Below are 109,952 nucleotides of genomic sequence, written 5' to 3'. Positions count from 1 at the left end.
TCTCAGCCTCCCGAGTAGCTGGGATTACAGGCATGTGCCACCTCACCCGGCTAATTTTGTATTTTTAGCAGAGACAGGGTTTCTCCACGTTAGTCAGGTTGTCTTGAACTCCCTACCTCAGGTGTGATCCACCCGCCTGGGCCACCCAAAGTGCTGGGATTACCGGCATGAGCCACCGTGCCCGGCCTATGATCTCTATTTTAACATTAATGCTGGTCAGATGTTGTGTCTAAACTGCAAAAGGGAGGGAGTATAACCAGGCTTGTCTGACCTCCTGACCTGTCATGTCTGGAAACTCAGTTTTGAAGTTTTTTCTGGAGTCCCCTTGGCCAAGAGGGGTCCGTTCAGTTAGTTAGGGGGCTTAGGATTTTGTTTTTAGTTTACAGGGGGACATAAGCCTGTTAGGGGCAGACAAGTTTTCAAAGCATGAGTGTTGACAGGAACTTCAGCAGCAAAGAGATAAGGTTAAAGTGTCTCTTTCTCTTTCTGCCTGGAAAGCCAGAGGAATTTGTGTTTCCTCCAGAGAGGGTGGGACAGCAGAGAGAATGGTGGGCGGGAGGGAGAGCTGGTGATTTTGGAGGAGGCTAGAGGGTGCAGGGCCAGTTAGAAAACCTCAGCTAGGGGTGTGGAAAGGACTTTTAAAAACTTCTGGCCAGGCGCAGTGGCTCAATCCCAGGACTCTGGGAGGCCGAGGTGGGCAGATCACCTGAGATTTGCAGTTCACCTGAGACATGGAGAAACCCTGTCTCTACTAAAAATACCAAATTAGCCGGGCGTGGTGTCGGGTACCTGTAATCCCAGCTACTTGGGAGGCTGAGGCAGGAGAATCACTTCAACCCGGGAGGCGGAGGTTGCAGTGAGCTGAGATTGCGCCACTGCACCCCAGCCTGGGCAACAAGAGCAAAACTGTCTCAAAAAATAAAAAAGGAAAGAAGAACTTCTGATGAGTGAGTTTAAACTGTTTGCTATCTATCATATGACCTGCCCCAGGGCCCAGAGTACCCTAATGTCTTTGTACTCATGAATATTTTGTGTGGGAAGAGGTGTAGGCAGTCCTCAGGGAGAGCTGAGTTTCCTCTCCAGACTTCTGAACTGTGGTACAGCAACAGCCTGGCAAAAGCAGAAACACAGAGACAGATATTTAAGAGAATATAAACCCCCAGATAGTTGCAAAAATGTTAAGAGAGGGTCTTTGATTTCCACAGTCCATTTTGACCTCAATCTCAGAAGGCAAAGAGGTTGACATCTAAGTTACAAATATAATGCACAATCATTTCAAAAAGTAGGGGAAAAAAAGAAAAAGAGAGAAGCAGACAGAAGCAAAAAAAAATCATTCATCCCTCCGAGGCATGGTGGCTCACATCTGTAATCCCAGCACTTTGGGAGGCTAAGGTGGGAGGATAACTTGAGTTCAGGAGTTAAGACCAGCCTGGGCAACATGGCAAAAACCAGTCTCTACTAAAAACACAAAAAATTAGCCGGTTGTGGTGGTGCACCCCTGTAGTCCCAGCTACTCAGGAGGTTGAGGTGGGAGGATCCACTCGAGGGAGGTAGAGGCTACAGTGAACTGTGATCGTGCCAGTGCACTCCAGCCTGGGCAACAGAGAGCGACCCGGTCTCAACAACAACAACAACAACAACAACAACAACAACAACAACAACAACAATTCACATCCAGACTGGGTGAGGTGGCTCACTTTGGTAGGCCGAGGCCGGCGGTTCACGTGAGGTCAGGAGTTCAAGACCAGCCTGGCCGACATGGCGAAACCTCGTCTCTACTAAAAATACAAAAATTAGCTGGATATGGTGGCGGATGCCTGTAATCCCAGCTACTTGGAAAGCTGAGGCAGGAGAATCGCTTGAATCCCGGAGACTGAGGTTGCAGTGAGCTGAGATTGCGCAACTGCAGTCAGGCAGGGGCGACATAGTGAAATTGTGTCTCAAGAAAAAAAATCACTCATCCAGATAGCTGGGGTGTGGCCTGAGGAGCTTGTGGCCTATAGGTGTGGCCAACGGGGAGGGTCGGGGTAAGCTTTAATGATGATGGAGAGGAGGCATTGGTCATATACCTGAGTCAAGTTTTGTTCATCGCCAGATGAAAGCCAACTTCTTCCACCAGATTGCCTCCCAGCTGCTAGGTAGCTTTTTGTGGTACATCTTAAGCGCCAGGTTGGGACAATAGGTCCCTTCCAGGTCTTAAAGACCTGGGTTAAGAAGTGAGAACAGAATTGTCTACAATAGGGAAGATGTTACCTATTTTAGGTGAATAAGCATATTACGTAAGCACACGGGAAGAAAGGTCAAGAAGTCTAAGACCGTAAGTTTCCAGTTGTAGAAGCTTCTTGAAAGCGGAAAGCCCTTTTTTGAAAATTACAGGCGGTATGATCTCTTCTAGTGGACCTAGCACTGGGTTAAGAGTCCCTCCAGACTTGTCACTGCAAGTCACGTACCTTTTCTAGGACTAAGTTTCTTCAATGGGAGATGAGGAGGTTGCACTGGATGACCTCGAAATTCCCTTCCAGCTTTAAATTCCCTCTTGTGACACTTGCTGGACTTGTTTTACTGGCCCTGGTGCTCCCAGACTCCTCCCTTACCTGCTGTGCCGCATCCCGCACCAGAGGGCGCCGCAGGCGGGCCCGGGACAGCGTGCGGTGGGCGGAGAGGCAGAATCAGGGGAGCCTCCAGAAGGCGCGGTGATTGGTCGCCGCCGGGCGGAAGGGGGCGTGGGGAGGGAAGGGCCGAGCTGCGCGGTGACGTAGCTCTGGCGGGGGCGGGGCCGGGGCCGGGCCGCGGAGCGTGTGACGCTGCGGCCGCCGCGGAGCTGGGGATTAATGGGAAAAGTTTTGGCAGGAGCGGAAGGATTCTGCGGAGCTTGCGAGACAGCAGCGGTGGCGCCGTAGGCAGCGGGACAGGTCAGTCCGAGTCGGGGGAAGCGGGCAGGCAAGCGGCGGAGGGAAGCGGCGGGCCCAGGCCGAGGCGGCCCCCAGGTCTAGAGCGCAAGGCCCCGCGGCGGGGAGCGGGGTGCGGGGTGCGGGGAGCGGCCAGGGTCCGCGAACAGCGTCGCGGCGGCTTCCAGGTGCTCCGGCCCGGTCCGGTCAGCGGTCGTGCGTTGCAGTGCAGGCGCCCCGCCGCCCCTGCGCCCCCGCCCTTGGACCCCCATAGCTGCTTGAGTGAGTACGAAACACTGGCCTCCGTCCACTCGACTCTGTGCCCCCTCTTGGGCCTCGTGGCCCCGTCTCCTCCTACTTATGAGAACCCCGTCAGGCCCGGGGGGCCTCTCCCACTTTCCTCCCCTGTCTCTGACCACTTACTTCACCCCTTTCTGGTGTCCCCTAATCTATTGCCCTATCTAGGGTCTTCCTGGGGATCTTTTACTCTGTACCCCTTGTCTCCTGCCTTCATCCTCCCATCCTTGCTTTCCTTCCGCATCCCTGTCCTCTTCTTATTCTGTGTCCTAATCCCTCCTAGTATTATGGATCCCCATCCTCTTCCCCAGGGTGTTATTAGACTTTTTCCAACTCCGTGCCTGCAGTCCCTGTCTCCCTAAGCCTCTCTTACCTTGGCTCCCTGAGAGGGCCTGTTTTTGCTCCTCTTTCCGATTTCCTTCATATTAGCTCTGTCCCCTGCATTCCTGTCGTCCACCTTCTTTTCCCTCCCTGTTCCTTTCCTCAGCTTCTGGGAGAAGCGTTAGCTTTCACTTGACTCTGCTTTCACTTGACCTGCAGTTGACATACCCATGGGGTGGGGTGAAGGTGTTCAGATCTTGATCGAATTAAGAGGCTGATTGACTAAAGGAAATAACAGATATATCTGTGTGGGAGAATTTACTTGGGTGTTGCGTCAGAGGTGATGTCCAGTTTGTAGGCCATTCTTCTCATCTCAGCTTTAATACTTCCCCTTTATGGGCCTGTTGACTTCCAGGAACCCTTGGGAAGAGACAGCGCTGAGTTGGATGTGTGCCACGGGTAGCTGGAGGCTTTGTCCAGTTCTTCTCCCCTTCCAGGAATCAGGGTTTTGTGTCTTTCCACTCTGGATGTATGGAATACATTTATACCATGATACCCCAGCCTCTCTCTGCCCTCACTCCCACCCTCCACCCTGTGCTCCATCCCAAAAGGCTAAGAGAATTCTTCAAAGCTGTGCTCCAGAAAATGTTTGTGGTCCTCAACCTTTTTCCTTTGTACTGGCTCCCGAACTTTTTTTCCCCTGTTTGAGTTTTGAAATAGATTGCTGGCCTGATAGCCCTGGGGCTGGCGAGCATCTGTCCCTTTTATTATTGGTGGCTTGAAACGGCTGCTGATTTTCTCTCATATCTCTGACAATCTTTGACCAACTGAATGTGCCTCTGATGTTGGTCACTGAACATGTTCTCCTGGAGTCTCTTCTCCCTCTTTTTTCTTTATTCTTTTCTGAATCTAGGGAATCCAAATTCTCCCTGTTTTTTTTCCCTGGGAGCTTAATTTCCTCTGTATCCAAGAGGAAGGGCAACCCCAAAGTTCTGTTCTCTTTGCCCAGGCATAGTATGAGGTATCAAATTGAGAACTACCTGGGAAGGTTGTGGGACTGCAGTAGTTAGACCTTGTCAGGAACCTGACCAGGCACATCTGCTTCCAGTCACGTAGATCATCTTCTCTGGGACTCGAGAGCCCACCACCTTCCTGGTGTGTCTGGATGTTTAAACTTACCAAGCAGAAAATTCTCTTCATATCCTTCAGTTTGAGCTCCTTTATTTGGCGTTGGTCCTCTAAAGAAATCTTGGAGAAATAATATATTCTTTGTTAAGTCTTCAAGAAATAACATATCCTTTGTTTCACTGGGTAACATACCCAATCTGATCTTGGAGCATTCTGAAAGTGTGACCCACTCTCACGTTTAGAAATGAAGGCTCATCGTTTCACCTGGCTCCAGGTTTCTAGGACTTCTCTTTTGAGGATTGTGCTGTCTGTCTTTGAGCCCAGATTGGACACAGGAGTTGGCAACCTTCAGGAGCTGTGATGGAGAGCCAAAGGAACCAGCTTGACCAGACTTTAACGTTTTGTAATCCTCTTGTGCGCTGTTTTCTGTGAAAGCAATAGGATTGTGGATGACCTTTCGTTGAGCCAGTCCCCCCTCCACTGACCCCAAGACCCCCTTTGCAGCACTTGCAAGGATTTGGGCAGACTGGACCAGAGGGTTTCCTTGTTCCTATGAATAGCATCTCTCCGGGGTTTTAGTGGATCATTCTAAAGAGGTTGTGGTAAAGTGTTGGGGGCAGATTTTTAGTCTAGTCTCTGGCTCCCAAGAAGGACCCCTTCTTACTCTTGAGCAGTTTGTTACTCCTGTCTGCACTTACCCCTTAGTAGGGCTCTCTGCTGTGGTGGCAGGTAGAGGTTTGAGAACAGGTCAAGTCCAGTCCTTGTGGAGCAGCTTGGGCACCAGCAGCCTAGCTGGAAAGCTTCTTGCAGTTTGTTCACTCTGTCATTTTCTGAAAAGGTAGTTGTGATTGTCAATTACCAAATTCCTTCCCATTCAGTGATTTTTTGCAGAGCCTGGGTCTAGATCGTTTTTCTTTATTTTCTGACACAACGTTTTGTTCTGTTGCCCAGGCTGGAGTGCAGTGGCACTATCATAGTACACTGTAACCTCGAACTCCTGGACTCAAGGGATCTTCTTACCTCAACCTCCAGAGTAGCTGGGACTACAGGTGCATACCACCACACTCATTGAATTAAAAAAATTTTTTTTTTTTTGTAAAGACAGGCTCTCACAATGTCTGGAACTCCTAGCCTCCAGCAGTCCTCCCCACCTTGGCGTCCCAGAGCACTGAGATGACACCGATTGCCAGTTTGGCTGCCTTTCTCCTTGCCTCTTTGCCACTGCCTTCTTGTATAACATATGCCTCAACACATTCAGGAAGAATTGCTCCTACTCAGTCTTTCAACCCCATCTGTGGTCCTTTCAGCCCCTTCCCTTAGGGCCTGGTAAGAGGATAGCCAGTGTAGGGCACTGGCCTGGGAAGCCATTAGGCCTCTGCTTTGGGCCTACAGCTGTCCTGACTGTTGTGCAAGCTGTCTTCAGGGCCTGCAGATCCTGGCACATCCTGGGATAGTGCAGCTTCTCTCTCTCAGGAGTTGGACCTGTCACATCTAAGGGCTTCAGCTGTATCCTGTCCCTGGGGCCCACCTCCCTGGGTGCCCCCTGCAGGCTGGAAAGCTGAACAGTGGTGCCTTCCTCCCGTGCCTCTGGAGGGCCTGGAAATTGCAGGACCCAGCTCCACTGTCCAGCATTGCCCTCGCTGGAAACATCTTCTTGTTCCTCCCTACCCAGGTATCTGTGGGCTTTGTCCGTTCTGCCAGGCCCTTGCCTATATGATATCAGAAGCCTGTGCCTGATGCCATTGTCTATGCCATGTGGTCCTGGATTACCTAATGGCTGCTTCTTGGAGACAGTTTGACGTCCCTGAGCATTTTTCTCTGCCTTTGGAGCCAGGAGGAGGAGCTGCTTGCAACAGCTGAATTCCAGGGTGTCAGAGGAGAGCTTCAGCTTGCCTTGAGCCTGGCAGGGAGAACATGGCCCCTTGTATCAGGTTTCAGACATGTGGGTCTTCTTCCTTGGCAGATGGCTCCTAGCCTTCATAACTCAGCAGGCTGGTGACTAGGATGTGACTCCAGTTCAGTCTCCAGGGGCTTTGGTGAAGGAATCAACCATGACTCAGGACATCTTCGTTTATGAGCTGCTACCCATAGCGGGTATTGGGCACCAGCTCCTTTCTTACCTTGCCTGCTCCTTCTGCCCAACCTGACAAAATCAGCAAAGCCAGTGTCTGCTTACTTGAGAGTGAGCAGACTCCTTCCAGGACTGGGGAAATATTTGCTGACTCAGGCTCAGAATCACATCTCAGGGTGGTGTGTAAGGGACAGACAAGGAGCCAGATTACCTTGGGAGCACTCTTTGAGTTACAGTGTTTATATTAGAGTTGCTTTTAGGGCCCCTGGCACCTCTCAGCTAAAGCTGATTTTTTTTTTCGGTCCTGCAGTGTTGTACAGTGTTTTGGGCATGCATATGATGCTCACACAGTGGCTTCTGCTCACCGACAGATGAAGACAGATGCACCAATGAGGTAATCCCATTTTCTTTACTCAGGGGTCTCTGACCATCGGCTAACACGCGGTCCAGATTTAAGATCCTGACCTCGTAGATGAAATAATTGCACTAGAGCTAAGTCACAGATTGCAGGTTCCTATCACAGCATCTGGTACCAGTTGCTTATGCAAAGTCTAGGCATTTATTAAGTAATTATCAAATGTCTATGGCTTACATAGTTTTTTCAGGAGCATGGAGATTCCCACCTTTGCGCCCATTAAAAGATAAACTCCACAGGGCAGGGACTTATTCTGCTGCCTGTTGTGTCTAGGAAAGTGCCTGGCACAGAGGAGATACTGAATAAATATTTGTTGGATGAACAAATGAACGGACTTTTGTCTTTGCCTACATGTCTACCTAGGGTGCCAGGCCGCTAAGATGGTGTCCATCATTCTCTCTTATTTAGGGAACAAATACATATACATACATACATACATACATACGTGTGTGTGTGTGTGTGTGTGTGTATAAGGATGATTTAAATTAGATGTCTTTTTTTTTTTTTTGAGATGGAGTTTTGCTCTTGTCCAGGCTGGAGTGCAGTGGCACAATCTTGGCTCACTGCAACCTCTGCCTTCCAGTTCAAGTGCTTCTCCTGCCTCAGCCTCCCGAGTAGCTGGGATTGCAGGCATGCGCCACTACACCCGGCTAATTTTTGTATTTTTAGTAGAGACAGAATTTCACCATGTTAGCCAGACTGGTCTCAAACTCCTGATATCAGATAATCCATCCGCCTCTGCCTCCCAGAGTTCTGGGATTATACTGTGAGCCACTGTGCCCAGCGGGAACAAATATTTTTGAGTGCCAATTATGTGCTAGGCACTTTGGGAAATGATAATAGTAAAAAACAGATCCAGTCTCTGCTCTGCCTTATGGGTCTGTGGTTTGCTGGTATATATGAGAGCTGGCCATAGTACACAGAATTGTTTCTTCCATCTCTGCAGGAGTAGGAGGTTCTCACTAAGAGTCTGAACAATGCTCTGAGTTTCCCATTGCTGTTTCCATGTTCTCAGGATGCCTGGCAGATTTTATAAACTCTCAGAAGTGGAGCTCCAGGGAATACAATGTTCATTGTCCTATTTGGAAGGCGGGGTTGTTGTGGGTCCCTGCTGGGGGCCAGGGGAAATGTGGGCCTCCTGTCTGATTTGTTTTAATCTCTGAAGTTCAGTGGTTCCAGTAGCTGTCTGTGGGCTTCACTTCCCCTTTTCTGCCTTTAACACCCTGCAGGTTTTCCTGTTGTCAAACAGGGTGGTGAGTCCCTGTGTCTCTCTGTCCATGTGGGTCAGGTTGTTTGTGGATCTTTCAGGAAGATCCTGGGGTTGCGGGGGGCCCTCCTGCTCTCAAACCCATACCAAGTGCTTTCCTCTGAAGGGAATGTGAGGGAGGAAGAAGGGAGAAGTTTCAGAGGCTTCTGAGGTTCCCCAAAAGGGAAGAGGTCGAATTACCCCCTCAGCAGGGAGAGCTACTGAGTTGAATTGATTTGCTTTGTCATTTGATTTAGCAGTAGCTAGGCCCTGTGGCAGCAATTGTATATGCATTTCTGGGGGTCGTTTGTCCAGTTCATCCCTGAGCCTTGAGCTCCCAGGTGCAGGTAGGAGCATTTTGTCTCTCCTCTCCTTCCCTTCCTTCCCCTCCCCTCCCCCCCTCCGCTTTTCTCTTTTTTCTGTTCTCTTCTTTCTTTTCTCTTTATTTTCTTTCTTTCTTTCTTGATGGGGTATTGCTATATTACCTAGGGCCAGGGGTGTGTCCACTCTTGCCGTTTCTGGGCCACATCGGAAGAATTATTATTATCTTGGGCTACACATAAAATACACTAACAATAGCTGATGAGCTAAAAATAAAAATCACAAAATAATCTCATGTTTTAAGAAAGTTTACATATTTGTGTTGGGCTGCATTCAAAGCTGTCCTGGGCTGCATGTGGTCCATGGGTTGTGGGTTAGATAAGCTTGGCCTAGGCAGTCCTCTCACCACAGCCTCCTAGGTAGCTGGGACTACAGGTGAACACCACCATGCCTGGCTATTTTTTTTTTTTTAATTTAATGGGTATATAGTATACCCATTATATATTTATGAGGTACATGAGATGGTTTTGTTCTTTGTTGTTTTTTGTTTGTTTGTTTTCGAGACACAGATTCACTCTGTCACCCAGGCTGGAGTGCAGTGGCATGATCTCAGCTCACTGCAACTTCTGCCTCCTGGGTTCAAGCCATTGTCATGCCTTAGCCTCCTGAGTAGCTGGGATTACAGGTGCGTGCCACTATGCCTGGCTAATTTTTGTATTATTTAGAGATGGAGTTTCACCACATTGCCCAGGCTGGTCTCAAACTCCTGACTTTAGGTGATCCATCCACTTTGGCCTCCCAAAGTGTTGGGATTACAGGCGTGAGCCACTGTGCCCAGTCGAGATGTTTTGATATAGGCATGCAGTGTGAAATAAGCACATTCTAAAGAATGGTGTTTCCATCCCCTCAAGCATTTATCCATTGAGTTGCAAACAATCCACTTACACTCTTTAAGTTATTTAAAAATATAGAGTTATTATTGACTGTAGTCACCCTGTTGTGCTATCAAATAGTAGGTCTTATTTCTATATATTTTTTGTACCCATTAACCATCTGCACCTCACCCTGCAGCTCCTCACTACCCTTCCCAGCCTTTGGTAACCATCCTTCTACCCTCTATGTCCATGAGTTCTATTGTTTTGATTTTCATATCCCACAAATAAGTGAGAACATGCGATGTTTGTCTTTCTGTTCCTGCCTTATTTCATTTAGCATAATGACCTTCAGTTTCATCCATGTTGTTGCAGATGACTGGATCTCATCCTTTTTTATAGCTGAATAGTACTCCATTGTGTATATGTACTACATATTCATCTGTTGATGACATTCAGGTCACTTCCAAATCTTAGCTATTGTAAACAGTGCTGCAACAAACATAGGAGAGCAGATATCTGCAGTATACTGATTCCCTTTCTTTTGAGTATATACTCTGCAATGGGATTGCTGGATCATATGGTAGCTCAATTTTTAGTTATTTTGAGGAACCTCCAAACTGTTCTCCATAGTGGTTGTACTAATTTATATTCCCATCAGCAGTGTGCAAAGGGTTTCCTTTTCTCCACATTGTTACTAGAATTTATTGCCTGTCTTTTGCATATAAGCCATTTAAAATTTATTTATTTAGAGATAGCATCTTACTCTGTCACCCAGGCTGGAGTGCAGTGGCACGATCTTGGCTCACTGCAACCTCTGCCTCCTGGGTTCAAGTGATTCTTGTGCCCCAGTCTCCTGAGTAGCTGGGATTATAGGCATATGCCCTCACACCCAGCTAATTTTTGTATTTTTAGTAGAGCCGGGGTTTCACCATGTTAGCCAGGCTGGCCTCAAACTTGTGATCTGCCTGCTTTGGCCTTCCAAAGTGCTGGGATTACAGGTATGAGCCATTGCACCGTGCCTGGCTTATTTATTTTATTTTTTATTTTATAATGGAACTCTGTTTTCCCTGAGTGTTGCAGATAAGTTACAACAAACAGAATGACAAACATCAAGGAAAACTGTCACTCGGCTCCTTTTTCACCATAGCAGCTATGTGGAAGCTGCTGCAGCTTCAATAAGTGCCACTGATATAAGCTATTTTAACTGGGGTGAGATGATATCTCATTGTAGTGTTTTTTTTGTTTTTTTGAGGTGGAGTCTTGCTTTGTTGCCCAGGCTGGAGTGCAGTGGCACGATCTTGGCTCACTGCAACCTCTGCCTACCAGATTCAAGCAATTCTCCTGCCTCAGCCTCCCAAGTAGCTGGGACTACAGGTGCCCGCCACCATGCCTGGCTAATTTTTGCATTTTTAGTAGAGATGGGGTTTTCCCATGTTGGCCAGGCTGGTCTCGAACTCCTGACTTGAGGTGATCCACTTGCCTCAGCCTCCCAAAGTGCTGGGATTACAGGCGTGAGCCACCATACCCAGCCTCATTGTAGATTTGATTTCCATTTTTCTGATGATCAGTGATACTGAGCACCTTTACATATGCCTGCTTGCCATTTGTATGTGTGTGTTTTTTTTTTTTTTTGAGACAGAGTCTTGCCCTTGTCACCTAGGCTGAAGTGCAATGGCACAGTCTAGGCTCACTGCAACCTCTGCCTCCTGGATTCAAGCAATTCTTCTGCCTCAGTCTCCTGAGCAGCTGGGATTACAGGTGCCTGCCACCACGCCTGGCTAATTTTTGTATTTTTAGTAGAGACAAGGTTTTGCCATGTTGGCCAGTCTGGTCTTGAACTCCTGACCTTGTGATCTACCCACCTCGGCCTCCCAAAGTGTTGGGATTACAGGCATGAGTCACCGCAACTGGCCTATATGTCTTTTTTTTTGAGACAGAGCCTTGCTCTGTTACCCAGGCTGGAGTGCAGTGGCTCGATTTCCGCTCACTGCAACCTCCACCTCTCGGGTTCAAGCAGTTCTCCTGCCTCAGCCCTCCTGAGTAGCTGGGATTATAAGTGTACCCTACCACACCCAGCTAATTTTTGTATATATTTTTTAATCCAAAATGTGTTTATTGAGATGGTTTCCCACTCATCTTGATGCAGAGTGCTTTTAGTGCTGCTTCCTCCTGAAAGAACATCCTTCTGTAAGCCTTGCTTTTCCTTCTGTAGGCTGCCAGAGGACAGTGGAGCAGCCAACACGCAAAACTACCGTTTGTGCATGGCTAAAGACCGTGGTGATTTTATAGCATCCTGGGCATTTCACATCCGTGAAGTAGGAATTGGGGCTCTGCACCAGGCGTTTCTTCTTGTGTTTCCTCTTCTCTTCTGGAGAGGGATGAAGGACATCCTTTGCGAGAGGCATGTTCTCATGGGTAGGTCATCCAATTTTTGTATTTTTAGTAGAGACGGGGTTTCACCATGTTGGTCAGGGTGGTCTCAAACTCCTGACCTCGTGATCCACCCACCTCGGCCTCCCAAAGTGCTGAGATTACAGGCATGAGCCGCAGTGCCTGGCCCTGTATGTCTTCTTTTGAGAAATGTCTATTACAATCTTTTGCTCATCCTTTGATCAGATTATTAGATTTTTTTCCTATAGAGTTGTTTGAACTCCTTATATATTCTTGTTATTAATATCTTGTCAGATGGGTAGTTTGCAAATATTTTCTCCCATCCTGTGGGTTGTCTCTTCACTATACGTTGATTGTTTCCTTTGCTGTGCAGAAGCTGTTTAACATGATGTGATCGCATTTGGCCATTTTTGCTTTGGTTGCCTGTGCTTGTGGGGTATTGCTCAAGAAACTTTTGCCCAGACCAGTGTCCTGGAGATTTTCTCCTATGTTTTCTTATAGTAGTTTCACAGTTTAAAGTGTTAGATTTAAGTATTTAGTTTATTTTGATTTGGTTTTTGTATATGGCAAGAGATAAGGGTCTAGTTTCATTCTTCTCCATATGAATATCCAGTTTTCCGAGCACCATTTATTGAAGAGACTGTCTTTTCCTCAGTGTATGTTCTTGGCACCTTTGTCAAAAGTGAGTTCACTGTAGGTGTGTGGATTTGTTTCTGGGTTCTCTGTTCCATCGGTCTATGCATCTGTTTTTTGTTTTTTTGTTTTGAGATGGAGTTTCACTTTTGTTGCCCAGGCTGAAGTGCAACGACGCGATCTCGGCTCACTGCAACCTCCACCTCCCGGGTTCAAGCAGTTCTTCTGTCTCAGCCTCCCAAGTAGCTGGGATTATAGGCACGTGCCACCACGCCCGGCTAATTTTTTTGTATTTTTAGTAGAGATAGGGTTTCACCATGTTGGTCAGGCTGGTCTCAAACTTCTGACCTCAGGTGATCTGCCCACTTCAACCTCCCAAAGTGCTGGGAATACAGGCATGAGCCACCACACCCAGCCTATGTGTCTTGTTTTCATGCCTGTATGATTCTCTTTTGGTTACTGTAGCTTTGTAGTATAATTTGAAGTCAAGTAATGTGATTCCTCTAGTTTCGTTCTTTTTGCTTAGGATAGCTTTAGCTATTGGTCTTTTGTGGTTCCACATAAATTTTAGGATTGTCTTTTCTGTTTCTATGAAGAATTTCATGGTATTTTGATTCTGGACTGCATTGAATGTATAGATTGCTTTGGGTAGTATGGACATTTTAACAATATTGATTCTTCCAGTCCATGAACATGGAATATCTTTCCATTTTTTGATGTCCTCTTTAATTTTTTTCATCAATGTTTTATAGTTTTCATTACAGAGATCTTTCACTTCTGTGGTTAATTTCTTTCTTTTTTCTTTCTTTTTTTGTTCTTTGCTGCATCTATACCAGGTTAAGTTAATTTCCAGGTAATCAATTTTGTGTGGCTATTGTAAATGGGGTTAATTTTAAAATTTCTCTTTCACATTGTTCACTGTTGGCATGTAAAAATGCTACTGATTTTATTATTGTTGTTGAGACAGAGATGTTAGATGGTGTCTGGTACAGAGATGTTAGATGGTGTCTGTTTCTGTCTCCCAGTCTGGAGTACAGTGGCGCAATTATAGCTTGGCAACCTCTGCCTCCCCGGGAGCTGGCACTGCAGGTGTGCACCACCATGCCTGGCTAATTTTTTTTTAGTTTTTAGTAGAGGAGTTTTGCCATGTTGGCCAGGCTGGTCTCTAACTCCTGGCCTCAAGCAATCTGCCTGCTTCGGCCTCCCAAATTGCTGGGGTTACAGGCATGAGGCACTACGCCCAGCCTTGCTACTAATGTTTGTATGTTGATTTTGTATCCTGCAACTTTACTGATTCTGTTTATCAGTTCTAATAGTTTTCTTGTGGAGTCTTTAGTTTATTCTTTTTTTAAGACGGAGTATTGCAATGTCACCCAGGCTGGAGTGCAGTGGCGTGATCTCCACTCACTGCAGCCTCCGCCTCTCAGGTTCAAGCGTTTGTCCTGCCTCAGCCTCCTGAGTAGCTGGGATTACAGGCGCCTGCCACCATGCCTGGCTAATTTTTTGTATTTTTAGTAGAGACAGGGTTTCACTATATTGACCAGGCTGGTCTTGAACTCCTGACCTCCTGATCCACCCGCCTCAGCTTCCCAAAGTGCTGGGATTACAGGTGTGAGCCACCACACCCAGCCAGTTTTTTCCAAATATAATATATTATCTGCAAACAAGGATAATTTGACTTCTTCCTTTCCAGTTTGGGTGCCCTTAATATCTTTCTCTTATCTGATTCCTCTAGCTAGGACTTCCTGCCTGGCTCATTAAAAAATTTTTTTTTCTTTTTTAGAGCTAAGACCTTGCTCTGTTGCCCAGGCTGGTCTCAAACTCCTGCCTCAAGCCATCTTCCTGCCTCAGCCTCCTGAGTAGCTGGAGAAGTTTTCTTTCTTAGTTTCTGGCAAAGGTGAGCTTGTAACTTTATCATATTTTTTAGTGTTAATCTCAAAAAGCTATCGTTGTTAACATTTTAGTCTTTCTCACCTGAGGTACTTAACTTTATTTTATTTTAATTATTTATTTATTTATTTTTTTTGAGACGGAGTTTCGCTCATTACCCAGGCTGGAGTGCAATGGCGCAATCTCGGCTCACCGCAACCTCCGCCTCCTGGGTTCAGGCAATTCTCCTGCCTCAGCCTCCTGAGTAGCCGGGATTACAGGCACACGCCACCATGCCCAGCTAATTTTTTGTATTTTTAGTAGAGACGGGGTTTCACCATGTTGACCAGGATGGTCTCGATCTCTTGACCTCGTGATCCACCCGCCTTGGCCTCCCAAAGTGCTGGGATTACAGGCGTGAACCACCGCACCCGGCCTTATTTTATTTTTTTTGAGACAGAGTCTCACTCTGTTGCCCAGGCTGGAGTGCAGTGGCATGATCTCAGCTCACTGCAACCTCCACCTCCCAGGTTCAAGCGATTCTCCTGCCTCAGCCTCGTGTGTAGCTGGGATTATAAGCATCTGCCTTGGCTAATTTTTTGTATTTTTAGTAGAGACAGGGTTTCACCATGTTAGCTAGGATGGTTTCGATCTCCTGACCTTGTGATCTGCCTGCCTCAGCCTCCCAAAGTGCTGGGATTACAGGCGTGAGCCACTGAGCCCAGCCCTCCTGAGGCACTTTTATGGACCACATCTTGTGACAGGTGTTTCACACATTCAGGCGTGATCCTTGGCTGCCCCCACCCCCAGGGGTGGGGAACTTAACTGGAATAAGAAGAATATGCATAAAAAATATTTTTTAAATGTTAGAGAACTGGTGAATACTAAGCACATGGTGCTGTACAAGGACACACATTTAGAGGAGCAAGTCATCACTGAAGGCTGGCTTTGTCCCTGAAAAAACTGAGTCTGAGATTGGGCTTGGAAAGAAAGGTGGCTTAATTTGAAGTCAACTTTAGAATATTGTAAAACAGCATTCTCAAACTTTTTGGCCTCAAGATCCCTTTAGATTCTTAAAAATTATTGGAAACCCCAAGGGCTTATGTTTACCATGTTAGAAATTAAAACAGGCAGGGCGTGGTGGCTCACACCTGTAATCCTAGCACTTTGGGAGGCCGAGCCTGGTGGATCACTTGAGTTTAGGAGTTCGAGATCAGCCTGAGCAACATGGTGAGATCTGCCTGTACAAAAAATATACAAATTTGCTGGATGTGGTGGCACGCACCTGTAATCCCAGCTACTCAGGAAACTGAAGTGGGAGGATTGCTGGAACCTGGGAGGCGGAGGCTGCAGTGAGCCAAGATCGCACCACTGCACTTAGCCTGGGCAACAGAGTGAGACCCTGTCTCAAAAAGAAAAAAAAAAGGAAGAAATTAAAACAGAGGAATTTTTTAAAGTTACTAATTTTTTCTTTTCTATTGAAATCAGTGTCATAAGTAAAAAGATTACTGATTTTTAAGAATCATTTAATATAATAAATGCACTACATGCCATCATAAATGACTTTTTAATGAAAAATAACTGTTTTTCAAAACAAAAGAATGATTGAGGGGAGTGATGATGTTTTACATTTTTGCCAGTCTTTTTTTTTTTTTTTTGTGCCTGGTTTAATAAAAGACAGCTGAATTCTTACATCTGCTTCTAGATTCAATCTCTTGTGGTATGTTGTTTTGTTTGAAAGATATGACAGAAAATCTGGCCTCACATAGATATGTGGTTGAGGAAGGGAGGAGTATTTTAATAGCCTTTGCAGATCATGTGGGTATTCTTCTTTTCTTCTTTGTTGAGTATAGCATAGTATAGTGTAGTAATCAAAGGTTAATTGCAATATGGAGTTTGAAACCTTACCAGTAGACTTTTCATACTTTCTGCCATTAAAATCAATTTGTCTGTCTTGCACTTTGAATGGATCTTTTACTTTGAATTGGTTATTGGGAAATATTATTTCACTGAGTTATGTAGATCTTCCAAATGTTGACACATTTTATTTTACATTGTCAAAAAACCATATTCATTAGTAGCACCACTGATCTCATTTTAAAAAGTCTTTAAGTGTTGGGAAGCTGTCAGGCTCACAGTGGCCAATACATGTTTTCTAAATTTGAGTTTTCTCTTGAAAGCTTGATTTTTACCATTGGTAACATACTGTTGGTTCTTTTGTTCGATTTTATTTGAGATAGGGTCTCCCTCAGTCACCCAGGCTGGAGTACAGTGGTGCAATCATAGCTCACTTGCATCCTTCAATTTCTGGGCTCAAGCAGTCCTCCTTCCTCAGCCTCCAGAGTAGCTGGGACTACAGGTATGTGCCAGCACGCCCAACTCTTTTTAAAATTGTTTGTAAAGATGGGGTCTTGCAATCTTGCTACATTGACCAGGCTGATCTTGAATACCTGGCCTCAAATGATCTATCTGCCTCAGCCTCCCAAAGGCTGGAATTACAGGCATGAGCTGCCACACTCAGCCTTTTTTTTCCCCCCTGAGACTGGGTCTCACTCTGCTGCCCATCTTTTTAAAATTGTTTGTAAAGATGGGGTCTTGCAATCTTGCTACATTGACCAGGCTGATCTTGAATACCTGGCCTCAAATGATCTATCTGCCTCAGCCTCCCAAAGGCTGGAATTACAGGCATGAGCTGCCACATTCAGCCTTTTTTTTTCCCCCCTGAGACTGGGTCTCACTCTGCTGCCCAGGCTAGAGTGCAGTGGCAAATTCTTGGCTCACTGTAGCCTTGACTTCTGGCCTCAAGTGATCCTCCCACCTCAGCCTTCCAAGTAGCTAGGACTACATGCATGCACCATCATGCCCACCTCATTTTTTAACTTTTTGTGGAGATCAGATCTCCCTGTGTTGCCCAGGCTGGTCTCAAACTCCTGAGCTTGAGCCATTCTCCTGCCTTGTCCTCCCAAGGTGCTGGGATTAAAGGCATGAGCCACTGTGCCTGGCCAGTTCTTTTTTTTTTTTTTTGAGACAGAGTCTCGCTCTGTCGCCCAGGCTGGAGTGCAGTGGTGTGATCTCAGCTAACTGTAACCTCCGCCTCCCAGGTTCAAGCAAGTCTCCTGCCTCAGCCTCCTGAGTAGCTAGAACTATAGGTGTGTACCACCATGCCCAGATAATTTTTGTATTTTTAAAATTAGAGATGAGGTTTCATCACGTTGGCTAGGCTGATCTTGAACTCTTGACCTCAAGTGATCTGCTCACTTTGGCCTCCTAAAGTCCTGGGATTACAGATGTGAGCCACTGCGCCTGCCAACTAGTTTTTTTTGAAGTAACAATCTCACTTCATCCATTTTCAAGAAAATGTCTGTCAAATAGCAAAGTCTAAATAATTATCATTTGCCTGTTAATCTTTCTAGTAAAAATGGTGTTTCATGAAATAAGTGTCTAGTTTAGCTTGCAACTCATTCACACAGTGCTTTTCCTATTTATTTATTTTATTTTTAAAAATTTTTATTTTTTTTAGACAGTGTCTCTCACTGTCACCTGGGCTAGAGTGCAGTGGTGCAGTCTTGGCTCACTGCAACCTCCACCTCCCAGGTTCAAGTGATTCTCCTGCCTCAGCCTCCCAAGTAGCTGAGATTACAGGTGCCTACCACCACTCCTGACATTTTTTATATTTTTAGTAGAGACAGGGTTTCACTATGTTGGCCAGGCTGGTCTCGAACACCTGACCTCATGATCCACCTGCCTTGGCCTCCCAAAACTGGGATTATAGGTGTGAGCCACCGCGCCCAGCTATTTACTTTTTTTTTTTAAGAGACAGGGTCTCATTCTGTCACCCAGGCTGGAGTGGAGTGGGGCGATCTCGGTGTACTGCAGGCTCAAACTCCTGGGTTCAAGGGATCCTCCTACTTCAGCCTCCCAAGTAGCAGGGACTACAGATGCACACCACCAGGCTGGCTAATTTTTAATATTTTTGTAGAGATGGGCCTTACTATGTTGAGGCTGATCTCAAATTCCTGACCTCAAGTGATCTTGAGGAGAATCACTCAAGCCCAGGAGGTTGAGGCTGCAGTGAACCATGTTTGCACCACTGTACTCCAGCCTGGGTGACAGAGTAAGACCCTGTCTCTAAAAGAAAAAGAAAAAGAGAAAAAAAAGTCCTGTCTTTCTTTTTTTTCTTATATAATTTTATTTTAATCGGGCAGCCCTCAGAATCATAGCAGATTCAGAGAGACTCCCCAAAAAAGTTCTGTCTTTCACGCCTAACTTCTACTCAGCCTCATCGTCACCTCAGCTACTCCCCTAAGAACATTACTAAGTTCTCCACAGCTAATGGCAACTCAGCTTGGAAAGAGTTCTCTTCTAGGAGGATGCTGAAGGGAGGCGCTCCAAGTAGTGTGGGAAAACCGCTTCATGCTTAAGTTCACTTCCATATCATGATACTAAAAGATACCTAACAGCTGATTTTTTTTTTTTTGAGATGGAGTCTTACTCTGCCTCCCAGGCTGGAGTGCAGTGGCGCGATCTCGGCTCACTGCAGCTTCTGCCTCCCGGGTTCAAGCGATTCTCCTGCTTCAGCCTCCTGAATGGCTGGGTTAATAGGCATGTACCACCATGCCCAGCTAGTTCTTGTATTTTTAGTCTCGAACTCCTGACCTCGTGATCCACCCGCCTTGGCCTCCCAAAGTGCTGGGATTATAGGCGTGAGCCACCTCGCAGAGTTCCTTGCCACGACTCCAGTGGAAGTACAAGCCAACTTTGCTGTCCAACCGGCAGCACTAGCCAAGCAGGCCGCCCTGCACTCTCTCCTCACAAACACATTGTTCTAGAGTTTGTCAGAATCCAGAGCTCTACTCATTACCTCCTTTTCAAAACAAGGAAGGCATGCTCTTCGTTTCCCTTAATTGCCTAAAACATCTCCATGTTTGTAGAGGCTGACTTTCTTTGCCTCCTAGTTCCTGTTTCTCTAGTATAGGATTTCTCAGGCCTAGCACTGTAAACATACTGGGCTGGATAATCATCTCTTGTGTGAGCTGTTTGTGCATTGTAGGATGTTGAGCAGCATCCCTGGCTTCTACACATCAAGTGCCAGTGATACTCTCCCCTCCCCTACTGTAAAACCCAAGAATGTCTGCAAACATTGCCAAATGTCCTCTAGGGGGCAAAATCACCCCTGACTGAGTCACTGCTCTATCATTTCTTCACTAAATCTTGCTATTCAGCTGGGTCCACTGGTGAACCTCACATCAATAAACCTGCTAAGAGGAGTATATTGTTCTTACATTAGAAGTTTACCCTCCTCAGTTACATCACTGGCCCTTGAGGGCTTTGGGGAGAAGTGATGGGAAATGGTTCACAATTAGCAGCATATTCCAACTAAGTAAGAAAGCATCTGATGTCCACACAACAGAGGAGAATGTCCACGGTGTACAGTTATCTTCTGGAACTGTTTCTCTTCATGTTTCTTAGGGTGTGCTTCTCCAAGTCATTTTTGGTCTGGATAGAAGCCACCTTCCCGTAGCATCCGGAGATGCCGTATAGACCAGGTCACAGCATGCAGATTGCCATTGACCTGCCCATTCCTAGTGTTTGACCTGGTGCTCATGGCACTCTGACCACATCAGCTTTCCTCTCCAAGCCCAGATGGATTCAGAATCCTCCACCCCAAGCAGCACTCATGAGAGGCAGAACTTATCTGCCATCCTGATCTAGGGCTTGTTCATGTGGTCCAGACCATTTCTTTGCAGCCCCCTCTCCTGTGTGAAAGCCTTTAGGAAAGTTCGGAGATCCTGATGGATTCCCCTCGACCCTCAGCAAGCACATCCTGAAATGTACTCCTCAGCAGTCCGTTGGGGGCTTCAGGCTGGAGAAGAGAAAACTGCTTTTCCCTTTCAAGGTGGTCCTCCAAGGGCCAGAATGCTCAGTTCCATAAAATGAACTCTCCATTGCCTGCTCTTTTTTTATTTTGAGACATAGTCTCGTTCTGTCCCCCAGGCTGGAGTGTAGTGGCGCAATCTTGGCTCACTGCAACCTCCGCCTCCCAGGTTCAAGCAATTCTCCTGCCTCAGCCTTCTGAGTAGCTGGGATTACAGGTGCGTGCCACTTCACCTGGCTGATTTTTGTATTTTTAATAGAGATGGGGTTTCACTATGTTGGCCAGGCTGGTCTCTAACTCCTGACCTCCAGTGATCCACTTGCCTTGGCCTCCCACAGTGCTAGGATTACAGGTGTGAGCCACTGCACCCGGCCTGCTGCCTACTTAAATACCAAATAGTTACAGTGAAAGAAAGACCCTGGCCTGGGGAGGCTGCCAGGGCTCCCAATCTAACACTTCTTTTATGTGGACCAGGGATCTGAACTGTGTTTCTTCCAAACTTTTGGAGCTTGCTTCCTTGGTGGTAAGGTAAATAGTGGCCTCCAAAATATACCCCTTTATAACTCCTGCAACATATGAATATTAGGTGACAAAATGGACTTTGCACATGTGATTAAGTTAAGGATCTTGAGATGAGGGGATTATCCTGAATTATCTGTGTGGACCCCTAAATGCAATCCCAAATGTCTTTATAAGGGGGAGCCAGAGAGAGAGATTGGATACAGGAAAAGGAGGCAATGTGACTACTTCAGCAAGATGCTACACTGCTGGCTTTGGAGGTGGAAGAGAAGGCCAAAAATGCAACGAATATAGCTTTGGAAGCTGGAAAAGGCAAGGAAACTGTTTTCCCCTAGAACCTCTGGAGGAAATGTGGTCTTGCCAACACATTCATTTTAGCCCAGTGAAACTAATTTTGGATTTCTGACCTCCAGAACTGTAAGAGAATAAATGTGTTTTGTTCTAAGTCACTAAGTTTGTGGTAATTTGTTACAGTGTAATAGGAAACTAATACAGTGCTCATCTGCCTCCAGGTACAGGTGGTGGCTTGGCTGATCCCTGTTCTTATTTTAAGGCATCCCTCTCATGGCACAAGGAGAGCATAGGCCCAGCCTTTTTCTGAACCAAATATTTGAAACAATCTGTACTTTGAGGGAAACTGTTGAGGAGTTCTTGGGCACAAGAGAGAAAGCCTCAGATGGTATCTGATCCTTGCTTTGGAACTCTCCCAGCACCTTCAATGATATCAGTAACAAAGAGTTCTTTCAGACCAGTGAGGATCTAGGATTATTAAATGTGATTCTAATTCCATCTTCCCCTCTCCTACTCCATTTATTCAACAGATGTTTATTGGGTACCTCTTATGTGCTAGGCACTGGGGATGAAGGGATAAATAAAGCAGATAAAAAATCTCCTGCTCTTATGGTAACTGAGGTGGGGGAAAGGGAGGGAGCCAGAGTTGACTCAACAGCATGTGAGATGGCTTCAGATGCACTATAGAAAACTAAGCAGGAAGCGGGTAGTGGCAGTTTCACGTAGACAGCCAGGGAAGGCCTCACCACCAAGGTGACATTTTAGCGGAAGGAGGAGGGTGAGCCATTGTGGGAAGAATCCCGCAGGCAGAGGGAAAGCAAGTTCCAAGGCCCTGCGGTAGAATACAGCTGAGGTGTTCGAGGCATAGAGAGGGGCCAGCATGGCTGGACAGAGGGAGAGAGGAGACTACGAGATGAAGTCAGAGACGCGATTGGTGGCCCCGAAGCACCATCACATCTTTTACTGTGCTTGGCCCTTTGCCCCTTCCTTCTCCTCTCCTCCCCCTCACACCACCTCACGAGTTTTAGGCCCATGTTCCTTGGTTCCTTTCCATGGGACATTTATCACGTCATACTTAGGGACTATCAGCAGGCAAACACAGTCATTTAAAAGTGTTAGAAGAGGGGAAAAGCAGTCTCCTCTTTCTGAATGATGGAAGCAGTTCCACGTCAGTGTTGGCATGGCACTGTGTACCTGGCAGTGCAGGCTGGCACTCACCACACAGTTCTTGGTGGTTTCTGGGACGCTCCCCTCCATGACCTTCCTCAGCCCACAAGGAAGTCCAGGCTTCTGGGCCCCCTGTTTCTTTCCATTCCACCCCTCTTGATCTCCCCAGTGCGGCTCCCACAGCTGACTTCTGTCCCCATCAGTGTCTAATCCCCTTTCCATGGCAGAGATGGTAGATAACCCAGTAACACTCTGAGTAGACTATGGCTCTCACACATTGAATGTGCCAGTCACTACGTATATCACTTTGTTTTATGCACACAGCAACCCTAAGAGGTAGGAATCATTGTACCCCTTTTAGAGATGAGGATACTGAGGCTCAGACTGGTTAGGAAAATTGCCTAAAGTTGCACAGCTAATGAATGGGAGAGCTGGGATTTGAACCCAAGTGATTAAAGCCCATGTCTTTGATTGCTACATAGCAGGGCTTTCTAGGAAGGATGGCTGGCTGGATCTAATTGTTCCAGTTTGGAAAGTACCTGCTTGACTGGCCAGACTGGTGTTGGCTTCAGAGAATAGCAGTCTCTTGTTGGTTACTGAGCAGAAACAAAATTTTAGCAGGCCTTGGGGCCTCCTGCAGAGTCTCATTCCAGGTCAGTGGACAGAGCAGGCCCTGAGAATGGTCATGCATACTGGCTCCCTGGATCTGCTCCAAGATAGTGAGCAGCCCCTAGAACCACAACACACTGACCGGCCAAGCTGTGGGCCCGGCATGTAAGGTGGGAGGAACTCCTAGGAGAAAAAAACAATCTCTGCTGTAAGTGATTAATCAGTGGCTTCAGTCTGGTGAAGTGAAAAAGGAAAGAGAATTTGGCCCAGATGTGCACATAGGGAGAGAAATAAGGGAGGGAAATTGCCTTTATTCAGGTTCTCCCTTAGGCCGGTCGTTACCCCACAAATAAACTCCCCTTCTTCCACACCAGCCTGCAAGAGGTGGGTATTGATATTCCCATTTTACAGACACAGTGTAGGATCAGAGAGGTTAAACAACTCGCCCAAGTCTTACAGCCAACAAGTGGTGGAATTGGAATTTGAGCCCTGTTCTTCTCAGCTCACTAGCTCTGCTGTTCTTGCTGATGTCACCTCAGCCAGGGCTCTCCAGGTATGTGCAAGTAGTTATGCAAGTGTGCATCCACAGGCTTGTGAGCAGAGGCTGAAAAAAAAATCAAGGCTCTTGGTACTTGCCTTCTCAACATGGGTGCTGCCCAAGCTAGCAGGACTCACTATGCCCAAACCAGCAGTGGCATCATCTTTTTCTCCTTTCTTGCACCTTGCCATCCCTGATTTATTTTTAGAGAGCCTTTTCTATTTCTGTTCCCATTTCTTGGCTTGGATGCAGGGACTGGGGTGCAGAGATGGCATTGGAAATCAGAAGAGTCAGGCATAGAAGGCATCTCACTGGTGGCCTTGGCTGGTCTCTGGGAACTGTGCCCATCTGCCTGCCCTGCTGGCTCCTCTTCAGGCCGCTGTAGGCCCCAGGGATCTTAGAGCTCGGGTAGCTAGAGGCTATGAGGGCAGTCGAGACAGAAACAGCCGCACTTCTCATTTCTTTGGCTTCTCAGAGGGGAATGAGCTTCCTCCTGGGACAGAGCAGGGAGTAGCATGTGGCACTCTTTATAACTCTAGCTCACTGCCTGTTTTCTCAGGCTTACAAACTTCTAGGGAATATAGGGTAGTGCTTAAGAGCCAGACTCTGTGGGGCATGGGGGTGATAACTGTAGACCCTCTACCCCTGGGGATTAAATGAGCTCATACATGTAACGGCACAGAGGAGGCACTCACTGAATGTTGATTGTTTTATTAGTGTCATTAGACTCTCGGCACCCAGTACCATAGGTGGATGCTAGTCATTATTGGTTGGACCAAACAGAACTTCAAGGCAGCTGAGGATGGTGCCTCATACCTGTAATACCAGCACTTTGGGAGGCCAAGTTGGGAGGGTCATTTGAGGCCAGGCATTTGAGATCAGCCTGGGCAACATAGTGAGACCCTATGTCTATTTATTTAAAAAATCAAAATAATATTAAAAAAAGAAAAAGAACTTCAGTGTTATTTGTCTTTCTCTTTGCATCTGAACATTGGCTTGAGTAGGTATTAACCCAAGTCCAGTGATTATCTGTGGAGCCCCACAGGGTACTTCTGAGTGGCAGTAGCCTAGAGTGTGCTTCTGCCAACTCCTGCCAACCCCTGCCTGGGCCCTGGAAAAGGCAGGGAGGTGCAGCGAGGACTCTTCTGGCCTGAGGATGTCTGTAACCCCCAGACCTTATGTTTAGTTTTACACCTTGCTGAGGTTCTGGCTTTTGAATATGAACTCTGGAGTGGTAGGGGTCTGTGTCCCATGGGGGCAGGTGGTTCTGGGTGTTGGGCATGAGATGATGGAGGAAGGGCTTGCTGCTTGCAAGCTGTTTATCTAATTAGTGACAAACAGTAGATGACACCTTGAGAAAACTGTGTGGGAGCTTTGAAATTAATCAGATGCCACCAATGGCTAGGATCGTAGGAATTGGGGAACTGTCTTTTTTTGGGATTTGGGACTGGCACTTGAGCATAAGTTTTTATGCATGTGTTTTATAATTTAGTTAAAAATATTTTAGTTATATAAATAATGCTCATTTGTTATGGATTATTAGAAAATACAGGTTAGCACTGAGAAGAAAAAATATATAACCACACGTAAGTGGCTGCTTTGATCTATGGGGTTTTTTTTTTTTTTTTGGACCTATGTTATTTTCAAATTGTGTATACCTAGTTACTTTAACATTTAGTTTTGTGACTTGCCTTTCCCATTTTTCAGGTGGATTCCTGGTGTCTGCTTGTCTTCCAGCCTCCCCTCGCGCTTGTGGGAAAGGCATTTGGCCTAGAGGGAGGCACTTGGAAAGAGCTGTCTGGTTGTTCCTTGATGTTATTGCCAAATGGGCAGAGGGTAGAGAGGTGCACAAAGTCTTACTCTGCCTCTCCCCATCTGTGTCTCTCCCTGTCTCTGTCCAGCGCCCCATCTGCTCTGCCTAGTCACCACTCCTGCCTTTTTTTTCCTTCCGTACAAATCCAGAAATGGATACCACCTCCAGTCTGAAGGTTTCCTTCTATGGCTTTTAGGGATGACTGAGGAGCTCAGAAAAAAAGATGCACAGAGAGTAGATGGGAAGGATAATGCCAGGACTGGGGGTGGGGGTCTTGGGAAGAGCAACTCAGAGGAGGGCCTGGGTCCCTGGCTCTGTCTTGAGTCAGTGCAAAGAAGCTTCGTGGGTGATGGGTTGGGGCAGGGCAGGCAGCAAATGGCTGCAAGGGCTTCTCTCTGAAACAGCAACCAAGCTGGCCAGGAAGAGGCCTAGAGAATAATGGTCCCAGATAGGGGCCAGACGTAGGGGAGAAGAAAATGTGTCTCGATAGCACCTGCTCTTCTACCCTGTCCCCACTCTTTCTATGATCTTTTCAGAGATTCTCTCTCTTTCTGCCTAATCTGCTTCCCTCACCTGACAGTGTCCAGGTACAGTAGTTTGACACATCTGGTTTATCTGGCTACTGTGCTCTACTGACAACTGTGTGGCAGCAGCGGCACAGCTTCTTGGCACCTCTCTGGGCAGTAGACAGGGATACAGCATAGAGAAAGATGTTCCATGCATCAGGAGCTCAGATTCCGTTCCAGAAAAACGTCTCAAAACCAGGGAGAAAACTGAAGAAGAGGTATTTTGTGGAGAACAAGCTATGCCACCCTGTCACTTCTTACAGAATAAAATGGGGTCTCGGCAGTAGACAAGGAGAAGACCTCTCTGAGCTCTGAGGGTGAGTGGGAGTTGGCTTCTTAGGTCTTTTCAGGCGAGCTACTTTGGCCTGCACACAGGTTGGACCAGGAATTTATGCTTAAGAGCAGGCTGATTTCCATAAGCTTTGTGTTCCTGTGGGCTTGCCTGGATCATGCCTGTTCTCCTGTGATCCCAGTCCTGGTGAGACCCGCTAGCAGGGCAGGATAGCTTCCTGTACGTCCCCTCAAAGCCTGCACCACCCCCTCTCCCTTCCCAGAGCTGTAATTAAGTTCCCATGTGAAACCGTATCCCTCAGCTGACACATGCTTGTAACCACAGCCCTGGCCATTGGACGGCTCATCTGGGGTGACTGATGGGGCTGGTGCCGGGGCCTCCAGACGCTCTCCAGTAGGTCTGAGTAGGTGGTGTGGACCCACCAGGAAAGGGTGGATCCAGTGAGGCGAGGGCCAGGCCTTGTCCAAGAGTCAGAAAGTAGGAAGTCGTGGGGGAGATGAAGGGCGGGTGAGCAGCTAGAAAGTGCCAGGGGACACAAAGATGAGGGAGACAGACAGGCAGCCTTTCATGGCTGGAGGGCATGGACAGGGGGAAACTTTCAAATCACTGAGCCACAGACAGAATGTGAGCAGTTTATTTCATATTCTATGTATTTTTATAGCATAAAATTAAGATATATTTCAAATAACTAAATTCATCACTTTAAAGTATGCATTTTGATGGTTTTTATATATTATATTAACTGTGTTATACAGCCTTCACCACTAATTCCAGGACACTCCGTCACCTAAAAACTCGGTACCTATCAGCAGTTGCTCCATCCCTTATCCATTCCCTGGTTACTAATCTACTTCCCTTCTCTATGGCTTTCCCTATCCTGGACATTTCATATGAATGGAATTGTATCATATGTACCCTTTTGTGTCCGAATCATTTCACTTAGCATGTTTTCGAGGTTTATCCATGTTGCAGCATGTAATAGTACTTTATTCCCTTCTGTGGCTGAGTATTCCATTGTGTATATATATTTTGTTTATTTATAAGTTGGTGGACATTAGGGTTGTTTCCATTTTTTGACTGCTATGAACATTCATGTACAAGCTCTTGTGGGACATATGCTTTAAGTTCTCTTGGGAATATACTTAGTGAAATTGCTGGGTCATGTGGTAATTCCGTGTTTAACTTTTTTTTTTTTTTGAGACGGAGTCTTGCTCTGTCTCCCAGGCTGGAGTGCGGTGACACGATCTCGGCTCACTGCAACCTCCGCCTCTTGGATTCAAGTGATTCTCCTGCCTCAGCCTCCTAAGTAGCTGGGATTACAGGTGCCTACCACCACACCTGGCTAATTTTTGTATTTTTAATAGAGACAGGGGCTCTTTGAGGAAGACGCGGTCGTAGCTATTGTGGATCGTTAGTCTGCACGCTCCTGCTCCTGACTCACTGCTGTTCGCTCTTGCCGAGGAACAAGTCGGTCAGGAAGCCGCGCAGCAGCCATGGCTTTTAAGGATACCAGAAAAACACCCGTGGAGCTGGAGGTGGCAATTCACCGAATTTGAATCACTCTAACAAGCCGCAACGTAAAATCTCGCTGGAGAAAGTGTGTGCTGACTTGATCAGAGGAGCAAAGGAAAAGAATCTGAAAGTGAAAAGACGAGTTCGAATGCCTACGAAGACTTTGAGAATCACTACAAGAAAAACACCTTGTGGTGAAGGTTCTAAGACATGGGATCGTTTCCAGATGAGAATCCACAAGCAACTCGACCTGCACAGTCCTTCTGAGATTGTTAAGCAGATTACTTCCATCAGTATTGAGCCAGGAGTTGAGGTGGAAGTCACCATTGCAGATCTTAAGTCAGTTATTTTAATAAATTGATTACCAGTTGTTAAAAAAAAAAAAAAAAGAGACAGGGTCTCACCATGTTGGCCAAACTGGTCTCAAACTCCTGACCTCAAGTGATCCTCCTACCTCTCAGCCTCCCAAAGTGCTAGAATTACAGGTGTGAGCCTCCATACCTGGCCTTGTTCCTAAATTCCTAATCTTAGGAGGAAAGCTTTCAGTTTTTCAGAGCTTTGTTTTTTTTTTTAAAGACAGGGTCTCATTCTGTCATCTCGGCTGGAATGCAGTGGTATGATCCTAGCCCACTGCAGCCTTGAACTCCTGGGCCCAAGCAATGCTTACACCTCAGCCTTCCAAATAGCTAAGACTACAATCCTCCTGCCTCAGCCTCCCAAAGTGTTGAGGTTACAAACGTGAGCCATGGCACCCAGCCAATAATTTTTGAAAATCCAAAAGGTTTTCCCACTTTCCCTCCTCAGGCTCTCAACTATCCAGTTTCTTCCTCTTAGTTCCCTCTTAACCACTTTGGTTTGTGAGTATGCACCTATGCATTCTCTATTATTACACTGTTACTCTTCAGGCATATGCCTGTCTGCTATACTCACTGGTCTGCACCTTGCTTCACTTATTATATATTGGCCATCTTTGCACACCAGACGTGTAGAGCTTCCTCATTCTTTTTTTACAGTTGCCTCATCCATTGTATGGATGTGCCATTCTCTTTTCTTCTTCTTCTTCTTCTTTTTAAGACAGATTCTTACTCTGTCACCCAGGCTGGAGTACAGTGGCATGATCTCAGGTCGTTACAACCTCCGCCTCCAGGGTTCAAGTGATTTTCCTGCCTCAGCCTCCTGAATAGCTGGGATTACATGTGCACGCCACCATGTCTGGCTGATTTTTGTATTTTCGGTAGAGACAGGGTTTCACTTTGTTGGCTAGGCTGGTCTTGAACTCCTGACCTCAAATGATTCCCCCATCTTGGCCTCTCAAAGTGCTGGGATTACAGGCATGAGTCACCGTGCCCAGCTTGGATGTGCCATTCTCCTGTTCATTGATGAATGTGCAGGTGGTTTCCAGCTTTTTTGGCAATGAATAACCTTGCCATTTTGCACAGAGATAAACAGATTGGTGCAGTGATGGAGACAGACACTGGGGAAATAGGGAAGGCTTCCAGAGGATACTTACGAAAGGCTCAGGGTGAGTGAGCACTGGTATCTGAGTGGGCTTTGCAGGCCTGGCAGAATTTCAGCAGGCTGAGATGTTGTAGGAAGGGCAAATATGACTAAAGAAAAGAACAACAGCTCAGGTGTGACTCGGGAAATGAAGAGTATTATCTATTCCTGCATAACAAATTACCCCAAAATTTAGTGACTTAAAACAATACTTACTATCTTGCAGTTTCTGTGGGTTAGGAGAGATTTACACAAGAATGTGAATACCAGAAGGTGAGGATTGTTGTCAGCCATCTTAGAAGGCTGACTCTAATAGCAAGTTGCAGTAAGGATAGGATTGGCCAAGGCAGCAGATGGAGCCATGATTGTAGACAGTCTTACATGCTTAGCTGAGAGGTTCTCAGAGATTGATCTGAGAACAGTGGGAGCCATGAAAGGTCTTTGAGCAGGAGAATAATGTGATAGCTGCCATCCAGGACAATTAATCTGTTAGCATTTATACTACAGGGGTCAAAATGGAGAGAGATACACAGGCAGAGGCCTAGATTAGGAGATGGCTATAGTAGTGTAGGTGAGAAATTCCTGGCCTGTAGTACTAAATGCTTTTTTTTTTTTTAAAGACAGTCTCGCTCTGTCACCCAGGCCGGGGTACAGTCACATGATCATGGCACGCTGCAACCTCTGCCTCCCAGGTTCAAGCAATTCTAGCGCCTCAGCCTCCTGAGTGGCTGGGACTACACGCGTGCACCACCACGCTGGGCTAACTTTTGTATTTTTAGTAGAGATGAGGTTTTGCCATGGTGGCCAGGCTGGTCTTGAACTCCTGGCCTCAAATGATCTACCCACCTTATTCTCCCAAAGTGTTGGGATTACGGGTGTGAGCCACTGTGCCTAGACTCTGTACTAAATACTTTAGCTACATATTCTGTCTTCAAAATGACCACAGAAAGAAAGTATTACTGATTTATAATATGCATATGGTCTTGCGTATGGTCACACTTATGACTTGCATATGGTCATACAGGTATAGGTTGCAGAGCAACACTCAGGCCTTTCTGGCTTTGATGACTGTGCCTTTGGTGGCACTGGAAATGGAAAGGTGGGGGTGACTTTTTCCATTCCCTGGATGCTAAAAGGAAATGGAGGAGTCTAAGAGGTTGACATTTTGAACCTGGATGGCTGGGACAAAGATGACAATGTGACAGGAAGAGAGGCCAGAGGAAACACTGGTGTGGTGGGAGAAGGTGAGTTATTCTGGAACATGGGGCATTTGTTGGCAGAGTCCTTCCCAATGATAGGGGGAGTGTAAATAGTTCCTGTACTTTGTATATGAAGATATACTCTCAGCCCAAAAAGCCTCTAAATGTAGAGAAAGGATATGGTGGTGTGGTGGCGGTTTGAACACTGGGTTTGCGCAGATAGTGACAGTAACTGGCACTGGGTTGTGCTTTAGATTTTAACAGCCCATTTACTTCTTTTGAGACTCACACAACCCAATTGAGGTTATCATCATTCCCTATCTGATTGATGAGGAAACCAAGGCTCAGAAAAATCGATTTACTCAAGGAGAAACAGTGTTTCAATTACTTACTGCTGTGTAACAAATCACCTGGGAAACTCAGTAGTTTAAAACAACCGCCATTTATCCATTCTCTTGATTGTGTGAGTTGGGCCCAGCAGCGTGGTTCTGCCCCACATGATGTTGGCCGAGCTTTCCCATCTGTGTGTTTAGCTGCACTGTAATGTCTAAGGGGGCTTCTCTCTGCGTGGCTTCTAATCCTTCAAGAGTCTATCCTGAACTTCTTGCAGTATGGCATCTGGGGGCCAAGACCGTGGAAGCCAGTCCTATTGAGGCCTGGGCTCACATCCCAGAACATCACCTCAGTCACATTCTATTGGTCAAAGCTGTCACTGAGGCAGCCCAGATTCTAGGATGGGAACTAGACTCCTCTACTTCCTGATGAAAAGAGTGGCAAAAGGTTTGTAGCCATCTTTAAAACACAAGCAGTCGGTAGTGAATACCTGGATATGAACCCAGGTCTGTGTGACTCAGACTCAGGGTTCTTTCTGCCACACCACATTGCATCCCTTTCTGCTTCTGGCTCCTTGGGAGTTGCAAAGCTTGCTGGATCTTTCCTGTGATTGGAGAGGACTAATTTTTCTTGCGGTATCCCAAAGTGGAAGTTGCACCAGTCATCCACCTTTTCATAGATTAGTATCCAAGATCACTGTGTCTTAGGGAATCTTCCAAAATAGGCTTGCTCTAGGGATTTGCTAGCTTCTCCCAGGCTTCAGCAGTGATAGCCAGACATGCAAGGAATTTCGCTTTGGAGTTTCCCTTTCTGCACTTAGTGGCCTTTTGATCCATAGTGCTTGCTGGGTGAGATTCCTGCTGCATTGTAGCCAGATGTGGAGGCTAGCTCTGTTTTGAGTTATCCCAGATAGTATCCAAGTCCAGTGAGCCCCATACTTGGCTCACCTGGCATATTCATCAGGGAGTTTTGGGGAAAAGGTAGATTCCTGGGCCTTCCTCTTGCCTATTGAATTAGAAGTCCCAGGGATGGGATCCAGGAACCTGCATTTAAAGCTCCCCATTGATTTGGGGGTGCAGCTTGGTTGGGAAACCACTGACTTCCAGTTGCTGGCACTCTCCCTCAGCCCAATCATTTCAGAAAGATGCCTTTGAAGTCACTGATCAGAGGAGGCCACATGGGAGAGAATGATTTGTCCAGAGGGCCTCATACTTCACAACCAGGAAGTGACTCCTGAAAGTGTCCAGGAAGTTTCTGTCTGAATCTGCTCAAATCTTTGATGTTGTTTTGCATGATTGGTAGTAGCTGAGCTTTATGGTGGCTGCTGGGTTTTTTCTTTTAAAGTGTTTGCAGAGAGGAGCAAGCTCTTCTTTTTGTGACTTTTTAGCAGTTTTGTTGAGATATAAGTCATAAGCAGTCAGCAGATGCTCCCTAACCAGGAGCTACTTGGTCTGATTTATTTGGAATATGAAATTCCTTTGCTTGGCTGTCTGGTTGGTATCTTTGGTATGAAGAATATGATAACCCTAGAGATATCTAAATTAGCACAACAGTTGGACCTTTCTATTGGATGTATTTAAGGTACACTTGGAAAGGTAGATTTTAAAACCCTGGATAATTTGGTTTGCCAGTTAAATAAACTTCTATATTTTAGAATATTTGGAAAATAAAGATAAACATAAAGAGACCATAAAAATTACCTAGAACCTTTCTCTCAGAGAATTTCCATGGTTAATGTTTTGATGGCTATTCATCCTCACCCCCCCATGACCCTTCACACCCCCTCTTTTTTGAAAACCATATTGAGGTCATATTGAATGTGACTTTTTAGCAGTTTTGTTGAGATATGTCATAAAGTCCAACTGTTTCCAGTGTAAAATTTGGTGATTTTTAGTATTTACAAAGTTGTGTAACCATCACCACAGTCTAGTTTTAGAACATTTTCTTAGTCCCCAAAAGACATCTTTTTGTGTGTGTGTGTGATGGAGTCTGGCTCTGTTGCCTAGGCTGGAGTGCAGTGGCGTGATCTCGGCTCACCACAATCTTCTCCTGCCTCAGCCTCCCCAGTAACTGGGACTACAGGCGTGTGCTACCACGCCTGGGTAATTTTTTTTGTATTTTTTTTTAAAGCCAGTCAAATTTAGCAGTGGGGGGTTGTATACCAACTTTAGTGACACTAATAACCCACTACCATCAGATCCACTACCATCGGACCAGCCTTTTTTTTTGTATTTTTAGTAGAGACGGGATTTCACTGTGTTAGTCAGGATGGTCTCGATCTTCTGACCTCATGATCCCCCTACTTAGACCTCCCAAAGTGCTGGGATTACAGGCATGGGCCACCGCACCCGGCCCCAAAAAGACATTTTGCAATCCGTTAGCATGTACTCCCCTTTCAAAGCCCCCCCTCAGCCCGCACTCCAGCCCAAGACTTTCACTTATCTGCTTTACCTACAGATTTGCCTATTCTGGACGTTTCATATAAATGGGATCATACAATATGTGGTCTTTTGTGATTAGCTTCTGTCACTGGACATAATCATGGTACTGTTTTGAAACCTGCTTTAAACATTTATATCACTAGCAATTTGAATACAGTTTTCAAGAATGTGCTTTTAATAGCAGAGCAATATTCATTCTTATGAGAATATCTGATCTTATTTAATCAGTCCTGCCAACAGACATTTAGGTTATTTCTCGCTTTTGCTATTGTAGCCGATGTTCCCTGCACACAGAAATTATTTTGTTGATTTATTGGTTAATTGTCTGAATCTGTGACTACATCAAAAGCCCTTTGAGGGCAGTCACCTTGTCTGTCTCCCCTACTACTTGGCATGGTTCCTGTCACTTGGTAGATATTCAGTTTTTAAAGATAGAGAGAGAGAGCGAGAGAGAGAGAGAGAGCGAACATGCACATGAATTTTGAATGAATCAAAATGTAATATTGATAAATGTTGCCATATTGCCAAATTATAGAAAGTTACACTAATTTACCCTCTCACTGCAGTATAAGAGTACCTGATTCCCTGTTCCTTTGAATCTGGGTTAATTTGTACAGAAAGTCCTGTGACCTTTTGAATGATGATATTCTCCAACCTGTCAACCAGTTAGTTTGGGAACTCATGCATATCCCTGTCTGTGGGCCAGGAAGGGTCTGGCTGTTGGGAAAGATGGTGGTGTATGGGAGCTCTGGCCTCCCGGTCCTCACTGTGGCTCTGTGGTATTGTATCGTTTCCTGTTGCCCTTAGAAAATCTGCATCGTGTTCTCTGGCTACTTCCTCTGTTGTGTGTAGGCATGTTGAGGAGTGAGTGGAGTTGGGTGGGTAAAGTATGTGTAAGAAGATACTGGTTCTGGCTGCTGATTGGAGTGCCTTTTGAAGTTGTCAGGAGAAATGTCACTCTGGAAGTTCAGTGTCTTCAAAAATAGAAATGAAGAAATGCTTCCAGGAAATCTGATGCAACTGGCCCAGTCTGCCCCCTCTGAGGGTGGTGGGCACCCACATGGCTGGTAAACGCGTCATGAGTCACCTCACCCACTGGCCACAGTCCCTGCTCCTCTCCACACACTTCCTGTCTGGAAAAGCCTGCTACCCGCCCATGATGAAGAGTCACCCCAGAGAGCTTGCCAGGCATGTGGGGCAGGTCTTCCCAGGTCACAGCAGCCTCCTGCTCATGGGTTTCACAGCAGTTCTTCTCCCCAAAGACGAATTATGGCAACTGTTTTTTAGATAAATATGTGAAATATATGGTTGGGATTGAAAAAAAAAAAAGAGCAGCTGGATGCAAGGTAGCTCTTGTGTATAGCAGGAAGCTCACACGGACTCCGTGATGGGGCAGTTAAGTCCCCAGAATTTATCTTCTCCAACAGCTGGCTGTTCATTCTTTTCTTCTCATGGTTTTCCTGTCATATTTCCCTTGAGGTTTCCTCCAAGCCTTCCCCTGCTCACCCCACACCCTCTCAGAAGGTGCTGCCTCATGTAACTTTGCCAAGCTCTCAAGCGTTATAGGTGCCTTTACCTTCTTTTTTTTTGTATCTTAGAAATCACTCGTATGTTGTTCTCTCTCACATAATTGTTCTTTATTATTACTTCAGAGGTTGCCAAGTACCTACTGTATGCCTAGTAGGTTGTTAGACTCCAGGACAATGCAGAAGAAAGAGACCGGACCCTGCCCCCTAGGAGGGTAGACGTCTGTTCTCTCTTGGCCTCCGTTTCCCTTCTCTGATTGCGCCTTTGCTGCCCTGGTTCCTCTTCCTCTTTCCAATGCCTGAGTGTGAACATTCTTCGGGCTTCTGCCCTCTCTTCTCTTCTCTTACCTTCTCCCTCCACGCACTTGTCCCTTCCTGTGGCTGTGACCGTCTGCTCTTAGAGCTACCAAATGCTAAGCTTCTTTTCTCCTGAACACCAGGTCCCCGTGTCCACCTGCCTGCTGGAGTATGCAGCCCTAAAGGCAGAGCCCACCTTTGTCTCTGCTCTTTGCACATCCCCTTTCTGTTAATAATCCGTCATTCTCTCAGTTTCCGGGAGCCTCACTGACAGCTTTAAGCCTCGTTCCTCTACCATGCACAGTTCGTTCCTCCTGTTCTTTTGAGTGTTTCTCCCCAGTGATTTTACTTCCTGTGGTGAGTTGGATGGTTGCCCCTCCGAAAGATACATCCAGGTCCTAACCCCTAGACCTGTGGACATGACCTCCTTGTTTAGAACAAGACTCACTGCAGAGATTCTTCCCTGTGCTGCAGGTCTACGTGAACTGTGCTCACTGGCTTCCTCTCTCGGCCTGGCCTGAAATAGTGACCATATTTCCAGTCCACATAGTGATTACATACTTATTACTCTGTTTGAGCTCCCCAGGTCCAAAGGCAAGGTTCACTGCCTGCCCTCTCCACTAACTCCTAGGTCAGGAGACATGCTAGGTTGTGTGCACAGCAGCTACAAGTGTGGTTTTTGAAGTGGGTCTCGGTTTTGAATCCTGGTTTTGTCATTTATTAGCCAAGGGCCTTTGACAGATTGTAACCTTTCTGGGCTCCAATTTCTTCTTCTGTAAAACGGGGCTAATGGATTGTTGTGAGGATTAGATTGCATAGTGTCTAGCACTGTGCCTGACACTCTGAGCTTTATGACCAGAGAGATTCAGTGGCTAGCCTAATCACTCAGTCTACACTTGGAGGATCCTAAGCTTGGATGAGCGTAGGAGCTCTGACTTAAATCCGGCCTACTTGTATGTCATTCTGCCACAGTTGTCTTCATCTCTCCACAGTTTGTCCTGGAGCTGGGCATGGTGGGGGCTAAGACAATGGATTACAGAGCTATAGGTCTAGGGGGACATGTAGAATATGTGCCTATATGAGGTGGATGACAATGTGGGTAAGAGCATGTGCTCTGAATTTAGACCTGGGTTCAGATTCAGGCTCTATGCCCCTATCTCAGTGACTTTGGGAGACTTTTCTTTGCCTCTCTGAGCCTCAGTTTCCTCATCTGTAAATTGGGAATAACAATGGTACATAGGCTGGGTGCAGTGGCTCACGCCTGTACTCCCAGCACTTTGGGAGGCTGAGGCAGGTGGATCATGAGGTCAGGAGTTTGAGACCAGCCTGACCAAGTTTTCGATGGTGAAACTCTGTCTCTGCTAAAATACAAAAATTAGCTGGGCGTGGTGGTGCGTGCCTGTAATCCCAGCTACTCAGGAGGCTGAGACAGGAGAAGCACTTGAACCTGGGAGGCAGAGGTTGCAGTGAGCTGAGATTACACCACTGCACTTCAGCCTGGGTGACAGAGTGAGACTCTGTCTCAGAAAACAAACAAACAAACAAACAAACAATGGTACATACCTGTCTTAGTCTGTGCTGCTGTAACAAAATACCTGAGATGGTAATTTATAAACAACAGAAATTGCTTTCTCACAGTTCTGGAGGCTGGAAAGTTCAAGATCAAGGCATTGGCAGGCGTGGTATCTGGTGAAGGCTGCTGTTTACTTCTAAGATGGCACCTTGTTGCTGTGGATGAATGTTGTGTCTTACATGGCAGAAGGATGGAAGTGGCCCAGCTAGTTCCCTAAGAGCACTAATCCATTCATGAGGGCAGAGCCCATATCATCTCACCACCTCCCAAAGGCCACACCTCTTAAACTGTTGCATTGGGGATTAAGTTTCTTTTCTTTTTTCTTCTTTTTTTGAGATGGAGTTTCGCTCGTTGCCCAGGCTGGAGTGTGATGGTGCTATCTCGGCTCACCACAACCTCTGCCTCCTGGGTTCAAGCGATTCTCCTGCCTCAGCTACCCAAGTCACTGGGATTACAGGCATGCGCCACCATGCCCGGCTAATTTTGTATTTTTAGTAGAGATGGGGTTTCTCCATGTTTGTCAGGCTGGTCTCAAACTCCCGACCTCAGGTGATCCGCCCACCTTGGCCTCCTAAAGTGCTGGGATTACAGGTATAAGCCACCGGGCCCAGGCGGGGATTAAGTTTCAACGTGAATTTTGGAGGGGATGTAACAGTCAAACCATAGCAATACTTTATAGAGTAATCAGGATAATTAAATGAAAGAATCCTCATAAAACAATGAATACATGCCTGACTCTTTGTAAACAATAAATATTAGGTATCACTATTATAGAGACCAGCTTCTGCTGTGGAGAGTGGTAAGTGCCTCGATGCCACAGCCACTGGACATGCAGCTGCATGGATCATGGTACCCCTGTAATTATGTAACAAGAGGACATGGAGAAAAAAGAACATTTCCAATGTTGCCTCCTCTATGACTTGATTCTACCCCTAAGCTGCACAGAGGAGCCTTCTCTGTGCTGGTTAGGGGTAGAATCAAGTCAGAGAGGAGAATCAACTCCATAGCTGCTGGTACTTCTCTTGTGGGGGTTTGTCATAGTCTTTTTTGTATTATGACTATTCTTTAGTCCTTTCATCCCTCCCCTCCCCTCCCCTCCCCTCCCCACCCCATCTTGTGTTGCCCATGCTGGAGTATGGTGGTGTAATCTCTGCCCACTGCAGCCCTGACCTCCCGGACTCAAGTGATCCTCCCACCTCAGCTTCCCAAGTAGCTGGGACTGCTGGTGTGTGCCATCACACCTGGCTAATTCTTTTGTACTTTTTGTAGAGATGGGGTTTCACCATGTTGCCCAGGCTGGTCTCGAACTCCTGACCTCGTGATTCGCCCACCTCAGCCTCCCAAAGTGCTGGGATTACAGGCATGAGCCACCGCGCCTGGCCTAAACTGAAATTTATTAACATTCCACTCTTACATTTCTTATTGACAAACAGAAATATATGCGTTTGTTTAGAATCATTTGAAATTAAGTGTGGATTTGTTTTCAGTTTTCTTACTCAGAATTTGGTGTGCTGCTTCTATCTGAGGAATCATTTGCAAAAGAAAAAACAAAAGAAAGAAAAAGCCTTTTTACTTTAGAATGATTGTAGATAAACTTAGATTTACAAAGAGTTTCTATCTTCCTTCACCCAGCTTCCCCTAATGTTAATCTCTTACATTTAATTCTTTCTTAAATTCTGGAAAATTTTAGCCATTGCCTCTTTGGCTCTCTTATTTTCTCTACAGTGGCCTCTGGAATGCCTCTTAGACATATTGTTGATCATCTGCCACCAAAGACTTTACATTTGTTCTTTCTGTGCTCTTCTATCTGTTTAATCATCTAAGTTTTCTTATTGTGGAGTTTCTTTGGGACTGTCTTATTTCTGATTCTTGGGATGCTACTTCTCTTTTTGTATCTGATGCTTGTGCCCCTTGGTGGTTTATTTCCTTGTGTGGTTTGTAACTTTGGGTTGTGAGTTCATCTCCAGGAGGGATTATCTTTCCTGGGTGATACTTGTGTCCTGAATTATGAAAGTATACCTCAGAGCAGCTTGTTTGCTTCTGCAGGGGCCATGAGTGTTTCAGTGGTCCTGGCTGAGTTTTTAGGTTCATTGCTTAGTGTGACACACCTTCACCACTCTAGTAGTGTAAATTCCATTTTATATCCATGGGCAGGACTAGCTTAGTGATTTAAGAAAGGGTGACCTCCGACCCATACCTGACCCACAGAGCCTTGTAGAAATGGTCAGCTTCTTGTTGCTTTCCCATGTTGGGCGGCGCTTTGAGGCTCTCTTCTTGATACTGGGGCTCAAAGCCACGGGCAGGCTTTAAACCACTTCATACGTGGTTGTGGAAGTCCACAGGCCCTTGTGATGTCAGTTCCACTCACTGTTTATGTTTCATTTCTTCTCATCACTTCTTACACATAGGGCGTTTCTCTTTCTTTCCAGTTTGGCTGCACGTCTAAGGATGTCATTTGTTTTATTTTATCTGGTATTTCTCTGTGATAGTGGTGGAAAGGGGAAGCTCTTTCACGTTAATTTAGTCCAGAATCTGTGTCATATGAAGCCTTCCGTGATCCAGCCCATTCTGCCTCTCCTGCATAAACTTAGTTCTTAACTTTTACACTTCAGCGAATTGAACTATCTGCATACCATGCACTGTAATGTTTAAAAGCACAGGTTTTAGGGTCCAACTGTTTGGCTTGGAACCTATCCTTTCACGACGTATAATTTTGGACAAGTTACTCGTAACTCAGCTTTCTCATCTGTAAAATGGAGCCCTGATCCCTGCCGGCTCCTTCCATGGTTGCTGCCTCCAGCAGTTCATGCTGCCAGGCCTCTAGGCAATTGCACTGCTTCTTCCTTCCCTGGAAGTGCCTGTCTCTCCTCCTCTCCTTGATCCCTCCCAGGAGAGTGACCTTTACTCCTTCAGGGCTTGGGGTCTTTGTTTCTAGTAGTTATCACGCTGTGGGTTGCTGCTTGTTTACCTATCTCTCTCTCTTTTTTTTGAGATGAAGTCTCACACTGTCACCCAGGCTGGAGTGTAGTGGTACGATCTTGGCTCACTGCAACCTCTGCCTCCATGGTTCAAGCGATTCTCTTGCCTCAGCCTCCCGAGTAGCTGGGACTACAGGCGCCCGCCGCTATGCCCAGCTAATTTTGTATTTTTAGTAGAGGTGGGGTTTCACCATATTGGCCAGGATAGTCTCGATCTCTTGACCTTGTGATCCACCTGCCTCGGCCTCCCAAAGTGCTGGGATTACAGGCATGAGCCACTGTGCCAGGCTACGTAGCTCCTTTTTTTTTTTCAAAGCTGATTCTGACCCTCTTGAGAGCAGGGTCTTGTTTTTCTTGGTACTTGAAACTCCTTGCATTCTATTTGACATTTGGTGGGCATTGAGTGTTGCTAGTTGAATTGAATTGCATTGAATTTCTCTGGCTGAGTAGAGGCAAGTGCTGGGAGTGGTATGAGATGCAGATGCAGGGAGTGACAGCAGGAAAGCTTGTTTCTTTGGCACATTTTGTGCCAAGTTGATGGAAATGTGAATCATTATGGCTGGGACACAAGGTAACAATTCTTAGTCTAGCTGAGGGTGCCAGAAACTTAAAACAAGACAGTGGCCAGAAAAAGCCTCTAAATCTTGCAAATTAAAGTGGTTTCCAGCCTTAAGAATGCATGCCCCACATTCCCTCCCCAAACTCAGCTTCTCTGAGTGCCAGGTGGAGGAATACAAACTAATTATATTCCTAGTGGGCCCTGAGAATCTTTAATTTTAGAATAAGGCTGCACTTCTGAAAGTCACAGTTGCCTTAGGAGTAGATGACTCTGTATGCCAGGGGCCTCCAAGGAGACCAGGATGTGAAAACGCAGTACATGGCATTTAGTACCATCACTTCTGACCTCGTTAAGATTTCTATCCCACTGAGACTTAACAACTAAAAAGGGCAGATTAGATGGGTCTGGGGCAGAGCTTAATGGCCTGTGTTATCCTCCTTGGCTTTGCCGGGGTTCTCTGGACTCTTGGGACTCTATCATAGGAATATTCTCAGAAGAAAAGGCAATTGAACCTTTAAAGATCCCCAGATTGTCCATCAGATAACAGTCTCATGAGAATGATGAACAATGACAGCACCAACTCTCAGTTCCCTTGCTGGAATTTCAGGAATCAGCTTGAACTCAGAGGTGGGCACAGGGTTAGGGCTGGAGTCGGCATCTTTGCCCAACACCCATGAACCCCATTAGCTCTTTCCTGACAGCTCTCAGTCTGTGGTCATGTATTAAGCAACTGTGTGTTCAGTACTGTGCTGGGTGCTATTGCTGAAGATACTGAAATAGGAATGCCACAGTCCCTCTTCTCAGAGAGGAGAGCTTGCAGTCTAGTTGGAGAGAATTCCTACCACACAGAAAGCTGCAACCAACAGTGCTCAATAGTAATGCTGTCTGATGTCACTAGGTGCAAGTGTGTCCCTTTGACAGCTTGGTGCTTTTGCTCAAAAGGAGCTGTTCTCTTTCTGAGACTTGGACTATTGGTTTGTTTTTTCTCAGATGACTTGCTAGCACTTTACAGACTGGTCTGAATTAACTAGGACTACCTTTTATCTGTTTCTGAGGAATAGCCCCAAATGTGCTCTCTCAGTCTTTATAAACTTTTCCTTTCTTTCATTTCTCCCAATAATGATAGATTAACTTTACAGTGTCATTTGCTGATCTCCAGGTTCTTCTAGGGGCCCGTCATCAGCCATTGCTGCTTTTGAAGTGTCAAGGTTTGTCCTGTGGACTCTCAGGTAATTTCCTTACCTGTTCAATGAATCCCACTTTCCATTTTTCTAGGAGAGAGTATCTCAAAGTGATTGCTGAATCAGAATGTGTGGGAGTGTGACTTGGAATCTATTACTGAAGATTAGAGGAAAATGTAGCAAATTATGATCTGAAGCAGTTATGGATGGATTCATGGATGCAGATTCCAACTGATTTGGGTAGTCTGTAGTCTCAAGCAGTTGTGGAAGCTCCGTTAGTCATGAGCAACTCAGCCTCCTTCCAGTTCCCTGTTCTGCCATTGTTAGGGTGTGGCTGCTGTCCTCATGGTCCAAAATGATTGCCCTGGCTCCACATCTCACACCACATTCCAGGCAGTGAGAGCAAAAGACAGAAGAATGATGTCTCACCTCTCTTCAAAGGAGACTTCAACAATGCCTGCCTCTACCAGTTGCTGTGAATGAAGGAGTTATTTCATACCTCAGAGCCAGTTACCTCTTTTTTTTTTCTTTTTTTGAGACAAGGTCTTGGTTTGTTACCCAGGCTGGAATGCAGTAGCAGCATGATCGTGGCTCACTGCAGGCTTGACCTTTCAGGCTGAAGCAGTCCTCCTCGCTCGGCCTCCCAAGTAGCTGGGACTACAGGCACATGCACCACACCTAGCTAATTTTTTAATTTTTTCATAAAGATAGGGAGTTCTTGTTATGTTGCCCAGGTTGGTCTCAAACTCCTGGGCTCAAATTATCCTCCTGCCTTGGCCTCCCAAAGTGCTGGAATTATAGGAGTGAGCCACTGCACCTGACCAGTTACCTCATTTGTGAAACAGGCTTAGTAATGCTTAGTTCAGGAGCGAGAGGATCAGGGAGCACACATACAGCGTGCTTGGTGCCCGATGCCCAGCCTGATGCCCAGCCTGCACCACGTTCTCTAAATCACAGCAGCAATTGCTTCTGTAGCACACTGTTCTCTTTCTCCTCTCTCCGCCACTCCATCTCTCCAGGGTCTCTGCCCTGCCTGTCAGGCTCCCCTTTCCTTTACTCTAGCCCTTTGCGTCTGTTCCTCCCTGCATTCTCCCCTCATCTCCTCTCTTCCTTGAGCCTCATTTTCCTGCTCTCCTCTTGCCTCTATCCCTCATCTTCTTCTCAGTGTCTCCTCCTCCTTGAACTACCTCTTCCTTCTAGTGCTTCTGTCCTTCCCTCCTCCTGACCTCTGGTGAACAATAGTTCTTTGTAACGTAATAATAAATTATCATTACGTTACAAGGACCAGAAGTTAGAGGTGGTGATTGGCCTTGCGAACTGTAGGTCCGCAATGAGTAATTTAAGAAAGCTAAATTTAGTTGGTTTATTCATGAATCAGTTAGGAATTCTGTTAAGCAGCTGGAACAGAAATAGCTGTAGCTTAAACCAGTAGAAATTTTTTTCTATTATGAAAAGAAATCTAGAGGGGACAGTCTAGGGCTGGTCTTTCCGCTCTGCCATCCTTAGTGCAGGGCTTCCAACCCCAAGGTTGTATCATGGCCTGAGATGGCTGCGGGAGCCCCAGCCATCATGTCAGTTTCTAGGAATAGAGCAGGAAGAAGAGAGGAAAGGCAAAAAAAAAAAAACATGCTCCATCTTGAGCTTTCCTGCAAGTCCCGCCAAATAGCTTGAGTTTCTGCTCATTGGCCTCCCTTAGTTGCAAGGGAGGCTGAGACATCTTTTAGCTGGGCACATTGCCACCTGAAGTAGAATTGGAATTCTGTCACTGAGAAAGAAGGGGAGAATGGATATTGTGTAAACAATTAGCAAGGTCTACCGCCATTCATTCAGCATTAATTTAGCACCTACAGTCAACTAGTTACAAGGCACAGTCAGGGTGTCCTGTTTCAGAGGGAAGACATAGATAAGTAAGCAAGTACAGTACAGAGGATGGGTGAGGAAGAGGGGGAGAGTGGAGAAAGGCACAAAGTGGGTATCTCACATACCCCGCAGGGCGCATTCTGGAGTTCGTCACGCAAACATTCTTGTCTGTGATTTATTTCCTCTATGTCCCCTCTTCTGCTCTCTCCCTTTTGTCATTGTTACCATTGTTGTTGTTGGGGTTTGGTTTTGCCCCTCCATCCTGACATCAGCAGTAGTTCCTAGAACCTTAGGAAGCAGAAACAGTTGGCGGCTTAGTGGGCAGCTCTGGGATGCGAGCCATGTGTGTGAAGAGCCAAGTCCCAGGCCCATAAGGCAATTAGAGGCCAGTGGCAGCAGAGCATTTGTTCCTGGACATGCCGTGGCACTGCCAGGAGACCTTACTCCAGGAACAGGGTCGTCATCAGGAGGCGTGTTCTAACTAGGCACCTGGCATCACCTCTGCTGTGCTTGCCATAAAATGAAATTTTGGAGCAGTAAAATTCTTCTCCAGTTCCTATGAAATGGGTATAACTGTTTCATCCACATTAATTTAACCAGAGGTCTTGGTATGTTATAATGTTAATTATGTGTAAAAATACTTCTACTTGCTATAAAATTTATGGACAATTAGACATTGATATTCCTTCTTGGAACTCAAAAATCTAGGAATAATTTGGGAGACTTGCATTATCTTTCATTTTGATCCCAAGAACATCTATTGCTGTTTCCTTTGGGAAGTTAGAGGCAGTGGGAAGCCTGCCGCAGAGATTTTCTAAGCAGGCATATCCCAGTCCCTAAGGAGTTTGAAAGTTTCATAGAAGACTAAAGGATTAAAAGACCGTTCGTTCTTGCACAGTGCAGTCTTTATGAGGTTGGACTGTGACCCTGGTCAGGTTACCCTCCTGTCCTCAGTTTCCTCATCTGTCAAATTTTGATCCTGTGGCCCCTCCCCAGCAGGGCTGTGATGGAGATGAAGAGACACATGGGAATCATTCAGCATGTGTTATTTATCGTTATTATTATTAGTGCTGCTGGTAGTGCTAGCCCACTAGTCCACTGGGTCGTGATTGCACCCGTATGTTGGGGCCAGAGTGTAGAAAGCCTTGGATACCACATTAAGGAGTTGGATTTTGTGGGCAAGGATGTGACAGATCATGGCTGGACTTAGAAATGTCACTGACAGGAGTGGAGAGGCAGATCTAGGTGAGGAGAGGCCAGGGCTTGAACCCGGCCAGTTAAGGAAAGAGGAGAATGGATAAGTGAGTGGTGAGGGAGGACTCAGTGGTGCTGGAGTTCAGCCTGTGTGCCTGAGGGATGGTGTCCCGTTGACTTGGGTGGGAAGCACTAGAGGTGGAGCAGTTGGAGTGGCATGAGGGGAAAGAAGCATATGGTGATCAGTTCAGCAAACAAACGGAGCACCTGCTGCCTGCCAGGCACTCTGCTGGGCACGAGAATCAGGGATACCTGTGGCCCGGCATGAAGATAATTGATTGTGTTTCGAACACATTATGAAGCCCCTGTGAGGCCTCCATGTGGTATTTAGGCAGTCAGCAGGAGAGAGACCCAAGATAGTGGTGTGGGATACAGTCACAGTGTGTGAAATTGCCAGAGGATGGGTTGTGCAGTGGATGAATTGAGCAGGGAAGCCAGCCAAGAACAGAATGGGGAGGGGAGGGCATTGGGGGTAGAAAACGAGGATCATATCTCAAGAGCGGGTGAAGGAAGAGCGAGCAGCAGTGCAGAGCCCCCAGAGGAGAGGGCTTCAAGGAGGTGCTTGACAGAACCATTGCAGCAGTGAGTCCTGGAAGCAGGACCAGAGCAGCAGCAAAGGGCCTCTTAGATGGGATGGCAAGAGGAGGTCATCCGGGACCTCCAAGAGAGCTGTTTCAAATGGGAGGAGAAAGCAGTGTTCTGCTGGTGGTGGTTCTAATGCTTTGTATTTGAAGTTCTTAGTCATTGTCAAGGCCCTTCGCACTCTTTTGAGACAGTCTCGCTCTGTCACCAGGTGCCAGGCTGGAGTGCAGTGGTGCTATCTCAGCTCACTGCAACCTCTGCCTCCCAGGTTCAAGCAATTCTCCTGCTTCAGCCTCCCGAACTGGGACTACAAGCATGTGTCACCACACCCAGCTAATTTTTGTATTTTAGTAGAGACGAGGTTTCACCATGTTGGCCAGCATGGTCTTGATCTCCTGACCTTGTGATCCACCTGCCTCAGCCTCCCAAAGTGCTGGGATTACAGGCATGAGCCACCGCGCCCAGCTGGCCCTTCACACTCTGCATCATGCTCTCTCCCCAGCCTGTCAGGCAGTAGGGGTGACCCCATCATACAGCTGGGAAACTGAGGCAGAGCCTAGACAGCCTACCTGACCCATGCAGGGCAGGGAATACTTGCTTCCTAAAGGAGAGTCTTCCTCAAGGGTAGAACAGACCTAGCCAGGTGAGGAAGGAGGCCAGCTGGAAGGGAATGGCCAAAACCTGGGGCATGTGTTGAGAGCAAAGTGCCTTTGACCTGGGGGAGTGGTGGGAGAGCAAGCTAGAGAGGGAAGCAAGCCTGGTTCAAGATGACCTCGTACCAACAGGAGTTGGGACTTTTTCCGACAGTAGCAGGGAGTTTTAAAGATTTCTAAACAGGGGATTAGATATCTTTGTAATCTAGAAATATCAGTCTTGCTACAGACAGGGAAGGGGGCAAAGAGTGAAGCAAGGGACACTCTTTAGAGACTGTTGCAATAATTCAGATGAGAAATGATGAGAGTTGCCAGGCTTGGTGGCTCACGCCTGTAATCCTAGCACTTTGGAAAGCCAAAATGGGAGGATCACTTGAGGCCAGAAGTTTAAGACCAGCCTGCTCAACATAGCAAGATTCCCATCTCTTAAAAAAAAAGAGAGAGAGAGAGAATTGATGATAATGAATTAGGGAGATACTTAGGACTCAGATGGACAATAGTTGGTTGCCAAACATGGTGGCTCAGACCTGTAATCCCAAAACTTTGAGAGGCTGAGGCAGAGCATTGCTTGAGACTAGCCTAGGCAACATAGTGAGACCCCAGCTCTACAAATTTTTTTTTTAGTGAGCCAGGTGTGGCGGTACACACCTGTAATCCCAGCTACTTGGGAGGCTGATGTGGAAGGGTCACTTGAGCACAGGAGGTCGAGGCTGCAGTGAGCTGTGATCATGCCACCATACGCTGACCTGGGTGACAGAGCAAGACCCCATCTTAAAAACAAACAAATAAAAAAATACTTGGTTCATTTGATACTTGGCTTATTTGGATCTTGGGGAATATTGAGGATGAAGGGATAACATCAGCGAGACTAACTTCAAGGTCAAGACTCCTGCCAAGAGTCCAGCCAGCCATAAGACAGGAAAGTGATAATAGAATCTGCCTCACTGTTGGCCTGGCAATGGGAGTTTTGTTGATTAACCCTGAAGATGAACTCCTCCAGGTCAAGATCAAGGCTTCGGAATGAGCTGCTCTATAGATGTGAGAAACAGAGACAGACCTGGCCTTGCAGAAAGATTGCTGCAGTCTTTTTCCTACCATCTCCAGCACAAAGTGGTTTGTGGTCCCAGGAAGCCCTGGCTTGGGATGTGTGGGACCCTTAGTGCTGTGAAGACTAGCAGCACCCTGGAGGTCTTTGTTCCTTCTGCCCTTTCCTTAGATTGCATCTCCCCACCTTGGTTTATATATTTGTCATGAGGGTGGGGGAAGTCCTCCTGACAAATACATGAAATTGATCCAGTCCTGGATCAGTTTGGGTCACACAAGAGGGTGGTCAGTGTTGGCCCACAGAGGGCCCTGGGCCCTTTACTCGCCCTTTGGCCCTAGGCTCTGAGCTCCCAGGTTTTGGCTGCCAAACAAAAGGTGGAGTTGTATCAGTTGTTGCTCTTCACCAGGACCCCAGAGTTTGCTCGGGGTGAGCTCACGGGCTGTTTTCTTCTCTCTGCTTTGACTTGTGCTGGTTTCTGCCCCCAGGCCTGTTGCAGCGTCTGCTTGGCTTCTACGGCCAGAGCCTAGGTTTCAGCAGGCTGCCCATGGTTTACCCTCAGGATGAATGCTAGGAAGTTGGGGAGCACTGTGGTGGTGGTACAAGTTCAGCCCCTCATTTTAGTTTATTTTTATGTTAAAATGTTTACTAATATAAAATAACACATAGATGAGAACGTTGTATGACAGAAAGGGACTGACTGGACTCAGGATCTCCTGCCCCAGCCCCAGGGGTGAAGGTGAAGGTGAAGGTGATTGGTTTCCTGGGTATCCTTCCTTCCACAGTTTTTCCTTGCACACTCTCATGTGCATGTGCTTTTTATCCTCTTCTGCTCTTACCCGTGGCAGTGGGGAGCACACTAAATCACTAAATTGCTTTGACACCTAGCTTTCTTTACTTAAGCATATCTTGGGAATCTTTCCACGTCAGCATATACAGATACATTGCATTCTGTTTTTTTTTTTTAATTTTTGTTTTTTTTGAGATGGAGCCTTGCTCTGTCTCCCAGGCTGGAGTGGAGTGGCATGATTTCTGCTCACTGCAACCTCCGCCTCCCAGGTTCAAGCGATTCTCCTGCCTCAGCCTCCTGAGCAGCTGGAATTACAGGTACTCACTACCACGCCCGGCTCATTTTTGTACTTTTGGTAGAGACGGGGTTTCACCATGTTGGCCAGGCTGGTTTCAAACTTCTGACCTCAAATGATCCACCCACCTCAGCCTCCCAGAATGCTGAGATTACAGGCATGAGCCACTGTGCCCAGCCATTCTTTTTTTTAAAAGGTTTTTTGTTATATATATGATATATATTAAGTGGACTGTGGCTTACAAAGCCTCTTCACAGCTGTTTTCCAGTGTGATCCTTCTAGCCATGTGAAGAAGACAGACCAGAAGAAATTTTTTGCAGCTCAGGATCCTCTGCAAACAAGGAATAAGTGAGAGGAGTTGGGGCTCGTTTAATGCAGACTAAAACAGGATCTTTCCTTTGAGAGACTGAGACAGAATTGGGAGCAGGCTGTAGATGTGCACACATATCTACCCAGAGAGAACATGCGAGGCAGCATCTGTAGAGGAGTGCGGTGGGCAGCACATGCCACGGGGGTGGGAATGGGAGAGCTTCCAGGAAGGGGATGGAACTTGAGCCAAACCTTTTTTTAGAAAAGAGGGGAGGCCAGGTGCAGTGGCTCACACCTGTAATCCCGGCACTTTGGAAGGCCGAGGTGTGCAGATCACTTGAGGTCAGGAGTTCGAGACCAGCCTGGGCAACATAGCAAAACCCTGTCTCTATTAAAATTACAAAAATTAGCTGGGCGTGGTGGCACACACTTGTAATCCCAGCTACTCCGGAGGCTGAGGTGGGACAATCACTTGAACCTGGAATGCAGAGATTGCAGGGAGCCAAGATCACACCACTGCATTCCAGCCTGGGTGATTCTGTCTCAAAAAAAATAATACTCTGTCTCAAAAAAAAAAAATAAAAGAGGAGAAGGTAGGAATGAGACAAAGGAAAAGGAGAGGAAGGTATTTCAGGCAGGAGAGTAGCATGGGCAGAAGGTGTAAACACAGGGCAAAGGGTTGGTGTCCTTGGACATGCTTCCACCACCCTGGCCTAATCATTGACTTAGCAGACATCTAAATGCCCAGCACTGTACAGGGCCGCAAGGCAGCAGGAGCCTCTCTCCTGCCTTCTGTGGGCTCTGACTCCAACCAGCAGAAACTGGATGCACAACAGCAGGCAAAACTAGTTAATGGTGATAGAGTTCAGAAGAGTGGTTACAGTCTGGCACAGTGGCTCACACCTGTAATCCCAGTACTTGGGGAGGCTGAGGTGGGAGGATGGCTTGAGCCCAGGAGGCTGAGGCTGCAGTGAGCCGTGATCGGGCCACCACTGCATTCCTGCCTGGCCTGGGCAACAGAACAAGACTCTGTCTCAAAAAACAAAACAAGAATGCAGAGTAGTTACTTATTGTGGGGATTGGCTGGGCAGGGGCACAAGGAACCTTCTGGGGTTCTGGAAATGTTTGCTGTCTTGACCTGGGTGATTGTTTTATTTTGGTTTTGGTTTTGGTTTTTTTTGAGATGGAGTTGTCCCCCCAACTAGATTGCAATGGAGTGATCACAGCTCACTGCAACCTCCACCTCCCTGCTTCAAGCGATTCTCCTGCCTCAGCCTCCTGAGTAGCTGGGACTACAGGTGCCCGCTACCATACCCAGCTAACTTTTGTATTTTTAGTAGAGATGGGGTTTCACCATGTTGGCCAGGCTGGTCTCGAACTCGTGACCCCAGTTGATCTGCCTACCTTGGCCTCCCAAAGTGCTGGGATTACAGTTATGAGCCACTCTGCCCGGCTTGGTTGTTGGTTTTGTGGTGGTATATAAATGTAAGAATTCATGGAGCTTATTATACTTAAGATAAATGCAGACTGCATACTCTAATCATGAGTATGTTATGCCCCATTTATAAATCCAGCAGCAAATAAATAGCACATCCCCAAAATAAAGAAGTAAATGCAATAGCAAGAAAATGTCCAAAGAGCTATGCCTGGGAAATACAGGGACTCTAGGAGCACATTGTAGGGAGGTTTATCTGAGGCAGTGATTTTTTTTTTTTTTTGAGATGAAGTCTCACTCTGTTGCCCAAGCTGGAGTGCAGTGGCACAATCTCTGCTCACGGCAACCTCCACCTCCTGGATTCAAGCGATTCTCCTGCCTCAGCCTCCCGAGCAGCTGAGACTACAAGCACGTGCCACCATGCCCAGCTAATTTTTGTATTTTTGGTAGAGACGGGGTTTCACCATGATGGCCAGGCTGGTCTTGAACTCCTGACCTCGTGATCCACCCACCTCGGCCTCCCAAAGTGCTGAGATTACAGGCATGAGCCACCGTGCCTGGCCTGAGGCAGTGATATTTAAGCTGAGATTTGAAGGATGAGATAGGTGAAGTCGGGATAAGAAGAGGGTGAGGTGTCCCAGTTGGAAGGAATATCCTATGCTGAGACCCAAAGGTAGAGAGAGCGTGGTGTACTGGAAATGTCAGGGTGCACAGAGCGTGGAGTTTTAAAGGAGTGAGAGATGAGATTTCAGATCCTCATCGCTGTGTCGTTTCTGAAGGCCCCTGGTACCTTTCTTTGCCCCTCTCCACTCTTTTTTTTTTTTAGGTCACATTGCCCATCTACCCCCTCTCCACTCTTATAGTCATTTGAACCAGAGGGCAGAATCCTGGGCTTCAGAATTAAGTCCACACACTTATTAACTAGGAATTCAAGGCTAGCCAGGTCCTGGTCCTTTTTCTGTCTGTCAGAGAGTGAGGTTCCCCAGCCAAAGGAGACAGCTCACCATTCCTAGATGTACCCCGCATTCTCGGCTGCCTTGCCTGACTCACCTTGGCCTTCCCTGGGAGTGTCTTTTCTAGTTTCTGGCCCAGCTAGAAGGCCATAACACCTACTCTAGAATCATCCCTGCTTCTCTCAAGTTGGAATATTTCTTCCTCCACAGTGGCCACCTCTTATGTGGCCTCCAACACACAGTTTGTATACTGACCTCTTCAAGGGCAGGCTGTATTTTACTCCTTTTGTCATCTCTCCCCATAGGGGTCTAGGTCAGTGCTTTTGTACATGGTGCCTAAAACAGTTCCATAAATGATATTTTATTTGAGTGAGGGCTTTCTGGCCAGAACTAGGTGGAAGGTTGCCATGTGGGGGCAGGGGTCATAACAAAGGCTGACGATCAAGATGCTGGTGCTTCCAAATTCCCGACAGTTATTAACTTGCAGGATTGAGGAACAAGGAATAGAAATTCCCTGGAATTTCCAAAATCATAAGTTATAAATCATAAGTTGTTCTGTGTCTTCCCTAACACTCTATGAGGTTTGTTTTGTTTTGTTTTTGTTTTGGGACGGAGTCTTGCTCTGTCACCCAGGCTGGAGTGAAGTGGTGGGATCTCAGCTCACTGCCACTTCTGCCTCCGAGGTTCAAGTGATTCTCCTGCCTCAGCCTCCCAAGTACCTGGGATTATAGGTGTACGCCACTATGCCCAGCTGATTTTTGTATTTTTATTAGAGGTGGAGTTTCACCATGTTGTCCAGGCCGGTCTCAAACTCCTGACCTTAGGTAATCCACTTGCCCCGGCCTTCCAAAATGCTGGGATTACAGGCATGAGCCACTACACCTGGCCCACTTTATAAGGTGTTTTTTGTTTGGTTGGTTTTTTTTTTTTTTTAAGACAGTGTCTTGCTTTGTGGCCTAGGCTAGAGTGCAATGGTGCAGTCTTGGCTCACTGCAACCTCTGTGTCCCAGGTTCAAGTGTTTCTCCTGCCTCAGCCTCCCGAGTATCTGGGATTACAGGCACCCTCCACCAGGCCTGGCTAATTTTTGTATTTTTAGTAGAGACGGGGTTTCATCATGTTGGCCAGGCTGGTCTCAAACTCCTGACCTCATGATCTGCCCACCTCGACCTCTCAAAGTGCTGGGATTACAGGCAAGAGCCACTGTGCCCAGTCCTTTATGAGTTTTTAAATAAGGAGTGGTCATAATAATAAATAGAATTACTTTTCTGTGATAAAATTTCAGAGGTGTTTCTGTTAAAAAAAAAAAAAAAAAAGATGTAACATTAAAAGTGTGGTTTGGTGGTTTGGTTGGGCACAGTGGCACACACCTGTAATACCAGCACTTGGGAAGGCCAAGGCAAGAGGATGGCTTGAGCTCAGGAGTTTGAGACCACCCTGATAACAGAGAAAGATTTTGTCTCTACTACAAATCAAAAAAATTAGCCAGCATGGTGGCATGTGCCTGCAGTCCCAGTTACTCAGGAGGCTGAGGCAGGAGGATCCCTGGAGCCCAGGAGTTCCAGGCTGCAGTGAGCTATGATAGCACCACCGCACTCCAGTCTGGGTGACAGAGCAAGACCCCCATCTCAAAAATTAAAAATAATAAAAATAAAATAAATGCCTAGTTTATTGTTATTATGGACAAATATATTGTGATAAGATTGTATATATTTTGTTAGAATGTAAAAATGATCTCTACCTGATATAGACATTTGATAATAGAAAATATGGAAGAGGTCAGGCGCAGTAGCTGACACCTGTAATCCCAGCACTTTGATTTGCCAATTTCAAGGTCAGGTTTTCAAGACCATCCAGCCTGATCAACATGGTGAAACCCCATCTCTACTAAAATTACAAAAATTAGCCGGGTGTGGTGGCACATGCCTGTAATCCCAGCTACTCCAGAGGCTGAGGCAGGAGAATTGTTTGAACCCAGGAGGCGGAGGTTAGCCGAGATTGCACCATTGCACTCTAGCCTGGGCAACGAGTGAAACTCCATCTTTAAAAAAAAAAAAATCATTGTCTTCAGGATGGGATTAAAAAAAAAAAGAAAAAGAAAACGTGGAAGAGAACATTGACACAAAATGAATGCCAAATAAAAATCACTTAATGATTTAAGAGTCTTACTACACATAGTTAATATTTAAGTTACTCTTGGCTGGGCGCAATGGCTCATGCCTGTAATCCCAGCACTTTGGGAGACTGAGGCAGGCAAATCACCTGAGGTCAGGAGTTCGAGACCAGCCTGGGCAACATAGTAAAACCCCATTTCTACTAAAAATACAAAATTAGCCAGGCATGGTGGCACACGCCTGTGATCCCAGCTACTGGGGAGGCTGAGGCAGGAGAATAACTTGAACCCAGGAGGTGGAGGTGGAGGTGAGCCAAAATTGTGCCATTGCACTCCAGCCTAGGCAACAAGAGCAAAACTCCTTCTCAAAAAAAAAAAAAAAAGTTACTCTTAAAGGTTAAAACTAGAGAAAAGTTAATAATACAATGAAATTCTGTACTTCCTTCACCAAGATTCGCCAGTTGCTAACGGTTTGGTACATTTGCTTAATGTCATGTCATAGATTATCCACATTCCATATTTGTTGGATCGTTTCCTTGTGATTAGACTTGGGTTTATGTTGTTGGTGGGAACCCACATAGATGATGTCTGTTTCCTGTTGTGTACATCAGGAGGTACAGTGGTGCCAGCTGGCCCTAGTAAAGGTGATGCTAACTTGATTCACCTGGTTAAGTTGGCATCTGTGAAGGCTACTTTTGTATTAAAGCAGTGAACTTCGGAAGGAACTTTTCACTGACTTTGGGAATTGCTGACAGCCGTTTAGGAAAAGAGACCACTGTTTCTCTGTCACATGTAGCTGCGGTTAAGAAACATCCTAGTATAGTCAGACAAGCTCTGGAGGCTGGTATGCCAGGGCCTGGTACCAAGCCCTATAGCCATCTCTCCCTGTGACCACAGCCAAGTTATCTCTGAGCTACGTGAGACTGTACATACAAGGAAATAGACACTCAGAGAAGGGAAGCAGTTTGCCCAAAGCTACTCAGCTAATGCATGGCAGAGCTAGGATTCAAACCCATTTTTGCTTGGGTTTGAATCCTAGCCCTGCCCTTGTCCTTATGCCAAGCTGCCTCCTTTGTGAGGTGGCTGGTCGTTATTACTGTGGCACTGAGTACTCGGAAGTGGTGCTCAGAACAAAGCAGAAGAGCACCAAGCCTTATAGGCACTGACCGATGAGAGGGAAAAGAGAGGTGCCTTCCTTCATCCATCTGGGCTGCGCTTGGAATTCCTGGGCCAATTTGGGGATCCCAGGTATCAACCCTAACATGGGCCAGTGCCAGTGCCAGTGCCAGGTACACGTAGCCCGTACTTCCGGGTCTGGGCAGGCGGAGGCTGGAATGGCGCCAGCAACTCACCTCTGTAACACAGCATGGAAGCATTTATTTCAAGGGTGGCTCAGAGAAGTGAAGCAGTTTGCCCAAAGCAAACTGGTTCCTCCCCTGCATGTGGCAGGCTGTCCTGCAGGCTGGGAGGCGGGCTGATGCACGTTCCCCAGCCACCCTTGAAATAAATGCTTCCATGCTGTGTTACAGAGGTGAGCTGTTGGCACTGTTACAGCTTCCGCCTGCCCAGACCGGGAAGTACAAGCTGCACATACCTGGCACTAGCCCATTTTAAGGTTGGTGCCTGGGATCCCCAGATTGGCACAGAAATTCTAAGGGCAGTCCAGACGGATGAAGCAAAGTATTGCCTCAGCCTGCCTGTGTTCCTGGGGGGAGAGAGGGAGGCAGGAAGCATTAATGGGGGAAAGGTGTGCAAAGCCTTGCCAAGCAGGTCATTGTGGGTGGGGAGACATCGCCTACTTGCTCGGGACGCCCTAGGATTTGGGTGGAGATTCTTGAGGAGGCACGAGAAAGGAGGGCTGTGACAGCGATTCTGGAGCACCCTAGAATGGCTCTTAGTGGCCTTCCGCTCTGGTGACCCACCAGCAGCCCACCTACCTGTCATCTTCCCAGTTAGCAGCCATCCCCAGGGCCAGTAGCACCTGAGCACTTGGTAAGTAGAAAGACCCAGTGTCTGTTCCTCATATTACCCTGGTGTCCTTCCCCAGAGCAGCTGTTTTGGGAAAAACAGTGGCTCTGGCTGAAGCAGGAAATGGTACTCCTTGTTAAGGTTGTGTTGTCCTGTTGCTGTAGAACTGAGAGACCCTGAGGATCAGCCCTCTTAAGTTCCAGTTGCTTCTCCTTGCATTATTCATCCTCATAGGCCTCCAGGAAGGGGGCCAAATTCAGGGCCAGGGTCAGTGGCTTGGTGAGGCATAGGCTGTGCTGTATGGGCCCTGGGGGGAGCTCTGGGGAGTTCTTATTCCCCTGGCTTATGGCCACCTTCAACCCTGCATCTTGGAGAGACCCCCGGGGCTCTGGCAGCCAAGTGGGCAGGAGCAGAGGGAGGGGCACCTTGGGAGGGAGAGCCCCAGAAGGAAACAGGGTTTATAGACAGACACCCGATCACTGATTGTACTCAGTGAACAGTGGCAGTGCTTTACCTGATTCTTTCAAGAGAGCCCCTTCTCTCTCCTGCTGAATGAGGCTGAGATCCAGACTGGTTAGAAACCTGACATGACCTAACATGTGAGACCTTACGCACTCTAAATGAATTCCCCAAGTGTCATCAATAAATCACTCCGGTTCTGGCATTTCCCCATCTTATCCCGCACACCCCTCCTCCTAGACTGAGTCCTGAGGAGTGAGATTGCAGTTTTGACCCATGTTCTTTCTGAGAGGGGGCTGTAAAGCAGGTATAAAATCCAGAAGCTGCTGTCAGAATTATGTGAGAATTGGGAGGTGACAGCATGGGCCAATTTCTGAATCTCTAGGGTGCTTTGATGCTTAAAAAGTCTTTCTGGGCTCCCTGAGATTTGAATCCTCTTGTTTTATCTGTCCTTTCACTCTGGTTCTTCCTTTCCTTTCTTGGGGACTTAATGCTTCTCAAATATTTGTTAAGTGGGCCCTTATATGAAACCTTAGAAAGCAACCAGCTAGGCATGCACTTGGAAAGGAAAAGGAGGACTGAGAACAAGAGTAAATATTTCTTTGAGATTCGGCAGCAGGAGAGCTTTGCTCCTTTCCTCGTGTCAGTATGTGCCTGCAGCTCTTGGGCTGCCTTTACTCAAGGGAGATCCATTTGCAAGACTCCTGACTCTTCTCCTCTGCTTTATTACAAAAGATGTTGATGCTTGTTTTAAAAACAATTTAGGCCAGGCTTGGTGGCTTATGCCTGTAATCCCAACGCTTTGGAAGGCTGAGGTGGGTGGATCGCCTAAGGTCAGGAGTTCGAGACCAGCCTGACCAACTTGGAAAAACCCTGTCTCTACTAAAAATACAAAAAATTAGCCAGGGGTGGTGGCACATGCCTGTAATCCCAACCACTCTGGAGGCTGAGGCAGGAGAATCGCTTGAACCTGGGAGGCGGAGGATGCGGTGAGCTAAAATCACACCATTGCACTCCAGACTGGGCAACAAGAGCGAAACTCCATCTAAAAAAAAAAAAAAAAATTAAACTACAAACATGAATGAAGGTGTTTATCTCCCCACCAGTCCCCCTCATCCTCCCTTCCCTCCTATTCTTAGACTGTTTTCCCTCCCAGTAGTTTAGGTTGTAGGGCAAGTGTGTGTAGCTCTGCATTGGTGTCTTAAAATGAGTGTGTCTTGGATGCACAGCTCAGCCACTCAGTGTTTTCTTCGGCTGTGTGTCATGGCCATCCAGCCATGGCACCACGTCTGTGCCAGCTGCTGCTCTTGGGCATCTGCAGAGGATTCCAAGACATGGATCTTGAGGTAGCCTTTTTCAGCTTTTTCTGCTTCATCTTATTCTCTACAATCATTTGTATCATGCTTGCAAAACCTTTTTTTTAAAAACTTGCTTACTAACACAGCACATGTTCATTTTAGAAAATGTAGAAAAATCCGATAAGCAGCCTGGCATGGTGGCTTATGCCTGTAATCTCAGCACTTTGGGAGGCTGAGGAGGGCAGATCACCTGAGGTCAGGAGTTCGAGACCAAACTGGCCAACATGGCAAAACCCCATCTCTACTAAAAATACAGAAGTTAGCAGGCGTGCTGGTGTGTACCTGTAGTCCCAGCTACCTGGGAGGCTGAGGTGAGCAAATATCTTGAACCCAGGAGGGGGTGGTTTCAGTGAGCCGAGATCATGCCACTGCACTCCAATCTGGGTGACAGAGTGAGACCCTGTCCCAGAAAAAAGAAAAAAAAATCAGATAAGCAATAAAAAAAGAAATAGAAAGGGCCCTAAGAGGTAACATTTTGGTATGTATAATACAAGTCTTTTACATTTGCTCCCTCATCTGAGCATTGCCACTGCCATTAAGGAAGGCACATGGTTATTAGTCCCATCTCACAGATAGAAAGCCTGAGCCACAGAGAGGGTAGCAGGTTGCCCAGGGGTACACAGCATAGTAAAGACAGAGCTGGGGCGTGCCTATCATATAATTCAACACTAATGCTCTCTCCACGGTAGCCAGTCACTACCTTCGCACTCCCAGTTAGAGAGGAGAGTGCCAGGCATTGGATTTCAGATTTTTTCTGCTTCATCTTATTCTCTACAGTCATTTGTATTATGCTTGTAAAACCTTTTTTAAAAACTTGCTTACTAAAGTAAGCTGCCTTATCCAAAGGTTAATAGACAGATGGCTGCTTGAGGAAAGCCCCTGACTGACTTAGGAAAAGAGGTAGAAAACACGCTCTTCAGGTTTACAGATGATATAAGGAATTGTTTGCACTTTAGAGAACAGGATAGGGCTTAGAAAACTATCCAAGAGCTCTAACGACAGGTCAGGAACAACAGGATAACCTTTGGAAGGGGTGGATGTGAAGGGGCCCCCTTCTATTTCCATAAGCACAGGAAGGCCTGATTCAATGTTTGGGCAGTGGCGACTGGTCTGCCTGGGAATCCTAGTGGACTATAAGCAGTAGGACATGTCATTTTAACGCTTGGGCTTCATCTTACTTCCTGGGAGTGTTAGGAGCTACACATCAAGAGGACGTGATGAACTAAGGAAGAGGGTTTGGGAACCTGTCAATTGCCAAATGCGGTGACTGAGAGGTTTCACCTAGAGAAGATGGGTTTGGGGAGGAAAAGGTGCAGACCGAGACTTGGTGACCAGGGGCCAGGCAGGACAGGACCAGGAATGGCAGTTAGTTGAAGGGAGAGTCTAATCGGTCAGGATGTAGAACAGCTTTTTGGCATTAGAGTTCAGGAATGGCAGTGAGAGGCAGTACAATGGAGTGGTGGAGAGGCTCCTCCTCTCATGGCTTACTGGCTCCTGACTCCTGGCTCCTAGAGTCTTGAAGTTAGCTCACTCTTCCACGCTCCAATTTTCTCATCTGTAAATGGGGATGATAATGGTACCTGCCTTATAGTCCACTTGTAAAACCTAAAGGAGTGATCCATGAAATGAGCTTAGAACAATGCCTGGCACATGGAGGTGCTATGCCCTGTTTGATTCACACAGAAGCTGGGTAGGCTCCATGTAAGAAGAGTTGTAGCAGGTCTCCTGCATGCGTTTGGTGTGGCCTGCTATCCCAGCCTTTGCCATTCCCTGCCTCCCTGTCTCCTTGTTTCTTTCTCTATCTTCCTCTCCTGGGCCTAGGATCCTATATTTCCCCTACCTAGAACACTCTACCTCTCAATCTTTATTTTCTTCTTTGAAACTCTTAAGTATTTTATTTCTTTTTCTTTAAATTTGTTTTTTTTTTTTTTACTAAAAAATGAGACAGGGTCTTGCTGTGTTGCCCAGGCTGGTCTGGAACTACTGGGCTCAAGCAGTCCTCCCATCTCAACCTCCCTGCCCAGCTGCTGTGCCCAGCAGTATTTTCTGTAATTAGCATAGTGTACTTTTCAGATTATCTTGGTGACCTAACTCTTCTTGACCTTGAAGCTTCCCTGAGGCCTCCAGAGGCAATTTCCTCCTTCTTAGGACTCAGCTGCCCTTCACTCTTCCCTCATTATGCACAGTCTATCCTATGACTGGTCTTATCTTTCTCCCTCAATATAGGTGGTTTTAAAGGCACCCAGGGATTTGTCATCATCTCCCCACCCCCACCCTGGGTCTGACCTAGGACTCTGAGTCAGGGAGACCTCCCTCCATTGAGTAATAATAGTAGCCTTGGGGTCTTCTCAGTGAGATTATATAATTTAAGGGAGGAAGAAGCACCAGTGCTGCTTCCTCATGGGAAAAATGAAGGCCCCACCACCACAGAACCACCAACCCCAAGGTCACTTGGCAGATTAGCAAAAGGACTAGCCAGACCACAGCCAGGACCCTCAGATCCTTCTACATTCGCCCTCCACCACATTTCTACCAATTTATACTCATCTGATGAGCTCCTCCTTTGAAGGGTCTGGAATGGTCTGGAAAGCAGGGTCAGATGCCCCTGGAAAACTGAAGCCCGTGGGCAATTACCTCTACAGGACTGCTTCAAGTTGCATGGTGAACAGACATCTTTTTTCCAATTACGCCAGTTGTTCCTCTAATACTTGATTATGTGAATCTAACAACAGACAAAAATCTCTGCCTCTTAGGGCTTATATTCTTTGGGAAGAGAAAAGCACTAAACAAACGAGAAAATATGCATATACTCTGCCAGAGAGCAGTAAGATGAATGGAGAAAGTTGAAGCAGGGAAGGGAGATGGAAGTACCTGAGGGAGGACTGTGCTGGTTTGAAATAGGGAAGTCAGGGAGGGCCTCACTGAGATGGCCACATTTGAGAAAAGACCTGAAGGAGGTGAAGCAGTGAGCTGTGGAGATAGGTAACTGGGGAAAGAACTTCAGCTAGGGAGAACAGCAGCTGCAAAGGCCCACCCAAGGCAGGATATGCCCCCTGTGTTTAGACCAGAAGGAGGCCGTGTGCCTGGTGCTTAATGTACCAGAAGGAGTGGAGCAGGCAGGGGTACCAGTTCCAGAAGACCTGCTGGCAGGTATCAAGATAGGCTTTTTCTCTGAGGTAGGAAGCTCCAGGAAGGATTGATAGACCCAGATGGTGTTGTCTGGGACCAGGGTCATAGCAGTAGAGGTGGTGAGAAGTGATGAGATTCTATATGTTTATTAAAGGCAAATGGGAGGCTGAGGTGGGCGGATCACGAAGTCAAGAGATCAAGTCCTGGCCAACATGGTGAAACCCCATCTCTACTAAAAATACAAAAATTAGCTGCGCGTGGTGGCATGCACCTGTGGTCCCAGCTACTCGGGAGGCTGAGGCGGAAGAGTCACTTGAACCCAGGAGGTGGAGGTTGCAGTGAGCCAAGATTGCACCACTGTACTCCAGCCTGGCGACAGAGCAAGACTCCGTCTTAAAAAACAAAACAACAACAACAAAAAAAACGCAAAGCCATCAAGATTCATTGACTCTAACTGGAAGGTTGGAGTTTTCATTAACTGAGATGAGAGAGACCATGCGGGGAAGTCCAGGGCTTAGTCTGGGATGTGTTAGGCGGAGGTGTCAGAGAAGCTGGCCTAGAGAAATAAATTTGGGAATCATCAGCATACAGAAGGCATTGGAAGGCACAAGCTGGCGTAAGATCATAAAGAGAGGAAGCGTAGATGGAGAATGAAAGAGACCTTTAGAGATTAGGAAGAAAATTGCTAACAGGGACCAACAAAGGAGATTGATAAGGATAGCCAGTGATAACAGAGGAAAACCTGGGAGGGAGCCAAGTGAAGAGAAGGTGTGGAGGAGGAGGAATCGAGCAGTCATATCACATGCTGTCGTGGGTCAAGTAAAATGAAGATCACAAGTGTTTGTTACCGAAAGTTTAAAAGTACAGTGACATTAGCCAGGCGTGATGGCTCACGCCTGTAATCCCAATACTTTGGGAGGCCAAGGTGGGCAAATCACTTGATGTCATGAGTTGAAAATCAGCCTGGCCAACATGGTGAAACCCTGACTCTACCAAAAATACAAAAATTAGCCAGGCGTGGTAACACGTGTCTGTAGTCCCAGCTATGGGAGTCTGAGGTGGGAGAATTGCTCGAATCTGGGAGGCAGAGGTTGCAGTGAGCCAGGATCGAGCCATTGCACTCCAACCTGGGCAACAAAGTGTAGCCTGGGGCTAACATGGTGAAACCCATCTCTACTAAAAATACAAAAATTAGCTGGATGTGGTGGCAGGTGCCTGTAATCCCAGCTACTTGGGAGGCTGAGGCAGAAGAATCACCTGAACCCAGGGGACAGAGGTTGCAGTGAGCTGAAATCTCACCACTGTACCTAGCCTGGGTGACAGAGTAAGACTGTCTCAAAAAAAAAAAAAAAAAAAAAAAAAACTGGGCACAGTGGCTCATGCCTGTAATTCCAGCACTTTGAGATGCCAAGGAGGGAGGATCATTTGAGGAGTTCAGTTCAAGACCAGCCTGGCCAACATAATGAAAACCCATCTCTACTAAAAATACAAAAATTACCTGGGCATGGTGGCACGCATCTGTAGTCCCAGCTACTCCGGAGGCTGTGGTAGGAGGATTGCTTGAGCCTAGTAAGCAGAGGCTGCAGTGAACCCAGGTCACACCACTGCACTCCAGCCTAATGACAGAGCAAGACTTCATCTCAAAAAAAAAAAAAAAGAGTACAATGACATTTTTTAAAAAACCCAAATCAGCTATACCCTATTCATACAGGGGAACATTCTTCTATTCTTTTTCTAGTTATTTTCATGGGAATCATGATCTTTATGTAAATAACATTGCAGTAAACAACCCAGTATATTTTCCTGTGAGGGGAGTTTTAGGGTTAAAGAACATGAATGTTTTTAGGTGAGACTTGAACTTGAGATCCGTGGGTCCTCCTGACCAATCACGGCTTAGCCGTGGGATTTTTCTGTGTCTCCTCTCTCCCTGGGAAGGTTCAGAAGTCACTCAGCCCTGCAGATCCCTATTCCTGCCTCCCTGCTGCAGTTGTACGTCCTATTTCTCCTGGGCCAGTCAGAGTTTTATTGTCTCTCATGGGGCCTGCTGGCCACCCACTCAGTGGCTGCCCTTCTTACCACCAGCCTTGGTCCCCTCATCCAAAGCATTCACAGGCCAGCAAGAGCCAGCCAGAGCTTCCCTCAGAGTGGGTGGTGTAGTGATGAATGAAATGGCCCTGCCTTCCCTCATCTCACTGGGTCGATTAAATGAGGTGTGATGTACCTGAAAGCACTTCAGGAACTTGAGTCTCATGCTCTACCAACTGAGCTAGCCAGGTGCTCTTAAAGGCTGTCCTAGTCTTCATTGTTTGAAAAGAAAACAGTAGCTGGGTGCGGTGGCTCACGCCTGTAATCCCAGCACTTTGGGAGGCTGGGGCGGGCAGATCACTTGAGCCCAGGAGTTCAAGACCAGCCTGGGCAACATGGTGAAAACCCAGGTAAAATTTGTAAAACCTAGATGAAAGTTGTATTTTATCTACAGAAAATACAAAAGTTAGGCGTGGTGGTGCACACCTGTGGTCCCCGCTACTCTGAGATGGGAGAATCACCTGAGCCCAGGAAATCGAGGCTGCCGTGAGCTATGATTGTGCCACCACACTCTAGCCTGGGTGACAGGGAGATCTTGTCTCAAAAAAAAAAAAAAAAAAAGGTATAAGTGGTGGTGTCTATGGTGTCCACACTCTGTAACCACAGAGCCCCTAGAGCAGGGCTGTTGACCTGTAGTTGGCATTCTGGTCACAGGAGCTCTGTGTCAGAGGTGTGAGGGGCTTGGGTGGAGTTGTCAAGCCTGGGAGTGTGGCTGTTAGTGTCAATTGCCCTCATGCTAAGCAGTGACAAGTGCCACGTCTGCTCCCCAGATACCTGTGTGTCATAGTCGGGAATCACTGAGACGAGGACCTATGGGAGGCTGGAGCCCGAGAGGGCAGAGCAGGAATAAGCCTTGGAGATGATCTAGTTCTGACATTTTACTCAGTGAGGACACAGGTGGAGCAGCCAGAGAGGTACTCATCTATGAGTCAGGGCCCCATCCCTCAACTCCTCAGCCTGGGTCTTCCCGGGAACAGAACAGGCAGCTGCTTCCCAGACCTTGCAGGGCTCTGGGAGGTGGCCTTCCCCTCCCACTGACTCCCTTGCCAGGTTTGCTGTAACCCTTGCTCCTCCGAGCCTGGCTGAAATCGTCTCCAGTCGGCCCTTTACAGCAGCCTGAAAGATCTTTGTAAAAATGCAGCTCCATCCCTTCCCATCCTCTTCATAACCCTCCTAGGCTCTCTGTTGCCCCTAGAATAAACACCCACATCCTCAGCTTACCCCTTCAAGACCTTGAGTGACCTCTGGCCACAGCCCTTCTCTCTACCCACAGACAGCCCGGGTTCTTCTTCCTTAGACCTCTTCATATCTCTCTTTCTATCACCCTGGAGTCCCACTCAGGAAAGCTTCTCTTGACCACCGCACCAGACTCATGTGCTCTGAGTGCTGTGCTGTGCTGTGCTTGGCATTTGTCCTTCAGAGCCCTGGTTACTGCTGGCTAATGTAGCCTGGCACATGGTGGTAGGTACTTGACAAATATTTGTTGAACAAGTGAATGAAAGCATCTGGCAGGGACCAGAAGAAGGACAAAGGGTCAGGGACAATGTCCAACCATAGCCCCTGTGGTCTTAGCTGAGAAGAGCTCTGGATCAGTCCCTGGCGTATCTCTGCCTGCTGGCAGAAGCACTCTACCTCGGAAGCCCTTTCCAAGCAGTATGGGGGGCCTCAGGCCCATTAAAGCTTCAGGAGGAGAGAGCTAGGTCTCTTCTGGGACCTGGGCAGGCCTTTCCTTTACCTCATTGTCATCTCTCAGCATTTTATTTGGTTTTTAAAATGTCTCCCCCTTCCCTCAGCCAACCCCAGATTATGAAAGTATCCCACACTACTGTGAAGAAACTGGATAACATAGGAAAATACAATTAAGAAAGTAAAAATCATCTACATCTTCACCCCTCAGAGAAGAGTACCGTTAACATTTCTGTCCACATCTTTTCAGTTTTGTTTCTATGCATGTGTATGTGCTTTGACATTGCTGAGCTTCTCTTGTTTGTGAAAACCACAGATTTTTAGCATTTTCACAGTCTTCAGTGGCTACAGTCGGAGGCAGTCAGCACATTAGTGTTCCCAGCGGAGAGTTGATGCAGGGATCTGGGTGCCTGTCTCTCCCTACTGTCGGTGGGTGGGCGGCCACATCCAAGGCCCCTTCTGTGGCAGCTTTCCTATCCCTGGTGAAGAGTACCCTCTTGTCTCTGGTCTCTTCTCCAGGACATCCTCCAGCCCTGGAGGCTGGGTTGTTCCTAGGGGCTGCATCTTGGGGCAATGGGAAGAATTGTAGCATGCATGGGTGGCCTTTTCTCTTGTTCTGGCACTCTCTGAACAAGACCAGCCCCAGGCCACTCCTGGAGTTTGGCCTCAGGTGGCTAGAAGGCCACACGGCCTTCTCCTGTGTCCTTAAGAGGGTGGAGTGACCTGAATTGGCAAATAGTAAGCAGAGAACACGGCAGAGTTGCTGCCCTAGAAAACCAGGGCACTAGGTCAGCACTTGTGGATTAATGATTGATAGGAAAGGTTGGGAGATAATCAGCCAGACCCATTCTCCCATGGCGTCCCTCACTTCTGTTCCCAAAAGCACCTGCCATGGAGATGGAGCAACCTCTGTCCTGCATCCATAGGCTGCCCTTTATTACCCTGCAATGTGGGAGGAAGGAAAAGATGACAGCAACTGCATCACCCTCATGTGGGGCAAGAGGTGGAGGAAGGTTTAGGCCCTTCTGCCTGAAAAAAGAAGCATGTGCTCAGAGTAGGGAGCTACCTGCCAGTTCTCTCCCCACAGTTGATGGTGAGACAGGGTCTAAGAAGTTCTGTCTCTGGAGGTCCCTTGGGCTTCAGCAGGCTAGCACATTTCTAGAGCTGGAATATCACCATACAATCCCTTAACACAAGCCACGAATGATGATAATAGCAGCAGCCGCTGTGGTCCTTATTTGTAGGACCCTTACTATGTACCTCACACTGTCAGGCAGTTACTGCATCGTTACTTATTCCACACAGCAGCCTCTCAGGTTAGGTGGTAGTATCCTAGTTTTAGTATCTTCCCCAAGTCATAGAGTAGGAGGGATGAGCCAGGGTTTGAACCCAGGCCTCACTGAAGCTGACGGAATTAAGTTCTTTGGAGTATTGCATCTCGATGGCAGTAATATATGAAAACTGATACAGTGGCAAGTCCTACAACTCAAAATAGTGTGGCTAAGGCTCATGTTTTTAGTACACTTATTCATTCAGCAAGCATACGTTGAGCACCCACTAAATGCCAGGCACCATGCCAGGTGCTGGGACCTACCTCAGTAAGATACAGGGCATTCTCTGGGAAACTGATAACATAGTGAGGCCAGAGCAGTTAGCAGACATGGCAGTTTGGTGTAGTGATTGCAGATCTGGAGGGCCTGGGCCAGGGTTGTGGTGAGAAGGAACAGAATAGAGCTAATCCAGGAGGGGTTCCCGGAAGAGGTGCTGGCAGGTCTTGAAGGAGAGAAGGTCTTAGCTAGTGGAGGGGACTGCATTCCTGGTAGATGACAGTGCAAGCCTCTATGCTCAAGGAGTGATGCTGGATCATGGGGCAAGTAGGTGGGCAGGGCAAGCAGATAGGGCTGGAGAGTCAGGCAAGGACCAGAGCCTGTGGCTGTCTTCAGCACACAGGGGTCATTTTCTGGCAGTAATGTCCAGAAGGGCTTTGACCAAAGTGTTCTTGACAGAAACAGCTGGGGACTGGCATTCAGACAGGATTCAGAGGTGATAGCTCCAGACTGAGGCTGAGGGGCCCCAGCTGGGCAAGGACATGCCAGCCTCTGGTCCAGTCTTAACCAGCACCATGTATTAGGCACACAGTAGAGTGGCTAAGACTTGAGCCAACCTGCCTTGACTCAAATCCTGTTTCTCTAGTTACTGTGTGACCTTGAGCCAATTACTTTCCCTCTCTGTGCCATAATTTCCACATCAGTTAAATGGGGATAATAATAGTACCTTCCTCTTAGGGTTGTAAGGATTATATTTGTCGACATACAGAGAGCATAGTTGTAATAAGTCCTTGGAGAAGGGAAACTGATACCATCATGATGGAGGTGGTGACTCAGCGTAGGCTCTGGTACAGGAAGAAGGCCCATCAGGCTGTACCATGTGGCAGATGGAGCCCATGGAGGCCCCTGGCATACTGACCGTCCCCACTCATCCTCTGGGTAAGGCAGAAATGTTCCCACACCATGCAGCCTGCCAGTGGACATCAGGGAAACTCCTGAGTCACCACGAGGAGTATGAGGCACTTGAGGGTTGCCCAGCTGACCAGGAGCACAGAGGGCTGCCTGAAAGCAAGCCCCTCCCTACTCCTAGCAGAGAGGGGGAAGGGAGACAACTGGACTTGGTGGGAAGGACTGGACCCCAGGTGGCTTAGTTGCTCTGGCCCCAGACCAGGTCTCTCTCAAGCTCTGGGTCATTTGGGTTAAGCTCCTAACTACCACTGCCCATGAAATTCACCTGCCAATGGGCAGTGAATGAAGTTGTGCCCCTCCCCGCACCTAAGCTCTCCAAAGGGCTGAGTTTCTTCTTGGGGCCAGACAGTGGGTATTGGAATGGGAGCATGGGGGCTACATGTGCACTGCAGGTGTGTGTGTGTGTGTGTGTGTGTGTGTACACATGCATGTATGCCAGAATTGGAGTAGTCCAGGGGGTTGTTTTGCAAGAAATTCTTTTATTTTTATTTTTTGAGATGGAGTCTTGTTCTGTTGCCTGGGCTGGAGTGCAGTGGTGCAATTGTGGCTGACTGCAACCTCCATCTCCCAGGTTCAAGTGATTCTCTTGCCTTAGCCTCTTGAGTAGCTGGGATTACAGGTGCATGCCACCACACCCAGCTAACTTTTGTTTTTTTTAGTAGAGATGGGGTTTCGCCATGATGGCCAGGCTAGTCTTGAACTCCTGACCTCAGGTGATCTACCTGCCTCAGCCTCCCAAAATGTAGGGATTACAGGCGTGAGCCCCCCGACCTTCCCCCAAGCCCAGCCACAAGAAATTATTTTGCTAGAGACTACTTTTTGGTGAGGGGCTACGTTGCTGCATTCGTGCCCCGTCATTCTGGCTGCAGGGCCCTTGTCTTGTCTGAGGGTCTCAAGCTCCAGCCTCTTAAGTGGGGCAAAACTGTGATATGATCAGAGGGCTTCTGGCTCTGGCACAGTGCTGAGGGGTGGAGAGAGGGGATAGCCAACACTGGGACCCAGGCCAAAGAAAAGCCAGGGATTTTTGCCGGCATACAAATTAAACAGTGCCGGGCTGTGTTGTGGTTGTCATTGTTTTGAGACAATCTCCTCTGTCACCCAGGCTGGAGTGCAGTGGCACAATCTCAGCTCACTGCAACCTCTGCCTCCTGGGTTCAAGTGATTCTCGTGCCTCAGCCACCCAAGTAGCTGGGATTACAGGTGTGTGCCACCATGCCCAGCTAATTTTTGTATTTTTAGTAGAGATGGGTTTCACCATGTTGGCCAGGCTGGTCTTGAACACCTGACCTCAAGTGATCCACCCACCTCGGCCTCCCGAAGTGCTGCAATTACAGGCGTAGGCCACCGCACACAGACTTTCTTTGTTTTTGAGACAGGATCTCAATCTGTCCTCAGGCTGGAGTGCAGTGGTACGATCTTGGCTCACTGAAACCTCTGCCTCCCAGGTTCAAGTGGTTCTCGTGCCTCAGCCTCCCGAATAGCTGGGATTACAGATGTACACCACCACATCTAGCTAATTTTTGTATTTTTAGTAGAGGCGGGGTTTCACCATGTTGCTCAGGCTGGTCTTGAACTCCTAGCCTCATGTGATCTACCTGCCTCAGCCTCCTGAAGTGTTGGGATTACAGGTGTGAGACATCGTGCCCGGCCCAGGCTGTGCCATCTTTAGTGCCAGAGCTGATTAAAGGAAGAGGAGAATAGGGTTCATTGCAGGAATAGTGGTGGGTGGGGTAGCAGCTACCTGAGAAAATCCAGACAGTGGGCCTAGGTCCAGTGGGTCAGGGGAGAGAGCGTAGGGGTCAAGTTTGCTCCTGGCTGGGCAAGCTGAGAATAGTGTGTAGGGAGCAGCCTTGGCTTGGGGTAGATGGCAGACCTCAGCTGTAGATGGAGCAGTGAGGCCATGTGAAAATGGCAGGCTTCTGGCAAAATGCAGGGATAGGCTGCAGCACAGTGGTTCAATCTAAATAGGAGCAGCCCAAGGGATGTGTATAGGTTTTAGTACAGCCAGGCTACAGCTCCCCCCCTACCTCTTTGCTGGTGTCCCTGAGAAGTCACAACCAGAAGAGACAATTCCAGGCTAGGGAGAGATGTCAGCATGGGAACAAGAGACCCTAGTCCCAAATCCAAAATTCTAGCCATATTCTAGAACTGCATCTGAACCTAAGAGGCAGCCACTTGCACCTCCTGAAACTGAGAACAGTTTTCCCGGTTCTGGTGGAAAAACCCACTCACAGCTCACATGTGGGAGTGGGAGCTGAGGCTCAGCCGAGTAACACAGCACAGTGCACACAGCTGTTAGGGCCTGGCCGGGCTTGAGTCCCTCTGTGTCCAAAGCTCTGCCGTTTTCTGCTTTGTCCTCCAGCGTGTTTTCTGAAACACCTTGTTGGAATCCTCAGGCCTGTCACTGTTGTCATCTGCAAGGGGGGCCTATAAGGCCTTATGGGGGCTGTTGAGGCTTGAGTGAGAACCTGAAGCATGGTGGGAGCTCAGTCAGCCTACCTCCCCTGCCTCCAGGATTTGGACCTGACAGGGAGTTCCATCAGGTCCTCCCCAGGGTCACCAGAGCCTCGGAGGCTGTGTTGTCGATTATATATACCAGGCAGTATTGTAGCTTTTCCTCCTCTGTTACTGCCTGCTAAGGGGGAACCCCACATCTTCATGTCCCCCTCTTCCTGGCTTTCATCACTACAGCCTGCCATGTGCACTGACACCCCCGCCACATGGGTCCAGAAACAGAGTGTGTTCTCATTGCCTCATCCCACTCACCATGGGCTCCACTGCCACTGCGCCGTGATTCTCAGGAATCCCACCGTCTGACCCTTGTCACTAGCACTGCTCATTCTCTTGGGACTCACCCCTTCTGAAGCCTCCCATGGCCCCTTCTCACCCTCCCCTGCCTCCTCTGTCTCCAGGCTTTCAAGAGAAACCAGAAAACCAAATTTGTAAAAGGTTTTTTTATTTTAACTCTATTTTGAAAAAAGTTTGGTGTTACAGAAAAGTTGCAGAGATTGTACAGAGTCCCCACCTATCCTTTACCCAGCTAAGGTTAAATCTTACATTAAGGAACACTGGTATAATACTATTAACCAAACTCAGTGTGCTGTTCAGACCTTACCAGTTTTTCCACTACTGCCCTCTTTCTGCTGCGGGATCTGGTCCAGGATCCCACATTCATTTAGTTGTGTCTCTGTGGTCTGCTCCTGTCTGAGAGGCTTTCTCAGTCACAAAGCTAGAGGTTTACATGAGCTTTTCCAAATTTTCCCACTCTACTGTAATAATTTGGAAATTCTATATCAGCATCTTGAGACATCTTTTGAAAAATAAAGGGACTTGAGCTGATTGAATGTTGATTGCTCCCTCTCATCTTCCACATTATTAAGTTTTGCCTTCTCATTTTATTATAATTAAAATTATTTTTAAGCCAGGCACAGTGGCTCATGCCTGTAATTCCAACACCTTTATAGGCCAAGGTGGGCAGATTGCTTGAGCCCAGGACTTCAAAACCAGCCTGGGCAACATGAGGAAACCTCATCTCTACAAAAAATACATAAATAAGCTGGGTTTGGTGGTGCACGCCTGTAGTCCCAGCTACTCAGGTGGCTGAGGTGGGAGAATTGCTTGAGCACAGGAAATAAAGGCTGCAGTGAGCCATGATTGCGCCACTGCACTCCAGCCTAGGTGACAGAGTGAGACACTCTCAAACAACAACAAAAACACTGGAAACAGTGAGAGGGTTTTTTTGTTGTTTTATTTTAGGTTCAGGCTACACATGCAGATTTGTTATATGAGTGAACTTGTGTCACAGGATTTGTTTTACAGATTATTTCATCATCCAAGTACTAAGCCTAGTACCCAATAGTTTTTTTTTCTGCTCCTCTCCTCCTCCCAGCCTCCACCCTCAAGTAGACCCCAAGGTTATTGTTAAGTCCAAGCAAGGGAAAGCCTGGGCGAAATGATTGGGTACTGTTAAGATGTTTTGAGAGGGAATGATTTACTACCAGTTGGAAGTTGCTTTGCTGTGAAGAAGTGAGTGGTTCTCAACCTTGGCTGCACATTACAATCACCAAGAGAATTAAAAAATAAGAACCCCAGTGTCCAAGCTTCTCCCCAAACCAATCAAAGGAGAATCTCTGGGGATGTTACCAGACATCTGTCTTTTTAAATATTCCCCAATGATTCCAGTGTACAGCCAAATTGGCAGGCCCAGAGCAGGGAGAGAGGGCAGAAGGAGTCTCAGATCACTCCAGGTTCTGGCTCAGATGAGTGGGTAGACAGGCAGGTGGGTCACTAAAGTAAGGATTACTAGAGGATCAGTGAGTTTGGGGAAAATGATGGATTCTGTTTGGATAAGTTAGGTTTGAGCTGTCGGTAAGATATCCAAGTGGCAGGGTCCCACAGATGCTTAACATCTTCCTAAAGCAGATCTTCTGATCCTTCCACAAGGTCTGGTGCAGACATTTCCCTGCTGGGAGACTCTCCACAGTACCTCTCTTATCATCTTTGACTGTGGCACTTGTGGACAATATTTTACTTGCTAAGGGTTGGAACTGTCTCCTCCTGGGTGATGTGGCCATGGCGTCACCACCCAGTAAGGCGTCACCTTGGAAAGGCTCCAGGACGGAGCACATCTTCCATTGTCTGATGCCTCTGCTATTGAGGGTCTAGTTGCAGATCTGCTGTCAACATGATCTGAGAACAGCAGTGCTTTATATCTTTTTTCCACACCCAACTGCTGAAAATGGGTGTGGAAAACCCATTGATGGGGCTCACTCCTTCAGGAACAGTCACTCAGGACAGCTGTGATTCTTGGGCTTGAGTGCAGGTGGGGACAGGGTGGGGGCTGGGAGGCGTGATGCATATCTGGATCTCCAGGTGGGCTGGAGAGTTGGGAAAAGCCCCTCAAGTCATTCCAGTGTGCTTCGTGGAGATTCAGAACAGGAGGCAGGGAAGGGTGGCACAGTGGTATGCCACCTCTCTGATTTATGAACCATGCTCCGAACCCCACAAACCTACCACAAGAGCCAGGTGGGAAGGGTGGGAGGGCAAGTGACTTGTGATACAAGGAGCAGAGACCATGGGATAGCACTACAGGGACTGGAGAAGGAACAGGAGCAGAAGAACCCCTTCCATGAGAGCAGCCCCCAAGCGTGCCCACGCCCACCATCTCTTTTCCCTTGTCACTGCCTCCCTGACCTCTTCCTGTCTTCTCCTCTGCCCAGGCTGATGGGAACCACCCTGTAGAGGTCCATCTGCATTCAGACCCAGACGATGCCAGAGCTATGACCGGGCCTGCAGGCGTGGCGCCGAGGGGAGATCAGCCATGGAGCAGCCACAGGAGGAAGCCCCTGAGGTCCGGGAAGAGGAGGAGAAAGAGGAAGTGGCAGAGGCAGAAGGAGCCCCAGAGCTCAATGGGGGACCACAGCATCCACTTCCTTCCAGCAGCTACACAGGTGAGGAGAGGACTGGCAGGGGACACAGGGCAGAGGAGGCACAGCCCAGTGCGGTGGGGATCCTGGCCTTCTGCAAATGCCGTCATGTGGGGTGCAGAGTAGTAGAGTGCTGAAGGACTGGAGCCGGAAGCCTGGGTTCATGCCCACTGCCGTGGGGATCTGCTCTGCCACTCACCAGCAGTGGGGCCTGGAGCAAGCTGCACTGCTTCCTTCTGTAAAACAGGCCAGAGGATGGTAGGTGATGTGGATATGTGAGAATTAAATGAGTGGGCATTTGTAGCACACGTCATCATCATCGTTAGTATTCCCACCACTGTTACCACAATGCATCTGGGACCAATCTCCACTAACAGCACACTAGAACAATCAGCTGCACCTGGGATTGTTACGATCAGTCAACACACAGTTCAATTGGTCTGGCACTGATTACACACATCATCATTGAGCTGCATGGTAATTACATAACAATGCTAAGCAGTTAATATGAATAGCTCATAATAACTTTTTATAATAAAATTAATACTAAATTAATATTAAATTAATAATAAATAAAAATTAATGATAATAAAATTAATATTACTTTTATGCAACCAAACAGCTGTAGCTTCTCCTGTCTCACTTTATTTTATTTATTTATCTATTAGTTCCCCTTTACTTATCAGCAGTGTAGACAGTTTTCTTTGGTACCCTGTACTGTTCTGTCCTCTTCATCATCATCGTGTTATATTCACCTTCAAAAGCGCCCAGAATTCATGCAGCCCATGGCTCTCCCTGTTGCTGTTCCCCCTGCCTTTTATTTATTTATTTATTTTTTAAGAGACGGGGTTTCACCATGTTGGCCAAGCTGGTCTCGAACTCCTAGCCTCAAGTGATCCACCCACCTCGGCCTCCCAAAGTGCTGGGATTACAGGTGTGAGCCACCGCACCCAGCCCCCACTGCTTTTTAGTTTTAGTTTTTGGGTTTTTTTTTTTTTGAGACAAAAGTCTCCTTCTGTTGCCCAGACTAGAGTGCAGTGGTGCAATCTCAGCTCACTGCAACCTCTGCCTCCTGGGTTCAAGCAATTCTCCTGCCTCAGCCTCCTGAGTAGCTGGGACTATAGGCATGCACCCCCATAACCAGCTAATTTTTGTAATTTTTAGTAGAGACGGTGTTTCTCCATGTTGGCCAGGTTGTTCTCGAACCCCTGGGCTCAAATGATCTACCAGCCTCAGCCTCCCAAAGTGCTGAGATTACAGGCGTGAGCCACCGCACGTGGCCTGATCCCCCTGCTTCTTGCCTTCTCTCTTCACTTCACTTCTCTCCTTATCTGAGTGCTACAGGCCTGCACATCCAGCTCATCCTCGTACCTTCCCTCAGAGGGAACTCAGGGTCATAAGGATGTAGTGCTGGGAGCAGACACCCTGCACTTGCTGCTGCTTTCAGCTGCAGGAGATCCTAGCCACAGGTGGTGACTCAAGCAGAGGAGCAAGCCAACCCCATAGGGATGGGCTGTGGACCCCTGTGACTGCATGGAGCAGGAGGAGGCAGTTGGTGTTCAAGCTAAGGCAGGGTGGAGGCTGTGGAGTTAGCACAGGCTCTTGTCTGGGTTTGCAGCTAAGATGGGTCTGAATCTTTGAGCCACACTTCCTTGAACCTGCAAAACAAATCTCAGAATTTTGCAGAAGTTCTTCCTCTTCAGTGTAATAGGGTTGGGTGGAGGGAGTGTAAAGCCATCATTCAGTCCTTCTGATCCCACCCAGGATCACCTGGGAGTGACCAAAGTAGGCTTAATGTGATTCTAGGGCCAAAGTGAAGGTGTCCTCCCTTCCTCGAGTGACCAACTTCCTGTCTATTGGCTGGTAACTGGGATGGCTTTGGAGACACAGCCTGTCTCAGAAGAGGGGGATGGCTAACCAGGAGTGATAATTCACTCGGTGCTAGTAGCACATACTGTTCTAAATCTGAGGAAGGTGGAGAGGGTTAGAAAGCAAAGAGAAGACATTGGGGACTAAGAATGAGTGTGGGATATTGTGAGGATGTGAGGGCGAATTCGTAGAGAAGAGGCGGCCCAGGGTTTGTGGCTACACTGCCTTTTGTGGCCCACCTCATCCCCACATCTGAGCCCAGGCAGATGGAAGTTCCCTGCGAAGCAGTGTTCTGTCCTGGAGTTTCCTACACACCCCTTGTTGGGACGAGGGCTGTTTCCCAAGTAGCATCACTGTTCACATGCTGGCCAGGTGAGGTGCCTGGGAGCAGGGGCAGGGTGAGACAGGCTAGGCAGTGACCTCTCAGGCAGCTTTGTTGTGGGATTTAGGGCACAGCGGGGAAATGTCCAGAGCAGTTTGCCTCACCAGTCACACAGTACTATGTATGAAGTGGTGTTTAATAGATTCCGTTTATCAATAAGTGGATGAAGTGGAGATAGAAAGACTTCCTTGTTCAGTCATGGAAACAGGAGAGAGTGCTACTTAATATAATTACCGTGTATTAAAGCCATAGGGTATGAAAAGTTCCCAGAATTCTACAAGACATCTGGGTGTACCCAAGTTTGAAAAAAAAAATTCTACAAGACAAGCAAGCTAGCAGGAAAATCGAAACAGGTAACAATAGGACAAATACAAATGGCCTGAAAATCCAACAGGTTTTTCAGTCTAACCAACTCAAAGAAAGCACCTTAAGTTGTGATGCTGTTTCACTTGTTAGATGGGTGGGAAGGAGCTGGCCCTCCCACTGCCAGGGGGTGAAAGGGTAGTGTGGGCTAGCACTTCTTAGTGTGCGTTTCTTTTCTTTTCTTTTTTTTTTTTTGAGACAGAGTCTGGCTCTGTCGCCCAGACTGGAGTGCAGTGGCACATGATCTCAGCTCACTGCAACCTCTGCCTCCGGGGTTCAAGCAATTCTCCTGACTCAGCCTCCTGAGTAGCTGGGATTACAGACGTGCACCACTGTGCCCGGCTAATTTTTGTACTTTCAGTAGAGACGGGATTTCACTGTGTTGGCCAGGGTAGTCACGAACTCCTGACCTCAGGTGATCCGCCCGCCTCAGCCTCCCAAAGTGCTGGGATTACAGGTGTGAGCCACCACGCCCGGCCAAGTGTGTGCTTCTTTTACCCTGCATTCCCACTTCTAGGAACGTGTCCTGTGTAAGTACTTGCTCAGCATGCACAGAGATTTCCACACCAGCTTATTTACTGCAGCACTGCTCATAAGAGCAAAAATAGGAATGTGCCCATCTGTGGGGAATCGGTTATGTAAACTGCGGCAGAGCCATATGGTGGAATACTCTGGAGTCATTGAAAAGGATAAGGCTGGTTTGTATATATTAATTAAGGTCCTGACAAGTTGGGGATCCCATTGTTTAAATCCTTGTGTTTCATAGACGGCACCAGAAGAGTCTATATCGAAGGACTCGGGGGCTAACAAGAAGCTCTGTCATAGGATGCTGCACACCCTTCTGTATTTTTCTCAGCAAGCCTGTACTACTTTCATAATTTAAAAGGCAACTGTACTTTTTTTAAAGGTTAAAATTAACTGTTTAAAAGGAGGGTGATGATCTGGCAGGTGAGAGGCCCTGGAGACAGCCTCATTGTGTGTTGGGGGCAGAAGGGCTTTGAGATCACAGAGACCAGAGCAGGAATCCCGGGTCTGTCACTACGAGCTGTAGGCCTCACCAGTGCCATCAATTCTCCAAGTCGCATTTTCTTCCACTTTACAGGCTGTGTCCTACCCACCCTGAGGGCCGGCCAGGTGAGAGTCAATGGGGGTATCTGACACATCACAGGTCTCAGCACCTGCTGGTTCTCTGCCCCACCTCTATGAGTTATTACTTTGGCTTCAGGACCCCCCTGAGGAACCCATAAGGACAGGGCACAGCTTTGAGCCCTGAAACGGCAGGAAGGCTCCACAGTCACCCCTGACCTCCTCAGCAGTTCAGCACTGCCTGTGCAGATACTGAGCTCAATACCTACCAGGAACCTCCTCCTCACCCTTCCCCCAGCCAGACAGGACAGGCCTCCAAATCAACAAGGAAACTGAGATAGCCAGAAACCCACTTGCCAGGGTCCCCTGGGTATGTAGGAGTACAGACAGCTAGAGCCAGGGCTCACACCCCATTCCCATTCTCATCACTCCTAATTCAGTGATATCCATCCCAATCACGCTTGAGAAAGAAAGAGAAAGATAGAGTGTCCTTCCTTCTGGCCTCAGCACCTCCTCACTTGGCAAGCACTTGGTGGGCATCAGGCTGAGCCCAGCACTGCGCCCAGGGCTGGCCATACAGTGGTGGACAAGGCTGAGTGCCTGTCCCAAGAAGCCCACAGTTTAGGCAAACAGGTCAACAAGTAAAGAGGCTGCTCAGTAATCCAGCCCCAAATCCCTGCAGAATTTGACCTAACTTCAGAAGCTGCTGGGTGCCTGTTTGCTTGTGAGCTCTGCCAGCAAAGTAAACAGACCAGTCGGGCGCCTTCTGGCTGTCTTCACCGCCATGACAACAGCATTCTTCCAGCAATGGAGACTAGATATGCAGGAGAGCTCTCAGCCACAAATGATGTGAATAAAGTCAATAGTGTCTATTTGCTGAACTTGTAATCAAAGATGGTGAAACTGATACTTTACTCTCTAGGTGAGAGGGCTAGTGTTTACACTGAATCCAAACATTTGGATAATGACATAGTACCTCCTCAGCAGTGACTGTCTTGTTGTTTATCATAATAATGTTAATTGGTTAGTTGTCATGAACATATAGATATACATAGTAGTGGAATGCTGAGGTTAAGACCTTAGCTGCATGGTTCTAGGTTATAATTCTTGCTCTGCCACTGTATTAGTGAGGGTTCTCCAGAGAAGTAGAACCTGTGTGTGTGTGTGTGTGTGTGTGTGTGTGTGTGTGTGTGTGTGTGTGTTTTGAAAAAGAGAGATTGTTTTCAGGAATTGGCTCACACAGTTGTGGGGGTGGCAAGTCCAGATTTTGCAAGGCAGGAAGGCAGGCTGGAGAGCTGGGGAAGCTGATGTGGCAGCCCAAGTCTGGAGGCAGAGTTTCCGCTTCCACCATCGGGCCACGGTAGCCACTCAGTCTTTTTTTCTCAAGGCCTTCAGTTGTTGGATGAGGCCCACTCACATTATGGAGAGTAATCTGCTTTATTCAAAGTCTTCTGATTTAAATGTTAATCGCATCTTAAAAAATACCTTCTGGTTGGGCACGGTGGTTCATGCCTATAATCTCAGCACTTTGGGAGACAGAGGCAGGCAGATCACCTGAGGTTGGGAGTTTGAGACCAGCCTGACCGACTAGGAGAAACCCCATCTCTACTAAAAATAAAAAATAAGCCAGCCGGGTGCGGTGGCTCACGCCTGTAATCCCAGCACTTTGGGAGGCCGAGGTGGGCGGATCACGAGGTCAAGAGATCGAGACCATCCTGGCCATGATGAAACCCAATCTCTACTAAAAATACAAAAATTAGCCGGGCGTGGTGGCGCGCGCCTGTAGTCCCAGCTACTCGGGAGGCTGAGGCGGAAGAATCGCTTGAACCCAGGAGGCGGAGGTTGCAGTGGCCGAGATTGCACCACTGCACTCCAGCCTGGTGACAGAGCAAGATTCCATCTCAAAAAAAAAAAAAGCCAAGCAAAGTGGCGAATGCTTGTCATCCCAGCTACTCGGGATGGTGAGGCAGGAGAATCGCTTGAACCCAGGAGCCAGAGGTTGCAGCTAGCCGAGATCGTGCCATTGCACTCCAACCTGGGCAACAAGAGTGAAACTACACCTTCTTAGTGACATTCTTTGGTCAAACAGCTGGGCACCATGGCCTAATCAAGTTGATACATAAAAGCAACATAGCCGCTGTTAGCAAGTTACTTAATTAAGCTTCAGAGACTCTCGCCTATAAAGTGGGAGTAGGAAGACCAGCTTGAAGGGTTCTTTTGAGGTTTTACATGAGATTAAATGGGTGTAAAGTGCCCAGTGGACTGCCTTTAGCAGGACACCTGCTTGCCCCTACCTCTACCCAGGACATTTTGGTGTGGGGGAAGTGGTGGAACCTTCAGAACCTGGTCCCTAGTATGGGAAGAATTCTGCCATCACCTTTCTTTGAGCAGTGAGGGAAGCAGTCCCCTTCCATAACAGTCACATGCATGGCTCCTTCCAAAATCCTGCACCTCTTACCGCCCCTTACCTGGTGTTGCCCCACTCTACCTCATGTTGTAGTTTTCTTGTCCTTTTTTTTTTTTCTATTTTTATTTTTTTCCTGTAGGCACAAGTAAGTTACAGTAAGGTAAGTTACATCTTACCTTTCCTTGTTTTTCTGGGTTACTTTTGTTTGTTTGTTTTTGAAACAACGTCTTGCTCTGTCACCACAAGCTGGAGTGCAGTGATGCAATCACAGCTCACTGCAGCCTCAACCTCCAAGGCTCAAGCCATCTTCCCACACTCAAGCAGTCCTCCCACCTCAGCCTCCCAAGTAGCTGGGACCACAGGCATGTGCCATCACACCTGGCTAGTTTTATTTTATTTTATTTTTTATAGAGACAGGGTCTCACTATGTTGCCCAGGCTGGTCTTGAACTCCTGGGCTCAAGTGATCCTCCCACCTCAGCCTCCTAAAGTGTTGGGATTACAGGTGTAAGCCACTGCACCTGGCCTTTTTTTTTTTTTTTTTTTTTTTGAGTAGAGACCATCTTGCTTTGTCACCCAGGCTGGTGTACAGTGGTACATTCATAGCTCTCTTGGGCTCAAGGATCTTCCTACCTCAGCCTCCTCAGTAGCTGGCACTATAGATGGGTGCCATGACCCCCAACAATTTTTTTTTTTTTTTTTTTTTACTTTTTGTAGAGACAGGGTCTCACTGTGTTACTCCTGGCCTCAGGTGATCCTCCTACCATGGCCTCTCAAAGTACTGGGATTATAGGCGTGAGCCACCACACCCAGCCATTACCTCTTTCTTACCTCAGCTATTTGAGGGCAGGGTCTAAGTCCTGCCCTACATACAGAAGGTGCTTATCATGTGTCTTTTGAGTGAACACAGAGGGTGGCATTGTCACATGCAATGCCAACAGCAACCAAATGACTAGACATCTGCTGACCTTCCATGGCCACAGGGAGCATGAGAAAGGCACCTCTAGGAGGTGTGAATAATCTGAGGGTATTGGCCACTGTGGACAAGACTCGGTGGTGGAAATGAGCTCCGAGATCCAAAGGGAACGTGAGTAGAGACATGCAGAATCTAGCAGAGGAAGCAGACGTGAAGGCCACAAAAGATCATGAGAAGTGCCACAACGTGAGCATATGCTCACAGACTGCACAGACTCAAGGAGGAAGTGCCAGAACCTCCCCACGCCCGCCCCAGCGTGTGTACAAGCGTCCACAAAGGGTTTCTGTCACGTTATCTCCTTTTCTCCCAACAACCAGTGCTGTGAGTTTTATTGTTCCTGTCATAATGCCTCCAGGAGTGGCAGATCCTGCCCAGCCCCAGCAGCCAGTTGGTGCTGTGGTCAGGACACGCCAGCAGCCTGAGGACTGCCAGTTGGGCAGAGAACTACCGCATGCCTGCTGTGTGCCCAGCACCCCACACAGCTCTTGGTGCCAGACCATGCTGGTGCCCTGGTGGACAAAGTTCCTGCCCTGTGGCCCTTATGTCTAATGGGTGGCTTCCAACAGTGAACACACATAGGATGCCAGGCAGTGACCAAGGCTACTGAGAAGACCAAAGTGGCTTCAGCCTCCCAGAGCACAGCTTTTCCCTCCTAGGCCCAAGAGATGGAGGGAGCCCACTCTCCCTGTCTGGGCCAAGAGGAGCAGTTACACACCCTGGCGTAACTAAAGTTGTGAGCTAAGGTGCCAGGATAAGACAAGACTAACTTAGGAACCAATGACTTGTGTCACCCCTAAACCTCACCAGACAGGAAGGGAGCTGCCCACTAGGACCTCTCTGCTACAGTGGGGTGCTTCTTGTGCTCCTCATCCTGTGGCCAGGATAGAGGAAGGAGGCTTTCCTGCTGCTATTCCTAAGACCCAAGGGGAACTGGGGGAGTGGGGAGATGGTGTGGGAAGGATGGAGTGCGCTTTGGTTGGTAGCAGTGGAGAGTTAATCCCATGGTGGGGAAATCAAGGTTGCTTAGCCTGTGTAGTAGAGAGGTATTCCCGCAGGCCTGGAAAACATTAACCTGGGTTCATCTCCATGGCTTGGGTCCCCCTAATGTGCCCTCCTACTCAGTCTAACTCTGCTTTGGAGGTTTGGCACCTGCTTTTGAGCAGGTTGCTCAGTCGTCAGAGAAGAGTGCAGAGGTTGGACGGTCATCACAGTAGAGGCAGGACAGTTGGGATGTGGGGCCATGAAACCAGCTCTGGGCTAGGAGTCAGGAATCTGAGACTCACTCAGTTCAGGTCCCCTTTCCAAGGCAAAGAGATCATTTCTGAGTGTCCACAGGGCACTGGAAAGAGACTACTAGCAGTTCTTATGAAGTCATCTGACAGCAGGTATATCCTGAAGTCATAGCCTTAGCCAACTGCTTTCCTCACTGACACACTCAACACCTGATGGTTCAAACATCTATATACATTTGATAGAAAAACTTGGAGAAATTCAGTGTGTTGCTTAATCAATGTGACTGATACCTCAGCTATTCTACTCAAGCAAGAAGTTTCATGAGACTGAATTTGAACTTCTTGAGAGATTGTTTACAGCATCCCTGGAGTCTATGCCAGAATAGAACTTCCTGTGGGGGATAGCAGGGGAGCTGGCTCTGCAGAGGTCTACAGTCCTACAGTTCCTGAAAAACACATTGCACACAGCTCCACCTGGGCCATGCAGTGGCAACCTCTAAATCAGGAGAGCTGCTTCATAAGAGCTGTCTAAAGACTCTCTGTCTGTTTTCTCCCTCTTGCTTTCCTCTGGCCCAGCCCGGATGGCAATAGCTGCGTGTACTGGACATCTTCTGTATGTTAGGCTCTGGGGGAAATGCTGTGGAGACTTTTTGCCCATCCTCCCAGAGAAGCTGTCAATACCCACCTATTCTAGGTGAAGAAACTGGCCCTCAGAAAGGTTGACTTCCTGAGGCCACACAACTGTTAAGTGGCTGAGCCGAGGGCTGTGGGGCTGTTCCCACGCCCTGGCTTCCAGGCCTGGCAGCATTTGGAGCTGCTCCTCCATCGTGTGTCCGCAGACCTCTCCCGGAGCTCCTCTCCACCCTCACTGCTGGACCAGCTGCAGATGGGCTGTGATGGGGCCTCGTGCGGCAGCCTCAACATGGAGTGCCGGGTGTGCGGGGACAAGGCATCGGGCTTCCACTACGGCGTTCATGCATGTGAGGGATGCAAGGTACGGACTGGGGGGAGTGGTGGCTGGCCACTGAGGCTCTGGTCACATGGTGAATTGACCTTCCACAAAGCTTTCCCTGCCTCTGGGTGGGGCCCTAACTGTATCCACTGCAGAATTCTTGCCCAGGAGGCAGCCAGGCCCTTGGGCTCTAGACCTCAGCTCTGGGCGCTGCAGGAGGGAAGGGGATTCCCTTGTCAAACCTGACCTGCCGGGCACTTGTGCCGACCCACCTCTGTGGGTGATTGTGCCCCCCCTGGGGACCAGGCAGGCAGGACAGAATGAGACTTGGGCTGAGTCGTCGTCTTACCTGAGATCTGGGTTTCCTGTTTCTCAAGGCTCAAAAGGGGCTCTTTGAGAAAAAAGGACAGACATTTGTTTTTCCAGTGATCTTTGTGGGTCTTTCCTAACTTCACACCTATCAAAACTCAGATTATTAAAACCACCACCTCAAAAATACACAGAACCAGATACATTTATGAAGAAATCAAGTTAGCCATGAGACAATCTTATGTTACCAAACTAACAAAGAAGCTTTTTTTTTTTTTTGAGATGGAATTTCACTGTGTCGCCCAGGCTGGAGTGCTGTGGTGCGATCTCAGCTCACGGCAACCTCTGCCTCCTGGGTTCAAGCAATTCTTTTGCCTCAGCCTCCTTAGTAGCTAGAATTATAGGCACATGCCACCACGCCCAGCTAATTTTTGTATTTTTAGTAGAGATGGGGTTTCACCATGCTGGCCATGCTGGTCTCAAACTCCTGACCTCAGGTCAGCCGCGTGCCTCGGCCTCCCCAAGTGCTGGGATTACAGGTGTGAGCCACTGTTCCTGTTCTCAACAAAGAAGCTTTACTTTAGGACTTCTTTAGGCATGTAAAACAGTTGTGGGGTTTTTTTGTGTTTTGTTTTTTTTGTTTTTATTTGAGACAGTTTCGCTCTTATCGCCCAGGCTGGAATGCAGTGGCCCGATCTCAGCTCACTGCAATCTCCACCTCCCAGGTTCAAGCGATTCTCCTGCCTCAGCCTCCCAAGTATCTGGGATTACAGGGGTGTGCCACTGCGCCCGGCCTAAAATAGTTTTAATTAGAACTTTAGAATTACTTCTTTTCTTCTCCATTTCCCCTCAAAAAAACATTTCCCCTCATTACTTCCAAATTTCAAGAGTATTCATACCTTATGCATAATCGGGCCCTTTGGCACAACCTCCCTCCCCCTCCTGGTGGCCTTTCCTCACCTGTTCTTGGTGCCTCAGGGCTTCTTCCGTCGGACGATCCGCATGAAGCTGGAGTACGAGAAGTGTGAGCGCAGCTGCAAGATCCAGAAGAAGAACCGCAACAAGTGTCAGTACTGTCGCTTCCAGAAGTGCCTGGCACTGGGCATGTCACACAACGGTGAGAGCCGACTGGGGCAACACAGGGCTGCTGGCTCCGGAGAGCCTGAAACCAGGGTCCAGGAAGCCCTCGGGGCAACCCAGAGGGGGCACCTGTAGAGCGGTGCCTGGCACACAGGAAGCACCATGGCTGTTGGCTGCTGGCTAGGCTTTGCCGATCTGGACCTTGGGTCTTAGAGCCGAAGACCTGCTACTTCCCCCAGACTGCCGGCATCTACCATGGGTCCCAGGCCTCAGGTAGTCTCTTCCTCCCTGTACCTGAGGTTTACCCATTCTGGCCCAGAAGGGAACTGAGAATTGATGCCAGTTTGAACAATTTGGGGAACACCAATCCCAGAACCTCAAGCCTGTCTCAGATGACCTGACACAGCATGAAAGCTACTGCCAAGGCCAAGGATCCCCTCAGCTCTTTTTGGTTATAGAAGGCAGGCAGTAACCAGTAAGTGACCACATTTGTCACCTGCCAGGAACCAGGTAGAAGTTTTTTGGAGGTCAGCCACTCCCAGGAGACAGAACCTTCTCTGCCCCATGCTCCAGGCCTCCTGCAGAGCCTTGTCTTCAGACTCCTAGGGTAGGATATGCAAATCCCACCTGTCCCCTCAGTACCCCTCTGGGTCAGACCCTAAGAGGACAGGGGAGAGCCTCTTGTGATCTCTATGGGCAGGTTAGCTGCTTGGCCAGTTTTAGCCAGGGATGCCCTAACTGCCTTGCATCTTAGAGGGTAGCAGGACCTCAGCCCTCCATCTGCGACTCTCTTGGGTGATAGGTTCTGGCAGGTCTGGGATTGATCCCTTTCCTAGGAAATCTCAGAACTGATTGAATCGTTTTCTTCACTCTAACTCTGAGAGAAGCTGCATTCATATCCTACTCAATTACTAATGACAATTTTTGAGTGCTTACTATGTGAGGACTCTTATTTATTTGATCCAACAACTCAGTAAGTTTTAAAAAGTATTAGCCTCATTTTTCTGATTAAAAAAGAAAAGTGGCCAGGTGCGATAGCTCACACCTATAATCCCATCACTTTTGGGAGGCCAAGGCAGGAGGATAGCTTGAGCCCAGGAGTTTAAGACCAGCCTGAGCAACATAGTGAGACCTCATCACTACAAAAAAAAAAAAAAAAAAAATTAGCCAGGCTTGGTGATATGCACCTGTAGTCCTAGCTACTCATGAGGTTGAGGCAGGAGAATTGCTTGAACCTGGGAGGCGGAGGTTGCAGTGAGCCGAGAGTGCGCCACTGCACTCCAGCCTGGGTGACAGAGCAAGACTGCATCTCAAAAAAAAAAGAAAAGGGAAGGAGTCTGCCCCAAGTCACACAGCTAGTAAACTGCCAAGTTGTAACTCAAGCCCAGGCCTTTGTCACCAAAGTCTGTCTTCCTAATTTCCATGCTCTGTTGCCCCCAACCTCAGCCAGAGTAGCTCAGTCACTCAGTAAGTTAGAGCCCTTGTGTGCTGGGCACTGTGAACAAAAGACAAAATCACCGCTCTTGCAAAATTCACCAAAAAAAAAAATCACTCTTGTGGAGCTTGCGATCTGGAAGGGCTACCCCCAACATTCCCACCTTGCTGACTCTAGAGCTTCTGGGGGCCCTGGGCTCCAAAAGTATTTGGCTTAGACACCTGTAAAGGGATGGGGAGGTCAGAGGTGCTGGGGCCTGCCTGGGCTCCTTGCTGACTGCCCCCTTCCCTGTGCAGCTATCCGTTTTGGCCGGATGCCAGAGGCTGAGAAGAGGAAGTTGGTGGCGGGGCTGACGGCAAATGAGGGGAGCCAGTACAACCCACAGGTGGCCGACCTGAAGGCCTTCTCCCAGCACATCTACAATGCCTACCTGAAAAACTTCAACATGACCAAAAAGAAGGCCCGCAGCATCCTCACCGGCAAAGCCAGCCACACGCCGGTGAGTGTTGCTGCTTGGCCTGGCAGCATCTTGGGCTCTGGGCCCCGCTGCTGCCTGCCTGACTCCCAGGAGAGCCAGGCCTTCTCCCTCCCTCAGCTTCATGGTGCAGGCAGGGAATATGGGGAGCACAGGGTGGGGGTCCTCCGAGGCCTGGTCTCTAACGGGGCCTGGTTTTCAGCCCTTTGTGATCCACGACATCGAGACATTGTGGCAGGCGGAGAAGGGGCTGGTGTGGAAGCAGCTGGTGAACGGCCTGCCACCCTACAAGGAAATCAGCGTGCACGTCTTCTACCGCTGCCAGTGCACCACAGTGGAGACCGTGCGGGAGCTCACTGAGTTTGCCAAGAGCATCCCCAGCTTCAGCAGCCTCTTCCTCAACGACCAGGTGACCCTTCTCAAGTATGGCGTGCACGAGGCCATCTTCGCCATGCTGGCCTCCATTGTCAACAAGGATGGGCTGCTGGTAGCCAACGGCAGTGGCTTTGTCACCCGTGAGTTCCTGCGCAGCCTCCGCAAGCCCTTTAGTGACATCATTGAGCCCAAGTTTGAATTTGCGGTCAAGTTCAACGCCCTGGAGCTTGACGACAGTGACCTGGCCCTGTTCATTGCGGCCATCATTCTGTGTGGAGGTGAGTGAGAGTGGGGCAGGTGGGCTGGCCCGGCACACCCAGTCCCCCTGGGGGTTGGCCCTCACTGCAGGGCACTGTGCCTGAGCTCTGACAGTGTGGGGGAGTGTCGGTGTGATCTTGGCAGTGGAACATGCCACGTACTAACCGAGCATGCGGGATCAGCTCCATCTCATTACATATGTACATGGAGGGGGTGATAGAAAAGAGACTAAGCCAGATGCGGTGGCTTACACCTGTAATCTCAGTACTTTGGGAGGCCAAGGAGGGCAGATCACTTGAGATCAGGAATTCAAAACCAGCCTGGCCAACATGGTGAAACCCCGTCTCTACTAAAAATACAAAAAATTAGCCAGATGTGGTGGTACACGCCTGTAATCCCAGCTAGTTGGGAGTCTGAGGCAGGAGAATCGCTTGAACCTGAGAGGTGGAGGTTGCAGTGAGCCAAGATCACACCACTGCACTCCAGCCTGGGTGACAGAGTGAGACCCTATCTCAAAAAAAAGGAAAAGGACTAACAGGCAGTATGCTGTCATGTTAATGTGGAGGTGGAGAAATTGTCCACATTTTCTCTGCATTTTTAAAATTCCAACACAATAAATGCAATAATAACTATGCTAACTAACAGTGGCCTAGAGTTTACTTCATGCCAGGCACTGTTCTCGTTCCTTTTCGTTGAGTATAACTCACTTGATCCTGACAACAACCCCATGCAGGAAGAATGTTTTCTCCATTTTACACATGGAGAAATCGAAGCCCAGAGAGGCCCAGTGACCTGCCCACAGCCTCATCGATAGGCTGCGGCAGACACAGGATTTGAATTAAGCATTGAGTCTCTTAACCATGATACTGTGCTGCCTAATTGGGGGAAAAAATAACATTGGCAAAAAAACAAAAAAGAAGTGGATCAAGACCAGGGGTAGGGAGACTAGAACACCCAGTGGAGCATCGCTGGCGGGACAGGGCTTGGTCTGTCACGGCCAAGGAGGCCCACTGTCCCCTGGGCCAAGTCACCTCCTGGGGTGGGGGTAGGGGAGCTCCACTGCCTTTTTGAGCTCCCTGGTGTGTCCTATGTCCCCACAGACCGACCAGGCCTCATGAACGTGCCACAGGTGGAGGCCATCCAGGACACCATCCTGCGTGCCCTCGAATTCCACCTGCAGACCAACCACCCCGATGCCCAGTACCTCTTCCCCAAGCTGCTGCAGAAGATGGCTGACCTGCGACAGCTGGTCACCGAGCACGCCCAGATGATGCAGCGGATCAAGAAGACCGAGACCGAGACCTCACTGCACCCCCTGCTGCAGGAAATCTACAAGGACATGTACTAAGTGTTGTGCCCAGGCCTCCCTGCAGGCTCCAGTGGGGCCGGCACTGGAGGGGTCCCACATGACTTTCCTGTTGACCAGCCCTTGCGCACCCGGCCTGGAGCAGTGGAGTCCACGCCCGTGTTCAGACACATGACACCCACGACCTCTGGCTCCCTGCGCCCTCTCTCCCACTTCCTCCAGCCAGCTCTCTTCCTGACTTTGTTGTCTCCCTCTTTCTCAGTTCCTCTTTCTTTTCTAATTTCTCTTGCTCTGTTTTTCCTTTCTGTAGGTTTCTCTCTTCCCTCCTCCCTTGCCCTCCCTTTCTCTATCCACCCCATGTCTGTCCTCCTTTCTTGTTCTGTGAGATGGTTTGTATTATTCACCAGCAGCATAGAACAGAACCTCTGCTTTTGCACACCCTTTCCCCAGGAGCAGAGGGGAGTGGGGCCTGCCCTCTGCCTCATCATTGCACCTTCAGGCTTAGGGTCCTCACTTCTGTCTCCTGTCTTCAGAGCAAAAGACTTGAGCCATCCAAAGAAACACTAAACTCTCTGGGCCTGGGTTCCAGGGGAAGCTGAGCATGGCCTGGACTGACTGCAGCAGCCTGTAGTCATGGGGTCCCTGCTGTCAAGAACAGTGGGCAGGAGGCCCAGGCTGAGAGCCAGACGCCTCCCCAAGACTGTCATTGCCCTTCCGAGGCTGAGGCCACCCCTGACCCAACTGACGCTGCTCCAGCAGCACATCTCAGCCCCACTGACACCCAGCGTCCTTCCATCTTCACACTGGTTTGCCAGGTCAATGTTGCTGACGGCCCCCTGCACTGGCCGCTGGACGGCACTCTCCTAGCTTGGAAGTAGGCAGGGTTGCCTCCAGGTGGGCCCCCCCCTCATTGAAGAGGAGCAAGTCTCAAGGGAAGGAATTGGGGTTGGTGGTTGGAGGGAGCAGCACACCCAATTCTGCCCCGAGAACTCGGGGTCTGAGTCTTGGGGTCAGGTCAGGGAGAGCTTGGGGCAGGCCTTCCGCCAGCACCCTCAGTGCCCCCTTGCCCAGTAGCAGCCACCCACATTGTGTCAGCACCCAGGGCCAGGGCCTGGCCTCACACCTGACTGCTCCTTTCTCTAACCAGCTCCACGGGAGCTCAGGCCCCACTCTCACTGGAGCTGCCCCTCCAGCCACACACACAAGCACTGAAATCACTTTATCTGCAGGCTCCACGCATCTTCTTTCCCTCCCTGAGGCAGGTGAGAGCCCAGAGAGAGGGGCCTGCACGTGGGTAGGCAGGGCTGGGCCAGGTCTCCAGAGAGGCAGGGGTCTTGCAGGTCCTGCTGGGTCAGCCCAGCACCTGCTCCTAGCGGGAGCTTCCCGGGATAAACTGAGCCTGTTCATTCTGATATCCATTTGTCCCAGCAGCTCTGCTGCCTTCCTCTTCCCCTGTACTCACTCAGCCCAGCTGGCCACCTAGAAATCTCCCTGCACAGCCTCTGTGATCGTGGACCTTGTGGGACCAGTCCCACACCAGTGTCCCTGCCCACCCCTGCTCCTAGGTTGAGCTACGCTCACCTCAGAGCAGGGCCAGAGCACAGCTGGGCCTGCCACGTCTGAGCAGGGCAGAGCCCCCCAGGCCTGCAGGGGCAAGGGGTTGGCTGGAGTCTCTGAGCACAGAGGTAGGAAAGCTGGGGTTCAAGCCCAGGATTCCTGGGTCCTGCCTGGTCCTCCCTCCGAAGGGGCCATTCTGTTTGTGACTCTAGGTAGAAATGCCCTGCTCCTGCCCCTACAGGCACCACAGCCTCTCTTCTGTGCCCCAGGATGACTCTGCTGGCAAGATTCTTCCCGCTTCCTGCCCACCCAGCTGACGGGGATTGGGGTGCTTCCTTTCAGGCCAAGGCTATGAAGGGATGGCTACTGGGACCCACCTCCCACTCCCTGCCATGTGCCGCATCCCTGCCCCCACCTGGGTCTGGTGCTGAGGAAACAGCTCTTCTCAGTGTCTGAACAATCTCCAAATTTGAAATGTATATTTTTGCTAGGAGCCCCAGCTTCCTGTGTTTTTAATATAAATAGTGTACACAGACTGACACAACTTTAAATAAATGGGAATTAAATATTTAAGAGCTGACTGGAAGCTGACTCAGTTACTTGCGTGGTTTTCCTGGGGCTGACGGGGGGGCTCCACGCTGCCTCCACATCCAGCGCTGGAGGGCGAAGGAGGCTTTGGGTGCCCAGGCCCTACCCCATCTCCACCTCGCTTTGCTCACCACTTGTCAGCAGGAGTTTGGACGACTGTGCCATCTCCACCCTGCAGAGAGAATTTGGGGTGTGAGGGGACAAGGATATGTGGTGTCCTGGCCTCACCAGCTGGAGCACTCAAGGTCTGGGGGATGGGAAGACCCCTGGAGGAGGCAGATGCAGGACTCAATAGATAAAGCCAGTTTATCACCACAAGAGATCACGCTCTCCTCTCCTTTGCTGCCACCCACTTCTCTCCTGTCTTTCCTGAGGTGCCATCTCCCCAGGGGTCCAGTTGATCCCAGCCCCCAACAGCCATGGGTTTGTCTGCAGTGTGAGGCCAGGTCAGGGCATGTAACAGAGTGTGTTTATCTAGTCACGAAAAAACTACAGCTAAATATTTCCAAATGGGGGATGTACTAAAGGGAGTTGTTACAAAAGTATTGGAAGTGCTGAAAGACCAATGGTGTGTGGTGGGGAATAATAGAGGTCATCCAGAGATGAGTAACTGCAGGAAGCCATTCTCACCTCCAGGGCTGAATGGGAAAATGATGTCATTCAGGGGCCACCATTGCTAGAACACAGGCTGACACTGCAGCGACCCAAGAGCCTGAAGTCACCAGGTGATTTGACGGTAGAACCAGACTGCTGGAGCCTGAGTTCACGTACAGCATGTACGGGGCCGCCAGAGTGCCCAAGGCCACCACCACTGCTGCCCCTGAACCTCACTGCTTCGGTGCTGTAGCCCCATAACTCATTTCTCTTGCTCTATTTCTTCCCTTCTCTAGCTCTCCTACCTCTGTGCTCTGAGTCTCCAGCCAGCCCCTTGCCTGTGCAGGCCTGGGGGCTCTGCTCTGCTCAGACATGGCACGCCCACCTGTGCTCTGGCCCTGCTCTGAGGTAAGCACGCCTCAACCTGGGCGCAGGGGAGGGCAGGGCCCAGCCTGGTCTCAGCTGTTCCTGCCAGAAGTGTTATCAGAGTTTGGGGCTGGGGAAGCAAAGGATTCTTTCTTCTTCCTATCTTCCAGTCTGTTGCTTTTACCTCCCATTGGGGGGAAAAATGCATAGTAGTCTAGGAAGTGCAGTTTGTAGACTTCCAGCCCTTGCAGTATAGAGGAGTATACGGGGAAAGGTGGGAACTGAACCAAGTGTCTGCAGGCAAACAACTAGCACACGTACAGGCACCAGCCCTAGCGAGAGGGATCCCACATGCCCACAGCTGAGAGATGGTCATTACAGCACTTGCCTCCTGTTTTCTCTCTTTGCTGGTCATCTCAGCAGAGCAGTCTGAATTCTATCAGGTCCAATATGGTTCATCTCAGTCCAGAGAGTGACAGCCCCAGGGGAACAGGAGGAAAAGAGGAGAAGGAGGAAAAAAGGAGTGATTGGAGCCGGGCCACCTCTGAAATTGGTAGCCTTTTCTATGATAGAATCTTCTGGTTTACTTTTCTCACCTCCCTATCCTTTCCCACACTATCAAGTCGGGGGAAAAAATAGTCAAAGACAGTGTGTGTCTCAGTTGTTAAAGGCTAGTCCTCTTCCCAGCACTGAAGAGGTAAGAATCCAGTATACTAAATAACCAGTTCACACTCAGTTCAGAGAGTTGAAGCTGTCTTGACCACTTTGCCTGGCTTCTGGTGCTTCGAAGAGCATCATATCACTCTGGCCCATTTTGTTACTATCACTAATTGCTATTCCTCATGAAGCAGCTATTCTGTGCCATGCAGTATACATACATCACCTCTAATCCTCACCACAACCCTACAAGGTAAACATTATCACCGGCCATTATACAAAGCAGGAAGCACAATGAGAGATTAAGGGATGTGCCTGTGGTCACAGCTAGGAAAAGGCATGGCCAGTATTCCATCCACAGCCTTAGGATCTCTGCTTTTCACTCAGGATCAAAACTTTGCGGACAACAGTTGGTCACCTGGCCTCTTTTTAATAATGCTCAGGACAAACGAATCAAGCATTTAAACTAAAAAAGAAGAAAGCAAACTTAGGAGACTAAGAAGATTCTCTTGGCAAGATCGAGACCATCCTGGCCAACATGGTGAAATCTCATCTCTACTAAAAATACAAAAATTAGCTGGGCATGGTGGCATGTGCCTGTAGTTCCAGCTACTAGGGAGGCTGAGGCAGGAGAATTGCTTGAACCTGGGAGGTGGAGGTTGCAGTGAGCCAAGATAGTGCCACTGCACTCCAGCCTGGTGCCTGGTGACAGAGCGAGACTCTGTCTCCAAAAAAAAAAAAAAAAAAAAAAGATTCTCTTGGCAATAATTCTAAAACTATTTTGAAATTAAAATTTTATTGGAAAGATGGCCGGGCACAGTGGCTCATGCCTATAATCCCATAATCGCAAAACTTTGAGAGGCCAAGGTGGGCAGATCACCTGGGGTCAGCAGCTCAAAACCAGCCTGGCCAACATGGTGAAACCCAGTCTCCACTAAAAATACAAAAAAAAAAAAAATTAGCTGGGCTTGGTGGCATACGACTGTAATCCCAGCTACTCAGGAGGCTGAGGCAGAAGAATCACTTGAACCCAGGAGATGGAGGCTGCAGTAAGCTGAGATCACACCACTGCACTCCAGCCTGGGCGACAGAGACTCTGTCTCAAAAAAAAAAAAAAAAACCTTTCTGGAGGACGGATACAGGCAGTAGAGAATTCCCAAAAAATTGTAGATACCAAAAAACCCTGCATGAAAATAGACATAACAACCAGTGAAATTAGAGCCCTGGCATCTCAAAAAAATGTAACTATTGACTATTATACAGGAAATAACTGTTTTATATTATTAAAACTATAAAAGAGATAAAAGGTTGGGTGCAGTGGCTCAGGCCTGTAATCCCAGCACTTTGGGAGGCCAACACGAGAGGATTGCTTGAGGCCAGGAGTTCGATACCAGCCTGGGCAACACGACAAGGCCCCATCTCTACAAAAAAGAAGTTAGCTGGGTGATATGGTTTGGCTCATCTTGAATTGTAGCTCCCAAATTTCACCTTGAATTGTAGCTCCCATAATTCCCACGTGTTGTGGGAGGGACCCAGTGGGAGATAATTGAATTATGGGAGTGGTTTCCCCCATGCTGTTCTCATGGTAGTGAATAAGTCTCATGAGATCTGATTTTTTTTTTTTTTTTTTAAGACAGAGTCTTGCTCTGTTGCCCAGGCTAGAGTGCATTGAGACAATCTTGGCTCACTGAAACCTCTGCCTCCCAGGTTCAAGCAATTCTTCCTCAGCCTCCCAAGTAGCTGGGGATTACAGATGCCCACCACCATGCCCAACTATTTTTTTGTATTTTTAGTAGAGACAGGGTTTCACCATCTTGGCCAGGCTGGTCTTAAACTCCTGACCTCAGGTGATCCACCTGCCTCGGCCTCCCAAAGTGCTGGGATTACAGGCGTGAGCCACCGCACCTGGCCAAGATCTGATAGTTTTAAAAGGGGAAACCATCGATTCTTCTCTCTTGCCTGCCACCACATAAGATGTGCCTTTCGCCTTCCACCATGATTGTGAGACCTCTCCAGCCATGCGGAACTGTGAGTCCATTTAACCTCTTTTACTTTATAAATTACCCAGTCTCAGGTACATCTTTCAGCAGTGTGAAAACAGACTAATACGCTGGGCATGGTGATATGTGCCTGTAGTCCTAACTACTCGGGAGGCTGAGACAGGAGAATCACTAGAGCCCAGGTGTTTGAGGTTGCAGTGAGCTCTGATTGTATCACTGCACACTAGCCTTGGTGACAGAGTGAGACCCTGTCTCAAAAAAATAAAAAAGACATTTAAAAAAAAATCAAAGCATAAGAATGGAATTAATTTGCTTTTTTTGTTTTTTGTTTGTTTTTCTATATTGAGACAGAGTCTTGCTCTGTCACCCAGGCTGGAGTGCAGTGGCATGATCGTGGCTCACTGCAATCTCTGCCTCCTGGGTTCAAGCAATTCTCCTGCCTCAGCCTCCCAAGTAGCTGAGATTACAGACATGTGCCACCATGCCGGGATAATTTTTGTATTTTTAGTAGAGATGGAGTTTCACCACGTTGATTGGGCTGGTCTCGAACTCCTGACCTCAGGTTATCAGCCCACTTCAGCCTCCCAAAGTATTGGGATACAGGCATGAGCCACTACACCTGGCCAATTTGCTTAAGAAAAAAAAAATGTTTAAGAAATGCCTGGAGCTTCTAGGAAAAAAGAAAAAAACCCTGAATGAGTTAAGAATTAGACACAGCCAGAGATCATTTTTTTGGGCCTCGGGAAAGATCTATAGAAATTTTCCAGAAAATAACATAGGGAAGTCAGGATATTGAAAATACGGAAAGAATATCAATAAAAATTCTCACGCATTGCAGAAGGGAAAAGCTGGTGCTGTACAATTAATTTGAAAAACAATTTGGTGAAATCTAGTCAAGCTGAAGATGTACACACTCTGTTACCTCGCATTTTCCTATTAAAATGTGCCTGTGGATGCTATGGGGCACCAGTCAGATACCACCCCTCAGGACCCAGCTGCTGGGGGTATCGGCTGCTGAATTCACAGCTGAGTTGCTCTCAGTGAATTGCCCTTACCAAAGGAAGCTGCCTCACCTGAGAATATGTACATGCCCTGCTCAGGGCAGCCTGTGCCCAATGTGGGAGTACAAAGGCCAAGCCTTCTTACTCGTTTTGGGACAACTGGAAGGATCGGTGCAGCTCCAGAGCTGAGGCTTCTCTTATAACTACGTTGCAGCTTAACTTCAATGGTTAACTTAATTAGTTAGGGAGAACCCTCTAACCAATCCTGCTTCCTTCAGTTCCTTACAGGTGTTGTTCCAAAGAGCATTCCCCAGAAAGTAGCGTGCAAGTAAACTTCCAAATCTATTTCCAAGAGAAGCCATCCTGAGACAATATCCGAGAGTGAAACCCATCAAATCACACCAAGACTCATACAAACGTTTATAGGAACAATAGCAAAGATTTGGAAACAACAAAAATGTTCATCAGGCTGGTGCGGTGGTTCACGCCTGTAATCCCAGCACTTTGGGAGGCCAAGGCAGGAGGATCACTTGAGGCCAGGAGTTCAAGACCAGCCTGGGCAACATAGTGAGACCCCATCTCTCCAAAAAGTTTTAAAAAATTAGCCAGTTGGTGCATGCCTGTAGTCCCAGATACTCGGGAGGCTGAGGAAGGAGGATGGCTCGAACCCAGAAGTTTGAAGCTGCAGTGAGCTAAGATGGCACCACTGCACTCCAGCCTGGGCATAGAGGGAGATACTGTCTCCCCAAAATGTAAAATATTAAAAACTTTTGCTACATACATTTTAAAATTTTCTGCCTAAAAAAACAACACGAGGTAACAATGTTAAACCAACCGTGTAAAAATGTTTGTGGCAAAACCATTGGGCTAATTTCTTTATTATATAAAGAACAGTTATAAATCAATAAATAAAAGGTCAACCCAATAGAAAAATGAGCAAAGGATATGAACATAAAAGGAAATGGCTCTTAATATGCAAAGAAGCTTAACCCCACTCATAATAAGAGAAATGTAAATTAAAACTACAATGAGATACTGCTTTGTGTTTTTTTGTTCGTTTAAGACAGGGTTTCACTCTGTCACCCAGGCTGAGTGCAGTGGTGCCATCACAGCTCACTGCAGCTTTGACCTCTCAGGCTCAAGTGATCCTGCTGCCTCAGCCACCTGAGTAGCTGGGACTACAGGCGTGCACCACCGTGCCCGGCTTATTCTTGATTTTTTGTAGAGACAGGCTTTTCCTATGTTGCCCAGACTGATCTCAAATTCCTGGGCTGAAGCAATCCTCCCATCTTGTCCTCCCAAAGTGCTGCGATTACAGGTGTAAGCTGTGGCACCCAGCTGAGATACTGTTGTTTTACTTACCAAATGGAATACTAAAAAGTTTGATAACATTGTGTTGGCAAGGGTGTGCAGAAACCGGCACTCCATACTGTTGGTAGGATTGTAAACTGGCACAGCTTCCAGTGAAGCTCGTGTTGGTAAAACCTACAAAAATTAAAAAAAAAATTTTGATCCAGCAAAAGTGAAATATATAACAAAAATTCCCAAGACGATTGGTTTTCCAATTTAGTGTTTCAATGTACTGATAGACATAGGAAGTTATAAAATTCAGTTCTAAAATCTCTCCTTTAACTTTTAGGTTAATTCCTCTTATTTGGTCTTTTTAAACTTTCCCATCTTGTCTCCCACACAGGGCAGTGTAGTCTGGCAGAGAGAGAATGGGCTTTGGAGGCATAAGATGGATTTCAGGGGGTCTTAGAAACAGAACTGGAAGCGCTCTTAGAGGTCATGGTCCCCCTTCTCTAAGGTCCCCATCTCCTCAGACACATTACGCAGCAGCGACTGAGGCCAATGCCTGGAGGCACCTTGTCCAGGGTCACGTCAGGTCTCCTGGCTCCCCGCCCGTTGCTCCTTCCCTGCTGTAAACCCTCACTGAGCTGCGTGTCAGGCCCAGTGCCAAGCAGTCTTCATCTATGGCCTCATTTCATCTTCACAACTCTATCAGATAATCTTCGCTGCAAACAACTTCAGACAACAGATTGTTTACCTGCAAAAGGGAGTTATGAAAGTGTAGTACCAGCTCACAGAACCTCCTGGCAGCCCAACTGCCAAGCCTGGAGGCTCCTCAGCCGGGAACAACGTTCCTGTGCCCCCTGGGCTGCTCAGCACCTCCATCGCAGGGAGAAGGGGAGAAAGTCCCCGACCAACACTCCATCAGGGTCCAACCCCCATGGCCAGGCTGCTGTCAGGACCAGGTGCTGGGGACAGACTCACTGAGACAGGGAGTCAGTTCATCACCCAGCTCAAGCTTGCCATGGGGGCAGGGGTATTCTGGGGAGGGTGAATCTACTCTCCTCTGCCCTCTTCAGCCTGGTTCTTAGGGCCGGTGGATTTCCAGGAGAGCTGGCGAGCCCTGGCATCACTCAGGCCCTGGCGGGTTGCAGGGAAGAGGCATGCAGCATCTATTTGAGGAATTTGATTGAAAACTTATGGGAAGATGTGCTTAGGAACAGTCCCTACCAAACAGGTGTTCCACAGGCTGCCTGGGGCAAGGACGTAGGCTCAGGGTCACTCAGGGTTAGCCCCAAGCCAGGTGAACCACCCTACTCTCAATATACCCAAAAAGAAGGCTCTGATGGGCTGACTTGCTCCCATCCAATGTGGAGTGTCCTCACCACACACAGCTTTGAGCAGCCCCCTCCTGGCTACCTCTTATTCTGGCCTTTGCTACTAATCTAATTTTTTTGTGACTGGGTTAGCAAGCTGATTTCATTGGCAAATACAGGCCGGGCAACAGGGACTTTTTGTGGCAAGATTTCAGGCCTGGAGGCAGGACCCCAGAGCCTCCTGAATCTGTCCAGTACAGGCCAGTTTGGATCAGCCTCCCCGTGCCCCCATCCTGCTCACACCATCTCCCAGCCTGCTCTCTGATCTCTCCACCCGACCTTAGCTCCACAGGTGGGCTCATGTAGCTCTGGAGGTGTGGGGAGGCTCCCAAGTGGCTTCCTCAGTCATAAATACCTTCAGACAACACATTGCTTCCCAAGCCCCAGGACTCCCAGCCTCCTGGGTCCTTCGTCCTGGGTCCTGGGTCCTAGCTCCTAGGTCCTCATGGCCCCCTCCCAAGTCACCCTGCCTTCCCAGACCAGAAAAGTCCTTAAACCACCCCCCAATTCCCTCCAGTAATTACCTAAACATCCCTGAGGGCCTTTATACCCACCCACAGCCCTGGAGCCTGGATTGGACACTCTGAGCCCCCAGCTCCCCAACCACATTATCTAGGCCGTCCATCCCTCCCACCAGCAGGAGTGGGGCCATGGGAAGGGGCGGGCCTGGCTGTAAATCGCCTCCTCCCTTTGGCCCTGCCCCCAGAGGGTGGGATAAAGGAGCACTGGGGCGGCCTGCAGGTTCTCATTACGGGCTGCAGCTGGGATGGACCCTGCAGGGCCAGATGGCAGTGGCCATGGTGGGGAGCTCAGCCGCCACTCCCAGAGGTCATGCAGGTAGGGGGCTGGGCCTCAGGGAAACACAGGGGAGGTGGGGAAAAATTCTTTGGAGTTTGGCCTGGCCTCTGGACGCCCAGCCTCTAAGAATTTGGGGTGCATCTGGGAAGAAGCGGCTTCCTTGCCTCCTGCCCCAAAGTTGGAAGGGTCTAGGGATCAACTCTCACCCTCTCAGAGTCTAGAGGAGGAGACTGAGACCAGAGAGGGGGGAAAAACGTACCAAGGCTGCCCAGCTGTATCAGAGCCGGCTCAGGGTCTGACCACGTAGGGCAGGAATTCCCTACTGTCCTTTCTTTTTCTATCCAACAAAGGTTTCTCTTGCCTAGAAACACCACACAGCTCCATGCGGTTAGGATTTGGCCTTCTGGTCACCTTTGTAGCCCTAGCATGTAGCATGGTGCCAGGTATTCATAAATGTTTGGACGAAACATGCCGGGTTGAACGTTGCACGGCTAGAGAGTTACGCCTTTGGCGCGTGGGGCGTGTCCCGCCGCGCGCCGGGACGGGGTCCGGTGCGGAGTACCCCTCGTCCTGGGAAACGGGGTGCGGCCGGAAAGGCGGCCGCCCCATCGCCGGTCACGCAACGCACGTTCGTGGCGAACCTGGCGCTAAACCATTCGTCGACGACCCTCTTCTGGGTCGGGGTTTCGTACGTAGCAGAGCAGCTCCCTCGCTGCGATCTATTGAAAGTCAGCCCTCGACACAAGGGTTTGTTTAATAAAATAAAACAAACAAACAAACAAAAAAAATGAGAGTTATGCCTTTGGGTATACCAGTTTTGTAAAAAGGCATGCTAGCTCTTTGGGTCTTTCATCAGACATTCATACCTGAGCACAAATTCATTTTGCAAACAGCTGAAAGAGATCAGTTCTCCAAAGAAAACTGACTTTGGGTAAAGGAGAGGTAATGTGGGGCTTGGGTCTCACTGTGTCACGGTTTTCCCAGGCTAGAAAGGAAGCCATGTAGTAAGGGGGGGAAGTTGTGGGGGGAGGAGGATGTTTACTAAAGGAGGTGTTTGTTTTTTGTTTTTTGTTTTTTTTTTTTTTGAGACGGAGTCTTGCTCTGTCTCCCAGGTAGTGGTACAATATCGGCTCACTGCAGCCTTCTCCTCCCAGGTTCAAGGGATTCTCCAGCCTCAGCCTCCCCATTGGCTGGGACTATAGGCATGCACCACCACACCCAGCTAATTTTTGTATTTTTAGTGGATACAAGGTTTCACCATGTTGGCCAGGCTGGTCTAGAATTCCCAACCGCAAGTGATCCGGCTGCCTCGGCCTCCTGAACGGCTGGGATTACAGGTGTGAGCCACCGCACCCAGCCCCTAAAGGAGATTTTCAATTGTTCCTTCCTGAGGGGAACAGGAAGGTGTCAGCCTAGGCTAAATTTGGGCTTTCAGGTTGTAAAAACCCTGGTCGAGGACTCATTTGGCAGCTTCACCTGGCCCCTCCCTCCGCCAACCAGCCCCTTTTCCCAAACCCTCCCTTCACCTGCATGCAGTCCAATCCCTACTCCTCAGGCTCACTGTTGAGGGACCACGGCTCTTGGGTGAGCCCACCCGCTCTTTGGCTTCCCCAGTCACCGAGCCGCTTTGGCTGCCTCCCCAGGCCTGCATGACTTGTCACCTCTGGCTGCTCTATCCCTACCCCTTGGCCTGAGAGATTCTCCAAATCCAGCAGCCCTCACCCCTGACAAGTCAATCTTGGTTAATGAGAGAATTATTGTGCTGAGTGAGGACACCTGGGTTATATAGTCTTCACTCTCGTTTGGAATCTCAGGCCAGTTACTTACCAATCTAAGGGGGTTTAAAAATGGGAAGAATGACTCCTGACTTTTAAGGCTTGTGTTGAGGATCAGATGAACTAATTTGACATTCCCCCAAACAAAATGTGTTTTACTGGTATGTTAAGAGGCGTTTGGCTGGAGGGCCTAATCAAGTAACAAAAAGGACAAATTTAAGCAATGCTGGATTAAATCAAATTAAACCAGTTCCTTTGCAAGACTTATCAGAGCCTTTAATATGTTTACATACAATGAACGCTATGCAATATGCCCCTAAGAAAATACAGAAAGAGGCCAGGCATGGTGACTCACTCCTGTAATCTCAGCACTTTGAGGACCTGAGGTGGGGGATCACTTGAGCTCAGGAGTTCAAGACCAGCCTGGGCACCACAGTGAGACCCTAGCTCTGCAAAACATAAAGATAAAAAGATTAGCCAGGTGTGGTAGCGTGGGCCTGTAGTCCCAGCTACTTGGGAGGCTGAGGAGGGAGGATTGCTTGAGTCCCAAGAGGTCAAAGCTGCAGTGAGGCAAGATTGCGCCACTGCACTCCAGCCTGGGTGTTGGAGTGAGACCTTCTCTCAAAAACAAAACAAAAAACAGAACAGTACCTGGATTATAGAAGGTGCTTGCATTTGGCCTGGGATCTCTCAGGCCACCTGCTTGGCCCTCTTCCAAGTGTACTTTGCTTTCTAAAAAAAACCCTATATATATGTACACACACACACACACACACACACACACACACACACGAGAGAGGGAGAGAAAGAGAGAAGGAAGAGTTTTTCTCTTTTTTTATTTTTTTTTGAGACAGAGTTTCACTCTTATTGCCCAGGCTGGAGTGCAATGGCGTGATTTTGGCTCACCACAACCTCCACCTCCTGGGTTCAAGCAATTCTCCTGCTTCAGCCTCCCAGGTAGATAGGACTACAGGCACATGCTACCATGCCTGGCTAATTTTGTATTTTTAGTAGAGACGGGGTTTCTCCATGTTGATCAGGCTGGTTTTGAACTCCCGACTTCAGGTGATCTGTCTGCCTCGGACTCCCAATGTGCTGAGATTACAGGTGTGAGCCACCTCTCCCAGCCTGAAGAGTTTTTCAATTTGATTTAATCATAAAGCCCCTACCCTCTGTTTCTGTGGCTCATCGAATGGGCAGAGAGTCCCTCTGGATGTGCTGGGAGAGCTCTCACCGGACTTTTTGGGCTAATGAAGGAGCTAGGGCGGTGGCCTTTGACAGTCCTCGAGGTCAGCCTCATTCGTGGCCTTTAGAAAAAGGCAAAGCTTTTCCAGCATATCCCCCATTGGTGGACAGTAGACATGAGGCCTGCAAGTCCCTTGCTCTGAGGGTTACTGGCTCCTTCCCTGTGAGATGAGAGGCTCCTCCTTTCAGGCTCACCCCTTTCACAGTGACTGTCACCTCCACCCACCCCTGAACCCCCACCCCCTGAGCCCTCCCTAATTTTGGCTATCACTCACTAATCTAATCCCCGCTGCAACCCAGCCTCCTCCTGTCTGTTTCCTCGCATTCACCAGCCCAGGCATCTTCCAAAATTTTTACTTGGAAACCTCCTAAAAGAAATTTGGAAAATTATATATCCCCTCAACACTCTAAGTTATCTGATGGTTTTCATCATAAACATAAATGCTTGCAAAAGTTATAATATTTTATTTTTTTGAGACAGAGTTTCCCTCTGTCACCCAGGCTGGAGTGCAGTGGTGCAATCTCGGCTCACTGCAACCTCCGCCTCCCCGATTCAAGCAATCCTCCTGCCTCAGCCTCCCGAGAAGCTGGGATCACATGCATGTACCACCATGCCTGATTACTTTTTTTATTTTTAGTAGAGACAGGGTTTCACCATATTGGCCAGTCTGGTCTTGAACTCCTGACCTCAGGTGATCCACTCGCCTTAGCCTCCCAAAGTGCTGGGATTACAGGTGTGAGCCACTGCACCCAGCCTATAACTTGATTTTTTTTTTTTTTTTTGAGATGGAGTCTCCCTCTGTTGCCAGGTTGGAGTGCAGTGGTACCATCTCAGCTCACTACAACCTCTGCCTCCAGGTTCAAGCGATTCTCCTGTCTCAGCCTCCCGAGTAGCTGGGATTACAGGCATGTACCACGATGTCCGGTCAATTTTGTATTTTTAGTGGAGATGGGGTTTCTCCATGTTGGCCAGGCTGGTCTCGAACTCCTGACCTCATGATCCACCCACCTCTGCTTCCCAAAGTGCTGGGATTACAGACATAAGCCACCATGCCCAGCCCAGGCTACTTATTTTGTGTCCTATCAATGAGCTTACTGTGTGGATAACTCACCAGAAATGGCTGAACAGCAGGGTGGATTGAATACGTTTGTTACTCTTATTTTTAATTTTTTAATTTTTTATTTTTGAGACAGGGTCTCACGTTGTCACTCAGGCTGGAACGCAGTGGCATGACCATAGCTCACTGCAATCTCAAAGTTCTGGGCTCAAGCTATACTCTTGCCTCAGCCTTCTGAGTGGCAGGGACTACAGGAACATGCCACCACACCTGACTAGTTTTTCAATTTTTTGTAGAGCCACTGTGCCTGGCCTATTCTTTTTTTTTTTTTTTTTTTCTCAGAGTCTTGCTCTGCCACCCAGGCTGGAGTGCAGTGGTGCTATCATAGCTCACTGCAGCCTCTGCCTCCCAGATTTAAGCGATTCTCCTGCCTCAGCCTCCTGAGTAGCTAGGACCACAGGTATGTGCCACCACGCCCGGCTAATTTTTTTGTATTTTTAATAGAGACAGGGGGGTTTCATGTTGGGCAGACTGGTCTCAAACTCCTGACCTCAAGGGATCCGCCTGCCTCAGCCTCCCAAAGTGCTGAGATTACAGGTGTGAGCCACCCTGCCTGTTGGACTATTTTTAGTGATACATGAAAGCACTTGGAAATCTTGTTTACATAATAAGTGGATGGGAATGAAAGATGCTTTGCTGTAGCAGTGACACTCAGTTCTTTGAATTTCCTCTGATAAATGCCAAAAATTACATACTGCTGTGTTATCACAAATTACTATTTAATGCTTACACCCCTGGCTCTCAGCAGCTCTTGTAAAAATAACAATTATTATTTTATTGTAAGTATATGATTATGTAATGATATAATAATTGTACTAGTGATTTTTTTTTTTTTTTTTTTTGAGGAGTCTTGCTTTGTTGCCCAGGCTGGCGTGCAGTGGTGTGGTCTCGGCTCACTGCCACCTTCGCCTCCCAGGTTCAAGCGATTCTCTTGCCTCAGCCTCCTGAGTAGCTGGGATTACAGGCACATGCCACTATGCCCAGCTAATTTTTGTATTTTTAGTAGAGACAGGCTTTCACCATGTGGGTCAGACTGGTCTTGAACTCTAGACCTCGTGATCTGCCCGCCTCGGCTTTCCCAAAGTGCTGAAATTACAGGTGTGAGCCACCGTGCCTGCCCACTAGTGATGATTATTACTAGCACCTCCTTAAAGGCCTTTCCTGACCTCCCACCGTACCATCCACTCTATCACTATTGACTGTTTCTGTCGGAAATGTGCTACGATCTGCATCCGTCTTGGTTATTTACGCCTGTGTTATAGGGCCTGGACTGGAGAAGGCAAATGAGGTAAGTTGCATAGGGTTGGATCCTGTCTTTATTCAAGAGTTTGATTTTTTTTTTTCTTTTTGAGACAGGGTCTTGCTCTGTCACCCAGGCTGGAGTGCAGTGGCACCACCTCAGCTCACTGCTGCCTTAACCTTTTGGACTCAAGCGATCCTCCCACCTCAGCTTCCTGAGTAGCTGGGACCACAGATGTACACCACTACGCCTGGCTAATATTTTGTATTTTTAGTATAGACAGGGTCTCACCATGTTGGCCAGGCTGGTCTCGAACTCCTGAGCTTAAGCGATCCCAAGGTACTGGGATTACAGATGTGAGCCACTGTGCCTGGCCTGAAAGTTTCATATTTTGTTCATGGATATTTCTGCATTAATTTTGATCTTTTAAAATACTGCTCTAGGCCGGGTGTGGTGGCTCATGCCTGTAATCCCAGCACTTTGGGAGGCCGAAGCAGGTGGATCACAAGGCCAGGAGTTTGAGATCAGCCTGACCAACATTGTGAAACCCCGTCTGGATAAAAATACAAAAGTTAGCTGATCATGGGGGCTTGTGCCTATAATCCTAGCTACTCAGGAGGCTTAGGCAGGAAAATCACTTAAACTAGGTAGGCAGAGGTTGCAGTGATCCAAGATCGCACCACTGCACTCCAGCCTGGGCGACAAGAGTGAAACTCCATTCAAAATAAATAAAATAAAATAAAAGATTGCTCTATAGAATACCATTGTCCCACACAAAGTGCCCAGGGCAGGGACAGGGACAGAGGCTACAGTCTAGTCCATTGAGAGCAGGCTGGCCTAGCCCAAGTTGAGGGTCTGCCAGAGTGAGAGAAATAAAATACTGTTTCTTGCGCCAGGCACAGTGACTCACGCCTATAATCCCAGCACACCTGTAATCTCACCCACTCAGGTGGGTGGATCACCTGAGATTGGGAGTTCGAGACCAACCTGACCAACATAGAGAAACCCCATCTCTACTAAAGATACAAAATTAGCTGGGCATGGTGGCACACGCCTGTAATTTCAGCTACTCAGGAGGCTGAGGCAGGAGAATCGCTTGAACCTGGGAGGCGGAGGTTGCGGTGAGCCAAGATGGCACCATTGCACTCCAGCCTGGGCAACAAGAGTGAAACTTCGTCTCAAAAAAAAAAAGATTATTTCTCTTGGTTACTTAGTTCTTTTGGCAGCCCCTGGAATTTCATGTCCAAGGCGAATGCGTCTCTCACTTGCCCTAGTCCTGGCTCTGGTTTCTTGGTTCTTGGCTGGAGTCACAGAGTTATCACGCAGGGGCTCCACACATTGTTATAAACGAAGGACCATGTGACTGACAATCTGGCATCCTCACCAACAAGAGCGGGCCCTGTCACCATCTCTCCTTTCCTGTGCCTGCTTCTCTGCTAGCACCTTGCACTTGGACACCTTGGAGAAGAGGTGTGAGCCACACTATGGCAGAGCCTCGGCTTGGGCTGGGCCAGCCTGCTCTCATGGGACTAGAATGCAGCATGACAGCAGCTGAGTTCCTCTCTACCTTGTACCTGTCCCAGACCCCCGGCCTAGGCCTGGACACTGAGGAGATTCTTACTAAACAAATGCTTGCCCAGCTCATCCTCCCCTCACTCTTCTCTACCTCTCACCTTGATTCCCCAGAGGAGGAGGGAAAGGGGGAGGGGAGGGGAAGTGATAAGAGAACTGACGAGAACAGCTGTCATTTACCCGGGACTTGCTATGGGCCAGGGACTTTACAGACAGCGTCTTGTCTAAGTTTGACATCACCCCATGAAGTGGATCTTACTGTTATCCCCATTTAACAAATGAGAAATCTGAGGCATGGGAAAGTTAAGTGACTTGTCCAAGCTCACATAACCAAGTAGTGTACCAGGCAGAACTGGCTATATAATTTGTGGGACCCAGCGCAAAATGAAAATGTGGGGCCTCTGTTAAAAAACTATTAATCATTTCAAGACCAGGACAAAGAGCATTAATGCAAGAGTAGGGCCCCTGCTTGATTGGATAGGTCCACACTGGTGAAGCCAGGCCTGGTGGTAGAATGGGAACCCAGAATTCTGACTCCAGAACTCACAATTCTATGTTTGGGGAGTGTAATGGTAATCACTGTGATCACCGAGCACCTGCTATGTGGATTGTGCAAAATCTTAAAAACTGTTGCAACAACTCAGCAGGGGCTAGGCATTGTTATCCCCCCCTTTTTTTTTTGAAACGGAGTTTTGCTCTTATTGCCCAGACTGGAGTGCAGTGGTGTGATCTTGGCTCACTGCAACCTCCACTTCCCAGGTTCAAGTGATTCTCCTGCCTCACTCTCCCGAGTAGCTGGGATTACAGGCATGTGCTGCCATGCCAGGCTAATTTTTGTGTTTTTAGTAGGGACGGAATTTTGCTATGTTGGTCAGACTGGTCTCGAACTCCTGACCTCAGGTGATCCACCTGCCTCGGCCTCCCAAAGTACTGGGATTAAAAGTGTGAGCCACCATGCCCAGCCTGTTACCCCACTTTTAAGAGTGAGGAAACAAAGCTTTAGAGAAGGTGAGTTATTCACCTAGTGTTCCCCAGGGTGGTCAAGATTTGAACACCAGATGAATTCCAGAGCCTGTGTTCCTCTCCCTGTAGCAGACAGCCTCTGTCTGTAAGGATCACAAAGGCAGGAACTAAAACAGGGCTGGGCATGACTCAGACACTCTCTTAGGAACTTTGTTTTCCCGGCCCGTCACTGGGGGCCGAGGCATCGCTTTGCTGATGATGGAAAAGTGTCCCAGGTCTGCAAGTACTTCGAGAAACGCTTCTGCTTCCGTGGACATCGTGGAGATGGATGCAGGTAAGCCCCTCTTCTTCCCCTCTGGGGAGTGGTGTTAGAGTGTGAAGAGATCGTCCCTTCACAAATCATGTATCTTCCCAGAGCTGCTTCTCCCAACTCAGCTCCAACTTCTAGGCTGAGCTGGCTCTGAGTCCTGGAGGGCTGTCCCTGTCTCCTCACTCTCTTCTTCCCCACTACAGCTGTCAGTCCTCAAAGCTTCCCCGCCCCCTGGAATGGGATTGCCGCCATTCGGAGCCACATGTCACCCTGCCAGACCCCCACCTAGGACTGGCCCGCAGAGGATCCGAGCCCACCTACTTGCCCTCTGTGGCTGTGGGCTGGGGCTGGGCCAGGGCCTGCTGGAGTGCAGAGCCTGGCCTGGAGGGGCTGGCCAGCAAGGATGAGGATGTTGGTGGCAGCTCCTGGAAGTCCCTGCCTTCATCATGTGAGTTATCAGGGGCACCGCAGGTGGGCACAAGTGGGACCTGAGACTAGGGTCCCTGCTCTGCCTCTGAGCAGGGTTTATGTTTCCATCCATTCCCCTTCCTCTTCAAGATTCCCAGCTGGAGGGAAAGTTTCCTCTAGTTCTGTTGCTCTCTGTGTTCTAAAAGCAGAATCCATGGTGCCTATGGAGTCAAAGCCCCTAGTTCCAAATGCAGGCCCTTCCGTCTAGTAGTTGTGTGATCTTGGCCAAGTCACTTAATGTCTCTGGCCTCGGTTTCCTCATCTACAAAACAGCATTGATAATAGTACTTAACTCACAGGGTCATTTTGAGAGTTAATATGCTTAGCACAGTACCTGGTACAGAGTATGCACTAAATGTTAGTGGCTATATATTTATTTATTTATTTATTTGAGATAGGGTCTCCCTCTGTCACCCAGGCTGGAGTACAGTGGTGTGATCTCAGCTCACTGCAACCTCCACCTCCCGGGTTCAAGTGATTCTTCTGCCTCAGCCTCCTGAGTAGCTGGGATTACAGGCACGTACCACCACAGGCGGGCTAATTTTTGTAATTTTAGTAGAAACAGGGTTTTACCATATTGGTCAGGCTCGTCTCAAACTCCTGACCTCAGGTGATCCACCCACCACGACCTCCCAAAGTGCTGGGATTACAGGCATGAGCCACCAAGCCCAGCCTGGTTATTTTAAAAATTATTGCTCTAAATCAATGTTATTCAGAATGTATAGAAATATAGTCACATATGTAATTTTTATAACAGCTTTATTGAAATATAATTCACAAACCAAAAAATCACCAATTTGAAGTATACAATTCAGTGTGTTAATTCACAAAGTTACGCAAACATCACCACTATCTAATTTTAGAACATTTTTATCATCTCATTAGCAGTCAGTTTCATCTACCCGCTCCCAGCCCCTGGTAACCACTAATCCACATTCTGTCTCTGTGGTTTGCCTGTTCTGAACTTTTCACATGAATGGAATCTTACAATATGTGGCCTTTTGTGTCTGGCTGCTTTCACTGAGTGTGATGCTTTCTAGATTCATCCATGTTGTAGCATGTATCAGTACTTCACCCATTTTTATGGCCAAGTAATATTCCATTGTATAGATATACTGCATTTAGTTCATCCATTCATTTGTTGATAGACATTTGGGTTTTTGCTTCTTTTTTTTTAAATCCATTCATTTGTTGATGGACATTTGAGTTTTTCCTTCTTTTTTTAAATTAATTTTTTTATAAAGATGGGATCTCGCTATGCTGCCCACACTGTTTTTGAACTCCAGGGCTCAAGAGCACCTCCTGCCTCAGTCTCCCCAATTTTTTTCTGCTTTTTGGCTGTTGTGAACAATGCTCCTTTGAGCATTCATCTATGAGCTTTTGTGGACAAATATTTTCACTTCTCATGTATACATCTAGGAGTGGAATTGCTGGATTACATGGCAATGCTTTAATATTTCAAGGAACTGCCAAATTGTTTTCCAAAGTGGCTGCACCATTTTACATTTACATTTACATTTACATTTTTTTAGTAGCCACATTTTAAAAAGTTAAAATTAATGGGTGAAATTAATTTTAATAATATATTTAACCCAGTACACCGATCATTGTGTCCAATATTACCAATGTTATCATTTTTTCATTTCAACATGGTATGTCAATATATAAAGTTACAAATGAGTCAGGCTTGGTGGCTTATGCCTGTAATCTCAGCAGTTTTGGAAGCTGAGGTGGGTGGATCACTTGAGTCCAGGAGTTTGAGACCAACCTGGGCAATGTGGCAAAACCCCATCTCTTGAGTCCAGGAGTTTGAGACCAGCCTGGGCAATGTGGCAAAACCCCATCTCTTGAGTCCAGGAGTTCGAGACCAGCCTGGGCAATGTAGCAAAACCCTATCTCTACAAAAAATACAAAAATTGGTCAGGCATGGTGGCGTGTGACTGTAGTGCCCATTACTTGGGAGGCTGAGGCAGGAGGATCATTTGAACCTGGGATGCAGAGGTTGCAGTGAGCCAAGATGGTGCCACTGCACTCTAGCCTTGGCAACAGAACGAGACCCTGTCTTAAAAAAAAATTATTAATATTTTAGAGTCTTTCTTTTTTTTGAGACTAAATCTCACTCTGTCACCAGGCTGGAGTGCACTGATGCAATCTCAGCTCGCTGCAACCTCCGCCATCTGGGTTCAAGTGATTCTCCTGCCTCAGCCTCCTGAGTTGCTGGGACTACAAGCATGTGCCACCATGCCCAGCTAATTTTTGTATTTTTAGTAGAGACAGGGTTTCACCATGTTGGCCAGAATGGTCTCGATCTGTTGACCTCATGATCTGCCTGCCTCAGCCTCCCAATATGTTTGGTTTACAGTGTGAGGCACCACACCCAGCCCTAGAGTCTTTCTTTGTATTAAGTTTTAAAACTTAATACAAAGATCAAGATGGCAGGCAAGGGCATGAGCTATTTTCATAGTTCTTGTGTAATTTTTACTTATTTTTTATTTATTTTTAAAATAAATTTTTTCTTTTTTTTTGTTTTGGAGACAGAGTTTCACTCTTGTTGCCCACGCTGGAGTGCAACGGTGTGATCTTGGCTCACCATAACCTCTGCCTCCCAGGTTCAAGCAATTCTCCAGCCTCAGCCTCCTGAGTAGCTAGGATTACAGGCATGTGCCACCACGCCCAGCTAATTTTGTATTTTTTCTTTTTTTGAGACAGAGTCTTGCTCTGTTGCCAGGCTGGAGTGCAGTGGTGCAGTCTCAGCTCACTACAACCTCCACCTCCTGGGTTCAAGCAATTCTTCCGCCTCAGCCTTCCGAGTAGCTGGGAACAGAGGTGCGTGCCACCACGCCCGGCTAATTTTTGTATTTTTAGTAGAGATGGGGTTTCACCATGTTGGCCAGGATGGTCTTGATCTCTGGACCTCGTGATCTGCCCAACTTGGCCTCCCAAAGTACTGGGATTACAGGCGTGAGCCACCGCACCCTGCCTAATTTTGTATTTTTAGTAGAGATGGGGTTTTTCCAGGTTGGTCAGGCTGGTCTCAAACTCTTGACCTTACGTGATCCACCTTCCTTAGCCTCCCAAAGTGCTGGGATTACAAGCGTGAGCCACTGCACCTGACCTATTTTTTATTTTTGATAGAGACAGAGTTTCACCATGTTGTCCAAACTGGTCTCCAACTCGTGAGCTCAAGTGATCTACCCATCTTGGCCTCCCAAAGTTCTGGGATTACAGGCATGAGCCACCATGCCTAGCCCTGTTTTCTACTTATAGTAGGTGTCAACTCAGACTTGCTCCATTTCAGTTGCTCAAGAGCCACATGTGGCTCGTGGTTACTGTATTGGACAGGGTAGTTCTAAATGGCTACATGAGAGGCTTTTTTTTTTTTTTTTGAGATGGAGTCTCACTTTGTTGACACACTGGAGTGCACTGGCGTGATCTCAGCTCACTGCAACTTCTGCCTCCCAGGTTCAAGCAATTCTCCTGCCTCAGCCTCTGGAGTAGCTGGGATTACAGGCACTCGCCACCACACCTGGGTAATTTATATATTTTTACTGGAGACAGGGTTTCGCCATGTTGGCCAGGCTGTTCTCCAACTCCTGACCTCAGGTGATCCACCCACCTCTGCCTCCCAAAGTGCTGAGATTATAGGTGTGAGCCACTGAGCCTGGCCTATATGAGAGGCTTCTAATTCTGAGTGGACTCTAAGCCACTTGGGGGCAGGACTTGGGTTACCACAGAGCCTTGCATGCAGGAAGCACTCAGTGGTTGCCACAGGAGTGAGTGGATAGTTTTCCCGACAGCTGCTGACGGGGATCATGGCCACTCCCAGGAGTCTCTGCCGAAGTTCCACATTGTACAAGAGCTCACGGTGCCACTTCAGAGCCTGGACCTTGAGGTGCAGCAGATAGTGGGTGAGGGGTGGTGACAGATGGCTTTCTGAGCCTCTAGGACACCAGACCTGCTGGGGGAGAAGGGGCTAGGAGGTCTTGGTGGCCCTGGGGCTGAATGTGGGGGTGTGGGTGGAGTGTCTGACCCTGCCTGTGGCTGCCCTGGATGCAGGACAGTCAGAATGTGGTGTGTGGCATCTGCATGGACAAAGTGTGGGACAAGCCAGAGGCCCAGCGGGTCTTCGGCATCCTGCCCAACTGTAGCCACGCCCACTGCCTGGGCTGCCTGCGCACCTGGCGGAAGAACCGGCAGGATTTCCCACTGGATGTCATCAAGTCAGTGTCGTGGAGGGGCCAGCAGGGAGGGAGGGAAATGCCCCAGGGAGGAGGCCAGGGCCTGTGACTATTCTCCCACCTTCCACCCACCCTACCCCACAGGGCCTGTCCCCAGTGCCGTGTCCATTCCAGCTACATCATCCCCCACAAGTTCTGGGTGAGCAAGGGGGCTCAGAAGGAGCAACTCATCAGGAACTTCAAGGCTCGGACCAGGTGAGGCTGCAGAGGAATGAGACTCAGGGTTAGGGAAGAGGAGAAGGTAGCCCCTGATTCATTCTGGTTCAGCCATGGTTCCCAGCCAGTGAATCCCCCAAACCCTGAAGTTTAGAGTGACCAAGATGGCAGGCAACGGCATGAACTATTTTCATGATTTTAGAAAGCCCAGTTAATAAGGCCAGGCATGGTGGCTCACACCTATAATCCCAGCACTTTGGGAGGCCAAGGCGGGTAGATCACCTGAGGTCAGGAATTTGAGACCAGCCTGGCCAACATGGTGAAATCTCATCTCTACTTAAAATGCAAAAATTAGCTGGGTGTGGTGGCACGTACCTGTAATCCCAGCTACTTGGGAGGCTGAGACAGGAGAAGCACTTGAACCCTGGAGGCGGAGGTTGCAGTGAGCCGAGATCACTCCATTGTACTCCAGCCTGGACAACAAGAGTAAAACTCTGTCCCCCTCCACGCCCCACAAAAGAAAGCCCAGTTAGTAAACGGGAAGTGGGCCAGACTCAGTGGCTCGTACCTGTAATCTCAGCACTTTCGGAGGCCGAGGTGGGCGGATCACCTGAGGTTTGGGAATTCGAGACCAGCCTGACCAACATGGCGAAACCCTATCTCTACTAAAAATACAAAAATTAGCCAAGTGTGGTGGCGGGCGCCTGTAATCCCAGCTACTTGGGAGGCTGAGGCAGAAGAATTGCTTGAACCTGGGAGGCAGAAGCTTCAATGAGCTGAGATCGTGCTACTGCACTCCAGCCTGGGGGACAGAGTGAGACTCCATCTCAAAAAATAAAAATAAAAATAAAATAAACGGAGAGTGGTTGAGATAGCAGAAGGAACACCAGGGCCAATTTTCTTTTCTAACTTGGCTCAGAATCAACTCAGAGCAGCTCTGGTTCTCTGCACCATGAGGAGCCCTGCTTGGCTTTTATTTCCAATTTGTCATAAGGGCAGGAAAA

At 48.1% G+C, this 109,952-nt stretch overlaps 2 protein-coding genes, 1 non-coding gene and 1 pseudogene across 6 annotated transcripts; 2 read left to right on the top strand and 2 right to left on the bottom strand.

The window, feature by feature from the left end:
* Positions 1–2,789: 2,789 nt before the first annotated feature.
* On the top strand, positions 2,790–87,773 carry PPARD (peroxisome proliferator activated receptor delta). 4 transcript variants are annotated; one of them, XM_064361132.1, is made up of 9 exons: positions 2,796–2,912; positions 7,016–7,099; positions 14,370–14,483; positions 70,926–71,156; positions 80,286–80,440; positions 81,686–81,824; positions 83,519–83,721; positions 83,900–84,350; positions 85,431–87,773. In XM_064361132.1, the coding sequence occupies exons 4-9, from the start codon at positions 71,027–71,029 to the stop codon at positions 85,676–85,678; spliced, it is 1,326 nt and encodes a 441-aa protein (XP_064217202.1). In that variant the 5' UTR covers positions 2,796–2,912; positions 7,016–7,099; positions 14,370–14,483; positions 70,926–71,026; the 3' UTR covers positions 85,679–87,773. The 4 variants fall into 4 exon arrangements, with proteins under 4 accessions (XP_012317037.1, XP_064217202.1, XP_064217203.1 ...); XM_012461614.2 differs by lacking the exon at positions 14,370–14,483 and having other exon boundaries at positions 2,790–2,912; XM_064361133.1 differs by lacking the exons at positions 7,016–7,099; positions 14,370–14,483.
* LOC135268566 (small nucleolar RNA SNORA16B/SNORA16A family) lies at positions 10,617–10,749 on the bottom strand. The gene has a single exon (XR_010336870.1). It is a non-coding gene; the product is annotated as a small nucleolar RNA SNORA16B/SNORA16A family (small nucleolar RNA).
* On the bottom strand, positions 11,662–11,967 carry LOC135268388 (small ribosomal subunit protein eS27-like). Its single transcript, XM_064361134.1, has one exon. It carries the CDS (start codon positions 11,965–11,967, stop codon positions 11,716–11,718), a length of 252 nt encoding a protein of 83 aa, XP_064217204.1. The 3' UTR covers positions 11,662–11,715.
* LOC135268387 (small ribosomal subunit protein uS10-like) lies at positions 27,325–28,985 on the top strand (annotated as a pseudogene).
* Positions 87,774–109,952: the final 22,179 nt, after the last annotated feature.

This window comes from Aotus nancymaae, unplaced genomic scaffold, assembly GCF_030222135.1.
Source record: "Aotus nancymaae isolate 86718 unplaced genomic scaffold, 86718_ANA_hifiasm-v0.15.2.pri h1tg000040l, whole genome shotgun sequence".
In the NCBI taxonomy this organism is placed as follows: Eukaryota; Metazoa; Chordata; class Mammalia; order Primates; family Aotidae; genus Aotus; species Aotus nancymaae.
Note: the sequence above shows the minus strand (reverse complement) of the source record. Positions and strands in the feature narration are given on the sequence as shown.

What these genes read in the sequence shown, in the direction of transcription:
- PPARD (XM_012461614.2), top strand. Translation starts at nt 71,027, where the DNA reads ATGGAGCAGCCACAGGAGGAAGCCCCTGAGGTCCGGGAAGAGGAGGAG. An exon ending in ATGCATGTGAGGGATGCAAG is followed by an intron (nt 80,441 to 81,685) that starts GTACGGACTGGG and finishes TTGGTGCCTCAG; the next exon opens with GGCTTCTTCCGTCGGACGAT. An exon ending in ACTGGGCATGTCACACAACG is followed by an intron (nt 81,825 to 83,518) that starts GTGAGAGCCGAC and finishes TTCCCTGTGCAG; the next exon opens with CTATCCGTTTTGGCCGGATG.
- LOC135268388 (XM_064361134.1), bottom strand. Translation starts at nt 11,967, where the DNA reads ATGCCTCTCGCAAAGGATGTCCTTCATCCCTCTCCAGAAGAGAAGAGG.